The 106,024-nt window shown below is 49.7% G+C and overlaps 1 protein-coding gene across 1 annotated transcript; it reads left to right on the plus strand.

Annotated features, from left to right (window-relative positions):
- Positions 1-41,128: 41,128 nt before the first annotated feature.
- VDR (vitamin D receptor) lies at positions 41,129-94,439 on the plus strand. The gene is made up of 10 exons (XM_065887111.1): positions 41,129-41,169; positions 62,192-62,275; positions 65,161-65,308; positions 75,611-75,741; positions 83,051-83,235; positions 83,438-83,558; positions 86,243-86,414; positions 92,336-92,487; positions 92,657-92,773; positions 94,042-94,439. The coding sequence occupies exons 3-10, from the start codon at positions 65,163-65,165 to the stop codon at positions 94,299-94,301; spliced, it is 1,284 nt and encodes a 427-aa protein (XP_065743183.1). The 5' UTR covers positions 41,129-41,169; positions 62,192-62,275; positions 65,161-65,162; the 3' UTR covers positions 94,302-94,439.
- The last annotated feature ends 11,585 nt before the right edge of the window (positions 94,440-106,024 follow it).

Raw genomic sequence — 106,024 nt, forward strand, 5'->3', positions numbered from 1 at the left:
TGGGTCCTCACTGACCATGTGTGGAATGGTGATGGGACCCGAGGGCCCTCTCTCCTTCTGCTGTCCCACCCCGGCCCCTGCAGAGCGGGACTGCCTCCGTGGCTGAGGCCTTCCCTCTCACTGCCCCGCCTGAGCTGCGGCAATTTTCCCTGGCAGCTCCCACGTTCTGGACTAACTTTAGGGTTGGTTTCCAGCTGTGGTTGGATTTTTCTGTTTGAAAAATATTTTAAGCAGCTGGTGGGGAAGGGGTGGAGAGGTGGGAAAAGCTCGTGAAAGGAAGATTGTCTAAATGGCTTGGAGTGGCCGCTTCCTCCAGCTTGGTCTCTGGGTTGTGCCCAGGACTGGGGAGCTATCAGGTGGTTGGAGATGGGGAGGGGACACCCTGGTGGCTTCACAGGCCGAGGAGAAGGACTCCCTTCCCCTCACAAGCACCTCTCGTACTTGCCTTCACTGTACGCCCGGCACGGATTCCGCGGATGCAAGAAAAAACAGATGAGAAAGAGCTAGTTCTGCAGCAGGCAGGCTTGAGGTTAGACCGTGAAAAAAACTTAATATCAGAACCTATCCCAGATTACGTCACTCAAGACTGTGTTGCTCCAGAGCTCAACTCCCTTCTTAGCTCTTATTGCGCAAGACCTCAGGCAGCCTGTCCCCCGCCCCCCGCCCCTGTTGCTCTTCGTTCCCCTGTAACAACAGAAGTTCCATCTTCCTGCACCCCAGTTTTGTCAGCTTCCTCTTCCCTTTCAGCTCGGCTCTGCCACTGAGGCCCTCAGGCTCTTTTCTGAAGTCTTCACCTCTGTTACTTCCCAGGTGGGAGAGGAGCAGGCAACAGCTCGGGCTGATGGCCAGGACCAGAAGCCCACGGGCTGCCCCACACGCAGATGGAAGGTTCCTGCTGCCCCTTTGCTGGCTGGGGAGGATTGTGGAGACAGAGGCCCATAGAAAAGCAGGGATGGGAGACAGACTAAATCACAGAGTCGAACAGAAGCCGAGTCAGAAAGAGACAGGGAGCAAATCAGATGCGGGGGTAGAGAGTGAATTTCCCTGCCATGGAAATTCCTGTGGCCTCTGATGGCAGGGTGGGCTCAGCCGTGAAGGCCGTTGGGTGCTGGGGCCCAGCATGGGGTCTCTGGCCTGGGAGGGCGGGTTGGTGGGGGGATGCCTGCCTTCCATGCCAAGTCTCCTGAGGGCTCCCTCCACCGGAGTCAGAGCCAGTATGGGGGGGATGCCATTGTGTGGACTGGGCTCTGGAGCCCAGGATGCTTTGGGTGGTAGAGAGTTCTCCCCATCTAGGGGAGCCAGCAGTGGGGCCGGGAAAAGCTGGGAAGTTGGGGGCAGACCTTCTGGGCACAAGGTAGGATGCCAGTGGAGCAGGAAAGTGCTGGGCCTGAGGACCAAGGAAGGGGCCGTGCTGTTGAGGAATATGGGGTGGTGGCCAGTGCAGAAAGGAGGTTGCCTGGGGTTCAGGGAGCTTTGCAAGGGCAGGGATTATGCCAGCCAGGAAGTCTGGGTGGGCAGACGTGCCTGTGGTTCTCAGCGCTCTGCGGCAGGGAGGAGCCATGAGGGAGGGCAGAATTGACCACTTTCTTCAAGGCCTCCCCCACAGGATCCACACCCCTTAGGCACCTCTGCCCTCGAGGCCTCCCCTAGCAAGGAAGACAGCACTGGTCTAGATTTATAACTGAAATCCCTGCTTATTAGCTGACCCTTGCCACCCAGCTAACCCTGACCGTGGGGAAATTCAGAGTCCCGGAGGCTGCCTAGAGGGTATGAGAATGGGAATTTATGCTCTTTAATATTATTTTACATTTATGCTAAACATGAAAATTTCCAAAGTATTTTTTCTTATTATGAAACATAACATACATAGGTTAAATATATATACAGTTTAATAAATAATTATAAATTAAACATCCATGTTTCCGTAGCCCAGGTCAAAAATTAAAATACTGCCAGCACCTCAGAGGTCCCTGTGTCCTTCCCTGATCACAGCCCTATCCCTCTGCCCTGAGGGAACCAGGATCCTGACATCTGTGATCGCCATTTCCTTGTTTGTCTTCCAAAGCGTTTAGTCTCTTAGATATATTATCTTCTTTGAGTTTCACAATAACCTTATTATTCCCATTTTACAGATGAGGAAACTGAGGCTCAGAAGGTTTTAACAACTAGCCCAAGGTCACCCAACAAGTAAGCGGCAGAATCAGGGTCATATTTGGACTGGCTGATGCCCAGGTGGTTTCTTAGTCAAACCAGAATCCAAAAGAAACCCTGGAACAACCCCGGTTTTGGAGATGGGTGCCCCAGTGCCCCAGTGCCCCAGAGAAGGGGGAGGCCACAGTCACGGCCAGGCCACAGGCTCCCCTCCCGCATTTGTTGACTCTCATGACTGCCCAGGGTCCTGCTGTGTGAGTACCTGGCAGGAAATGACGGAGGCCCAGGGGAGAGCATTTGGAGGTTGGGGAAGCAAGGGTAGCTGGGGCCTGATCTGGGATGGGATCGATGCCCAGAGGGAGATTCGGGCCCTGCCAGGCACATGCCAGGGGAACCCTGCACTGTGGGGTTGTGCCTGAGCCAGGTGTGCGCCCACGTTTCTGCCAGATTTACCAGGTGTGCCCTCCTTGGCGGGCCAGATGTGCTCGGTGTGAGCACGTGTGTATGTGCGTGTGTGTGGGGGGGGTGTGTGCGTGCCTGCACCTGGCATGTCTGTGTGTGTGCCCAGCTCTGTCTACACACTTGGACTGCTCTGAATCATCTCCCCCACCCTCATCATTTTCCTTTGCATTTCAAAATTATACATGCTTAGTATAAAAAATTCTAAAACAAAAGTCTCTCCTTTTCCTCGAATTCTAATCCAAATGACCCCAGGCATATGTTAGCACATTTATCCTTCTTTCTAAGCACATTAAAATATGTAGTTATTTAGATACGCATATCCAAATGCACTGGTTTGAGGTTTAAGTATTTTTAAGAAAATTGTATCAGAATCTTCTGATCGTTTTTCCACTTACTATACTTTGGTCATCCTTCCTGTCAGGATGCATGGATGTACCTGACTTTTTAAAAAAGTTGAAGGGTACTCCTTTCAATAGATGTACCATCATGTGTTTTAACCGGGTGGACTCCTCCGCGTCGCAGATCCCCCAGAAGCTGAGATAGTCGGGTACGACGGGGGGTGGAGGACACCGAGACTGGCCTCACTGTGGGGGGAGGCCAGGCCCAGCTGCCCTTTGACTTCCTGCAGATGGATTCCCCTCAACGCCCTCCCCCGCCTGAAGCCCACACCTCCTGTCCTCTGTCCTTTGTTCCCTCCCCTTTCCCTCTCTGCCCAGTGCTGCAGGTTTGGGGGGGCTGCTGGGTGAGCTCCTGGCCTCCAAGACTGTCTGATCTCAGAGAACTGGGAGGGACTGGGCTCGGGGGACCCCAGAGTTCAGGAGACGGCACGGACACTGCAAGGTCAGTGAGCTCGCCTCCTGCCAAGGCAGCCCCAGGAGAGGGCGCCATGCTGATGTTGAGGCTGGCACTGCCCCAGGCCTGGATGGCAGCTTCCTGCTTCCCAGAGGGCATGGGTGATGGGCGCTGCGCCAGGCAGGCTCGGTGCCCCCGCCCCTGCACAAGTGTCATGGAAAATCTGAAGCCTTGATCTTCGTTCTTGATCGCTCCTCCCGACTTTTACAACTGGAAACCTGCAGCCTCTTTGTTCCCATCAGCTTGCGGGGGAGGTGTTGGGAGGGGAGCGGGAAGTGGCTGAGTCAGCAGCTGTGGATTCAGAGCCTGGTGCATCCAAGGACCAAGCACGGCCCCTTCTCTCTCTTACCCACACTCATAGTTTGCCTATAAACAGAGGACACTTCTGTGCCAGGAGGCAGGAGGAGTGAGAATGGGCACGGCCTCTGGGTATCTTCCTGGGCAAACTGTCTCCCCTCGCCCAGTGCTGGTCCCCCGGGGGTCCAGGTACTGGGTCCCTTGCTGCCAACACCTCTACTTCTCTAATGTCCTGGTGGTACGTGGTCCCCAGCCGTGCTAATTCCTCGGGCAGGTCCAGTGTGTCTGTTTATAGTGCAGGATCCAGTTAGAAGTTTACGGTAAGGAAACCACTAGGGGAGTTACTTCCCTCCCCTGCGCCTTGCCCAGCTGCTTTGGGCCTCTCCCCCCACTTCTCCCACATGGCCAGAGTTCATGGAAACTTCTCAGGTCAGTGATTCTCACCTTCCTTTCCTCCTTGGGAGAGAGGGGCCCAACCCTCCCCCCCCCCAACCACCACCACCACTCTGGAGCCTGGCACCTTCCTTCGCTCAAAGCCCTGCTTTCCTCGGCGATGGCATGCCGTGGGGAGGAGGGGCAGGCGTGGGGCTGGACCCAGGGCAGAGCCTCAACCCCATGGCCTCACCCGCATCTTCCGGCACCATCTGCTGGATGAGAAGATGTGTCTCTTGCTTCCTGTGATCTTAGAGGTGAGCCTGGGAAGCAGGAGGTGAAGCAGAGAGAGACTGGGGCGCCTTTGCCCCAAGGTGAGGGAGGACAGCGGTGCTGAAACAAAAAGGGAGAAGGACCCCAAACCAGCCCACCACTCAATCAATTCATAGGTTGCTGTTAGGTCGGCATCCCCTCTGAGGAGCCTATAATGCGCTGTGTGGTAGGGGTGGGGGGAGATCTGAGGGAGGTTGAGGGAGGCTCAAGGCGCCTCCCGAAGTGGGGTGGGACTCCACCCCTCCCTGACCACAGGCAGTTGGGGCTGCTCAGGCCACATCTGCCTGGCTGAGGCTCGGCGGGGCTCTGCCCTGCTTGTCTGTCTGTCTGGGTGGTGTCCTCATCTGGGGTCCAGAGCAGGCGGTGCTGTGCGTGGGGCAAGAGGGGACTGAGCTCGCTGGCCTCGGCACTGGTGCATGGGCTTCACCTGAGGTTGCTCTGTCTGCCGGGAACCATCGCTCCTGGCCGGGCCAGAGCAAGACAGAAGAGCGGCGCTCGCCCCTGCAGGCCGGGGAGGGGTGCCAGGGGATGAGGGACCGCAGACCAGGCCTCTCCGCCCCCCACATCCGATCTGCCTCACCGCCCAAGCAGCACAGATTATTTTTGCTCCTTCAGACTCTGCCAGGGCCTTTGCCCCATCTCCAGGAGTTACTCAGTTACCAGCATCGGTTTTCTATTTCCAGAGCAAGGCAGGCCCTCCCCTCCTGGCTTCCTTCACCCAGGCCCTGGCATTTCCTCTGCATCCAGCCCCACCAGGGGTCCAAGGGCAGGGGATTCCTCATCTCCATTGGAAGAGGAAGGGGCATCTGAGGGAGGACCAACCCCCTTCCCCTTCACACCTTCTCTCTCCGGCTTCCTCCTGGAATGTTTCCATCCGTACAGGGATGGGTCTTCTAAAAATCCCTCTACCACACCCACACCAGGGGCGGGGGGAGGGGGTGCCTGACACTCGCTGCTTCTACTTCCTCCCCGGCCATCCCCACTTCACTCCACCCCAGCCTGGCTTCTGCCCCACCACCATTCATATTAAAGTCACCAAACTCTTGCCTCAGGTGTCCGTCTCTCAGCAGCTTTAACTCACCCTGAAGCCCTCCCTTCTCCAGGCTTCCCCACATGGTGCCCTCCTGGTTTTCTTCCTGCCTCGCTGGTGGCTTCAAAGAGATTCTAGTGCCAGTGCCCTTGGACCTGGTCTTGGGCTCTTCTCTCCATGCCTCCATGGCTGTAGACACCACACATATGGTGGCAAGTCCACATTTCTAACTGGCCCCTTCCTCCTCTTGGAGGTCCGATTTTCAGAGGCAGGTGCCACGTGGCGTTTCTACTTGAGGTCTCCGGAAGTTTTGAAATTCACCTGTCCCGAAAAGAACTCTTGATCCTCACTGCTACCTGCCCCACCAGGCTTGCCTATATCACCTCCACCTCCCTAGTTGCTAAAGACTGTGGTCCTTGATTCCTCCTCACATTCCACATCCATTACATCATCAGGTCCAGCAAACTCTGCCTCTAAAGCGTACATCTAATCCCACCAGTTCTCTCAATTGTCACAACCTCCCCAGCTTTTTCTAAATTACCCTCCTCTCCTTACCTGGAATCTGTGGTGGCCTCATGACTGGTCTCCCTGCTCCCAGCTTGAGGTTCCTCCATTTCAATCTCCGTGAAGCGTAAGAATCATCGTTCAGACCATAGCAGACTTTCCCCACAGCCTTTCCTTTCAGTCTGCCCGGGTTTGTGTGTGTGTACGTGCGTTCAGAACATTACTGCGGCCTCTCAGGCAGGCCCTGAGTGATTCTGGACTTTTACCATATCCCTAGCTTCATCTTCTGCCCTCCTTACTGGTCGGGCACTCCGCTCTTTCAGTTCCTAATGGTCAAAGTTCTTTTCCTGCCTCAGGGCCGAGAACTTCCACTCCCCCGCCACCTGGTCGCCGCTCCCCCAGGAGCTGGCCCCATTCTCATCCTTTAGGTTGGCCTGAGTGTCATGTCCTCAGGAAGGCTTTCTGCACTGTCCTGTCCACACTAGCCCTCCCAGGTCTCAGCTGTCAGAGTCAGGTCAGTCTGTGGGGCTGGAGGAGGGGAGGGGAGGGGAGGTCTCCCCGGGACAATGCTCCCTGCAAGAAGGAACAGAGCACAAACTTCCAGCGGCCGCTTTACACCCAGGCCCAGGGGATCTGCCTAGACGCGGGATGGAACAGGGCATCAGCGCGTGTTCAGGGGTGTCCTGGTCTCACCAGCCTCTCCCAGTGACATTAAACATATTGTGTAGTGACCTCAGTCCCCCAGAGGCTTCCAAGGCCTGGGGAACACAAGCAGAGTGGAGAAGGGGCTGGCGAAATGCTTGTGCCACCCTGACCCCCTCCCATCCCAAGGGTCTCCGATCCTTCCAACTCTGGGGCTGCAGGCAAGCTCACATCCCTTTGCTTGGAAACCCCAGATCTCATAGCCTTTCAGATCAGGTTGGGCTCCAAGAGGGCATCCTTGCCCTCCTCTTCCCTCCGGGAAGGCCAGGCTCCTGTGGCATCCGAGATACATGGGAAGGAAAGGCTGCACTGCCTATCTTGTGCACCCTTCCCAGGGTCTTCCATGCCTAAGGAGCAGAAACTCCTTCCCATTTTTGTCCCTCCCATTGGCATTTGTGGTGAGTTACTACATGTAGTCCAGGTCTCTGAGAACCAAGATGACCTTGTTTCAGCTAATTCTTTTTCTGTCTTTCCAATTCCCCATGGCTCTATCTATTTTCCTTTGTGTCTCTGTGTTGCTTCCCAATTAATTAATAATTTTCAAGGAGATGTAGCTTGGGTGTGGGGAATCCTCTCCTTGTGTCCTCACGGGACTGACACGTAGGATTTCCCAGCATCGGGTCCAACACCTAATGAATGAGTCTAGAGACACACTTGACACATTTTCCTAGTCACATATGGTCTGATTCCTAGGGCTGCTTCCCAGGTATGCAAACACACACATAGTCACACGTACACACGCCTGCGCATACACATTCAGCCATGCTTGCACAGACATTCACACACACAGACTAGCACCTGGATGCCATCCGTCTATCTATCCTGTAACAGGAGGCGTTGGTGTGTCGGGAAAGGGCCCACTGTCACTGACACCCGTGGGAGAATTCATCCTTGGGCCCTTTGTTGAACAAATATCATGGTGGTCCATTTGAGTCCTGGAAGGCACTGAGACAAAGAGATAATCAACATAGGAATTTGTGGGTGAGGGCTGTTTAGCTTAGAAGGCACTTGGATGAGGAAGGAGCCACAACATGGTAGGAGGCTTGAGCCCAAGTAGAAGACAGTTCCCCATGACGGGAATGTGGGGGAAAGGAACAGCTGGAAGACTTTTAAGGACAAAGTTCTAGTGGTCAACATTAGGAGATATTCTATTGTGTGGCAGAGAACAGCCCCTCTGTTCCTTCCACATCCACAGGGAAAGTTGGCTGCATCCACTGACTTTGGCGAGTGATGTTTGGGAGAAATCAAGGAAAACTGACTGAATTAGATGCTTGAATCCATGCAGGTGGAGAGTGGAAATGTCCACAGGAGGCAAGATAGAAAAGAGAAAATCCCACAGAAGCATGAACTTAGAGCCAGAAGTGACTGGGGTGGCCAGGGTGGGGTGGGGGGACATTGGGCCAGCCCCCTTCCCATCCCAAACATTCCTAGAGATATTGGGAGGGACCCTGGATTTCCCACCATCTGTGGGATGAATGTTTGAGTTGATATCTCATCTCAAAGAACAAATGACCCAAGTTGAGTTCCATGTAAACGCACATTATTAAAACATGTGTGTTCACACTCACATAAGAATTTCTTTCCCCTTGATAGAGCGTGAATGAGGCAGTGATTTGGCAAGTATCAGGTTAACTTTATAAATGAAGACAGCCAAACCAGAATATTTAGGTTCAAAAAGCTACTACTGGCCTGAATGATCTGGTTTGGCCTTCTTGACTTAGCAAATTAACCAGAAAATTGCCAAAGCCCTGCACTTGTGCTGGACAGACACAGTTTTAGCGTGGCCTGTATCCTTATAGATACATAGCTATCTCTCCACGTTATTACATCTAATTTATATTTGCAACCAACTCGATGATTGTCCCAGATTGGTCGAGAAGCAATCTTTCGTAGAGGGCTGGATTTCTACAGCTGCCTAGCGTGTGACTGAACCATGGGTATAAAACACTGAAAAAGTAGGACACGCTAAACAAAGAAAAGGCCATGATTGCTTCTGTTCTTGTTATTGTTTTCATTCTCTATTAATGTGTGTCAGAAAATGAAATGACATTTACTGTTAGCTTAAATTGTACATAATTGGCAAAGAAAGCCTGTTTTTATAACAGAACCCCAAATCAAAGCACCAAATAGGGAAGTTCTTAAAGAAATAGGAAGAGGACAGGTAGAACGGAAGCCTTTTGAGTCAAAAGAGAGATTTGCATTTTCACCTTATTTTTGCTAGGGACTTGTTTTGAAAATTTGTCAGTGTCACCATCTGTACCATGATGGAGTAGGTGTAGGTGCTTTTGAGAAGTCCCTTCCAGCTCTAAAATACTGAGACTCCCCAAGAACATCTAACTCATGTGGGTCATCAGGCGTTTGCGAGAATGGTCTGATATGGTGGACATAGTAGGCCTTAAATTTTAACGTGAGTGTTAAAATGTGAATCGCGTAAGGATCTTGTTAAAATGCTGATTCTGATTCGCTAAGTCTGGGTTTGAAATTTCTTATTTCTAATAAGCTCCCGGGGTAGGCCTATGCTGCTGGTCCAAACACCGCACTTTGAGAAGCAAAGGCATTAAACCTCCTGGGTCTGGCGTGAGAAGTCCCAGGTCTGTCCCTAGTTTCTTATCTTTGCTGAGCCTCAGTTTCCTCTTTTGCAAAATAAAAACAGTCTTAAATACATACTCCCAGAGTCTGTTGTGAGGCTCATAGGAGATAACATATTTTTGATAAAGTGTCTTACAAATGTTTGTTATTATTGTTTTGGGGTGGCACAGCTTCACCTTCAAAGACTCCCGAGTGCTGCTGTCATGGCGGGTGGACCGATGATGGAGTGATAGCAGCGAGCATCCCCGCATCCTCGCATCGGTTCCACCGCGCGCTGACGTGAAGCCTTTTCCCTGGAAGCTGTTATTTGCAGAGCCAGATGCTCTGTGTTTCTCCCTCTGCCCCCCGATTGCCGGTCTGCTTGTTCTCCTGGCCCATGACCCAGAGAGGCCACAAGGCTTCCAGCTGTGCTGGGGCATCCGGAACACATTCCTCCTCCCCTCCACCCTGCGCCCCCTCTCGTGAACTCTCCCTTTAGCTCGCTATGTGCTCAGGGCTGGCCCAGGCAGAACTCTGCACTCTGCGGTTTTAACTCCCTGCTTCTCCCTCAGGCAGCCAGTGCCCTCACGTCCTCATGCCTTCAGCTCACTCCACCCAACCCACCCCATCAAATCCTCACGTTGGGAAAGCACCTGATTCTCGAATTCAGGGTTAGCAATGGCTGATAACACTTAGGGTGACCTCTCCTTAGAGGACAAAGCCAGGATGCGGTTAGAACCACAAGGGAACAGTTCAGGCCTCAGTGCCTGGACAGGGTGTCTTTGGAAGGGGTCAGGAGGCCTCTCTACTACCTCTGAAACCCTAGACTTCGGTGTCCTGCATCTGTCAGCCTTGCAGTGTTCCATTTTCAGCCAGAAACATTCCAACCTTGCGGTATTCTTGATCTTACTCCTGACCCTCATGGGTGTTTGTGAAAGCCGAGACCACCTCCTTTGATTTCATAGACTGATGTGAAAACCGGGCAGGTCCAGGTTTCTTCACCACATAGAAGCTTTGACACAGACGTCATGATGAACCAGGGGTTTCCAACCTGCTTCCCCCCTCGACAGCCTTGTTGGTCGGTGGTCACGTGTGGGACAAAATCTCCTCCAGGTGCCCTGGGTGATGAATACGAACCCCCCGCATCCCCGCCCCAGGTATAACTCTACCCTTTTCACTCTTATTCAGACCAGTCTCATCCAAGTCAGGAAGGAGAATATTATTATAAGGTAACTTTAATTTACTCTGATTATTATTATTTTTTAAGTATGGGGTTTCTAAACTTTGGTGCTTTATTTAACAGCAAGAACAAATAGTGACCTCGGATAGCTGTTGAGAACTCTGTCCATGGACTCTGTTTGCTCCAATATTGGGGCCACGGACTGCCTGCTCAAGAAGAGGATTTGATTTTATGTAACAAACTCACTGAATATCTATTTTGTACCAGGCTGCCAGGCTTTGAAGATACAAAGATAAATAAGACATGGGCACTGCATAGCCCAGCAGGAGAGAGGCGGGAGAGCTGTCTCCCCTAAGGATGTGCTATTCTTCCAGGCTTTTGTCGTATCTACACTGCCTCTAGTTGCCATTAGGCTGTTTCTGCCACCTCTTTTTTTTTTTTTTTCTTCCTAAATGAATCTTGCTATTTTATTTTCTTTAAGTCTGTCAAGTTCAGTAATCTTCTCAGAAACCAACTTTTGAGTTTGTCCATTATTGTCTGTCTCTGGGTTTCTTAATTTTGCTTTTATTTATTTATTTTTTTTTTTTCTGTACGCTGGCCTCTCACTGCTGTGGCCTCTCCCGTTGCGGAGCACAGGCTCCGGACGCGCAGGCTCAGCGGCCATGGCTCACGGGCCCAGCCGCTCCGCGGCACGTGGGATCTTCCCAGACCAGGGCACGAACCCGTGTCCCCTGCATCGGCAGGCGGACTCTCAACCACTGCGCCACCAGGGAAGCCCCTGCTTTTATTTTTATGTTTCTACTTTCTTTGAATATTCTCTTGATTTGTTAAATTGAATACGTAACTGATTAACATTCAGTCTTTTTTATTATCAATATCTTTTAAGCTATACATTTTCCAATAGTTTTCACTGCATCCACAAATTTTGAGGCGCATTGTTTTTATTATCTAGTTATAATTTTCATAGCTGTAATTATTTTTCTTTGGCCTATAAATTATTTCTGAGAGCATTTGAAGTTTGCCAAATAAAAGTTTTGTTTGTATTTTTGAAATCGAATTTTTGTTTTACTTCATTGTGGTCACAGAATATGTAAAAAAAAGTGTTTTTCGTCTTTTTTTGAGACTCGGTTTATGGTCTCCTTTTGTGAATATTCTGTCAAGTGTTCTTGAAAAGAATGTGTATTCTCCAGTTTCGGGGTGCAAGGTTTTACACATGGCCTTCGGATCCAGACAATAATAAGTTCTATTGTAACAATTCACTACTTATGTTCTTATTCAACTTTTTTACTTCTTAAGCTTTGAGTTTCTGCAAAAGCTAAATGGAAAATCTCCCACTCTAATTGTGGATGTGTTCATTTCTCCTTGTAATTCTGTCAATTTTTGTTTCAAGTATTTCAAGACTATATTGCATGCTACAGGCATGCAGGTTCAGTTACTACTATATCTTCCTGGTATAATATCTTTGAGCAATGATTCTCTTTATCCCTACGATGCTTGTATTTTTTTTCTTGCTTTAAAGTCTCTTTGATAATAATTATTAATATTATTATTGCTGATATTAATATTGCTGTATCAACTTTTTCTATCATTTCACTTTCAACAAAGGAGAATTTTTCTCTGATGAGTGTCAGTGTCAGGAATGTCTCTGCATTTCTTTGAAGTCAGCAAAACAGATATTTTTGTTTGGGGAGGGGAAGTTCAGGTAGGGACAGTGATCTACTGACCAAATGGTGTTGGTGGGGGAGATGTAAGAAGCACTAATGTTTACTGAGTTGTGGGTCCCACAGTAGGGTTGGGCTTGGAGTGTCCAGGCTCTCTCCCCACCCAACCTGAGGTCAGACCTCAAGCTGAGTTTGAGTTGGGGGGGGTGACGTTGTTCCTGAAAGTCCCGCCCTAGAGGCTTAGGGGCTGGAGACTGGAGGCTGTATGAGAGTCTGTGGTCTGGGGAAGCCCTGCAAGGTAGGAGGCAAGGGCCCTGAAGTGCGTGCAACACATCAGGGATCTGTGGGACGCGATGTGGGCAAGTCAAAGGAGGCCCCAAGAGACCTGTGAGCAAAAGGACACCTAAACTTTCACAACCCACAGTACCTTCTGCCCAGAAGGGGGGCTCTCTTAGGGCCTGATCAGTTGCCAGGTGATTCGCAGGGACCCAGGGAGACAGGGGTGGCAGATCCTGGGGGTGGATGTATTGAAGGGGACTTTATAAGTATCATCAGGGTCACGGCTACCATCTAACCTTCACTGAACTGGCGGGATCTGAAGACCAGCTCATCAGAGACCCTACTGGGGGTGGGGGCAGGGGGTGAATTCCATTGCTTGAAAGCCTTCCTGCTGGAAGGAAACAATGGAAGGGGCCAGGTTTTCTTGGTAACAAGAGGGCTCTCAGAAACTAACCCGTGTTAGGGACCAAGCAACCCCATTAAAAATGTATGTTCACACCAGTCAATGACCCAAAATGATACAAGTCCTAAACAATGTCCTATGGCCAATCATCTGAGTTTTCAGTACTCAAGGATGGGATAAAAGGGAGCAACCTTGTGGGTGGATACATCTCTATAACATATTCTTCTGATTAAGCTGAGAGATCAAAGCTTCCACCTGTGCTGATCCCCAGCAAGCTCCTTGGCCCTCTCATCTACCCCAGGAATGGGGACATTTTCTCACTTGGGTCGTCCCCAAGCATACCCAGATATCACCAAGCCACCTGGCATCAGCTGGTCAAGACTGACTTGGATGGACAGATCTAGATAAGGATGGCACTCTGGGCCTAGAAGCAAGGTAGCAAGAACACAGGGCTGGGGGCAGCAGCCCATGGCATAGGGTATGTGTCTCAGGCAGCTCAGCACACACCCAAATCTTTCCATGGATTCTGTGCAGGCCCCTGTGTCGCCTACTTGCTCGGCTGAGACAGACTCAAGGTTTGTCTGTAGGATCTTGGAAGTGCCTTCTGCCCCCCTTGACTTGCCTTGGGCCCTGATTCCTGTGGTGGGGATGCAGAGAGGAGTCGTCGGGAGCGGAGGGGACATGGAGTTCCTGGAGAGCACCCAGGTGTCAGCTCCACTCAGAGGAGGCAAACAGCTCTGGAAGAAAGTATCTCAGCGGCGGGTGTACGGGTGGGTCCCTCCGGCACATGCAGTGAGAGTAATTGGTCACATTACTGAGTACCGCCATGGCAGGTATGGTGTGTAATTGGGCTAGGGTGTGTGTGTGTGTGTGTGTGTGTGTGTGGTGTTGTGTGTCTGTGTGTATGTGTGTGTGTGCGGTGTTGTGTGTGCATGTGTATATGTGTGTGTGGTGTGTGTGTGTATGTGTGTGTGTGGTGTGTGTGTGCGGTGTTGTGTGTGTATGTGTGTGCGGTGTTGTGTGTGTGTATGTGTGTGCATGTGTGTGTGTGTGTGGTATTGTGTGTGTGTGTGTGGTGTTGTGTGTCTGTGTGTATGTGTGTGTGTGCGGTGTTGTGTGTGTGTGTGTGGTGTTGTGTGTGTATGTGTATATGTGTGTGTGGTGTGTGGTGTTGTGTGTGTGTATGTGTGTGTGTGTGTGTGGTGTTGTGTGGTGTGGTGTGTGTGTGTGTGTGTGTGTGCGGTGTTGTGTGTGTGTGTGTGTGTATGTGTGTGTGTGTGTCTGTGTGTGTGTGCGGTGTTGTGTGTGTATGTGTATGTGTGTGCATGTGTATATGTGTGTGTGGTGTTGTGTGTGTGTATGTGTGTGTGTGGTATTGTGTGTGTGTGTGGTGTTGTGTGTCTGTGTGTATGTGTGTGTGTGCGGTGTTGTGTGTGTGTGTGTGTATGTGTGTACATGTGTATATGTGTGTGTGGTGTGTGGTGTTGTGTGTGTGTGTGTGGTGGGGACCGGAACCTAACAAAGCAAGTCTAGGAAATTGAGAGCTGGCTTGTTAACAGGGAGAGCACCCATGCACCTGGTGCTCAGCCCTGGGGGCCTTGGTGCCTGGAGTCAGGGGTCGGAGTGAGGCTGGCGGTACTGATGGTATCCAGAGATCCCCAACTTTGGATCGCTTGCTTACAGTGGTTTTCTCTTGCTTCACTATAAGCTAATAAACTCGAAGTCACATCTGGCCCTTAGTTCGCCTTTGGACATCAAACCAGGGAGGGTCTGATGGTGGCTGCCAACTCCGCCCAGCCCCAGTCCCCCCACCCATCTTTCCAGCCTGCACTTAATGGGTCCAAAGTCTGGCTGAAGGCTTCACGCCAAGCTCATGGGCTCTGGGAGTCCCTGGGGAGCCATGGGGGGCCTGGACGGCAGGGGCTGTGACGCCTCCAAATGTGTCTCGCTTGTGGTCTCAGGCAGGCGGCAAATACCATGGGGCAGCTTGGTCTTGGGCTCAGTTTCCACCCTCCCCACTGGCCACGCTGACCCAGGCCTCCCAACCCCATCTTGGCCTGTCCTCTGTGTCTGGGGACCCAGGGAAGAGGGCCTGATTGTGCAAGTTTGGATTCAGACCTCTGCTGTGGGGACTTTCTCTGGGCTCAAGAGGGAATTTGGGCCACGGGGTAGAGTAAATAGGCCATGTTCCTGGGAAGAACTGCCCTGACCAGCTGCTTGAGGTTGAGGGAGAGGGCCTGGTGTCCAGACCCAGAGCCAGGGGGCCAGGTCACTGGAGGATCATCTGGAAGAAGGGGAGACCGGACTCAGCCAAGGACTGGACTCCTCTCTTGGGCCTCACGCCTTCCCTGGCCCTTCATATGGTGTTTCAATCGTGGACCTGGTCCTTAAAGTCCCACAGGGCTGGAGAAGCTTCCCCTGAAGCTTGTTGGGGGCTGGCTCAGCTGTGGGATTAGGCTAGAATTGCGAGATAATGCTTAACCTTTCTGAGCCAGATGCTGAGAGGGAGCAGGGGCTTGTCCAAACTGGACAAGGCAGCCTGGAGTGCGTGTAGTGGGATTTGGGTCACTTAAGGGCTCCATCTGTCCTAATAGTACTGACTGCGGCTCTTCATCAGAATTAATTTTAAAGTCTCTGGAAGGTCAGAAACCTTCCTAGGATCATTCTAAGCCCAAGGAGGATATTTTAGGAGAAGAATGTCCTTATTTAAAGCTGAAAAAATTAAAATAGTGTGATTCTTGCTGTTCTAGTAAATTTATCAATCCCCTATAATTTTCTTGACCCAAAAGATAACAAGCTGTGCTCTTAAAGAAAGACTTAACCACATCCTTCCCCTGTGCCATCTCTTTGCTGCCCCTCTCCCTCCAAAACACAGCTTTATAGCCCTGGCACAATGGTCAGTCCAGCCCACAGCTCTAAGCATGGTTTCCCACCACTCTGAGTATGTAGACCCTAAATAGTTCAGGCTGCAATCTCTGGGAAACCCCTAATGTCCTTGGGCTAGAAGCTCCCACAATGACATATGATACCCCTGTGTTCACTCCCCCAAACTCTCTCCTCATATGGGGGGTGACTGCACTCATAGAGGGTCCCGGAACTGGAGGGCCAACATGCGGGCTTGGCTGTCATGGGGTCTTTCCCCTTTCAGATCATCCCTCCTCTGGATCCCACCAGCAAGAGTATAGCCATAGCGAGGGTCCCAGGGTTAAAAGCAGTCCTGTTGAGCCCATACGTGACCCAGGTCACGGCAAAGTCAGCATCGTGGCAAGGCCAATGAGCCTCTTGCTTCCCTGACGTGTTGATGATTTTCTGTTCTTCATTTCCACTCCTCTCCCAGATCCATTGCCCACCTTTCTCTGCCCTCTTCTGTGCCCCAGGAGGATGACAGCTCTGGACCACATCTTCCTGGGCTCCCTTGCTGACTGGTTTCTGATAGGATCCAGCTAGGGGAGGCACTTTCAGGGGGTCAGAGGGAGGAGAGAGAGATTAGGTACTTCTCCCTGCTCCTCCTTGCTTCAAAACTAATTCTTTGGTAATAGTTCCATGCCTCCATGACTACTGTTTCATCCAGGCGGCCCATTCTCCATGGCTCCAGCTCTCGCTGGGCACTGGTTACTTTTTTCTTTCCCTTGGACCATTGAGGTTGAGGTGGTAATGACTTCCTGTCACTCCTATACTCCATTTTTGTTCCCTTAACCTTGCCCACACATCTGTCAATGACCTTTCTTCAAAGTCTCTTCTGGGAAAATTATATTTCCGGCTGGGACTCTGATGGACACATCTCACCTCTTCCATTTCCTAAACAGATAGCAATTCTCTGGCTAATAGGATCCTTGGATCAGTTGCAGAGTCTCCCTGCCCATAATTCTTCCATTACTTCCTATATGAGACACCCAGGCTCTGATCCACTCTGTTCCTTCCATTTGGAGAAGATTCTACTCCCTCTCACCATCAGCCAGTCCTTTCAAAAGGGCCTGGTGGTGGACACTGGTGGACATTGTCAAGGCTATGGCCATACAGCTATGTCCTCTTCTGGCCATCATCAGGCAGGACTCCTGGGCATCTTCCTACCTGAAGGGAAACAGTGTCAGAGTGAAGAGCAGGAATGATGCAGGTGGATATTAAACAGGAAAGGAAAGAAGAGAAAAGAAAGACAGATGCATTAAAAAATTGTATGGACATCCCAGACACTAGTCAAATAGGAGAAGTATTTCCGTGTTGGTCAGGAGATGATGGAGCTGGTAGGAGGGAAGGGAAGGTAGAATGTGGTGCTCAAGATAAAGCCCAAACTCCTTGACATGCATGACATTCAATGACTTTCCTGGTCTGACTCACACTCAGCTTTGTAGACTTCCAGGCTACTGCCTGTGCACTCAGGCACCCCACATTTCCAAGCTACTTGCTCTCCCCCTAAGTCTCTGAGCTTTTCCCTCCGAATAGAAAATGCTTCTCTTTGAGATTTTTATTGCTGTGTAATGAGTATCACATAGGTAATGGCTTAAAACAACACCCATTTATGATCTCACTGTTCTATAGGTCAGGAGTCCAGACAGCCTCCACTGAGGTCTCTACTGAAAGTCTCACAAGGCCAAAATCAAAGTGTTGGCCAGGGTGGACTCAGATCTGGAGGCTCTGGGGAAGAATCTGCTTCCAGGTTCATTCAGGCTTTTGGGAGAATTCATTACCTCATGGTTGAAGGACTGAGGTCCTGGTGTCCTGGCTGGCTGTCAGCCAGGAGTCTCTTTTAGCTTCTTTAATCCATCCTCATCCCTTCCCCTGTGGTTTCTCCATCTGCAAAGCAGCCAAGGCATGTTGAGCCCTTCTCATGCTTCAGATCTCTCTGCATTACTCTTCTGGCACCAGCTAGATAAAATCCTTTGCTTTAAAGGGTTCGTGTGATTAGATTAGGCACATATGGACAATTTTCCTTTTGCCATATAATCATAGGAGTAATACCATCCATCTTAAAATTCTGCTCGCCACACTTTCTGTCCTTAGTTCAAATGCTACCACCACTGTAAAGTCTTCCTGGTTAATTCACTCAGAATTAACTGCTCTCCTAGCACATCACTGGCCCTCCATTCAACCTCTTATCTCATTGTATTCAATATTAATGAACAGTCTGAGAATAGGAACCATGTCCTACTCATCTTTGTATCTTCTGTTGCACCAATGCCTCCCACTTAGTAGGTGCTCAATAAACACTTATTAAAAGACAGGTAGGAAGGAAGGAAGAGAGGGAGAGAGGGAGAGAGAGAGGGAGGGAGGAAGGAAGGAAGGCAGGAAGGCAGAGGTAGAGGCTATAAGGGACATAATGTCTAGCACCTGAAAAGTCACCTAGTCTGAAGGATTACATCTCTATAAAGATATTGAGGACACTAGGACCACTTCATTTTTTTAAAAAAAATTTCCCCCTCTTCCTCCTGTTCCGGTTCCTACTTTTCCCCTTTCTCTTACTTCTCCTTCTTCCTCAAACTTGATTTGGAAGTTTCAGACTCAGCACTCATTTACTACACCAAGGGGTCAAGAATTAATGTTTGATACCTTTGTTTCCCAGCAAAGTGCATAGTCTATACGTTAAAAGAACCAATTCAAGAAATTCGTCCTAAATTTTGTAAGCCCAGGTGTCATTCCCTCTCTCAAAGGGCCCGGGGTCAAGAGGCCAGGCCACAAAGGACAGAGTCAGGGCACCAGCTCCTCCTGCAGGGCTTCTAAGTTGGCCTTTTCTGATTCTTCTCACATGTTTCCAGTTTCCTGTTCTTCCTACCCCAGCCCCAGGTACCAAAATGGAGAGAGGTAACCCGATTAGGGAAATGCATTCTTTTCATGCGTTGACACTTTAAAAAAACTAATAAGTGTAATGCACAGATATAGTAAACACAGAAACTGAGCAGAAAGATTAGAGAAAAGGTAAAAATCTCACTCTATGCAACCCTCACCCAACCTAAGTTTCAGACCCTAAGTTCGTAGAGGAACCTCTCTCCAAATGTTGTCTCCATTAACGGTTACTTATAACTCCTTCCAGAGAAAAAATTTTATGGTGCCTGCATTTTAAGCTCAATAATAATACTTCTGCAGCTAGTACACAGTTTAACTGGGGCCTGATTTCCATAAAGATCATTTTCTCTTCTCTGAACTATTAAGTCAATTTAGAAGCGGTTAACAAAACCATTTTCCAAGCAAATTAAAGTATCAAACCCATTTACAGTTCATCCAAGATGACGATGAACCATGTTATTTTAATCCCCCAGATAATAGCTTCCTCTTCTCCTCCCCACCGCCATGCCCTTCTCATCTCCCAGTTCATCTGTCTGCTACCCAGATGAAAGTAGTCAAGAAGTTCAGAAAGACATTTTCAAGGATGTTTCAATATTTTCTCTCCAGAAGATAGAATGTGGACAAAACCATCTCCCTGGTACTTTCCCATCTGCCTTGACCTCAGCCCTTCATGGATGCAGCAAGAAAGCAATGACTGAGACATTCAGATAATTAACAGCCATGATGTCGTAGACACAGGGATCCTTGTTAGTTGCAAAATAACATCCTTGCTAGTTACATTCTAATTTACCTGATAGGATATAATTTGGAACATTTATTGAAGTTGTGTTTGTGTGTGTGTGTGTGTATGTGTGTAACTTTGTTTTTATTCAGGTTGACAATCTTTCTGTTTTGTTTTGTTGGGTTTTTTTTTTGCAGTACGCGGGCTTTTCACTGTTGTGGCCTCTCTTGTTGCGGAGCACAGGCTCCGGATGCGCAGGCTCAGCGGCCATGGTTCACGGGCCCAGCCACTCCGTGGCATGTGGGATCTTCCCGGACCAGGGCACGAACCCGTGTCCCCTGCATCAGCAGGTGGACTCCCAACCACTGTGTCACCAGGGAAGCCCAACCTTTCTGTTTATAAATAAAGCTTCAGTAGAAGCAAGTGAGGCCAGCGCTAGGTACAACTGGGCTGAGCAAGTTCTTAATTCAAAGACATATCCTAAGAGAGGTCTAATGATCTAGATGTTGGGGGTCAACCTTGGGCAAAGGTCTCCATCTACTACTTCAGATACCTTTTTCATCCCCACTCCCATTATCTATACATCTTTTCTCTATTTATACCTTCATGGATCATCTTGACTCTGCAATCCTCTAAACTAGCTTTCAGACAATCTAAAATTCATTTAGGTATAAAGTCATTCATAAAACCTAAAGCAGGGCTTCCCTGGTGGCGCAGTGGTTAAGAATCCGCCTGCCAATGCAGGGGACACGGGTTCAAGCCCTGGTCCGGGAAAATCCCACATGCCGCGGAGCAGCTAAGCCCGTGCACCACAATTACTGAGCCTGCGCCCTAGAGCCCGCGAGCCACAACTACTGAAGCCCGCGCGCCTAGAGCCCGTGCTCCACAACAAGAGAAGCCACTGCAATGAGCCCATGCACCTCAATGAAGAGTAGCCCCCTCTCGCCGCAACTAAAGAAAGCCCACGTGGCAACGAAGACCCAACGCAGCCCCCCCAAAAAATATTTCCTCCTTCTAGAACTTGCAATCTCTTAAAAAAAAAACAAGCAAACCTAAAGCAGTATCTCCAAAAGTATAAGCAATAAAAAAATTTTCCACTCAGTGCTCCAGGGAACACTTCGGTTTGGAAAAGCCTGAACACTACATCTCCTGCTTGAAGAGTTCCAATACAGATTCATGCATGAAAGGCCCTGAGAAGTCTTGTGTTGAAAAAACCTATTTAATGTTGGTTCCTTCATTCATTCAAATATTTATTGAGTCTCCACAGTGTGCCACATGTTTTTCTAGGCACCAGAGCTATAGTTATGAATAGGATAGATATGGTTTCTCATTTTAATTGGTGGAGCAGATAATACACAAGTAACACTAGTAATTTCAGATAGTGTTAAAGATCGTTATGAAGAATGTTAACGGCATGGTCAAATGTGACATTTGAACCAAGATCTGAATGAGTAGTCAGAAGCAGCCAGCTATGTGGAAAGCTGGGAGGAGCATCCCTGGCAGAGGGATTAGCAAATGCAAAGGTACTGAGGCTGGAGTGAGCTTTTGCATGTTTGGGTCTGAAAGATGGAAGACAGGTGCCCTAGACCAGAGAGAAGAAGAGTGGTACCAGGTGAGATCTGAGAGGCAGGAAGGGGCCAGATCATTCACAACCTTGTCATCTACAGTGAGCTATTTACCCAGCATTTTCCAACCTTATTTGATGACGGAACTTTTTTTTTTCTGGTATAAACATATCTGTTAACATCCCGTAGAACTCGTATGCTGCGGATTATAGGTTGCAAAACCCAGGTCTAAGGCATTATCTCTCTCAGAATGTTTGCATCTTTTTGGAGGAATCTGCTTTCTAACAGGAATTTATTCTGACAGAATAAAGCTCTGATGTAGAGTTGCAGACTTCAGCTAGCAGATTGGAGAGTATTTTCTTTTCTCCTTTTGAGTTTTGTTTGAATGATAAAACGTGCCTCAGTTGTCAAGGATTATTTTTAAAGTTTATGAAAGGTTATTTATGTAAATTATTGCTTCTGTAAGTTTTAAATGTTTTAATGCCGATGCTTCTTGAATGTTGGCTTTTTTATTGATATTATAGCCTAAAAAGTTTTGGAATGAGTGTGAAAGACAGAAAGAGAGAAAGGAGGGACAAGCCAATTAAGATTCTTCTGTGTGGATAAGAAGGGGGCTGGAGAGTTTTCAGCTATTATCATAGAGTTAAAGATAAAAGCCAGTTATTCCCTATCCTCATTGAAGAACGAATGAGCATAAGCCCAGTAAGAGGAATTGAAATCAGATATCAGGAAGACACTCAAGACAAGGAGAAGAATGTGGTACTGTACGGAATTACTGAGAAATCGTATAGATTGTTCTGGCGGCTGAAGAACTTATAAGGACATGGACAGGCTTCCCATCTGCCTGGGGAGATTTTAGTTTAACTTCCTGAAGTCTCATTTTGATGCCAAAGCAGGGGAAGTGACAGTAGGAGGGTAGGTAAGTTGGAGAAAGGACTATTTCAGAGTCTAGGAAAGTTAACGAGAAATAAGTTCACCACGTGGAAGAACTCAGCTTCCTAAGCAAATCAATAATATTAAGACAAAAAAAACAAAGGAATAATATCTGACATTTATTGAGTGCTCGCTACACCTCAGACAACTTGCTTAGTGCTTTATTTAATTTAATGCTCATGTACCTCAGTGGAGTAGGAAAAATTAGCGTGCCCGGTATTTTCACAGCAAGCATCTTTGCCACAAGGCTTTTCACCACCAACGCTTTCGCTGCATAACTAATTGACCATAAGGCAATTTTGCCATAAAAAGTAAAATAACAACAACAAAAAAGAGAGACATTAAAAAGGACATAATGAAACATGGAAAATGAATAGCAAAATTCAAAAGACTGTCATGAAATACAAAATATTTGAATAGATTTAAAATGTGTGCATAATCATGGCACTACTGCACAAATAACTGATTTTATTTCGTGGGTTGTACCAAAGCACATGGCTTCCAAGTCATTTGTTTATAGTATTTTATGCATTTTTTTTTTGCTTGTTGATTTGTCTCCTTGTTCAGCATTGCGCTGCTTCTTTTTCCATAAAGTTTCTTTATTCATTAAGGGATGTATCAATTTCCAAATCCTAGGTTACGTATGTGTAACTGAGCTTTATGTTGCCTTGTGAGAGCCTCTATACTGCTGGCTGTTCTTGGCATATGGTTACATGTCCGTTGATAGACGTTCCAAAGTTCTATGTGAAGTGTGGGTTCAACTCTGTGCCTTCAAATCATTGAAGAATTTGCAAAGTGATATGTTATCTTTTTCTAGTATAGTGTGCAACCTAGCTTTACACGCTCTTATTTCACACTTTCAGTAACTTTGATCACTGTATTTACCATCAAGTCGATATACGTCCACAGTTGTTATCATCCACTACTTTAAGACTGCCACATCTACTCGTCACTGTATAGACCATTATGAAAGCTAAGGTCTATGTAATATAAAAATGAGAGTACTGTGTCAATGCCAAGGAGTTGAAACCAAACTGTCAAACCAAACTGCCAACCAGTTATTTTATCTTTTAAATTGCCTTACAGCCAATTAGTTATGCTATGAAAATGTTTACGGTCAAAATGCTTGTGGTAAAGGTGTCTATGGCAAAGACGTTTACAACAAAAGTACCTGGAATAAAAAAAAAAAAGATCCCAATTATATAAATGAAGAAGGTGGGGATTCAAGTGGTTAAATAACTAGCTCAAGGTCATGCGGTTGTTAAAGGGCAGGACTGAGATTTAAACTTAAATCAGCTTGAGTCCGGAACTACAATACTTAATCACTACCCTATACCGACAAAACATGGAGACAAAACATTGATCGTTAACTTGTTGGATCTGAAGGTAAGGTGGGAAAAAGGAATCTTTTTATCCCAGGTCTGGATACAGACCCTTAAGCAGAATATTTTTCTTGTCTTGAGATGGAAAGAACGCAAACAGCAGAACAATGAGAGGAAGACTGGAATGCTGTGAGTGGGCAAGTTTCCCCCCAAGAAGGCGATGAGGTGTTGGCCTGGAGAACCTCAGCTCGGATAACAGGATGGATTTGGGAAGTAGAGCCGGAGGCCGGGGAACTTGGACAGAGGTCCAGGTGTTAGCAAATCCAGTCCCAATGGGAATGGAATCGAGTGGATCTGACTGTGCCACGTCAGGAGGAAGCTTGTGCTCAGAAACGACAGGGAAGGTCCAGAGGGTACTCAGGAAGAAGACCACAATGACAATTACCTGGAATGACCCGACAGAAAATGAAAAGACTTTTTATTGATTTATTTATTTTTTTAATTATATATATATTTTTGCGGTACTCGGGCCTCTCACTGTTGTGGCCTCTCCCGTTGCACAGCACAGGCTCCGGACGGGCAGGCTCAGCCGCCATGGCTCACGGGCCCAGCCGCTCCGCGACATGTGGAATCTTCCCGGACCAGGGCTCGAACCCGTGTCCCCTGCATCAGCAGGCGGACTGTCAACCACTGCGCCACCAGGGAAGCCCGAAAATGAAAAGACTTTTGAACACAAATTGAAAATGAGAAATTGGGTGGACTGCATAGTAGAGTCAGCCTTAGTGAGAAGTGGAAAAGGGATTCTACCTACTAAATGTTCCCAGCTCACACTTAACCGTCAGAGATATGTCCACCGGGCTTCCTTGGGGGTGCAGTGGAAAAGAAGAGCCTGCCAGTGCAGGGCACACAGGTTCGAGCCCTGGCCGGGAAGATCCCACATGCCGCGGAGCAACTAAGCCCGTGCACCACAACTACTGAGCCTGCGCTCTAGAGCCCGCGAGCCACAACTACTGAAGCCCATGCACCTCTGAGCCGGTGCTCCGCAACAAGAGAAGCCACCGCAATGAGAAGCCCGCGCACAGCAACCAAGAGTAGCCCCCGCTCGCTGCAACTAGAGAAAGCCTGAGCACAGCAACAAAGACCCAACGCAGCCAAAAATAAATAAATTAATTTAAAAAAGAAAAGAAAAGAAAAGAAATTTAAAAGAAATATGTCCACAGAAAGAAAGAAAGGAAGGAAGGAAGGAAGGAAAAAAATGTCCACATAGCTTCTCATCAGCACATCTTTCATTGAGCTAGTTAGTTATTATTGACTAATGGGCACACATACAATACACAAAAGAAAGTACTATTACACACACAGTTAAACACTAATACTAATATTACAATGAATACTCATATACCTAGATTAAGAAAGAGAACAATATCGGTATATCAAAAGCCCCCGTATGCTCCTCCCCCCATACTTCACCATTATCCTAAACTTTGTGTTAATCATTTCCTTGTCTTTATAGTTTTGCCACCTGTGTATGTATCCCTAGATATTAGATCATCTAATTTTGCATATTTGGGACATTAAATAAATGAAACTCTTCTGTATGTATTCTTCTCTCGCTTGCCTCTTTTACTCAATATATTTTGGAGATTTACCCATGTGGACATGTGTTGTTTTAGTGCCTTCATTTTTCACTGCCATGTGGTATTTCATTTTGCTTAACATACCACTATTTATGTATTCATTATGCCATTGATGGATATCTGTTTTTCCTCCAGGTTATTATTATTTTGGGGCTGTTGTAAATAATTTTGAGGTGAACATTTTGTGCCTATCTCCTGGTGCACATGGACACGCGTTTCTCTAGAGCTCCTATCTAGGAGTGGATTTGTTGGTTGTAAAGTCTGAGCACATTAAACCTCACTAGGTAGTCATAAGCTTTCTGTGTTCTCTATTGCGGTTCCAATTTACCCTGCCTTCAGCAGTGGATTGGAGTTCTGATTGCCCCACGCCTTTGCTGAAACTGGAATTGACTGACTTTTTAATCTGGGAGGTGTGAAGTGGTATTTTATTGTGGTTTTAATTTGCATTTCCCTGATTAATAATGAAGTTGGACTCCTTCCCGGCCCCCCACCCAATATGTTTATGGAACATCTGTGTTTCCTCTACCATGAAATGCCTGTTCATGTCTTCTGCTCATCTTTTTATGTGATAATTTGTATTTTTCTTATGGACTCAAAGTTGTTCTTTATATATCCTTGATACAGATCCTTCATTGGTTATCTATGTGGCAAATATCTTGTTCCCCTCTTTGGCTTGTCTTTTTATTCTTTTGGTGGTATCTTTTTGTAAATTGAAGTTCTCCATTCAAATACAGTCAGATTTGTTAGTCGTTTTATTTAGTTTTTTAAAAAATTAAAAAAGTTACTTAGCCATAAAAAGGAACAAAATTGGGTCATTTGTTGAGATGTGGATGGATCTAGAGACTGTCATACAGAGTGAAGTAAGTCAGAAAGAGAAAAACAAATATCGTATATTAACGCATATATGTGGAACCTAGAAAAATGGTACAGGTGAACTGGTTTGCAGGGCAGAAATTGAGACACGAAGAGAACAAACGTGTGGACACCAAGGGGAGAAAGCAGTGCGGGGGTGGGGGGGTGGTGTGATGAATTGGGAGATTGTGATTGACAAGTATACACTGATGTGGATAAAATTGATGACTAGTAAGAACCTGCTGTATAAAAAAATAAATTAAATTAAATTAAAAAAATTTTTTTAATTTATTGGAAAATTTTAAAAATAAAAATTTTATAGTTGATTTACAATGTTGTGTTAGTTTCTGCTGTACAGCAAAGTAAATCAGTTATACATATACATAGATCCACTCCTTTTTTTATTTATTTATTTTTAAATTTTTTATCATTATTATTTTTTTTGCGGTACGCGGGCCTCTCACTGTTGTGGCCTCTCCCGTTGCGGAGCACAGGCTCTGAGGCTCTGGACGCGCAGGCTCAGCGGCCATGGCTCACGGGCCCAGCCGCTCCACGGCATGTGGGATCTTCCCAGACCGGGGCACGAACCCGTGTCCCCTGCATCGGCAGGCAGACCCCCAACCACTGCACCACCAGGGAAGCCCCAGACCCACTCTTTTTTAGATTCTTTTCCCACCTAGGTCATTACAGAGTATTGAGTAGAGTCTTTTTCTTTAAGTTTGCCCATTTTCTTTTTTGTTTAAGGAATCCTCCTTTTAAACATTCAATGAACTTTTAATTTTAGAATAGCTTTAGATTTGTAGAAAAGTTGCGAGAGTCTTACAGATAGTTCTCAGGTACCCCACACCCAGTTTCCTCTAATGTTAACGTTTTACTTTATTACTACAGTGAATTTATCACAGCTAATGAGCAAATATTGATACAGCATGGTTATCTAAAGTCCATTTTAAAAAAATTTTATTGAAGTATAGTTGATTTACAAGGTTGTATTAATTTCTTCTGTGCAGAAAAGTGATTCAGTTATACATAAATATTCTTTTCCATTATGGTTTGTCACAGGATATCGAATATAGTTCCCTGTGCTATACAGTAGGACATTGTTGTTTATCCATCCTATGTATAATAGTTTGCCTATGCTAATCCCAAACTCCCCTTCCTTCCCTCCCCATCCCCCCTTCCCCTTTGGCAACCACATGTCTGTTCTTTATGTCTGTTTCTTTTTTGTAGATATGTTCATTTGTGTCGTATTTTAGATTCCACATATAAGTGATAACATATGGCATTCATCACTCTCTTTCTGACTTACTTTGCTTAGTATAATAATTTCTGGGTCCATCCATGTTGCTGCAAATGGCATTATTTCATTCGTTTTAATGGTTGAGTAATATTCCATTGTATACATGTACTACATCTTCTTTATCCATCCATCTAGGTTGTTTCCATGTCTTGGCTATTGTAAATAGTGTAAAGTCCATATTTCATTCAGATTTTCTTAGTTTTTCTGTTCCAGGATCCCATCCAGGATACTACATCACATTTAGTCCTCATGTCTCCTTAGGCTCCTCTAAACTATGACAATTTCTCAAACTTTCCTTGTTTTTGAGGATCTTGACCATTTTGAGGACTGGTCAAGTATTTTGTAGAATGTCCTTCAATTGGGATTTCTTTGTCTAAAAGAACTGTTAGACAGGATTATGGATTTTCAGAAAGAAGACCGCAGAGGTAAAGTGCCATTTTCATCATATCATATGAAGGGTATATGCTATTAATATGACTTATCATTGATTACATTAACCTTGATCCCCTGCCTGAGGTAGTGTTTTTCAGGTTTCTCCACTGTAAAGTTACATTCCCTACCCCTTTCCATACTGTATTCTTTAGAAGGAAGTCATAATGTACATACCACACTTAATAAGTAGGGAGTTATGCTTCATTTTCTTAAAGGGGGAGTATCTATAAAGTATTTAGAATTCTTCTGTATGGAAAGTGGTCTATCCTCCTCTATTTACTTATTCAATCGCTAATTAATATTTATTTATTTATCATGGATATTTATTTATGGAACATGAATAGTAGAAGCTTAGTTTCTCACTATTGGAGAGGTTACAGATAAGTAAGGGGACAAGGCTGGAATCAACCATGTAGCTCTTGATGAGAGTTGGAGACATTAATATGAACCCATGTTTAGCTTAATAGAGATACAGAAATAATTATAGATGTATGTATACACATGTATAGTATACATACATATATTTCCTAACTCTGTCTGCTGAGAGGGTCTACAGTACCCCAATAGCTATGAGCAGACCCAGTGCCAAGATTTTAATTTCTAATACCATTCTCCAATAAAAAGAACCAGGGATTTTTAGAGAAATGGCTTATTCTAGAACTGGGCAGGAAATATACAGGATGAGCCTGGAGCATCTTATAGTTCCAGAAGGTAAGGAAGTACTCAAAACCCCCCAGAATGATGGGGGTATGTTAAAGGGACACAGCAGCCTTCAGAGCTCCCCATGGCCAAAGCTGGAATAATTTTAACAACACAGTAAATGAGGGAGTATTGGATTATTACCCAAAGTATAAAAGAAATCCATTTTTAACGTGAAAGTCCTATTAGTAGTCTTCTATATTACCTACTAAGAGTTTTCTAGGTCTGCATTTTCCCATTTAAGGCTTGAATCAACTTGTAATGGGTTTGAGTGTACTGTTTGAGGTAGAGATCCAATTTAATCTTTTTCTAAAAGGATAACCATTTGTTCCAGCCTATTCAATAGTCCATCCTTTCCCCCACTAATATGCCATACTCATTCAGTTACAAATAGGTCTCCATACACGTGTGTCTCAATTCTGAGTCACTGATCTAGTTGTCTTTCTCTGCACTGATAACCCACAGTATTCATTATTAGAGTTTTGTATTATGATGATGTTGGGTAGAGTGAGTATCCCACCTTGTTCTTTTTTTTATCAGGACAATTTGCCCTGCATTTGGCTCTTGATTTTCCAAATAAACTTTAGAACTAGCTTACCCAGTTCCAAGAAAAGCTCTGTTGGGGTTTTTATTGGAATTGCATTGAATTCATTATTGCATTTGTAAATAATCGACAGCTTTATTATATTGAGTTGCCTTAGCCAAGAACATGCTGTATTTCTTCATTTATTTGATCTTCTCTAATATATTTCTATAGAGATTTATATTTTTCTCCTTGAAGAACTTGAACGCCTTTTGTTAGATTTTATTCCTAGGAACTTTATATTTTTGCTATTATTGTAAGGTGCTTCTTTTCACTCTTTTAACTTTTCCATCAGATAGTTCATGGTATATAGAAATGCAATTGCTTTTACATATTTCTATCCAGCAATTGTCCTAAATTGTTATTAATTCTAGAATTCGTTTGTAAATGATCTCGGGTTTTCCAAACAGATAATCACATCAACTACAAATAATGACGGTTTAGTTTTTTCCTTTCTAACCCTCATAGCTTTCACTTTTATTTCTTGACTTCATTTCTACTTCTTGACTTATATCAACTGTCTCAGACTTCCAGTATGATGTTGAATAGAACCAGTAATAATGGGCATTCTCACCTTGTTCTAGATCTTAACAGAAATATTTCAAAGTGTCATTATTAAGTATACTGTTTTACAAATGTTTTATCAGGTTAAGGAAGTTCCCATCTCTACCAAGCTTGCAAATTTTTTTTTAAAAATCAAGAATGAATGTTACATTTTATTGAACACATTTGGGGGGGCATCTGTTTAGATAGTCACGTGGCTCTTTCCCCTCTTTAATCTGTTAGTGTTTCACACATTGCTGGATTTGGTTTGCTAACATTTTGTCTAAGAGTTTTCTGTCTGTGTTTATGGGTGAGATTAGCTTGTAATTTTCCTTATACTGTTATTGTCTGGTTTTAGAATCAAAGTTATACTAGTCTCATAAAATGAGTTAAGGAATGTCTTTTCTTGAATGTTTTCTAGAACTTCCTACATGTACCACCTCTTGTGCCCACCTCACATCCTTTTTGCCCTCCAGCTATGGCAGCGATAACCAGGTTGGTACAGGTGTAACGTGACAGAATCTTGCCTCAGCTACCCCACCAATCTCTCACTTTCTGTCCTATGGCTTCTCCACTGTGGATGTTGAGGGGAGCCTGGAAAAATCCCTAGCACTTGAGGGTTTGCAAATCTGGAAGTTCAAGAAAGTTAATAACCTACGGGGCAACCCTTGACCAATGGAGGATGGAAACTGGTGGCTTTCCCCTTCCATCCCTTAGGCAAACAATTCTAAGGTACATTCCATGCAGCAAGATTGAGCCTTAGTTGCCCATAGTAGTGACTCCTTTGTGTTGGCTGTTCCTCCTTCCCTGTTTCATTTTTCCTGGTCCTCCATTTCCAAAATAAAATATTTCACTTTCCAAAATAAACCATCTACACCCAAATCCTTGACTCTGGCTTTGCTTTCTGGAGGAACCCAGGCCACAGCAACTACCTGTAATTAAGTTGTGTGGCCTGGTGTTTTCTTTGAGGGAACAGTTTTAACTGCCAGTTCAATTCTTTTTCTCTAATGCTTATACAACTATTCAGGTTTCTATTTCTTCTTTAGTCAGTTTTAGCAAATTGTATTGTTTTGCTAGGAATTTATCCACTTCCTTGAAAACTTCAAATTTATTGGCATAAATTTGTTTTTAATATTTTCTCAACTATTTAATTTCCACAGCATCTCCAGTTAGATCCCCTTTTCAACTGCTAATATTGTTTCTTTTCAACTTCTTTCTTTTTGTCTTGATTAATCTTGCTATAGGTTTGTCTATACTGTTTCAAAGAACCAACTTTTAACTTGTTGATTTATTTTCCCTATAATGTATCTTTTTCAACTTAATTTGGACCCTGTTCATTTTTTTTTTTCTTACACTTTTCTGGGGCCATTTTGCTTTTGTTCCTCCCTAACTTCTTAAACAAAATTCTTAGCACATTAATTCTAAGCTTTGAAATTTTTCTAATGTAAGCATTTGCAACTATAACATATGGACTTGGAAGCCACACTGGCTGAGTCCAAATCCTGGCTCTGCCACTTGCTAGCTGTGTGGCTTCATTCACTTTTCCGTGCTTCAATTTCCCCGTTTATGCCTGCCTCAAGGATTGTTATGAGAATTAAATGAGTAAAATATGTGGAGCTCATAAACCAATGCCTGCCACACAGTAAATCCTAAGTAAATGTTAGTATTATATATTTTCCTTTAAGTACTATTTTAGCTACTTCCATAAGTTTGGATACATAGTATGGTTATAATTAAATTCTTAGTAATTTCTCTTTTGCATTATAATTTATTCTTCAGAAGTGTGTTTTTAAAATGTTAGTTGTCAGTATTTACAGTTTTCCTACCCTCCTGGACCTATGAGAAGATTACACTTCATAGACCCCTGGGAGTTCATCATAGCCAAGGGACTTGCTTTGCTCAATGAAATGTGAGTGGAAGCATTTAAGAAAGCAGCATGCAATTTTCCATGCTCTTTCCCTTTCTGCAGGGATTGGAGAAATACATGTTGAGATACAGGTGCCACTAGGTCAGAGCAGTCTGGAACACAGAGTTCACACATAGTGGGCAGCTGCTCTGGAGGGCTCTCAACACCTTGAGCAAAAAATAAACTTGTGTCAAGCTACACAAGTTTTGATGCTGTTACCACACCATAATCTAGCCTATCCTACTTGATATTAATTCTATTTTAATTGAATTATGGTCCAAGAATACAATCTGTTTGAAAGTCATCCTTTAAAATGGTTGGGGCTGGATTTATGGCATACTATGTGTCCATTTTCCATAAACATTCCTTGAAACGTTTGAAAAGAATATTTATTCTCTAACTGTGTGTGCAATGTTCCTTCAATGCATATTAGATCAAGCTTGCAAACCATCTTCTCCATCCTCACTGATTTTTTGTTTCCTTAATCTATCAATTCCTGACAGAGGTAGTAAAAATTTCCCACTCTGATAGTGGGCTTATCATTTTCTTATCATCTTGTCTTCTTGTTCTATATTTTTGGGGCTATGTTATTAACACACACAAATTTAGAATTATTTTAGCTTCCTGATTAATTGACTCTTAACAGCTTATATCTGGAATTCTAAAAATCTGATCTAGCTTCGTCCTTCACTGGAACATTTATTTAATTACAACTCCGGGATTATTGACATATTTTGATTTATTGCTACCATCTTACTAAGTGCTTTATCTTTTTTTTATGGATAGGTAAGGATATTGACAACAACACTGGAATAGCAGAGGAATTGAAAATGCTATACATTGATCAATGGGAAACTAGCTAAATTAATTATATTGCATATACACAATAAAATACCATGAAGAAAGCAAGCACATATATAGTCTTTGGTTGAACCATATACCATTCTAAGTGCTCTACATTACATATACTACCTCACATAATTTCCCAACAATACTACTACTATCCCATTTTACATATGAGACAAGAAGTTAAGTAACATGCCCAAAATGACACATATATATATATTTTTTTCTATGTCATAATATTGACATTCAGTCCAGTAATCTTCCTAAATGCTTTATCTTGATTTTTATATTCATTTCTTTATACTTTTCTTGACTTCTTTTGTTCCCCTTCACTTGAAGTTATCCACTTAGTATCATTTTTTTAATGATTAGCCTAGCTATTTCTTTATATTCATTCTTACTTTAATAGAGTGTGCAATGAATCAATTTCTGTGTCTCCCCCTTGAACAATACAAAGATCTTGAAAACACATTAAACTTAATCATCCCTACCCAACCTACCTGCTTTTATCATCGATTCTTTTAGTACTAGCCTTCCCCCACTACGCATAAATAAGACGTTATAATTACTATTTTAAACAGTTACTGTTTGTTGGGATTTACCTAGGTATTCACCAATCTCTTTACTCATCATTCCTTCTTGTATTGCAGATGGTCATTCTAAGATCATTTACCTCTGCTTGAAATAAATCCTTGAGAATTTCCTTTAAGTGAGGGTCTGTTGGTTATAAATGCTCTCAATTTTTACTGGAAAATATTTTTGCTTTCTCTCATTATTGAAAGATAGTTGCATTGATTTAGGATTCTATGTCCATAGTAATTGTCTTTCAGCACCTTGAAGATACTGCTATATCCCTGTCTTCTGATCCGCATTTTTGCTGTTGAGAAGTCAGCCATAAGTCTAATCACCATTCCTTTGTCGGTGATCATTCTCCTTGCCAATGTTCACAATCTTCTCTTTCTTCTTTGATGTTTAGTTTCCTATGGTGTTCCTACACGTGAATTTTTTCTTATTTATCTTCTTGGCATTCACTGAGCTTCCAGAAGTTCTCTACAGTTCTGGAAACATCTCAGCCATTGTCTTTGAATATTACCTCTTTCCTATCCTTCAGTTTCATTCCAGAGCTCTAATTTGGCACAGTTCGATTTTCTCTCTCCTTTATGTCTTTTACTCTTTCATATTTTCCATATCTTGTCTTTGTGGATTACATTCTAGGTCATTTTTTCAGCTCTAGCTTCCGGGTTACTAATTTTTTCTTCAGCCATATCTAATCAACTATGAAATCTATGCACTGAGTTTTAAGATTCAACACCTATTATTTTTTATCCAGAAATTTTTTTTGCTTATTTTCCAAGTCCAATTAGTTATTTATAGTCTCTTATTTCCTGCTCACTTTTTTGAGTTTCTCTTTTGTTTCTTTAAAACAAACAAACAAAAACCTTATATTCTGTGTCTAAAACTTTAAATATCTAATGCCTTTGTGGGTCTATTTCTGCTGATTTTCACTCAACGTGCTTTATTTCCATGTGTGTTTTGTGACTTGGCCCATAAGCTGTAATTTTCCCTGAGGTTTCACCTGTGGCAAGCCTTTGAGTACTAGGATGTGGTTGAGTTCCTACAGAGAGGATTACAATTGATTCAGCAAGTTACCTGAATAGTACCAACCTAGGATAACTTTAAGTTTTTTGTTTGAGTTTTTGGTTTTTGCTTTTTGGGTTTTTTTTTTTTTTTTTTTTTTTTTGATCACATAGCACATGAATTTGTAGTGCAAACCCAGCTGAGCACTGGCTTGTGGTTGTGAATTCTGAGGGAATATTTATTATTTTTCCTACCATCCAGAATGACACAGGCCAAATTCCTTGCTGCTCCTTTCTATATGGAGGTTTATTTCTCATTCTCTTTACACAGAGAGTTCTGGGGTATATCCTTTGAGAGCCCAAATTTATGCAGGATAATCCCTTGGCCAAACCTCTTGTCCCTTGACCTGTGAAACCATCAAAGTAAAATCTCAAGGTTCCCAAGACTCTCTCAGGGTGAAGACCAGCTTTGGTCCTTGTTTTCCAACCTGTGTTCCTATTTTCACTTCATTTTGAGTTCTGTAGATTTCTTTCTTTTGTGCTAGCTTGGTGATACATTTAAGATTAAATGTTGTTTAATTTAAATGGTTGTCTTTAAAATTTTTATTTCAACTGAAAGGGTCATTCAAGGTATCTAATCCATTGTGCTATTAGAAACGAAACATCTTTTTTAGACTGAGGTTGAGACAGAGGTAATGCAACCTTGACACATACAATTCTTTGTCAATTGTTCTGGTTCCAGCACCACTCGTCCTCAAGTGCCCTCTACTTAAAGGGTGTATGCTATTTGGGAGAAAGAAACATGGCAATAAATCCTTAATTGCTGCAGATCAAATGAAAATGTATAGTATAAGGCAGTAAGATAACAAGTGATTAGAGGGGAGACTATTATTAATCACAAAGCAGGAATTGTATCTCCTCACATTCAGGGGTTTGACAAGGAAGTAAACCAGCTGTAGGCACAAGATTAGCCTCTCTATCAGGCTAGATTGCATTGTCACAACTGACAGGGTATATGGTATCAGTCCACAGTCTAAGCCTCATGGAATGGGAGAGAAGATGGGAGAGTGAAGTAACGTAGAGACATGTGTTTCTCTAGAGTTCCAGCTCCCGACATGGCGGAAGTGGTTGAATTACTTTGATCATCTCTAGGAAGTTACGGTGGAGATTTTGGTATTTGCCTTTGGAATTCACTTCTAATTCCTGTCAAGATCAAGCATAAGGTTCTTGGGAAGAGAAGAGGACAGGGAACTGGGATACCAAGATTACTTCAAGGACACAGAACAAAGACTCAGTTGCTATAATTCATTGTACTGGGTCTAGCATCCTGCTTGGGAACTCCATCCCAACCCTGTGAGGAGCGTACAGCTGGCGTTTTCATGCCTGGGCACCTGGACTACTTGCCTAAATGTTCTCTCTCAACTCATTCTCACCCCTATTTTGGGTTTCACTGGAAGGAAAGGCAGGGAGAATGTGGGGGAGTGTTGGCAACTGAGATACTATTCTCCTTTCTGGGCAGGTCCAAGTCATAGACTCACTGATCATCAGCCTCTGATGGCCTTCAAACTCCCCATTTCTTGACAGATGAGGAACCTGGTGATGAATAAGGTACAGAGGCATGTGAGATATGTGAAGTAAACTGGGGAGCAGAGGGAGGGCAGGAAAGAAGGATCTAGGGAGGAGTAACTGATTTGTCTGGACTGAGAAGATGGGTGGGAAAAAGGAGGGTTAAAGGGTAAAGAGATGGAAACCCCTGATGGTTCAGGCCTCTTCAACACATTCTTTCTGGGCTTGGCAGCTGGCGCTCAGAGGTCAGGCAACCCCTTCTTCCCAGGTTCCAGAAACCCTAACTGAGCGACACCTCTTCTCGAGAATGTGGGTGGAAGGAAGGTCCTTGGTGGTGCCCAAGTTAAGAATTTAAAGTCTATTCTCCTACTTCTAGTTACCCACAAGTGGCCACCACACCCTTTCTCCCAACCCTGGTAGCCACTGTTGGGAGAGCCTGTCCTGTTTGCCTCTCTGGTTTAATCTGGCTGGGGACCTGTGGCATCAGACTATTGGCAGCTGTGGTTCCAGACACACACCACAGTCAATTCCACCTGTATCTTGCCTCAGACTCTGCTTAAATAAGCCAATCAGATCAAATAATTTAGCTTCCCAGCCTTCAAGAGATTCTCCCTGCCCACCCCCCCCACCCCCACCCCCACCCCCACACAAAGTGCTTCCATTTCTCCACAAAGCAGAGGGAAGAGGAGGCACAGGGTGGTGGAAAGAGCAAGACCTGGATTTCAAGGAAGGAGACTTGGCCTCTAGTCCCTGCTTTGCAACTCACCAATTATAAACTTGAATGGGTCACCTAAACTTGCTGAACACTCTGGGTCCAAATCCTGTTTCTCTGTTCTCTAGAGCAGAGATCTCCGAGGGAGGATATGTTACACAATCCACTGGGTATGGGAGGACAATATCAAAGACTTCCCTTTCCTTTTTTTTTTTTTTCTTTTTTAAAAATTAAGCTTTAGGACTTCTCTGGTGGTGAAGTGGTTAAGAATCTGCCTGCCGATGCAGAGGACATGGGTTTGAGCCCTGGTCCAGGAAGATCCCACGTGCCGCAGAGCAACTAAGCCTGTGCGCCACAACTACTGAAGACTGCGCACCTAGAGCCCGTGCTCAGCAAAAGGAGAAGCCACCGCAATGAGAAGCCCATGCACCGCGATGAAGAATAGCCCCGGCTTGGTGCAACTAGAGAAAGCCCATGCACAGCAACGAAGACCGAACGCAGCCAAAAATAAAAATTAATTATTTAATTAAAAAAATTAAGCTTTAGTGTGTTTAACATACAGATTGACACTGAACCCTCACTTGGTCCTTGTATCAGATGGTCTCCATGTCAGGTATGTTGGGTGAGGTATCTGAGTGCAAAGAAGTGTTAGGGAAGTCAGTAAAAAGTATCAAGAACATCAGCTGAAATACGAATTTACATTCATTAATGTTGATGATGAATCTCACCCTAACTGTGTAGTTTGACTTGAAATATGAGTTAATGATAGAACTTTTAAAGTCATATTCATATATGGGGATGGCAACATTTTTTTTTGCCAATAAGGTTTTACAATCAGAAATGTCTAGAGACCACTTCTTGGCTGTAGGACATGTGGATGATACAAAGCAGCATAATACCACTATCATTTAGTCCAGAGTAAACTCTGTTGGAAGTGGAGATGGACACCAGAAACACCAGTCTTAACAACGGTGACGTCTCTAACAACATGGAACGATGAGGCAAATCCAAGGAGAGGGGCGTCCACGCTCAGTAGTGTTCGTCCCAGGTCAGAGGCCAAAGGCAGAGGAAAACAGCTGTCAGTAGCCACATCTTTCTGGAGTCAAGGCCCCAGGGAAGAGTTGTTTAATGCATTCCCGGGCTGCTTACGGAATGTTCTTCCTGTTCTTCTGGAGAAAGAAGCACGCATGCCCAGGATCGGGCTTGTGAGGCTTCTGCTTCTTGGTATGAAGAGAAGGAGAGCTTTGCATAATCGCCTTCGTTGGAGACTCTCCTCTGGGTAAAGGGGGCTTCCTTAGAAAACAGTCAGTCATTTCCTACTGACTTCTTCAGCAATGATGTGACACTAAGGGCACTCTCACCTGCTCCCAGGATACCTACTCCCACGCCTCAGAGCCTCTCCACCCACCTGCCTCACTAGGCTCTCCAAGATATGCCTCCCTAGAGGAGCAAAATAAGAATTCCCCAAGGGCCAGAGGATAGGGTCACTTCATTTCCTATTAGAGTGATCGTAATTGTTGCAAAACTTACAGCCACAGACCCTAGGTGGGAAAGAATCTTGAGCCTCTTGTTTATTCCATTGGTCTCTGTAGTTGATGTCAGGGCTTGAAGAGTCATCATTGTCTGCTGGGGTTTGGATGGGAGCCCAGCAAATACCTGGGAGCCTAGGAGTGCTCTGGAGCTCCCTCTGCTTGGAGACGCAGGTGGGAGTCTCCACCTTCCTTCGTCCGGCCCCTAGGCTCTGCTTAACCATGCCAGCAGACGCTGTGTGCAGGCCAGCAGGCAGGCAGCCTAGGGCTCAAGGATGTGGGAGCAGATGGGAAAGACAAGTGCCAAAAGCCCCAAGGATGGAGACATGAGCTGGGCTACTGGGAATGGAGCCCTGGAGCCACATGCATTTGGATTGAACAACCGGGGGTGAGCTACACTTTCTAGGGCAAGCGGAGTCTGTGGACACTCACTTCTCGTGACATTGCAGAGTACTCCTCCACAGCTGTCCTGTTCTGGGGAAGTTAGGATCTCTGAGATGCCATAAACCTTCCTGAGGCTGAAAGAAGCCCCCACGCTAGAAAATGCAGGAGCATGGTAGGATAACAGCTGAGTTAAGGCCATAAAGGCAAACATTGGGTAGATACACATTGCCTCAGTGACCTAATCCTGACAATGTGGCCTTGGAAGTAGAATCCTCCAAAGCCTTGGAGCCCCCATGGGCTTCTGAGGGTGCTCTGTGCAAGCCAGGCTGGGCTCCCAAAGGCCTTTCTGTGAATCTCATGTTGCAGGTTCTAAATGAAGGGATCTCACGATAATAGGGACTTTTTCAAACTTTGGGTCACAACCCACTGTGGTCTGTGAAATCAGTTTGGTGGATCCGAAAAGATCTGAAAGACAGAAAGACAAAAAGAAGGGAGGAAGGGAGGAAAGAAGGAAGGAAGGAAGGGAAAAATAATGGAAAACATTGCAGGGTGTCTCTTGTTTTATAAAATGTATATCTGCATGGGTATACTAGGTCATGACAAAAAATTGTTTCTTACTACGGGTTGCAGTTAAAATTTTGGGAAACACTGTCCTGGGAAGACCCTTTTGTTTGGGTTACTTTCATTGCTTACAGCTTCTTCCATTTATTCATTCCATTTTCACCATCCGGAACATAAACAGAGAGAACAGCCCTAACATGGCTTAGAAAAGATAAATAAGTTCACCTTTCTGGACTTGATTGTTTTTGATCTCTAAAACAAGAGAACTAACGGGGATGGCCTGGTAGCTTCTGTCTTTATGAATCCATGACTCTGTGTCTCTCAGATGTTCTGGAGTTTGCTGAGTGAGGGTCTTTCCTTCATTCCCACCATACCTATAACCATAAAATATTTAAGGAGAAAAAAATGGCCCTAAAAAAGGGAAAAAGAAACAGATGGGAGTGCTCCAGAGAGGGCTCAAGGGGGCACATTTTTACCTGGAGAGCAGCCTGGAAGAGGACAGGGTCTGGAGGGACAGGTGGGAGGTATTGGGGGAAGATAAAAAGAAGTTGGTTAGGGATAGAGAGATGGGCTGATGAGTGCATATGCTGGGCGCTGTGATCACATCCATAATCCTGCAAATCTGTCTGACTCAGAACCTCTGAGTTCTCCAAGGCTGGTTTGAGAGGCAGCATGGAACAGTGGAAAGTGCAGAGAGATCTGAGTTCAAGTGGTTCTGTCACTCACCGGCTGTAAGAGCTTTGGCAACTCCGCACATCAGTTATACAACGGGGAGAGTACTTTCTAGCTGGCCTGACTCAAAAGGTCATGATGAAGATCAAACGAAGAGCTGTGAAAAGACACTGCCAATTACTGTGGAACACTTAGGACTCATCTTCTACCACTTTTTGATAAGGTTTATTTTCAAGATGCCAGGTTCACCTGTCCGGCCAATTAAGCATTACGAAAGTGACTTCTGAGTGATCAACCTCTTCCAGAGGCTCATGGAACTTTCTGAGGATGTCCCAGAGTGTTGGTTGTTAGAGATTTCCTCTGACACTTTCCTGCCCACGAGATTCACTGCTAGCTTTCCCATGATGCTCTGGGCAAGGGGATTCCTTCTTTTACTTTCATTACAAGCAGCTAATCCATCCATCAGACTGGCAGGACCTCCAAAGGGGCACTTCCTTTCATCTGTTTCTCAGAATGGATAGCCCATTCCCAAGGTCAATCAAACAATCTGTGTCTCTTCTATTTTTTTTTAACCTGTCCAGAGAGAAAGTGTCCATGATACTCCCTTAATGAACTGTTACGGTGTTTAACAAACGTCACTGTTTGAAGGTCCTTTTTTCTGTTTAGCCTCAGTCCATTTCTCTTGATCCAGTTACTGAGAGTCTGAGAGGGGCTGCTTATCATACAGTCTCGCATAACTGTTTCAGAAATGGATGAGGCTATTTTGCTGAGCTCTAGTACCACCCTTCATTGAATAGGTATGTAATGTTGGGCAAATCAACCTCTCTATACCTCATTTTCCCACCTGTTCAGTTTGTCCCTCTGAGCCATGGTTTCCGCCTCTGTAAAAGGTGAACGACAACATCTTCCCTGCCTAAAGGGGGTCACCAACTGCTGGATGACTTCCTGGGCATCTCTATTATAGAACATTACATTGTAATTACTATTTATTTCTATATTCTCCCACTGGACAGTGAGCTCGAAGGAGGGAACCACATCTTTTTCGGCTCTCCTCTAGCATCTAGAGTGGTGCCTAGCACATAGCCAAGGAAACGGAGTAATTTTTAGCCAAGATTTTCTATGGTGAATTTTCCGCATCCACCTACAATCCCAGGTCTCAGATGTACTTTTTTTTTTTTCATTTTAACATCTTTATCGGGGTATAATTGCTTTACAATGGTATGTTAGTTTCAGCTTCACAACAAAATGAGTCAGTTATATATATACGTATGTTCCCATATCTCTTCCCGCTTGCGTCTCCCTCCCTCCCACCCTTCCTATCCCACCCCTCCAGGCGGTCACAAAGCACCGAGCTGATCTCCCTGTGCTATGCGGCTGCTTCCCACTAGCTATCTACCTTACGTTTGGTAGTGTATATATGTCCATGCCTCTCAGATGTACTTTTTACCTCCTTCCATCCCTTCACACCAATGTCGGATGGGATGGATGGGTGTGTGGGGCTGGGGTCCAGGGCCCAGGGAAGCTGAGACTAAGCTTGTTTGGATGAGGTTCGCGACGGGCCGAGAACGTGGTCGGCCGTGGTCGCGCCCGAGGGGACATCGAGTAGGGGTGACAATGCAAATCCAGCCTCCTCTTCGGCCCCGTTTTCGTTCGCTCTTTTATACCAGCGTGTGGGATCGGGCTGAGCTCCCTGACGCTCTGCAGGAGTAACACGACGGCGGGCTGCACTGGGATTCTCCAAGAGCGCTCAGAGAACCTTTGGTGCCCGCCGCAGCTCCTCTCCACCCCCACCACAGAGCCCCGCAGACGACGGAGAAGTCCTGGCCGGGTCAGCCCAGGTGGGGGTGACGCACCTGGAAGAGGCGTCCGCAGCAGGCTGGGTAGAACCACTGCGGTGGGGGGAGAGGGGAGGCATCACGACTTATCGCAGGCAAAATCGTGGATCTGCACACACATAACTATCGAAAGCTCTCACGCACGGAGGGCAGAGTTTGCCTTGCCCCGTGGACGGCAGTCTTGGAGGACTGGGCAGAGTCTCCCAGGAGACCGTGCAGTGGTTGATTCCAAGTCAAGATGGTTGCAGCGCAGTTGGAGCTCTGGGCAAGAGATGACTAGATCTGTGGGCGGGGCCCAGGGGCGGGGTGGGGCGGGGCCTTGAGAGAGGCGGGGCCAGGAGCTGGGCTGTCTCTGCTTGTCAAAAGGCAGCCGCCGATCCCCAGGCGCCGGGAGCGCGGAGCAGTGTGCCCACACGCAGTACCAGGTGCGGACCCGGGACCGGCGAGGAGAGGGGGCCCCAGTATCGGGATTAGGCGCGGGGTGGGGGCGTCGGGGGTACCGGGTCTGAGTGCCCGTGTGCAAGCACTAGAGTCTGGGCGAACTTGGCGACCGAGATCTGGGCTGTCGTGCCTTGAGGCTGGGGCACTAAGGGGACCCTGAGGTCTGAGAGAAAGCTGAAGTTCGTGCCAGGCTGGAGAGGGGAGCAGCGACCTCCTCGGGGCTCAGGCAGCGGATCACAGAAACGGTCCTCCAGCAGGGTGCTCGGCACTTGGGCAACAAGAAACATTTGTTTCCTTCCTCTGTCGGGCCGCCTCGGCATGGACTGGAGGAATAAGAAAGGGAGGGATGGGCTCTGTAGGGTGCTGAGGTCTTCTGGGGATGGAGTGTGTATAGCCTTGCTATCTTATAGGACCCACGCATGGTTACCTGCGATGATGGAATTGGATCTTTTAAGTAGAGTTTTTTTTTTTCCTTTCCTTTTCTTTTCTCGCTTTTTTTTTTTTTAAGCCACCAATTATTTTAGACCTGGTTGATCCAGTGCACCGGACTTATTTTCTCAGGAAAGCCCATCCATAGATGTCCACAGGAATTCAGGGGCAAGCATCTAACTGAGGAGGGGGCTCAAGGAGTAGCTTCTATTGGGGGAGTGAGGAGTCCCACATCTGTGGGTGGTGGATGAAGAGGATTTCAGGGGAAGTATCTAGGAGGGAACATCCTATGGTCTCCGGGGAGCAGTTTGACCTGGCCCCCCTCCCCCCATGGACCACTGAGGCTGAGACCTAGGCTGCCTGGGCTGGGAGAGCCCTGGGTCTCTGAACCCAGGCCCTTCCCTCATCTTCTCCTCCTCTTCCTCCTTCTCCATGTGGTGCGTGAGTCAACCTCCTGTCTGGGCTCAGCAGCCAGAGGGGCCAGAGCCCAGGCAAGCAGTTGGGCAGGCATTTTCTGAGCATTGCAAAAGCTCTCCTGGGCAGAGTTCAGCTCTGCACCAGCTCCCTGCTGGAAGGCTGGCTTCCTCATGGCTTGTGGTGGCCACTCCTGAAGGGGACACTCTGCACAGCAATGATTATGGGATGGCTATGGTATGACTCCAGAATGGGTTGACTGGGAAGGGATTGTGGCTTTGTGGTCAATCCGCATCTCTTATTCTCCTGGGATCAGGAAGTGCATCCCAGCACGGCAGAATTTTCCAGCCCCTCATATGCCATTGCTGCCTAGTGATCTTGTTAGCTGCCTATGTGTGTTAGGGAGGTGGGTGTGTACAGGAGATTGGGAAAGACTCTGGGATAAGGGAAGCCGTGGTGCTGGCAAAGGTTTTAAGTCAGGCTGGGAAGTGGGGGTGGTTTGCTGAGGTGGGAATGGGTTATCTGGACACTGGAGCCTCAACTTTACGAACCAAGAGTGTTGTGTTTCGGGGGGACCTTCCTCATCCCATCCCTGTCCAAGTGCTGGAGGGGATTGTGAGTCCTTCTGGAATGGTGTCAGTGTTGTATGTAGCCAGACCAGGAGGCTATTAAGACTGCAGATTTCTCGCTGGCTTTTGCTTTGGGTGTTTTAGATCCTTGAGCAGAAGTAGGGGCCCCATTTGGCCCCTACTCAGTGGCCTCTCTGGACCCATTTGAAGACAATCCACAAGCAGGCTAGGGGGCTGACTCAAACTGCAAACAGCTGGGGAATTCACAGTCTGTGCTCTGGCTGGGTCCCATGACTTCAGTTTGGCTGTCCCTCATCAGCCATGACTTGGACCCTTTCCAGGGTAATGGATAAGAAAGGGGGGAAGAGTAAAAGGATGAGAAAAGAGGAGAGTGGGGTAAGGAAGGAGGGAAAGAAGAGGGTTAGGGTTAGGGAGCTTTCCTCACCACTCACAGCCAAGACCATGACACTCTATTTGTATAAATACTGTGGAAGGTCTGATGCTGTTTGAGGTGCCCTAGTTACTTGTGTTCATGGTTTCTCGGTCTTCTTTCCCTATTCGACCTCAGAACTGATCTCCTTCGGGCACCGAGTCCCAGAGGAAGCACCAGGAGGACCTCTGGGACCCACACCGTCCGCTCCCAGAACACATAGCCAGTGTTAAAACCAATGTCTTTCACATTTGGAGGAAGGCCTGGGGTCTAGTGGGCCAGACCAAGTGGTTATCCAAGACAGGAGAAGGACTTGCAGTTGTTCATTTCTTTACCCCACATCCTGAGGAGGCAGAGGTCATCCTGCCTGAGAGCCAGAGTTTCTCTGCAAGAAACTGGCCGGTGCTTACATCCAGCAGGTGGGCTCTAGTGGCCAGAGAGCCAGAGTCATGAGCACCTGGAGGTCTGAGCTAGGATGGCACTCCAGTGTGTTGCTGGACAGGATGAGCTATAGGAACTCCAGCTCTCCATTTGTTACTGTTTACGTCTGGTTTGGATGCAGGTAAAGAGAAGTAAGGAAATGACAAGATTTTCTTAAGAGCCTCTTGTGTGCCCAGCATGGTACTAGGCCCTCTGAGGGATAACAGGGAACAGAGCCCACCAGACCGGGCCTCTTCCCCCTAGACGGTCTGAGCTCAGACTGGGCAGTGGCTGGCGGTATCTTCTTCCACTACAGTCCAGTTCTCAGGGGGTCCAGCTGGACAGGAGCCAGCCTGGCTGTAGCTCTGGACCACTAAGGCCTTGCTTCTAGTTATGCTTTTCTCCGGTTCCCCATTGACTGTCTCCTGTCTCAGTGCCCTCTTGGATGTGCTAGAGAGAGTGACTGTATAATTTATTGCCCAAACTGGGAGAATTTTGAGAGTGAAAGGGGTGTGATGAATAATTAAACCCAAGCTGTTCAGGACAAATTGGAACATTGAGGCATTCTAGCGAACCCCACCCCAGACCCAGCGGAGGTCACGGTGATGCGGGGAAGATGGGTGGGTGTGGGTTTAATGAGGAGAAGATGGGGGTAGTGCTTAATGATGAGGGGAAGATGGGGGTAGCCTGCTCTGTGGTGTTATCGCTAATTGCAGTCTCTCCCTGAGGGCAGCACTGCTCTGGGCCACCCTCTCTCTGGACTAGCCTAGTGTTCACTCCCTTCCCCTTCACCCTTGACTTGTGAGTGGCCTCACCTTTGGTTTTCCTGCCCCACCCCTACCTCAGACAGGGACAGCAAGGCCTGCCAACTCGCCTTCAGGTGCCCTTGGGGAACTGGGATTTATACTGAAGCCAAGACTCAGCCTCACGCTTCCTCTTCTCTCTTCCCCCCCAAAACCTTTAGTCTCTTCATTCTGTCCGTCCATCTTCCCAGACCTCCGGGGGCCCCACTGTCCCGTGGGAAACTCAGCATTAAAGCGGGTAGACAACCAGGAAGGGTAGGGTAGTCAAACCTTGCCCATGTGGATAAAGGACACAGGTCACTTGTAATCAGGTTCTGGGGAAATGGTAAGCAAAGTGGAGGTCAGGGCCGAGAGAAGCTGCATAGCAGGGGAGGGAGCCAGGTCCCCTGGACACTGGAGCTTGACTCTTGGCTTGTCTGACTACTGGGGAAATGGTCCAGGGTAGGGACAGACTCCTCTCAACCCCGACTAAAGGCGTTGGTGACGGTGGGTGACTGCAGCTTGCTGTGGAGACACGTGGAAGAGAAACTGCCTTCCCTCCTTGGTCCTTGTGGCCCAGATGCTCAGGGTGGGTTCCCTGGAGAGTCCCCAGAGGTTCAGCATGAGAGATGGGGCGCCGGTCATGGGGGTGGAGCCTCCTTGATGACTGTGTAGTGACTCTGTCCACTGTGGCAGGAAGGAAGTCGTTCTCATCACCGACAAATGAAAATGGCAGGTGAAGACCTCTTGGGAAGTCCCACCCTTTGAAGCAACTTATGGGGAGGGGAGAGGAGAGAGCTTCAGGGGTGGCAGGGGTGGCAGGCCGGTAGGTAAATGGCAAAGGCAGAAGGAACAGACGCTCGGGGAGTCTGAGTGTGTGTCATACCTTCGCAAACCTGCCCGACAGGTCCCGTGCCAAGGAATAGACCAAGCTGTCTATTCCACAGTCTTTGCCACACAAAGCCCCCATTCTGCACAGGGCAGGGGCCTGATCCTGAGCATGGTGGAGGCAGCTGCACCAGTGAGAAAGTGGAGTTTGGGCAGGACCCAGCAGCCAGTTCCTGGGAAGCTGCTGCCTCTCATTGGCCTTCTGATGACAGGTTGAAGCTTTGAGGTGTTATGCAAAGTGTGATATTCTAGGCCCTGTGAGGCGCCCATGAGGCCCAAAGCTTAGCTGGTGACACATCCAGTGTGTGCCACCTGCTGGCACTGGAGTTGTAGCTCCAGGAACAGCTACTTACTGAGCACTCAGCCCAGTGGTACCAGGTGCTGGGGCCCAGACGCCACGTGCACTGCCCCCCAGAGCTGTCACAACTTGTGAGACGAGAACCACCACCATGTTCTTTTTACAAAACTGGGGAAACCGAGGATTGGGGAGGTCGAGCCATGTGCCAAGGTGACACAGCTGGTGAGAGGGAGCGTCAGGACTGACACTGGGTCTGTCTTAACCTCAGGGCACCCTGCCACCTCTGCCCTTACCAGGCGGCCGCAAGCATTCAGGGCCTGCCTCACACATAATAGGCCTGCAGAAATGTCCCTGAGCAGCAGGCTTAGATTATGTAGCAGTTTGAATGAACTGACCTGGGAGCAAGTTCAGTTTGTCCAAAGGTTACTCTGGGGACAGTGGCCTCTCAGAGGAGGCTCCCTCTGCCATGCCCTCAGGCCTCGGTGCCTCTCTGGCAGTCTTGGGTACCTTATTTGGGTAAAAACAGCAGACACGGGCTTCCCTGGTGGCACAGCGGTTGAGAGTCCGCCTGCCGATGCAGGGGGCACGGGTTCGTGCCCCGGTCCGGGAAGATCCCACGTGCCGTGGAGCGGCTGGGCCCGTGAGCCATGGCCGCTGAGCCTGCGCTTCTGGAGCCTGTGCTCCGCGGCGGGAGAGGCCACAACAGTGAGAGGGCCGCGTACCGCAAAAAAAAAAAAAAAAAAAAACAGCAGACAAGAACCCGAGGGAGATAGCCCTGTGTGGAGAGCTTGCAGGGATCAAAGAAGACTTGGGAGGTCTGGAAGGCAAATAAGAAACTCTCAGTTTCAAACAGACCACTTTATTGATGACCTTCTATGTGCTAGATGCACCAAGGAAGAAAAGGCCATTGTCCCACTGTCCAACTGGGAGCTATTCTCACTTTGTTTACCTCTTCCTCTCCTGGCTACCCCTTAAGGAACACTCCCCAACCTACCCACCTGGAAAGAGAAACAGACTCCAGCCTCCCCTGACGGCCTCTGCCAGGCACTGTGCTGATCACTTTCCTTGTCTCCTTTAATCTTCCCAGCTTTTCTTGGGAGTAAGTTACTAGTGTTCTCTCCAGCATGCATATGGGAAACGAAGGTTTAAAGAGATGAAGTAACCTGCACCATGCTGTAAAGTGAACCCATGACCACAGCTCTACGCTGTGTGCCGGTGATGGGCCTGGCTGTACAAACCACTCTAAACGCCAGAGCCAGAGCCTGGAGACACGTAAAAGGAGGAGAAAACACCGAGCCAGCCCCTCAGCTGGGGTTCCCAGGGTTTCTTGGTAAATGACTGAAATTTTAGGTAGTGCTATTAGGAGCTGTGCTAGCCGCCTTGCAGAATGGGAGAAACGCTGGTTTTGAGTTAGATACACTTAGGTTTAAATTCTGGCTTTGTGTGTCACTTTGTAAGGTTTAAATTCTGGCTTTGTCACTTTGTAGCTCGTGACCTTGGGCATGGTTCTGAATCTCTCTGAATCTCAGTTTCCTTATCTGTAAACTGGGATAAGAATAACTCCCTTGCCGTGTTGTGTGAGGATTAGAGATGATACAAGTGGAGCGCCTGGCACGATGTAAGCCCCAGAAGAGCTTGTGCGGACAGTCATTCACTAGATATGCGCTGAGCACCTACTGTGTGTCAGGTACTATTCAAGACACTGGGAATTTAACAGTGAAAAGAAAAGACTCTTGCAACTGTTTTCAAATTTCGTAGACCAGAAACTTATCATTTCTGAGAGGTCCTTTTAGAAGCCAGGAATGGCTAAACTCAGATTCAGTAAATTGATTTCTCTTTCTGTTATTTGTTAGCTGATGAGCTTGGAGAAGTCGTTTAGCTTCTCCAAGACTCTATTTTTTTAAACTGTGAAATACATCATACACACAAGAGTACACAATAGGCCTATGTATACATTAAAGGGTAGTGTAATATATCCTGACCCACCACCTAAGTTTGGAGTGGAACGTTTACAGAAGCTTAAAAGCCCCCTTTCCTCTTCCCAGTTGCATCCCCTTCCTCACTCTCCACCACACTGTAACTAATATTATGAATTTTAGTTAATATTTCCTTGCTTTTCTTTGCAAGTTATCATCTCTGTAGGCTTTACAAAACAGTGTATTGTTTAGTTTTACATCTTTGGAGTCTACCTACACGTGTATTGTCTGCGATGCACTTTTTTCACTCAATAGTGTGTTTCTGAGATTCATCCACTTCGAAGCACACAGCTGTATTGATTCGTTTTCAGTGCAGTGTCGTATTCCGTAAGAATATGCCACAATTTGTGCATCCTTCCTCTTGTCGATGAGCATCTGGGCTGTTTCCGGTTTGGGGCTATTATGATAAGCTAATACTGCTAGGAAGATGTTGTGCTTGTCTTCTGGTGCATGTGTAGGCTTTTCTCTAGGGCACATACCTAGGAATGGAGTTGATGGGTCACACGGAATTCCCTGTTTGGCATTACCCTACACGTCTTCCACAGTGACGGTACCGAAAACACTCCTTTAAGTAAACACTCCTTTAAGATAAAAGTTCCCATGGTTCCCCATCCTTTTTAACACTTGGTATAGACTTCATTTCTAAAATGAAAAAGTTGTACTAGAGCTTCCTTTTGTTTTTCTCTCGGTACGTGGGCCTCTCACTGTTGTGGCCTCTCCCGTTGCGGAGCACAGGCTCCGAAACGCGCAGGCTCAACGGCCATGGCTCACGGGCCCAGCCACTCCGTGGCATGTGGGATCTTCCCGGACCGGGGCACGAAACCGTGTCCCCTGCATCGGCAGGTGGACTCTCAACCACTGCGCCACCAGGGAAGCCCTAGATGAGCTTCTAAAGTCTCTTTCGGCTATAATAAGTGTATCATTCGTAACCTCAGGACCTGGTTTCTGGCTTATGTGTGTGCCTGTCTGATGTGTGGTGTACAGGTGGCCCCGTAAATGCCACAGCCTGACTCTGAGAGCCCTTTGCAGGGTCTCCAGGTGCAGCTGAAGCCCTTCCTCACTGGGCTTCCACTGACAGTGGGTGAGGGATCCTGTGGCTCTACATCCTTCCCAACACTTGCTGTTCTGGTCAGTTCAACCGAGAGGCTGATGTCAGGGCTGAGAACATACCAGGTGCTCAATTAATACCCACTGAATTGCATTTTTGCCAAATGGATTGGGAGGGATGTATATTTTCCCTGAGCATTGATTTTAAGAACAAGACATGCAAGTATCAGAATCACGTATGTGCTAGTTAGTTAACACATGTATGTGTTAGCTAGTGCTAACTAGAGTGCTGGGGCTGGGGACAGGGATGGGATTTATGTCTGTCTTGGGCTTCTTGATCATTTGAAGGCTCCAGGTGAGGTGAACCGAGGTTAGTAGTCTCCACTGACCAATTGTGCAGAGTCTGGCCTTGAAATTTGACCCTCTGTCTTGTCTGGTTGGAGAGCAGGGGGCGTCTGGAAGATGGGGTGAAGAGAACAGAGGAGGTGCCAAATAGGCTGGGCAGAAGTAACTTCCCACCTCTGGCAGAAGTTCGGAAATTCAGAGCCTTTTGGAGCAAAGACCTCTGCCCCGAGGGCGTTTTCCAGCATCATCCTGGCCAGCCTGGAACCGTCCCATTCCCCCTCCACTGGCACTACCTGCTACCACAGGAGGAGGTGAATGCCCACAGAGAATCCCCTTCCAAGAGTTGAACACTCCGCCCGGGAGTGGAGGGTACCAGTTTGAAAGGTGTTAGATATACTCAGTGTCCTGGAAGCCAAATAAGCAGCCAGCTGCCCACCCACCCAGCCACCCACGGGACAAAAGAATGTGGCTGGTCGGGCAGTAGCATGGGCCACCCCAGCCCACAATCCCATAATTACCCATCGAGTCTGTGCCTGTCAGCTCCACGGGCAGGCGAGCGCCTCTGCCCTGGGCCTTATCTTGGTCACCAGGCCCATGCTGGGCTCAGCGGCAGGGCCTCACCTATCCTTCAGCCACTTCTACCCCCAACTCTGACCCAGTGTCTCTCTCTGTACCAACCTTTGACCCTTTTGAAGCTCGCATATCATATAGTAGCTGATAATCATAATAAACCAAAAGGTTACTATAACTTAATATGTTCCAGGCACTGGGTTAAATGTTGTCCGTGCATCTTCTCATATATGCCTCTCAATAATCCCATGAGGTAGGTAATATTGTTATCCCCACTTTACAGAAGAGGAAACTGAGTTTGAACAAGTTAAGAGGCTAAATTTCTTGCCCAAAGCCATCGAGCTCCCAAGTCAGAACCGGAACTTAAATTCAGGTCTTTCTAAGACCCGACGTGGGGTCCTTCTTCGCCTGCCACTGCCTGTCCTGCCCTGCGTCCCGGTCCTTCAGCTCCCCAACCCCTTCCTGTCTGAAGAGGGCTGGAAAAAGAGGCAGCAGGTGGTGTCAGTGGAGGGGGAATGGGACGTTTCCAGGCTGGCCAGGATGATGCTGGAAAACACCTTCAGGGCAGAGTTCTTTGTTCCAAAAGTCTCTGAATTTCCGGACTTGTGCCAGAAGAGGGAAGTTACTTCTGCCCAGCCTATTTCGCAAGCTTGCCAACTTCTTGGGTGCCATGATGTTGAGAATTGGGGGATGGGCTCCCTCAGGTAAAATTCCATTATAATGAACGCCATCTAAGATCTGAATGGCTTGGTTAAAATGGAATTATTTTAACCTGGGTGCAGTGGAAGAACTCAGATATGCAGCCTGAGAAACTAGAAATGAAATGGAGTTGATTCGCCCTTGAGTGTCTCTTAGGGAGGCTCTGGGAGGGTTTGGAGCCTAGGAGAAGGGTCAGATGCACCCCAGTTTCTCCTTGAATGTCAGGCTCCCTGGTGGTTGGGCAGGACTTGGAGGGAGCAAGGCTGTGACTGTCCAGTTGTCTATTTCCCCCACTGTGCTGTGAGCCCCTGAGAACATCTCTGAACCCCGTCTCTGAGGTGTCACCACTCCACACAATACCTAACTCATCATGGATATGCTCAGTAGATGTCTATTGGGTTGCTTTTTAGGTAGACCGGGTCTCCTAAGCTAGAAAAGAGAGTTGGAGGGCAATCGCTTCATGTGACTAAAACATCCTTAAAAATCTGGACTGCAGCTCAGATGAATTGAACCAAATGTGCATAATGACAAGCGCTAACACTGAGCAGGTGTCACGTACCAGGCCCTGTGCTGAGTACTTTACATACATTATCTCATTTAATCCTCACAGATCAATGAGGTAGGTATTGTTATTTTTCTCATTTGACAGGGGAGGGAACGGAAGCGTAGAGAGCTCAGGTCATTGGTTCTGGTCTCACCTCTGGCAGGGAGGGAAGGCAGGGTTGGCACCCTGGCAGGCTGCCTCCAGAGCCTCTTCTCTCAAGTGTCTCCCTCATCACAGAGCTCGGCTGAAGCTGGGGGCTTGTTCGGGGAACTAGGGCCAGGTAGGTAACAGTGAGTGCAAACCCTGGTGGGATGGCACAAGCCTGGTCTAGAGGGATAGCCCCGCCTCAGGCCAGCAGGGTGGCCACTGGAACTTTAGCACGGTGTGGCTAGATTATACAATATTTTTAATAGGAAGCGGGACATCCAGGTTTTTTCCAAAAGTCAAATCTCTCTCTTTTTTGGAAACATTGACAGCCAATCCAAAAAGGTATAATCACTGGTGGTGATGGGTAGGGGGGTGACAGACAGAACTCATTCATGGTCAGGTTTAGCCTGTAGGCCTCCTGTGTGTCCTCCGGTAGTTTCTTTCCTTTAAGAGATGACTGTTACCTGGAGAGGGACCAGGAAAGCCCTAGTGTATATAGAATTCCTTACTAAAGGCATGAATGATTCCTCTCCATGGGTACCCCTCCCATCGTGTGATAATACTTTACAATGCAGAGTGTTTCTTTCTAGAGAGTTATAATGGAATCTTTCAGTCTGATGATAAAAAATAAATCCTCCCCTTTCCTCCTTATCTTTCTGTCTCCCTCCCTCCTTCCTTCCTTCCTCCTTCCTCCTCTACTGTGTCTTTCCAGTCAGATATTTCCCTATAGATATTAGAATGAAGGTTCGATGTAGAAAAATCAAAAGGAAACTAACAGTCAAAGAAAGGGTCTCTAGCCCCCGCACCACCCCCCCTCAAAAAAAAGTGACACTTTTGGATTGGGCTTGGTAGGCAATGAATGACGCTTATCAGGCCGGGTCTGAAACCCTCACTGCACTGTGGGCTCTCCCGGGCTGTGAGGACCTCATGCTGTCAGAGACGGGATCACGCTCCATGTTATACTTCAAAATGTTTTCTCACAGCTTTCCCCTTTATGCCTGAGAATAGGCCTCCCTCTCCCTCTTAAATACCTGGGAAAATAATTGTAAACTAAAAACTAACATTGGTACGGAGTATAGCAATTTTATAACACACTTTTTTTTTTTTTATCTCAGCTGATACAACATTCCTGTGTGATAGGCAAATGGGTGTAGAATCCCCTTTTGGAGGCTTGGTAAAGTAGCAATGTTTAATTCTTTTCCTTCCATTCCATAAGAAAGCCATAGCCAGGGAGGATTGAAACCTGGTGTGCGGGGAGCCCCTGGCTCCCCCAGGCCTTCCCATACCTGCCGCCCTCACCCCTCACCTGGCATCCACAGGTGGGAGGGTAGGGGGGACAGCTGGTAGTCCGGAGCCCCTGACTGAGGTCTCCACCTCCCTGAAATTCCCGCTCCAGGGTGAGTGTGGTATGGGGCACGGGGAAGGCCCTAAACCAAAGGGTGGCCCATGGTCAGCCTCCTCTCCACGCCCACCCCGACTGCCTGTCACCCTGAGCTATTATTCCCCAAGCTGGGCAGAAAATAGCTCACTCAAGAGAATTATTTTTGTCTCTGTTAAACGTCAATCCTGGATTACTGAAAAGCCTGGCTGCAGAAGTGTGTTTCAGGACAGGAGGAGTGCTGGGAAAAGTGGTGCATCGGGGAGCAAAGGGGAAGCGGTGGGTGGAGGGGTACCACCTCTTCCCCCAGGGGCTGCGATGGCCTTCTTCCCTAGAAGTCTGCCCATCAGGCTGGCTGACCAGCGGCCACTCCAGCTGACAGTGCGCAGCCTGCCCAGCCGGCTGGAGTGTAGTTCACTCACAGCTCCTTTGATTGATTGAGTGCACGCCCTGAGCTGGTCCATCAGATTCCTTCTCCAGGGATGTTTGCCTCTGCCCGAAGGAGTGGTGAGTGAAGGGAGTGGAAATTCTGTTACCTGGTGTGGAGGTCCAGGTGGGCAGCTGGGGGGCTGCAGACAGCCAAGGAGGGAAAGAAGTTGTTGCTCTGGAGTATAGACCTCCTCCCCCTCTTAAATACCTGGGAAAATGATGGTAAACTAATAACTAACATTGGTACGGAGTATAGCAATTTTATAACACGTTTTTTTTTTTTTTTTTTTTGCGTTACGCGGGCCTCTCACTGTTGTGGCCTCTCCCGTTGCGGAGCACAGGCTCTGGACGCGCAGGCTCAGCGGCCATGGCTCACGGGCCCAGCTGCTCCGCGGCATGTGGGATCCTCCCGGACCGGGGCACGAACCCGTGTCCCCTGCATCGGCAGGTAGACTCTCAACCACTGCGCCACCAGGGAAGCCCTAACACACTTTTTTTTTTAAATCTCAGCGGATACAACAATCCTGTGAGAGGATTGTTGGAGACCTGGTCTCAGCTTCTCCTGTACCCTGAGGCAGCATTGAATGCCACTCTGTGTGGCGAATCTGTTCCATCTTTGCCCCTGGGTACCAAAGAAAAACAAGGAAGAGGAAGATAGCCAATGGGTAGGGTTGGGGTGGAGGGTTTAGTTTGGAGAGGGTTCATGGGTTAGGACAAAGGCCACTATTTCCTACCACTTTGTGGCCCCAGGGAAGAATCCTCCAGTGGTTTGGCCTGAAACATTGAAACGAGGGTTATCTTCAATGATAGCTCTAAGGGGAAGGCTGTGCTTGTGTCATGTCATGGGCCAGCAGTGAGCGTGGACGTCTGGACCCAAGGTAGGGGCTGGTGTGTGCCCACACATGCAGCGGACTTCCCACACATGTCCATGGCGCAAGTTGTTCGTGACCATAGTGTGTGTGTGGTTGGTGCCCTTAGAGGGATTCCTGGCAACAGGGAAGTGACCTTGTTGACTGGGAGAGAGGAGTAAGCCGAGTGCGCTGGTGGACGCAAACGTGGGGACCGGTGGGTTCTGTGGTAAGGCAGCTCTCCCTGTGCCCGGCAACCGCATCTGGCCACCCTGGACAGATTGATGCATCAAATAAGGATTGACTGGTGACGTGCCACTGAATTGTTCACAACTTCCATCTGCCCTTGTTGAATCTTTTGTTCTTTCTTTGGGTTTTCTCTCACAAAAACTATGTTTTTCTATTTAGCTGGGCAGGATTTTCCAGAATTCTCTCCTCTACCTCTCCCTTCCAACTCAATTACTGATGGAATGATCCCAGGGGAAAGCATCCCCCCCCAAAGGAGAACAAGGGGTGTGCATTAGTGCGGTAGAAGAGGCCCGCTGCCTTCCTGACCTGGGGGGCCCTTTCTCCGTGAGCAGTTGGGAAGGAGGCCCATTTTTACTTCCTTCACAAATCTCAAGGTCAATTCCGGTTGGAATGGGAAGCTGAATGGAGTCTGAAAGTCTTTGGTTGCAAAATATCATTGCAGTGATTTAAAATTCCTGGTATTCAAGACTCAGTGTGTTTACGAGAAGTACACTCGGTAGAGGAAAGAATGGAATTTACTTCCGACTGAAATGAGTGTGGTCAGTTGGTTTATTCCTCTCTTGCGTCCCCTGTCTCTCTCCAGCCATATGGAGCTAGTTTCTCCGCCTCCAAAATGCTCTTTCCCTTTTGCCTCATAGCCTTTGTTCACATGGTATCACCTGCCCGGACCCCTCTTTACCCTTCTCACCACTGCCATGTTAAACTATGGTCCTTTCTGTCTCAGTTAAGGCACAGAGAAGTGACGTCCTCTAAAGAGCCTCTCTCCCTCTCCTCCAGGACCAGGCCAGGTGCTCTCCCACGTGCTCCTGTCACACCTGTGCCTACCTGTATTGCAGTGGGGATCTGAGTTGGAGATTCCTGTTTGTCTCCCTCAGTAGACTGTAAGCTTCATGAGGGCCGGGTCTCTGGGCGGCTCACCGTGGTGTCTCTGAGTCCTAGTATACAGCATGCCACATAGTCAGTGCTTAAAACCAGGCAGGGGTCACCATCATAGATAAGGCATCAGAGGCCAGAACCAATACCCAGCACAGTGTGAGGCCAAGAAGAAATGCTGTGGCCTCCTTGGCCCTCCAGTATGGTCCCCAAGAAGAGATCTACACAGCACAGCAGGATGGCTGGAATTCTGACCAAACAGAAGCCCTGGAAAAGCTCTATTGGCGAAATCATTCACACAGGAACTGAATAGCAGCTTGCGGGTGTCTGCTGCTACCCTCAAAGGTAAATGGGAGCCTCCCCACTTGGCCTCTTCCTGGGAAGCCTCATGAATACGTGAGAAGTGTTCACCTCTTCACTAATAATGCAGAAGAGAGACAGGATGCCTTTGGGTAAATCAGCCCCTTATGGGACTGGAGCTGTCTGGTAGAGAGTTACCCCAGCCCCACCCCTCTCAGAGGACCCTGGGATCCCTCATGGATTCTGACACAGGCCTCAGAATCTATCCTAGGATAAGTGAATGGCTTTCCAGGGCTGCCAAGAGCCAGGGTGGCTGCAGCCCTTACTGCCCCGCCCCCGGCTCCGGCCCCCTGGCCTCTGCCAGCCTTTCCCATCACTCTGCCTTCCAATGCCTGCTGTGGTGGCCGTGAATGGGGCGAGGAAGTGCCGCTGCCCTGATAACCGAAAGGGGGTGCCCCCGGACTGCTGAGCAAGGTCCCACTAAGTGGAGAACAGATGCCCTATAAGCCCTGGATGCCGGAGAAGGTAGGAAAGAGACTCACGGGGTGAGAGAGGGAAAGGACGCGCTATGAGCAGAAGCAGTGAGCAATTGGTGGCACCTTGGGAGTCACGGCCTCATCTTCCTTGTGGAGGAAGAGTCCAGATGTGTAGCCCAGCTTCTCTGCTTGTCAGGGAAAGATTAGAACCATCCATTCTCCCTACCCCGAGCAGCCGGATTTTTAGGAGTCGCAGCCAATGGGTGGGGTCGTCCGTTTTTTTCCCAGTTCCGCAGGTATGTGGCTCTCTGGGCAATGTTTGTTTGGGGTGGAGCCTCGGGGATGGAGAACAGGCTTCCTGGCCTCCACGGCACCTCTCTGGGCCCTGAACTCTCCACAGTTGTACTAACAACAGTAACTGCTCTAATAATGAGAGCAAACACATAAGCTCCAGCGTGCCGGGCCCTGTGCTGAGTGCTGCGCAGAGATCTTGGTCCCCGTGACCACCTGTGACCTGGGCACTGTCATGTCCCTATTTGTAGATGAGGACACAGGGACGGGTTCTGGGGGAAGCTGGACAGTAGTCAGGTAGCCAAGGGTGTCAGACTGGCCGAGGTGATTGTGGAGGTGCGCAAGGGATCTGATGCCAAAGATCCCGAAAATCTCGCTTGGAGTTGGCAGGACCTGGGACTTGGGTACTACCTTTCCCACAGTGCAGGAAGAGGCTGAGGGATTCAGAGATTGCATTGATCCCAGCAGGCGTAAACCTGGGCCTACATGAACTTGGGCTGGGGACCAGCAGTCAGAAAGATGCTTAAGCTGGGGAGAGGGTCATGGGGCACTAAAAACTGGCCTTGGGAATCGCTTGGGAGAAAGAAGCAGCTCTCTCCTGTTGTCCTGGGGCCATTTTTTTTTTTTTTTAGAAAATCAAGGAAAATCCCATTTGGCCATCAGTTGCATCAGCAATCCCAGGGGTTCAGGTGTCCCCAGAGGAGGGCTAGATCTGCTCTCCCTGTATTCTTGGTCCTCTCCCTTTGGGCTGCCTCAGTTTCTACTCCTTGGTCTCCAAGTCACTGAACAAAGAGCCTCCTTGTCCCATCAACTTCCACCTGTGGCAGATGCCCCAGGGAAGTACTCCCACCTTAGTATCCCAGGAAAGCCACCCAGAGGAGTGAGATACACCCAGGCCAGGTGTATCCTGCCTCCCTCTAAAATAGTCCCGGACCGTCTTGAGTCCTCATCCATTTTTTCAGGCCAGAGAAGCCGGATGTGGGAGCAGAGTTGGTCAGGCAGGAGAGAGTGGGTACCCCTCACCCACCACTTTGTTTTTCTGTATTGCTCGTAAGGATGGAGTCAGTGCGGGGTGGCCTCACTGCAGTCTGCCTCAGGGCCTCCTCGTGGCCTCTCCACAACTCCCCTCCTCTGAGGAATGAAATACGTGCCCCCTTCCGTGGCCTGTTTCTCTCCCACCTCACTCTGTTCCCCTGGGAAGCTGCTCGGGCTGGTGATGGGAGGTCTTGGGACCTGGCCAGGGTGGGGTTGGAGAAGCATCCTCCCTCCTTGTGTGGCCTTTGACAACTCGCTTCCCCTCTGGTGGCCTCAGTTTCTTCTGCTGTAAAACCAGAGAGATTGGGCTGCAGCTACAAATGGGCCGGTTCCCTATGCTTCACCGGCCACTGTCACTGCCCACGCTTTCCGGCAGGGACAGGGCATGGCCTGCCTGTTACCTGAAGAACAGTAATCAACCCAGAGATCTTGTTGACAAAGCCGAGGGCTGAGTTTCCACTGGAAAAAGGCAGCTTGCAGGAATAATTGTTGTTGATAAGAAGTGGAAATATATCTAAGTAAGCTACGTATCTCCTGTCCCACTGCCTAGAGCTTCGTGGGTTCCTGCCTCTGGGTTTTGCTCAGCTCCAGGAAGCTACCAGTACTCCCAAGAGTGACAGGACCATCTGCTAAGAAAGAGCCTTGATGAATGGCCAGTAGAGTGGGAGTCTGTAGCATGGCTTCTCTGGAGTGACCTGCTAACCCGTGACACCGTATGGGGTGTCAGTCCATGACCTTTACCAGGTTCTCAAAGGTGAGGTATATTCCCCAAGAAGTTAATTAAGAAGCGCCTTCAGGGGTAAAGTTATCCCTGAAACTGCTGGATCATCAGCCACTTAATTTCCCATCCTTCAGTCAGTCGTTAAACAGTTTGGTCCACCTCAGGCGTATTCTTAGAGCTGCAGTGCTGGGGGCCAGCCTCCCCTGGAAACAACTGGGCCTAAGACAGAGGCGGCAGGCTGCCTTGGCCGAACTTACTCACACTCTTCCACAGGGCCCTTTTCTTGGGCTGGAAACTTCTCTCCAGGTGAAGCCAAGGAGGCAGATGCTGTCCGCACTCACCACCTTATTCACTGCCCTTGTGGGAATTATGATCGTACCTGGGACGTTTATGAGGTCTAAATCAAAGTTAAATGTAGCCAGGCTAGCTTCCTGTGCTTCTTTTTCTAATGTGTGTGGTAGTATCACATGATGGCCCTACCAGCGCCTCCTCCAGAGACACTGTGGGAATGGCCTAGTAGATTCATCTTCGATGGCTGTGGAGAGCTGGTCTAGGACCAGTGGTTGAAAACTGAGCTGGTCTAGGACCAGTGGTTGAAAACTGAACACTGTTGAAAACTATTTCATCTGCGCATAATGAAGAACTGTCTAAGCATAGAGCCATCCAAAGAGTATGGATTACCGTGGGAGATAGTTCTCTAACAGAAAAGATATTTAAGTCCAGGCTAGAAAACTGACTAGAATATTATAGAAGCGATTTAAGATGGTTGGAGTAGGTGGTGTTGAGTTTCCTTCCAATCTTGAGATATTCTGAGATGACTGGTATCCACTGGGTTTTACTTTGGAAATTGTAGTCTTCAGAAAATAAGTTCCGAATGTCCTCAGCCATGTTTAAAGTGTGTGTGTGTGTGTGTGTGTGTGTGTGTGTGTGTGTGTGGAGGAACTGGGGAGGCAGTGGGGAAAGAAAGAATTGGGCCAAGATCTAACTCTACAGTACACTTTCCTCTTTCCTTGCCCTCATTTCCACTCTATCCCCCCTCAGCTTCTTCTGGGAAGTAATGCTGAGACTTTCCTGGAGAAAGAATGTGGGCTTATGTTGGGGATGGTGAAGAAGGAAGAAAAGGCATCACCTCAACTGGCCATGACACTGCTGTGCCTAAGTGATGCTAGGATAAAGAGACAGCAAGTAAGAAGTTGGGTAGGTCACACAGCGTTCAGCACTCTATGGGCAGAGTTGCAAGGATGATGAAATGAAAACAACAAGAAAAGGGCGTGCACGCATAAGCACGTGTGCACTTGTGGCTGGCATGCTCACAGGCCCATCCGCTCCAGAGAGAGCCCAGCGTGTGGTTGATTCCATGTGGGCCAATTTTAGGAAGAAGAGGAATTTTCTCCCCCTCTGCTGGGAAATCACTTAGCTTTGCATTTCTTTCTAGAAGGAGAGGGAACTTTGAGCTAATGTCAACAATTAGAAAGCCCGTTTTGATCAGTCCAGTCCCAACCGTGCTGAGGGAGGCCCCTCTCCTGGGCTCCCAGTCCCCACAAGACCCAAAGGGGCCACATCACTCCCGCCCTTCCTGCCCCTTAGCATCTGGGGGTGAGTGGGCCTCACCTGTTACTGGGAGGGCTGGGGAGAGCGCTCAGTGGAGGAATTTCACTTCCTGAATGGTCTTAAGGCCTCATCATGATGGGAATTCAGCCTCGGAGTTGCATACTTTCAGAGCTAGAAAAGACCTTAGAAGTCAGACCTCTGTCTGCCGCTTGGTCCTCCTAGAGTCACAGCTTTACTGCCCTCAGGACTCCGAAGAGGGTCTAGTGAACACAGCAGAGTTAAACTGAGCCCTGTAGCGCACTTCGATCCTTGTCTTGCCAGGGCTGTCCCCAGGACACCCTTCAGTCCCCACCCTACAAGACTGTCCTAGGTGAGACTCTGCCTGGGGATGCCCATGCAGCAGAAGTCACTGGAAGTTGGGGTGTCTGTTGTGTGAGCTGACGGGCAGATGTGTGGGAGAGGCAGCTGTGGCTTCGATGACTGGAAGGAAACACATTATCTCCTCATTTCTTGCTAAAGCAAGGTCAGGCCTGGGGTCAGGCTCAGGCAGGGGTTTTTTTGGTTTTTGTGTTTTTATTTTTTTTATTTTTGGCTGTGTTGGGTCTTCGTTTCTGTGTGTGGGCTTTCTCCAGCTGCGGCAAGCGGGGGCCGCTCTTCATCGCGGTGCGCGGGCCTCTCATTGTCGTGGCCTCTCCCGTTACGGAGCACAGTCTCCAGACACTCAAGCTCAGTAGTTGTGGCTCACGGGCCTAGCCGCTCCACGGCATGTGGGACCTTCCCGGACCAGGGCTCGAACCCGTGTCCCCTGCACTGGCAGGCGGATTCTTAACCACTGCGACAGGTAGGGGTTTTGATGTAGGATGCTGACCCCGGAGGAATGGAAGCCAGGGGCTTTCTGCAGAGCTGAGCTGCTACCCCTCTGCTTCTCCGGGGCTCAATACTAGGGGTTTGGGTATTCCTAAAGCAGGGCAGGAGGGGTTGGCTCTGGGGACAGCCCCAGCAAAGGCAGTGGGATGCTCTTATACTCAGAACATGAATTGGGGGTGGGGGGTGTATGACGTGGCAAAGTGGGTGGTGTTAAGCTGGGGGTTTTTCCACTTGTTTTCTTTTCGCCCTGTGTCTTTGCCCCACTTTCCACTCACTTGGACCTACAGGCTAAATCTAGGACAATCTTTTCCTAAAAGGACCACCCAGTAGTGCAAAGTTGCATGGGGAGGAGAGGCCCATCTTTTGAATGGGGTTTTCCCAGGTAAGAGGGGTTGGCTGGCAGAAGAGAGAGCCTGGCTGATTTGGGAGCCTTGGAAGGAAAAGTGCCACGATGTTCTTCCGTCATGACCTGGGGATTGCCATGTCTGCTCCTCCCTGACTTAGTGGAAGTGAAGGGTGTCCAGGGCACAGGGTGAGGAAATGACTGAGTTATCTCCCTTAGGAAAAGTAGAGCAGAGACTCGGGGCTCAGCTGCCTCGGTTCAGATCTGGGCTCCAAAGGCAATTGTCTCTGTGCCTCAGTTTCCCCATGCCTAAAATAGGGGTAATAACAGTACCCGCCCGCGAGGTTGTCGTGAGGATTAAATGAGTGAGGGTACAGGAGGAACTTGAAGCAGTGCCCGGCGTGAGTATTAGCACCTGGGCTGGTGATTATCGCTGGGATGGGTTGAGTTGGCAGGAGGCAAGGGCAGCCCTTGGCCATTGTGGGCAGCCAGCCTGTCCTCGTTTGGTCCCTGGCATCACCACTGGCCTGGCCGTGGGACCCTGGGCAAGTCTCTCAAAGTGCCCTACCTGGAGTTTGGTTTTGCCATCTGTAGAATGAGACTGCCCCTCATCTCACAGGACTGTTCGGAGGTTACGTGAGATGCTGGGTGGCACATAGTAGATACTCAAACACTTTCTCTTTAAGCTCAGGGCTGGTAGGCTACCTGGATCTCAGGTCTGACTTCTAAATATCTTAGGGGCTGAGAGCAGGAAAGCAGTGGTCCTTTCTGTACCCATTTGGTCCTTACCTCAGCCTTCCTGAGGAGCAAGCAGGGAGTCTGGGAAATTGCTAAGGCCATGGGATAGAATCTAGAAGAGCCCGGTTGGCTGGGGGGCCTTGGGCAGTACAAGCAGAGGAGAGCCTGGCTTGGAGGAAGTGGTCACATGTCTGTACCCTGCAGTTACCCCTCCTCTACCCACGGTGCTTGGGAGTGGGCCAACCATGTTCATGTTACCTCAGCAGGGTCCACTGACACTTTCCTCAGTTGTTACTTGGGGGTGGGCAGTGCCTGAGGGGCTGGTAGATGGGTCAGTGGGCTGGCAGTCTTAGGACTGGGCCCAGGTCTTGGATGCCCCTTGGGCTCTCCCCTTCTCTGCCTAGTCGGGCCACTAGGAGGCAGTGAAACAAAAGCTGGGGGTCTGAACCTTCCCCACATGGAGTTTGCCTGAAAGGCCTTCGCCAGAGTTCCGGGTCAGGCAGGCACCTGCATATCTATTATCTCCCCAGCCACTTCCTATTGGCTTCAGCGAAGGGAGGAAGTGTGTGTGTGTTTGTCTGTCTGGGTGGGCAAGTAGCACTGAGTGTGGGTGGAAGTGGGAAGGGTAAAATTCCACCAGCTCCACCTTGGTGACCCATCACGCCACTAAGACCCAGAGTCTGGACACTAGAGTCAGTCCACCGTCAGCCTTCGCCGAGGCCGGAGGTGTTGAGCATGTCTGGGGAAGAGCTAAAAGTGGCAGAAAACATCCTGTTTGAAAGCAGTGCGTTGCTGTATTTAACCCCTGCGGCACCTGCCCCGCCTACACCCAGTCTCCACAGACTGCAGATCCCAGACACCTGTCTTTGAAGCTATCCCAGGAGGCCAGGGCTAACCTGCACCATTCCCAGCTCCCGAGTGGCCTCTGCCATCGCCCGGGCGCCAGTCTCCTTCCCGCCCTCAGCAGCCTGCCAGGCCCCCCTCTGGCTCTGCTTTTCCGAGCATCCCTAAAACCCTGGCGTGGGGCCGTGGGAGCAGTCGCGCTCCCTTGGAAGAAGCCCTCCCTCCCTCCCAGCCCTCTCTGCTGTGCTTTCCATTTGCCCATGTGCTGGATGCCACTCCCACTCCTTCCCCCCCGGCCTCAAGGGAGGGCTGTTCCTGGCTGCCGCTGGGCTCCCGCCCCTTCAGTCCTGCCAGGGATGACACCCCCAACAGATCACTTCCGTCAAGTTTTCAGTCCCTGATCTGGGGACTAAAGCCCCTGGAAAGAGTCTCTCATCCTGCTGGATGAGCTCTCTAGCGGTGAGGTCAGCGCTGAGCTGTAAAGTGCTTCCCCCTTTTCATTTCAGGGTCCTTTTGGTTGGAAGCGTCTGTGAGCCCTCACAGAAGGGTACCTCTGCGCTCGACTTCCCTTCCCTCCTCTGCTCCTTCAGGTGGGTGTTTCCTCCTCAGCCACAGCCTCCTAGCTTTCTGTTATCCGGGGGCGAGGGGAGGCGGGCATGGGCAGGAGGCGGGCAGGGGGAAGAGGAGATACTCCCTTGCCCTTGGCAAACGTGGGTTGGTCCAGTCCTGTGTCATCAGAGTCCTCAGCATCCCGCGGCCAGAGACCTGGAGCCAGGCTGATCGGGGTGAGGCCTCAGAGGGAGGGGCTTGCAGATGCCCAGGCCAGGACCCCAGGGGGCCATCCAGCATGGTGAGGTTTCCTATCCAGCTCCCAACTCCTTTCTCTTTCCTGCCCTCCACGGTCTCTGCCTGTCACTCCTGGCACTGCCAGCTCTCAGGCCATATGTGCCTGGGACTCTTCTCCACCTCTGGACTCTTGGTCCTGGGCCCTGGCTTCTTGATAGCAGCGCATAACCCCAAGCAGGGCTGAGTTTTCTCTCAACTCACCTGAAATTGTCCTGTTCACTCTGGGTCTCCAGCTGCCGGGTCCAGCCTTCTGTCAGGCCTAACCCAGTGCCTGGGGTCCCACCCCCAGGCCAGGAGCCTTCCTGCCATCACTCTGTTGCAGGAAGGCGCAGTTGCCCGGCTGTGGTGCCGTGTTGTTTCGATTCTCTTGCATCATCACATCTCCAGTGAGCCCAGATGATGCTGAATACTTGTCGGACTGATCTGACTGATTCCCTTCCACTCTCACATTTAACTTCTCTTTTTCCACCAAATCCACCGGATGTTTGGTCCCTGGATGACACGGACTCTGTAGCAACACCACGATGACTGGGAATTGCATCATCTCAGCTGACCTGGGGTCAAGCCACAAGCATCCTAGACAGTTTGTCTTCTTACCCCAATGGTATTGGGCCTCTGGGATCGCTGCCCACGTCTGGGTTGTGGGTGACACTCCAGGAGCCTGGAATCAGCCTGGACTTAATATGGGCTATAGAGACAGTGTTGACAAACCCAAAGGCACTCTCTTATTTTTAGTTGTTTTACAGTTATGCAATGTTTTATGTAGCATATAAAACAGAAAATAGAGTTTTAGTAGTAGCAATAATAAGACACTGTATACCTACCACTCAGAGAAATGGAATATGGTTGCTGCATAATGTCTCTGCATGCCCTCCCCAATCTTCAAAAGTTTCTGTTATCATTCCTTTGTTCTTTTTTTTTTTAAAGTGTTTCTCTCTCTGTCTCTGCATGTGTATATATATAAACATTATCGTTTAACAAGTATCAACCTAGCTGTGATAGGGATGGGCAACAGGGTCACTATTATTACTTTAAAGTTCCCAGGAAAAGAGGAGGTGAAAGAGAAAGTTAGGGAATCCAATACATCCGTCTGTGATCCGGGCCCCTCTGCCCCTGCAGGACTGACAATACCTGTCCTTATCTGTCCAGCTTCCTTTGTTTGGCTTGAAGCTCTTGGTGAGATTTTTCTTTTTGTAAAATTAAGTATTTGTTTTGTGCACTTTGTAATTATACTTGCGAGAAAACCTCCATGTTTGGGCTTCTCTGGGCCTCGTTTGTAAAACAAGTGATAATAATAGTACTTGCCTCATTGGGGTGAGATGAAGATGGACTGAAATAAGACCTTACCAGGCATTGATGTGTCAAACCTCAGCTCAGATTGAGAGCCTAGTCATTGGAAAGAAGCTTGGAGCTTCCCAAGGGCCCCCGGAAGCTACCTCTCCCACTTAAGTGGGAGGACGTGGCGCCAGGGTAGGAGGGGTTAGGGTGCCTGTCTCCTCACCACTGGCTTCCTCTCTTGTTTTTCTTCTGTCCTGAGGGACCCTCCTGCCCTGGAGCCAAGGCACTTAAACCTGTAACAACCCATATGAGGACTCAGATAAAACTGGGAGGCAGCAGGGTCTGAGACCATTTCAGGGAGGCAGGAGGGACCCCAGAAGCAGCTCTGAGCTGACAGCAGTGGGGGTCAGAGGCAGCAGGTGAAGCCAAGGCCCCAGTTTGCCCAAGGGAAGACCTGTCAGCAGCTTCCTGAGAAGGATCTCCCAAAGCTATATATTTTGTTCCCTCTCTCTCTTTCCCCGCTTTCTTCAAGTGTGAAATCCATCTCTAGATAATGCCTATTTATACAAGCCATCTCTGAAAACAAAATTAGTTCACTGTCTATGACTCACATTACTCCGAAGGACGTTCAGAACAATGTGTTGAATTGATATTGAAAGAAAAGAGAGAGAAAAAGACTGATGAATTTGGCACCAGGACCGCAGGAGCACAAGTCCCGTCCATCCTGAGCTGCAGGGCGGCGAGGACCTGACACGACAGGGTCTGATTTGGGCATGTAGTCTATCCTCTTCCCCTCGCCCTGAAGGAAAGAGGGGCTGAGGGTTTCCCTCTGCGTCGGAGGCTGTTGGAGGGCCCTCGTCCCTCCTGGAGGGGACACTAGGCAAGAGAGGCCTCTGACCCGCGGCAGGTCCGCTGCAGAGGTGGAGCTGAGACCAGTGGTGTGCGTTTGTTCATTCACATAATCCTTCCTCACACCCGGTGAAGAAAAACACATTCTTCAGATGAGGACAGTGGGGTGCAGAGAGGCTGAACATCTCACCCAAAGTAGCCCAGGCTGTAGGCAGCAGGCGCAGCCTCTGCTCCCTGGCACCTTGGTTCCAGGCCACGCCGTGAGCATCACTGCAGCGGCCCTCCACAGGTTTGCTCCGAACTGGGTTAGGAGCCCACCTTCTGCTCGAGGCCAGCGCAGTGTCAGGAGGGTGAGCTGGGGACCGAGAGCCACGAAGGGAGGGCACCAAAGAATCCTGCTCCGGCCTGGGCCCCGGGGAGCTGCCCAGCTTTGCTGAGCTCCTGGCGGAAGGGCCGCCAGCCGGCCCTGGCACTGTCTCACCCCTGCCTGCTGTCCTTGCAGGGATGGAGGCGATGGCAGCCGGCGCTTCCTTACCTGACCCCGGTGACTTCGACCGGCACGTGCCCCGGATCTGCGGTGTGTGCGGAGACCGAGCCACCGGCTTCCATTTCAACGCTATGACCTGCGAAGGCTGCAAAGGCTTCTTCAGGTAGGTCCTCCCCAAGGGCGACGGGGAGGAGAGCAACGGGGTTTCCCAGGAAGAGACCCTGCGTTTTCCGCGTCTCCTTCCCTACCAGGCCCGGGAACACGCCAGCTCTCACAGCCCCCAGGGGCGATAGGGTCTTGAGGCTGTCTTCTTCCTCCTCTGCCCTCAGCTCCAGCTCGTCCTCTGACCCCCTCTGAAACTGCTTTCCTGAGGTGGCATGTAGGTCCCCATCCTTCCATTACCCCTTGACCCACAGCCCCCTGCACCGACCCACATGTCTGTCCTCCCGGAGCAAACCTCCTATCAGTTGATGATCGCAGCTTCCTAATCCAAGAGGCCGGCATGGCCTCGGGGAGGCCCAAGAACTTGGCCTCAGAGCTTGCCCTCTCCCCACCCCCCATCCAAATCAAACCATTCCCTGGAACAAGGGAAACCGCATCCCTGATTGGACCTCCATAGTTGATCTGTGCCCAGATCTGCATCCACGGCTTGCTTGTCCCAGGTTGGAAAGCCAACCTTAGGAAGCACAGGCATTCCTGTTTGGTCAGGGCCAGTTTCTCTATAAGCAGCCTTCTCTCTTCTCATGTGAGCCCAGCATTACCAGTGTAAACAGTGTGGGAAAGTACTAGAAAGGCTAGACAAAGGCTGTTCCCATCCGGAACCAGGGAGGGAGCACAGGGAAGTGATGAATTACAGGATGGGATTGTGAACCATGAGAAATTGGCATTTGGCATATTTTGGAGAGAGAGAGAGAGAGGGAGAGAGAAGCCTGCAAGAAGGTGGCCAACAAAGAGCTTCTGTATAATGGTCTTGTTGGAGGTGAGTAAAAGTAAGGGCAAGACTTTAGCCATCAGAGAGAGGAAAGAGTCAATCAGGTCCAGAACAAGGACTCCCATTTCCCTGAACGGGCATCGAGGGCAGAGTGAATCAGAGGCCTCAGGATGTCTGCGGTGCTCTCCTCCAGCTCGGGGACCCCTGGGCTCTATATATACAGGCTCCCGACTCACCTGCCCTCTGTCTCGGGAGCTGGCAGGCTTGGAGTTTCACTGCCTCGAGCAACCGCTGGGCCACGGGCAGGGCTTCTGTGGGTGCTAACTGCCTGTGTGGCCTGGCACTGGCTGCCTACTCAGCTCGGGAACCAGACCGGCAGCGTCGCCGGTTCCAGGTCCTGTTGCCACGTCTCTTGTTCCTCTGGCCTGAAGCCCGTGCTTTCTGCAGGGTGGGCCTTCCCAAGCCCAGGCCTTGTGTCCCAGGTGCCACCTGGACCCTTTGCTGCTCGGGCCTGGGGATGGGGGAGCTGCCTTCAGAGTGAAAATGGAGAAGGGGTCTGGGTGCTCGCTTCAGGGCCTGTTTCGCATCTTAAAACCAGGCAGAAATGTGCGGGCTATAGTGCTACCGTGCCGTTAATTAACTGTCTGTCTTTGCTCAAATCTCTCGACTTCTCTATGTTTCAGTTACCCCGACCCCTCTAGGATATAGAATAAACTGAGGATTAATGAAATAACATATACAAAGGTGTTCTGAGAAACAAAGCACAATAGAAATATATACATATTTGAGCCTGATGGCTCAATACTGATGTCCTTTGTGGAACCTTGCCCTAATAAACAAAAGCCTCTCCAACCATCCACCCTCCTTTCGTTTTCTCTTTCACACACTGCCTCCCAGATTTTAATGAGCATCTGTGATCCGAGCATTGGACTAGGAGCTAGGGACATGGAGACCCAGACAAAGGTCATATCTCCTCAATCTGTAACCCAAACGTCTCCAGCTGCTCTCAGGGCTGTTTGGTTGATTCATGGACCCCACCCCAAATCCCCTCTCTTTCCAGGTCACCACCCACTGGGGTTCTGCTCTGAGAGATGGGACTAACATAATCCAATAAGGGTGGCTGCTTATTGGATTATGACATGTGGGAGTTCCTCACTAGAGTAGCTCCGAGCCCTGTGCACCTGGGCTTGCTGCCCTCAGACACACCACTAGGGGGTGAGTCCTTGGGACAGACCCATTAGGCATCCGGGTGGAGGGAGGACTGTCTCCCTCATGTCCAGAGCCAGGTGTGGGAGATGCCAAAAGGACAGGGACGGCAGGTTCGCACCTCCAGGGCACCACGGACCAACAGTGTGGCTTGCTGCACGTTGGGCACCTTATGCCACCGTAACCCAGCCTTAGCCCCTCTCTCTGAGATGCCTCAGAGTTCTGCTGCTGGCTGTTGGCCACAACCCCCTCCTGCAAGGCCTGGCATTACCGGCAGCAGGCTACTTTTATCTTGTTACCCTGTCCTCGGTCTACCTTATATCTTTACTATCTCTGCCTTGATGACTGAGCCAGGCTGCACTTTCTGAAAAGCCAACATCTCTGTTGTTTGGCTTGAATTTTGTTTTATAAATACACACACAAACGCACACACGCATGCACGCACCGTTGATCTTCACTGTTCGTGGAGTCCGTATCTGCAAATTTGACAACCTGCTAAAATTTACTGGTAATCCCCAAACCAATACTCGCAGCACTTCTGTGCTCGTTTGTGGACACGTGCAGAGTGGAGAAAACTTCGAGTCTCCCGATGCACACGTTCCCAGCTGAGGCCACGCAAGACATCCTGCCTCTGCTTCGGCTCTCATGCTATAAACAAGTGTCTTTTTCTTGGTCTATTTAGTGCCACCCTTTTTGCATTTTTGTACCTGATGGTGATTTCACTGTTCAAGATGGCACCCAAGCCTGGTGCTGAAATTCCATCAAGTATTCCTTAGCACAGGAAAGCTACAAGTTGCCTTACAGAGAAAAGACGTGTTAGACAAGCTTTGTTCAGATGTGGGCTATAGTGCTGTGGGCTGTGAGTTCAAGGTTAATGAATCAACAATATGTATTAAATGAGGTGCCTTTAAACAGATAACACACATGAAACAAAGTTATGTACTGATGGATTGATGAAAACGTGACCAGAAGCTCTCAGGAACCTAACCCGTATTCTCTTAGGAGCGATGGTTCAGTATTTGCTTGATAGAACGTAACTACCTCAAATAACAAGAATAGACTGTCTATATGTAATGTCTTCTCTTCTTTTCCCCGCTCCTTCCCCTACTTCTCCTCCTTTGCTTCATACAAATTCTGTTTGATAGTCTTCCACTTCAGTCTATTTCAAATAGTTGTTCGAGAATTCCATTGTCACTTATATCTGTTTGTGAACTGATCCTGGGAAGGAAGGCCTCTGTCAGTGGGAGGTACTTCTCTGTGTCCGGTACCACATCCTTGAGAACACAAAGATAACACAAGTCCTTGCTCTCAAGGAGCTCACTCAACCCTACGGTAGCAGTTCTCAAGGCAAGAGCATTACTCTGGTGTTGAGTCACTGGCTATTTTCTAAGCCCTGGGGTATAAGCCCATTTGACCATTTAGTGTTTGACTTTTAAGTCAAGCTAAACCGCTCTAGAAGCTAGAGCTCTGGTCATCCCAGCGGGTCCAAGACTCATAATCAAACCGCAGTGTGATTATGGAGGTTGGTCAGTTCTATTGATCCATGGTCAGACATTAGAGACTATTGCCGGCCAATTCCTCACACACACATATATATAGTGATGATCTGTGGATGTGGATGAATCTCTGATCATGAATGGCTTTGTCCAGATTTTGATATAAGGGAAAGGTGTAAAGGACAGAGAAGAAAAATCAGAAAGACCCTTTTGATCAAGAGAAGGAAGAATACTGGTGACGTTTAAGAGGTGGACTTGGAAGGCAAGGTTGAGAAACAGATCACTGCTTGCCTCTGTACGTCGTCTCCCTCCTCCTCATTAGGACACCGTGAAGCTGACATGTGCAGCAAGTACCAAGCCAACAAAGACAGTGTGGAGAAATGCCTTCTTGTTCGTGAGCCCCAAGGTTCTCAGGGACCTCGTTAATGACGGGCCTTGGGGAGCACAGGCTGGTGACGATCCAGGAACGTGAGGAGTGTTCTGGCTTTCAGGAAGTTCATCCTGACAATATTTGCAGGAGCTGTGCTGTGAAGGGAGCAGAGCAACGGGGCAGGTGTCCAGTGACTCAAAGTGCTAAAAGGCAGTAGTGTAAATAGAGAGGGGAGGGGTGGTCGCTTGGGGCATTCTGTGGGCACAAGTGAATGAGTCACCAAGAGGTTGGTGTTGCTGGAGAGAACTTTGTCCAGGCCAGCTTGGCATCTGGCCTCTCTCCATAGCTGCTCAAAGATGTGAACGGAAGAGAATGAGGGGGTCAGCTATGGATCAGCTAAGAGTGATGTTTGGAAGCTTTGGGGGAGGAGGCCAGAGTAGTTGGAGAGGGAACGCCACTGGAGGTGTCAAGAAAGGCAGCTGGGCTTCCCTGGTGGCGCAGTGGTTGGGAGTCCGCCTGCCGATGCAGGGGACACGGGTTCGTGCCCTGGTCCGGGAAGATCCCACATGCCGCGGAGCGACCGCGCCCATGAGCCATGACCGCTGAGCCTGCGCGTCCGGAGCCTGTGCTCCACAGCGGGAGAGGCCACGGCAGTGAGAGGCCCGCGTACCGCAAAAAAAAAAAAAGAAAGGCAGCTACGTGGACATGAGGAAGAGGGTACATCTCTTTCTGGTCAGTGTTTTATTTCCTTAGGAAGCCAGCACTCTCCTCAGGGCTCACTGGTGTGAATTCCCTCTCGACACACACTGGGAATCCTCTCCGTGCGATGGCAGTAGAGGTGCCAGTGGAGAGGATGGCCATATGTTATCCCCTACTTCCAACCCGCCCATCTCAGATCCTGCCTCTATCCCAGTGGCTTCTCTGTCCTATAGAAGTCCTTCAAACAGCCCCTGCTTCCTGCTCGTGGACTTTGGAGGGCATACTTTTGACGGCTGCTCTGGCTTAGATTGAGATATGGTGGATTCATGATAAGGACCATATTATGTAAGAACACCAGAGGCTTTGGAATCAAACAGATCTTGATTCTAATCTCAGCTTTTACACTTTTTAGCTGTGTGATATTAAGCAAATTATTTAACTTTCCATTGCCTTTTTGTACCACCTGTAAAATAGGGATAATACTTATCCTAATAGGTTGTTGAGAGCATTGGAGAGAATATGTAAAGTACTGGCAGAGAAGGCGCTCAATAAGTGGTACCTATTATCACTGTCCCTTTGTAGTGTCTGAGTTTCTGAGAACAGACAGTCCTTTCCTCTCCTCCATCATGGAACCTGGAACATGTGTGACTTTGTGTGTCAGCAAGGGTCTCTGATTAAAGGTCCCCAAACAGGAGTTAAATATCAGGTATGAGAAAGAAAGGGCTGGTCCGGGGGCTCTAGAGAACTTCACGTCAGTCAAGGACTCTGTGAGACCTGGTTGGTGCTCAGAGAAACTGGACATTGCTCGCTGTAACTCACACAAAGACTGTGGGTCTAGACATCAGGTGCAACAATACATGAGGCAAAGCAACGGTACGTTTCGAGTTTCTCTGCCTGCAGAGCCCCACACCAGGCACTCCAGGCGTTGGTGTGAGATGTGCTCTTTGCTTCCAGGGTCTCGGATTCTCACTGCTGTCTTCAGCCACCCTTCAGCTCCCACTGCCCCTCCCTGCCAGCTTCTCTGGACCTGTACCAGGTCCTGCTTCCTTTATTTAATCCTTACAGCAACCCGCTCTGTAGGGTTGTTTCCATTTTACAGATGTGGAAACTGAGGCATGGGCATGGGGAGATTAAGTAACTTACGCAAGGTTGTACATTAGAGTTTAAACCCAAACAGATCCATCTAACCAAAGTCTGTGTTTCATTTAAATTTTTAAAATAGCTATAAAGGGTGGGGTTTTTTGTTTTTGTTTTTTGTCTGGTTAAGTAATGCCTGTGAATGGTTTTTTTTAAAAAGATGTAGACAGTTCAAAAGGGAACATAAGTGAAAAATAAGTCTCCTTCTCAACCCAACTCTCAGGTCCCTACCCACAGGATGAATTCCTGGAAGTGGCTTTACTGTGTGAAAGGCTCTGTGCACTTCATATATTGGTAGATACAGGCATACCTTTGCAGATACTGTGTTTTTTACAAATTGAAGGTTTGTGGCAACCCTGCATTGTCAGATGATAATTAACAGTGTTTAATGATAAAGTATTTTTTAATTAAAGTGTATTCATTGTTTTTGTAGATGTAATGCTACTACACACTTAATAGATCATAATATCGTGTAAACATCACTTTTATATGCACTGGGAAACCAGAAATTTGCGTGACACGCTCTATTGCGATATTGGCTTTATTGCGGGGGTCTGGAACCAAACCTGCGATGTCTCAATGTATGCCTGTATTGCCAAATTGCCCTCCAAAAAAGAGGCCTGCGCTCTTTACCAGTGCTAACCTACCATCCCTTAAAGTTGGTTTTTCTTTTTTAACCCACCTGCTGAGAACCCCTTGATGTCACCACACATAAATGTGCCCAGTGGGTCTCATTATCAGACCACACAGGCAGACCTTTCATATCAGGAGCTCTGTAAGACATCTGCATTCAGACTGGGCTCTGGGATTTCTGTGACACTAGAGCTGCAGTGGAGACAAAGCTCAGAGCTAGTATTTGGCCCCAGTTTTGGGTTTTACAAGGTGTGTCTCTGCCGTCAGGGATTACCTACTGAAAAAGCACCCTCCTGTCCCAGGCCCGAGACCCTGGCCCCAGGCGCTCGATGCTTTTGTGAGCTGCTTTTCTCATGTTTTGATGAGTTGGTCTCTGGTGCAAGAATCCGTCAATGTCTTTTCTCACCCTGGCTTTCTAGAAACTGCGTCTATATTTAGCCTGGTTGCACCACCCCTACCACCCCCCCCTTCCTGAGCTGGGGTATAATTGCCAACCATCCAGAAAATGACAGGGTCCAGGCTGAGAGCGCTGCTGAGGAAATGGGCTCCCTTGGAAACCCAAGGCTCCTGTTTCTGAAAACCAAACCAGCTCCCAGACAATTAGCGTTAGGAGGAAGGCAGGGCAGAGCGTGGACCTTCAGGACAAAGCACAGAGCCAGGCCTGGCCAGTCTGGCTGCCCTAAGTCCTCGTGGGCAGAGGCTAGCTGACAGCCACATGTGTGCAAGTGCCCTTAGAAGGCGGGAGAATGTGGAAGAACTGGGCTTCAGAGACCAGGGAAACTGTATCCTGCCAAACAGCCATGCTGGGCCAGACAAGCCAGAAAGGCCGGCCCCAGAGCCCAGGCTCCGGGAAGGGCCTGGGTCTGACTGCCGGAGTTGGTGATAGAGCTTTCCCCGCCCCAAAGAATGACCCCACAACCCAGAGCACGATGACGTTGTCCGTGATGTGCAGCCTCCGTCTTCCCAGCCACTATCCAGCGCCTTGCCTCTGATTCTGTCTGTAGAGGAGCCACGGAAGGGCTGGTTACTGTATGCTTTCATAATAATAACTTCAGAGCTCCATATGTTTACAGGCTGCTCTCTGCTTTGCTCAAATAATGTGCAGACACAGTACAGGGTTGGTGGGCTTCAGGACAAGGTGTGGCAACGGGTGAAAACCACAGGCTGCATTCTTACCACCCGTCTGAGCCCTGCTGTGAGCCTGGCCAGTAGAATTTCTAACATCTTTCTTCCTCCCTCCCTCCCTCTCTTTCTCCTTTCCTTCCTTCCGTCCTTCCCTCGCTGTCTCTGTCCCTTTCTCTCTCCCCCTGTCTCTCCCTCCCTCCCTCCTTCCCTCCTTTCTTCTCTCCCCCTTCCACCACCTCCTTTCTCTCCATCTCTCCCTCCTTGTCATGGTCTTGGTCCTCCTCCTTTTTCAATCTCAATCCTGTTGGGCTTCATACTCCTAATATAAGGTTGAAAGCAAGGACACTGGTCCCCCTCCCCCAGTATTTTCTTTTAACCCGGCTCTGAATCCTCTGGATTCCCACCCCAGCCTCTCTGGAATCCACTGCTGTCAGACAAAGTTGGGCTGAGCAGCTATCTTCCACTCTCCTGTGTGTGGAAGCCTGGGTTAGGCTTCAGATTTACAATATGAGAAAGGTAAAGGAAGAGAGTGAAGTTTCAAAATCTTTTTCCAAGCAAATTTGCAGTTGGAGGAGGTGCGCACTGGTGAGGGGCAAGGGGCAGGCCCCGTAGAGCCTGAGGAAGGAGAGACAGGCCTCGAAAGGACGCTGGGGCCCCCTCCCTCCTGGGGCCTCGGGAAGCTCTCAGCCCCCAGCGCAGGGATGTGAGAGGCTTTGGCTCATGTGTCTAGAGGTGCCGTGATGTGTGTTCTTCTTGCTGCCCGCGGCCCTAGAGAATGAACAGGGTGACCTCTGAGCCAGACAAGACAGTGGGTAGGAGGACAGAGCAGCCCCTCAGCTCAGCCCCCAGGCTAAATGTGTGGTTGTTTAAAAAAAAAAAAAAAAAAGGAAATGAGAGTTTGCTCCAATTAGAAACTTCTGGTCCTTGAGTAGGGTTAGAGAATTATGGGCATTCTGGGGCCCGAGCATTTGTGGTATAACAGGTGGCGCCTCAAGTGGGAAGGAGAGAAGGGAGTAAAAGGGGAGCCAATCTCATGTCCGGGAACATATCGATGTGCCCTGTGGTGATGACAGTATCTCATTTCAGATTAACCAAGGTGCTTCTATGTTCTTCTGTTCCTCTGGGAAGCTGCGGTAAATGTATGGAAGCACAAGGAAAAAAGGCTTTCTGTTTCCATAGGCAAGAGCCCGGGATACAGTCTCTCCCTGAGGAGTCACTGCAGGGGCAGGACACGGCCTTCAGTGGGCTGGACTGGGGGCTAAACCACCCGAATAGCTAGCACTCCTCCACCTCCCCGTATTGCCCAGTCTGCTGGTGACCCCTTGGGTGTGAGGGTTGTGATGGGAGGGTACCAGGGCCGAGGTCCAAAGCCAACAGCACCTGCTTCCCAGACCACTGGGTGTCCTTTGCCTTGAGCTGTGCTCAAGGGCCAGCTGCCTGAAGCCGTTCGCCTGTGAGCTCAGCTTCATCGAGCTCCTTGAGTTTCTGGGTATGAAACAGTATGCCCAATCCAGGAAGCTAAAAGCTGAGCCTCACATTCCTAAGGTCCCAACTTGGGAGCCTCAACTCTTTGCTAAATCACCTCAAGTAAGTCTCTTCACCTCAGGGGTCCTATCCATAAAATGAGGGGCGCCCTATGGGTCTTAGAGTCTGACTACCTATGGCTTCCTGTTCCTCTAGTCTCTTCTCCCCTCTCCCATGGGTCAAGCTGGTTTGGTCCCCGTATGTCCATGTCGACTGATGAACGTGTTTGTCCTAAATCATATGTGTTCCAGTGACACATAACTAGTAAATGACAACCGGAGAAGACGATATCGGTAGCTTATCTCCACGAGAGGGAAAGGGTTGAGCCCGGACCTTGGTTTCTAAGGCTTGGGCATCTCCACAGCTCCTTGAAAGATGCTGCTTGCTCACAGAGAAAGTGATTCTGCCACCATCTTTCCCCAGCTAAATCCTGGCACCTGTCCTGGGGCAGAAAAAGTGGGGCCTGCCCTTGCTGGGGCTGGGGAGAGTAAGAGGAACCTCTAGGATACAGATGCTGAGAAGCCTCTGGGGAGCTGTCCTTTACGCAGCCTCAGGAACGTCCCATGTGCTGTGGCTGGGAGCAGGGGAGAAAGCCGGAATTAGGAAAATGAGCCTTTGGGCTTGCACGCATGCCAGTGCACGCACACACACACACGTGTGCACACACACACGCACACGTGCGCGCACACACACACACAAATTTACATAGGCTGTGGGGTGGAGCGGTAGGTGCCAGCTAAGAGCTAAGAGCTCTTCGGTAGTTTTCTGTTCTTACAGAACTCTTTAACTTCCTCTACCTTTCCGAAAGCCAAGGCCAAACCTCGAGGCACCCACCTGCTCATGTGGCTGCTTCTCTTTCTGGGCAGCTTGTCTGGATGTCTGAAGCTATGGTTTGGGCCCTTTCTCGCTTCTCTGTGCACCTGTGCACATGTCTGTCCCTGAACCGGGGATGCTCTAGTCGCAGATCTCTGACTCTAGAAGACTTAAAGCTGAGACCAGCTTCATCGCCTCTCATGATGGCACTAAAGGCAGTGAGGGCAACTCTGCAGATTTCAGTATTAAAAATTTTTTTTTGCTAGCTAATTCACTCATATTTCCTGTGTAATAAAAAGAAAGGGAGTAGGAGAGTACTGTAAAGGTAAGTAAAACCAATGATGGGGGCAGAGTAGGAAATGACTGGGCTGGGCCGCCATCCTCCTTGGGAGACATAGAGCCCCGGGGTGGGGGGTTGGGGGGGCATTGGCAGGTCTCCTGATCACAGCCCTCTCAGGCCACTCTCCCACAGGCAGGGCCGAGGGGCTGGGAAGCAGGTGACCCAGCCGAGGGTCTGTGCTCTCTCCGCAGACGGAGCATGAAGCGGAAGGCACTGTTCACCTGTCCCTTCAATGGAGACTGCCGCATCACCAAGGACAACCGCCGCCACTGCCAGGCCTGCCGGCTCAAGCGCTGTGTGGACATCGGCATGATGAAGGAGTGTGAGTTTCAGGGGCGGGGCCTGGGCGGGGCGAGGGCGCGGTCAGGGGGAAGGTGGCTGCCGTTTACGCAGGTTTGGCCATCAATGTCCTCTTGACCTTCCTCTGTAGCTGCCGGCATTTGGGGCCTGGGTCGGGAGTCCGGGCATGAGTGGGACCAGCTGCATCAGGCAGGGCGGCTGGAACTCCAAGATCAAAGGCCCAAGGAGTCCTGCCAGCCTTTTTAGGATCCGTGTGTGTGTGTGTCCTGAGGCCCAGGAAGGGCCCATCCTGTGCGAGGCCTGTGAGGAGGGGACAGGCAGGGCACTGCCTACATGAGCCCCGCCCCCAGGTTTGTCTTCCTCTAAGACGTCATCGCCATTCTTACAGCAGCCTCTTTCCAGGACCTTCGGGGAAAGGATGAGGCTCAAGGACCCCAGGGTTCTTTGGACTTTGGGAGAGAGGGCTGCTGTGAGTGGGGAGGGGCGGGAGTGATGGAGAGGAGAAACATTCACAGCCTGGCTGTCATGGGGGTTCTGCCCCACCCTAGCCTTCCAGCCACTCTGGCCCAGTGAGCAGATCCGAGGGCTGGTGTCCAGGACTAGGTGGAAAGATCCTATAAGGGGAAGCCCTAGACTCTAGGAGGACCCTCTAGATCCAGATGGAAAAAGAGGATCGATCCTCTAGGACTTCCTGCCCAGCACTGGCATTGCAGAAGAGGACCAATGTGGCAGGTTAACATGTTCTGACCCACTGTTAAAAGCAACCCTTGGGGGGCTTCCCTGGTGGCGCAGTGGTTGGGAGTCCGCCTGCCGATGCAGGGGACACGGGTTCGTGCCCTGGTCCGGGAAGATCTCACATGCCATGGAGCGGCTGGGCCTGTGAACCATGGCCGCTGAGCCTGCGCGTCCAGAGCCTCAGAGCCTGTGCTCCGCAACGGGAGAGGCCACAACAGTGAGAGGCCTGCGTACCGCAAAAAAAAAAAAACAACCCTTAGGGACTTCTCTGGCGGTCCAGTGGTTAAGACTCCGTGCTTCCAACTCAGGGGGCGCGGGTTGGATCCTTGGTCAGGAACTAAGATCCCACATGCTGTGTGGCGTGGCCAAAACAAAACAAAACTAAGCTAAACTAAAAATAACCCCTGGACTTTGCATCTGAGCTCTAGTGCCAGTTACTTGGTAAGCAGAGTAACCATTGAATTCAGTAGACCCTGGGAAGGGCTGGCCAGGCCCTCCTCTGGGCTGGAAGCAAGGGCACTGGGCTGGCCTGGTCATGGGTGCCCTCTGCACACTCTTCCCTGCTCTGTGCCTTTTGCTCACCCCCATCTGTGAACTGTACCCTGATCCCTTCTAGGGCCTGGGATGGGGGCCGTGCCCTGCTAAGCTATGGGCCTGAGGAGACTCAGGAGGGACATTCAGATACAGCCACCCCTGGAGGCCCTCCTGGCCATGGGGCCAATTCTGGGGGGTGGGGGGTGGGCATTGGAGACGTTAGGTACAGGGGAGATGTGTCTGGAACAAGGAAAACGCCACAGGACAGGGCTGAGGGGATGGGAAATTTCTTCGTTGATGGGAAAAAATGCTCTGTTTTTGGGAAACAGAGGCCAAGTGGTGGCCCCAGTGAGGCCTCCTCGGGCTTTGACAGGCTCCCTTCTGGTGGGCCATGGCCCCTCACTCCCGCTACCAGCTCCCCAGCCAATGCCAGCAGCCCTGGAAGAAGCTTCCAGGCCATCGTTCCTCCTCGCCCCCATAGGAGCATGCAGGCCTGGGCACGCTGATCACTCCCAGCCTGGGTCCCCTGCCGCACCCAACTCCTGTTTATCCTGGAGTCATGGAGGCTCAAGGCCTGGGTGCCTCGTGGAGCTTCTCACACGTTGGCTTAGTGCAGCCTGCTCTGTTCAAGGTGCTGGGCTGGACGTAAACAGGAAGCAGTGCGCGCCGCCCCTGCCCCCGCCCCCTCTGAGCACACAGCCTCCACAGGGCAGGGGGCTATGGTTCTAAGGCTCCAGCCAACCAAGAATGGCCCAGAGTTACACCTGGAACTCAGTAAGGCTCTGCCACGGGAGTTCTGGTCAGGGCCAGCCTCACTGATGTCCCAGAAGTGCCTCTCCTTTGTCTCAGGAGAAAAGAGATGTTCCATCCACTTAGAACAGGAAGCACACTTAGAAATCATCTGAGACCCAGAAAGGCAAGAATATTAATACCAGGATTGGAGTCAGAAAGCGTGTTGGGACTAGAATCCAACTCTTTGTCCCTCCTAGATCACTCCTGGTCCCCGTGGAGAGCACTGCACCCACCGTGATGAGCAGGCCTTAAGTGTTTCAGGGTGCTTCCACCCCAGGAACACCACGTGGTGGGGGGCCAGCAATCCAGAAGTGGATGCCCACCCCCAGCCCCTGGTCAGCTTTGTGCCTCAGCCAACCTAATCTCAGCCTCAGTCCCTCAGACGGAGCCCCGTGCTCCCGTCCTGCTCTATGCCCAGGGCAACCCTGTGCCCACCACTCTCGCCATGCTAGTGCAGGGAGCTGTGCTGAGTTAGGGATGGGCTGGTAGAGCTGCGCTTTTGGGGTCTGGGCCCCAGAGCTCCATTTGTAATAGAAATGTTGGGCCAACGCGAGGCTTATTCTTCCCAATGCCCCAAAGGGAAGGTCCTCCAGGAAGAGCTCTATTTCCTGCCTCAGGTTAGCCAAGCTTTGGGGGGCCTGGAGCTCCCCAGCTCAGGTCCCCTAGGAGAGCTGCTTATGTATCACCAGGCTGGCTGTCATCCCCAAGGCCTAGCCTCCTAGAGACAGCTGAGTGTCAACATTAGTAAAACCACAGGGCACCCCAGGGCTCCCTTTGAAGGGAGCTGCAAACCCAGGCTCCTTTCTGGTTGGGACAGGGAGGTGGCCGTTTCCTAGAGGAGGCAGAAGAAGCTGAGGAGATGCCTGTGGGAACCAATGTTTATTGACCACTTACTGTACCAGTGTCAGGCACTAGTACTTTCTTGTTAAAGTCTGACAACAATCCCTAAATATGTAAATGCTTCTGTTTTTATTTTTTGTGATAGATGAGCAAATTCAGAGAAATTAAAATATCATGCCTCCAAAGCTAATAATCTAGGCCTGTTTCCAAAGGTCAAGCCTGTGGGCTCCACCCCAGCACAGCCCCTCGGCCCCCCTCCCCTTTTCTCCCCGCTCCCCTCAGTGGGCCAGAGCGCCTCCACTGTGCATTTCCAGGCACTGCCTGGGGCCCTATAGGACGGGCGGAAGAGAGTTTGTTCCCACTAAGGATTCTGTCTCTCTTCGAGTCCAGGTTGACTTGATGTCCTTGGAGCCCAAGACATTTCACAGTTGAGCTCTGGCCTCTTGTAGACCTGGCCTGCACATGTGAACTTGTTTAATGTTTTTATACATGTACATCTTTTCTGCCCAGCATGAGCACAGCCCCTGGCACATAGTAGGTACTCAATAAATATGTGTTGAATGATTGAATATTAGCTCCCCATTATGCTTCTTTGTATCTCTGCATCTCCCACTGATTTATATATCAGGAAGATCTCCCAATCTGATATTGTCAATGTCATTCATTTGGGAAAATTTTATGTCTGTTTCCCTAATGCTGTCCTTAGGCCACCCGTGGCAAACTGAAATGTTTTTACGTTGTTCGTGCTTTCAGATCTTGACTCCCTAACTCTGTTCTAGACTTTATGGAACAGGGAATATCTTGCATGGGATTAACTTGAGCAAAGCCGTTTGCACACTCAGCGAGGACCTGGGAAGCGGCTAAGCAGCCATATGGATTCGCAAAACCCCTGCGCACAGCTCATGTCCTTTATTCACTGGAGAGCCCATCGGTGGGCTTTTAACTTGAGTGGCTTTTAACTTCAAAATGTGCCTCCTAGTGAGAAATAAATTTCTATTGTTTAGCCAAAAAGACCACAAAAAATAAAACAAACAAACAAAAAAAGTGTCCTCCTACGTGATAATAATGGTATTTTTAGTAGCAATTCATTGAGAAAATGATTCTTTAAATCCTATGAAATTAACAGCCCCTTTAAACAAATGACTTATTTCATAAGTCACAACGACATCTGCATATGTGAGAGAATTATGACTTATTAGTCCCCAGAAAATGTTGCCTGGAGGGAGGCCCATGGATTGGCAGCCTTCATTTGAAACCAGCGGATCTTAGCATTTCTTCCTCTAGTACCGCACATGGGATGGTGGTCACTGTTCGCTAGAAGTGAGGGAGAAGATCAGTGTCATAAGGTTAACCTCAAATCTCTTAACTTTTTCCTTTTAAGGTATTTCACTTACCAGCTTTGCGACTTTATTTACTTTTTCATACTCTTCAGATGGATTGGAACACCTTGTGTGTCAGGACTCCATGGCTGAGGACCAGGGTCCTGCTGAACATTCATAGCCAATTATAGTCACAGGCAGTATGGGGTAGTGGTTAGGACCTTGGACTGTAGAGCCAGACTGCCCAGGCCCAAATACCAGCTCCACCACTTGTTTGCTGTGTGACTCTGAACAAGTGTTATAGCCTCTCTGGGCCTCACTTCCCTCATCTGCAAAGTGAGGATAATAGTACCTGCCTTAGGGGTTATTATAAGGACTAAGTAATGTGAGTTAATATATAGAAGCACTTAGAATAGTGCCTGGTACATTCAAACAAACCTCTATGTTTATTAACAGTATTTTTTATTACACACAGCTTGATCACCAGGATTTCCAGCTCCCAACAGATGAGAAGTAACTCTTAAGGGGGATAAAGGCATACTTCTAGAGACACACAAATAAGAAGAGACAACACATAGCTGAAGAGAGCGGGCTAGACTGGTATGAAAAGTAGTACAAGAACTCAGAATCACAGCTGGGTGAGTCATATAGTGCATATAGGAAAACAGCTCCATACAATTCTGAGGTCATAACCTTGTCCCTGCAAAGTCCAGGAATTATTCAGAATGATGCCTCTGAACCGTCAGGCAAAGGTTACATGATGTTACGGGTGTTCTGTTACAAGGTATTCTGTCTTGAAAATACTTCCGTCACAATGATTTAAATGAAGAATGTAAGCTTTGCTCAGTGATCTGGTGGACTGGCATGCGGCATGTGTCATTCCGACGTGGTTGGGAACGCTCAGCATTGCTATACTTCGCACCATTCTTTCCTGAGCCAGGATGACGACCAGCACATAGTAGGTACAGCCAGTGCTGGTGTGCTGGGTGTCCAGTGCGTCAGACTGTTGAGGAAGCCTCGCTGGGCTAGCCTTGGTGCGGAAGACACAGGCACTGTAGGATGTGGCCCCCACCCTTAGGTAGCCTGCAGTTCCAGTGAAGGAGACCTTGAACTTCTTAGGCTCTCTCTATAAAGGTATTTACTGGGACCTGTACTAACCGTAAATGTAACAGAGTGAAAAACGATCGGGTGCCAGTGTGTGTGGGAAAAACGGCTCACTGCACATCAAGGTAATAAGAAAGCCTCTCGTCACACGAGAGGGCTGTGAACTGGGTGCTGGAGAACCAATAGAGCTTGCATGGCTACTGGGGAGAGAAGACCAAGCTGGACAGGCATCCAGCACAAGGAGAAATGCAGTGGCAGGTCATGTTCACAGGTCAGCAGTCCCAACGTGACTAGAGCAGAAGCTGTGTCCAGTGGCACCGGGAAGTGAGGTTGGAAAGTTAGGAAGGAGGGGAATCACGGAGAATCTTGACTTTAGTTGGGGCATGGTAAGCAGGAAGGATCCAGAAAAAGTTTCTGAGCAGGAGAGTGACATCATAGAATCACAGGGGCTTATCAGAGCCCTGTTGGGGCTGAGAAGCATGCCTGTGGGCACACAGAGCCAGCCCCCTCCTCCCCCCCACCCCGGCTCCAGCCTCATCACCTCCTCCGCCTGCCCCGCAGGTGAGCAGGAAAGACCCGACACCTAATCTCGGCTTCCCCAGGCTACGGCCTTGCACCCTGCCTTAAATGGGATGCTCCCTCGCCCACCCTGCTCGATCTCTTGGGGTCTGAGCAGACACCCTCTGTGGGAGGAGGGCTGGCAGCTCTTCGGGCAGGTGAGTCAGTAACCTGGGCGTGGTGTCCACCCCAGTCTTCCTCTTGGTATAGTTTGTTTCCTCTCTGGAAGAAACAGGCCATCTTTCGCAGCAGGCTTCCCTTTCCTGCTGTGCCCACTCCCACTCCGGACAGGCTCTCCCTCTCCGCCCCCGCCAACTTCTCTCATCCTTCCCCCACCCAAGGGGCCTAGGCCAATAGGCCTTTCTCGAAGCCGGGCACCCACCCACCCTGGGGTTCTGGTTCCTTTTCTTGCTCTTGTGAAACTCTCAGTTCTGTGGGCAGATGCCCTGGTAAGACCAGCAGAGAACAAGCAGCTGCAGACTGAGGGCCCCAGCGCCCACTCCTGCCGTCAGCGCTCTGCAAGCCCCAGCCGGGAGGTCTGTGTGCCCGGCTGCTGTGCTAAGCACCCCTGCTCCCAGCCCCGCCCTCCCGGCAGCTGCCCCAGCACCGGGAGGCCCGGAGCCCCTGCACGGCCTGCAGGGGACAGGGGATCCCCGAGGCGGTCTACACTGGCCAGTTGCTGGAGAGAGCTTCCCAGATTAGAGCTGTGAGCTGCTATGCTTGGGGACTTCCAGAGGACTCGAAAACTTCCTTGGGCAGTCATTCCAAGACTGGATTGGCTGAGGCAGGGGTTGTTTGGGCCCAACCAAAGAGACAAAGTCTTTCTACGTTGGTCATAGTAGATCACAAACATGGAAACTTGGATGTGGGGAAGGCCGTGTGAGGTCTTCTCAGCACCTCCTAGCCTCTATCGCCGTGACTGTGCCCCCTCCCTCCCCCCAGTGTCTCCCTCAGGATCAGGAAATACAGGGTGGGGGTAGAAGCTACAAGAACAAATGTTTAGTGAGCGTCTGCTCTGTGGTAGGCCTGCATTCAGGTCTCAAAGCAGTCGGTCCTTTGAGGTAGGATCCCCACATACGCATGCCTTATGGAGGAAGGAACAAAACAGGGACTTAGAAGAGATCATATGGTCCACACTTCTCATTTTAGAAACAAGCAAACAGAAGCCTGGAGAGCTCAGTCTGTGCAGAGTCAGACACCTTGTTATTGAGATCCCAGGCATCCCATCTCCCCAATCCTCTATCTCCTCCTCTCTCACGCGCCTGCCTTTTCAACATAGAACACGCAATCTTCCGTTCGTATTGTGGGCTTGGGGTCCCCGTGGCCCGACGGCCCGGTGAGCTCCAAGTGTGAGGCACAGCCCCTTCCATCTCGTGCCTTTACCTGGAGGCAGGTTCCTTGGAGGTGCTGCAGGGGAGCCCTCCTGACTCCCCCCTTCCTGCCCCACAGTCATCCTGACTGATGAAGAGGTGCAGCGGAAGCGGGAGATGGTCCTCAAGAGGAAGGAAGAGGAGGCCTTGAAGGACAGCCTGCGGCCGAAGCTGTCCGACGAGCAGCAACGCATCATCGCCATCCTGCTGGACGCCCACCACAAGACCTATGACCCCACCTACGCCGACTTCAGCCAGTTCCGGGTACAGCACAAGCCACCAGCAGAGCCCGGGCTTGGAGGGGGACGGAGGGCAAAGGGGCATCTGGGCACAGAACCTGGGAAGGGACGGAGGCTGCTCTGGCCTTCTGACACTGGAGAGGACTCCCCCTCCTGTCAGAGATCAGGGCTGGGGTAAGAAGGTGACCTCCAAGTGTGGGCCTCTGACGCTCCACCTTTCCCTCCAGCCTCCGGTTCGAGAGGGTGAGAACGAAGGGAACCATCCCTCAGGGCCTTGGTTCATACACACGCCCAGCTGCTCTGGAAACTCATCCTCCGCCTGCTCAGATCGCTACACCTCTTCTCCAGGTAAGTGGGACTGCGCGCCCCCTCCCAGAGAGCCCAGAGCTTCCCCAGCCCACCTGTCCTTGGCTGCAGCTGGAAGGACAGCACTTACATACTGTGTGCCAGGCAACATCCTCAGAGAAAAACCGTTTTTAGAGAAGAGGCGGGGCTTTCCTGAGGGCCCACGTGGAGGACTCTGAGGAAGGGGCCAAACAGGGGTCTGGTGGGCAGGGTCTACCTGCAGAGCCTCTGTTCTTTCCTCTAAGCCAGGCTTCAGCCCCTGGCTCCCTCCCTGGGAGTGACCGGATTCCTTTAAACGGTACTTTGAGCGTGGGCCCTTGGGGTTTTTTTGTTTGTTTCATTTGGGGTTTTGTTTTCTCCAGTTTTATTGAGATATAATTGACATATACCATCGTATTAGTTTAAGGTGTATAACATAATGATGTGATATATGTATATATTGCAAAATGATTGCCACAGTAAGTTTAGTTAACCTCACATAGTGACAAAGATGTTTTCCCCCCTGTGATAACTTTTAAGACGTACTCTCTTAGCAACTTTCAAATATAGCAAACAGTGTTGTTAACTACAGTCACCAGAGCCTGAGTCTTTGGAAGGCGGAATTCAGCATGGAAGGAAAAGATGTGGGTCCCACTACAGCCCGCCTTCCCCTCAAGCCCTGGGGGGCCCCTAAGGCCCTGGAGGACCTGTCCCTTCTAGCTCATCCTTGCCTTCCTCTTATAGTCCTTTCCTACCTTTCTCTTCATCTTCCTGCCTCATCCTCCCCCTGCCCTTCCCTTCATCCTTCTACCTCTCACCCAACCCAGCTGCCCTCTGGCTGGGGCCTGTAGAAAGGCAGGGATGGAAAAGCCCCCTCCCCTCTGGGGAACTAGAATCCTCAGGTATGATACTTCCAGACTCATTGATGGATCTGTGCCCAGATCCAGAGTAGGTGGGAGGGCTCCCTGTGTCAACTAGACAGAGATAACAGTGGAGTTGGCCGTGTGTCTACTCACCTGCATGGACCACTGCACAGATAACTGATCCTCTGAGCCCCTCACCTTGTAGTTAACCTTGCAGTAACCCCTCCCCTGTGGTAATTTTCTCTACCCACTTTCCTGCTCTTTTTACTCCATGGTATATTCATTTTTATCAATGAAGGTCAATCTGGGGACTTCCCTGGTGGTCCAGTGGTCAGGACTCGACACTTTCACTGCCGAGGGCACGGGTTCAGTCCCCGGTCGGAAAGCAAAGATCCCACAAGCCTTGCGGCACAGCCGGGAGGAAAAAAAAAAAAAGAGGGCCAATCTGCATGCTATACACTGGTCCGTACTTCAACTTTTCATAATAATTTAACGTTATTTAGAAGTTTTGATTTCTTATCATAGGTTAATTAATTTGAGGTGGTTACCACCACCCGATGGTATGTTCAGTATAGCATATATTTATTGAAAAATTCAAACTAGTTAACATTTTTAACTTTAAAAAATAATTATTATATGAAAGTAATATGTGTTCATTGTAGACACCCAGAAAATATAAACTAAATTATGTATATTATATATATTATATATAATCTTTAACCCTACCACCCAAAGATAATCACGGTTAACACCGTGATGTATCTTTTCCCAATTTTTTTTAACACATATATATGTTCAGAAATGGAATTGTGCTGTACGCAGTCTGAAACTTGCTTCTCTCTTTTGATAGTATGTTGTCATATCTTCATACCATTCAGTACACGCCTAGAATATAATTTTCAAAGGTTGCATAGTATTCTGGGGTGGAATGTACAATAACATATCTAAACCCCCATCACTGGGCATCTAGATTTTTTTTTCCCAGCTCTTCATTAAGATAACAGTATGCTTGTGGCTCAATATTTGCACTTATTCTGAATTTTTCCTTATGTTGAATTCATGGAAGTAGGATTACTGGTCATAGAGTGTATATAATTGTAGGCTTTTGGCCATCACGGTCAAATAGCTTTCTAGATTAGTTGCACATATGTATGGCTCCTTTATACCCCAGAGCTGCACAAGGATTGCCTAATTCCCTGCCTCTTTACAAACACTGGTGTCAACATATAAACGTACTTGCTTCTAGTTTAGAGGTGAAAGGTAGATGTTCTTCTTGGCCATTCTTTGATCACTAGTGAGGTTGAACATTGTTTTCCACAAGTTTATTGGTTCCAAATGCACCTTTTTTTTTTTTTTTTTTTTTTTTTTTTTGCGGCACGCGGGCCTCTCACTGCTGTGGCCTCTCCCGTTGCGGAGCACAGGCTCCGGACGCGCAGGCTCAGTGGCCATGGCTCATGGGCCCAGCCGCTCCGCGGCATGTGGGATCTTCCCGGACCGGGGCACGAACCCGTGTCCCCTGCATCGGCAGGTGGACTCTCAACCACTTTGCCACCAGGGAAGCCCCCAAATGCATCTTTGATTTGAGATCATTAGGAACAACATGTAAAATCACATCTTAAAGAAGGTCTCATCTCAGAGTGTCTCTGATATTTGATTTTCCTGCCCCACTCTGCTGAAGGAAGACACAGGGAACCCTAGGGGGAAGCCTGAGCTGAAGTGACCTTGGAGAGAGATGGTGACTGTGGGATTCCCAGTTGGCCCTGCTGCCAGGGTGTAGGAGGGCCTCGTGGTGCCTTGCAGAAGCCTGGCTCAAGTAGTTCCTTCTCTTCTCTCATCCTTCCCCAGATACGATGGAGCCAACCGGCTTCTCCAACCTGGATCTGAGTGAAGAAGACTCTGATGACTCTTCTGTGACCCTGGACCTGTCCCAGCTCTCCATGCTGCCGCACCTGGCTGACCTGGTCAGTTACAGTATCCAGAAGGTCATTGGCTTTGCCAAGATGATCCCAGGGTTCAGGTAAGGAGCTTCTGGGACATCCAGGGAACAGAGTCAGAATCCTAGACTGAGCCTGAAGAAGGCTCGGAAACTACCAATCTACTGCTTCCCAAAATACAGCCTCAGGCCCCACCCCAGACCTCCTAAGTCAGAATCTCTGGGCAAGGCCCAGGAATATGTATTTAAGAAGTGCAACCCATCCAGCATTACTCGGCAGGCCAGCACTGGAGAGCCATGCATCCCTTACACTTTCTATGTGATGGAACAGGAACCCAGTGAGGTCCAATGGCCAACATCAGGATTTCTAGTATTGGATCCCACGTGTCAGAGCCGGGTTAAGAACTCTTACTTCACTCCTGTGTCCACTCCAGCTGCCTTGGATCTATTCCTCATATTATCCTTTTCAATTAAACCTACAGTAATCCTGCACACCTAATTCTGGAACCAGGATGAAGTGATAGAGAGGAAAAAGGGTTGGGCTTGTGATGTAATTTAGGAATCCTAGAGGGAGACGCACTTGTACATATAACCTGGGCATTTTTCACCCAATTTACCCTTCACTCAAGGCTGTTTCATAATCATTCTGAGATCTTTTTTGCCAAAGTAGGTAAGTATAAGGAGTTCTACTGGAGTAAAGACTCTCCCTTATGGGTTCATTCATACAAATTTCATTCATTCATTCAAATGTTCTATTGTTTTGGTAATAATGCTATCTATGATACTTATATTTAAATGGTCATACAGTGTTAACTATTCTTAAAAGTACATAAAAGTTGACGCTTTTACTAGATATGTTGGGAGGCAGTTATATCTATATTTGTGTATATCAATAGCTTCATTCTTTCTAAAAGTTCATTTGGAACATTGTCACCAAATAGATATACATTGTGGTCAAGAAATAAATGAATAAACTTCCCTGGCGGTCCAGCGGTTAAGGATCCACCTTCCACTGCAGGCGGAATCCCTGGTGGGGGAACTAAGATCCCGCGTGCCACGTGGCGTGACCAAAAAAAAAAAAAAAAAAGAAAGAAATTAATTAATATCGAGCAATACTCTCATCATTTCAAGTAGTAGCAATAGTGGCAGCTCTAGCAGAAGGGGTAGAATGCTTCCTCAATACTGATGCTTGGATTCAGCGCTAGAATACTGGGAGATGGAAAATGACTGGACGTTGGCCAGCTCTGGATGGAAGCTAACACGAGGTGCCATTTATGGTTTGGTGAATCTCTGGCGCGTAGGGAAGCCATCAGCTACTGTCTAAGTTGCTGCATTGCCAGCTAAATGATGGTAATTCACACAGCTAAACCCAGCGCATCCCAGTTTGTTTCTGTCCTGAGACAACCTGCTCTGTGTTATTTTATTCCTCACACCAATTCCAATACCAGGGATTCACCAATGTTCTTTCCTGGAATTAATGTGAAAATTATAAAGGAGAGAAACCATCAAATGGTGTGGAGACACTCTTACTGTATCGCACGTTTTGGTTGCATCAAAAAGAGTAAAGGCCACTCTGCAGGCAGAACGGGTGTCACCTGTGAGGTCAGCATCGCACTGGGCCTGGGATTTACCCTCCAGAGTCTTTCCTTGGAACTGATGGCAACATTCCGTTTAGTACAAGTTCCAGCTCCCTCCCCCACTCTTCTCGTTACTGTTTGCAAACTGCACGTGTTCCCAAAGTCTTGTTTTGTGCAAACAGCTAGAGAAAAAACACTTCAAGGTGTTGATGGATACACTGTAGCAGGTGGCTTTCATCCTAATTCCAGGAGGAGCAGCTCTCATCTACACAGTCCCCAAACCTTGCCCAGTGGGGAGCTGGACCAGAGGGCACCTGAAGCCCTGTCCAGATGCTAAGGTTTGGTGGCTAGGATTGCCCACGTGGGAAAACTGTCCTAAAAAGAAAGTGACCCATTTAACCGGATTACCCCAACGCAGCCCCCTCCACTAAGTGACCTGAGCCCCAGTTTTTCTCTTGGCCCCCATCCCTTCCCTTCCTTCGCCACATATACCCTCGCACAAAATAGCACCACCTGCCCCTCAATTCCTCTCCCCAAGGATGAGCTGAAGTCTACCCCCTCCCTTCCCTTTCAAGGCTCATCCTTCAGAGTTCCCTGGTCTAGCCCTGCAGTCCTGGCCGAAGTGAGGTATATATGAGCAGGTATTGGAGCCACCCAGCTTTGGAGGCAAAATCAATTAAATCAATCCTAAACACGCTTGGGTTAACTTTTCTGGCTTCAGCATGTCTTGAGAAGACCCAAAGTGGAATGTTTTCCAACAAAAATGGAGCAGGCTTCAGCAAGAGCTCTGTGGGGACTTTTACGTGGATGCCCCCTGGAAATGGGTGGAGCTGATGCTGCACCAGGACGGGGGCCAGAGCCCAGGCTTCCTTAGGACCCAGGCGGGGGCAGCCCAACAGCTCGCTGGTTCTGCCGGTTCCTGCACTTAGAGGTTCTGTTTTTCCAAGAAGTGAAAGAACAGTGGCTGCGTCCCTGGTGGCTTTGATCTTGCTGCCTGGAGGCGGAGGTGGAGGGTGTGGGGAGGGCAGGATGAGACGTCTGTGTGGGTGAGTGGAGAGGAGAGTACAGGACAAGATTCCAGTGTGGGCGGGACTGTATGGGCTGTGCTGGGTGTGGACTGCCCTGTGGTGTGGCCTTGGCCCTGCCCCTGGCTCCCACCTCTTCTCCCTCAGCCTCTCAGTCTGCACCCCACAAATCCCCCTCCTTCAGCCCTGCAAAAGAAATGCATGGAGGAAGTGGTGTCAGGAGCAGAGACTCCATGGCCAGGCGCCGTCTTGGATCTAAGAACCAAGGACCACAGGTTTCACTGCCCAGAGGGGCGCATGAGGGACCAGGTCCCAACAACCCCAGAAGGCTAAACGCCTTCGACCTCACTGCCATTTCCATCCCCAGGGGCTCCTTCTTGGGTCACAGGCCTGGGGTCATAGTGCTTCCCTCCTCCTATGCTCTTTCCTCTATATTCACTTATTCATCTGTCCAACAATCAGCTTGCTTATTACATAAACTGTGAGGGATAAAAGGTGACTAGGACACAGTCCCTGGCCTCCAGAGGTACAGCGTCTGATGGAAGAGATAGACATATGAATAGCCGCGGTGAAGAGATAAGGGCGCCAAGAGGTACCGAGGGAAGGCAGATGGGAGAGGCTGGACCCTGCCTAGGGGTGTGGGGAAGACAAGACATCCCCAGAGCACCTCACAGGGGCCCAGAAGTGGCCACAGGTGTGGAAACTGATCAGGGTGTAAATATTACTCAGGTCCAGGGAGGAGGCCCAGAGCCGGAGCCCATCACAGCAGGAACGAGGTCTCTTACTGAGTTCCCTTTATCTCCACCGCTGCCACCACCCACTACCATTTCCAGTTCTGGCTGTGAGCTCCACTAAGAAAGTCCCTGTATTTCCAGGCTGTGGGTGGTAATTTGAGGTCATTCTAGGTTTGCTTTCATAGAAGTAGTATGTCTGGATCACAGCAGGCAGTGATCCCACTGAAATCTCTCTAGCCAGGCGCCCATGAGATGTTTGTTCACTTCTGGCCATCCATTTTGAGTGGGCCATTGAACAAAAGGTTATATACAAAGATGTTCCTCATGGAATTCCTTATAACAGCAAAACTTAGAAGCAACGAAAGTGCCCAAAAATAGGTGGGTGGGAGACTGTATTTTCCAAAGATTTGATAATGAACATGTTTTACTCATATAATGAATTAAAACCCAAATGAGGGTGGTGTTAGTTTTTATTCTTTCAATGTGGATTGAGCACCCAGAAAAAGGTGACAAGGTTGATGAGACATCTAGATGCCATGGCATCAGAGCTATGTATTCCAGAGAAAAGGCAAGGAGGGACATGGTGGCTTTCCTTAAATGGTTAAAGGGATGTCCCACGGCTAATGGAGAAGTCTGGTTCTGTGTTCCTTGAGAGGACAGAACTACAAGCAATGGATGAGTGTGTGATCACGTGGCTTAGAGCCCAATAGGAGAGGCTATTAACCCAAAAACCAAGCACTCATGGCTGTATCCAGAGGCCAGAAGCTCCCTGGCACTGGGGGAGTCCTGCAGAGGCTGTGTGAGAGCCGTCTGTCAGAAATGCTGAGGAAGGAATTGGACCACATAGCCTCTAAGTGGGGCCTTCCAACCCTAGCACTTTGTGATTTTCCTTCAGTGCAGACCCTTTGGCGGTCATCTAATCATGCAAGCCCTTTTACGCCTCCTCATACATCACCTGTTGATACAGGACTCTCATCAATTAAGATCCGTTTCCCACCTTTTTACTTTCCAAAGTGCAGCCACAGGGGACGACAGCCCATCGACAGGATATCCAGGAGGAAATCCACAGAAAGAGAAAGGGAGGAAAAAGAGGAAGCAATTTGATCTGTGGGTCCTGCCTTTTCCTTGTCATTGTTCAGACAAGCCCAGCTCGTGACTCAGAACAGTGGAACTATTCATGAGCCTCTTGACTCATCAACACATAGCTGTCGACCCTCTCCACATGCTCAGGGCTCAGTGAACGGTGTGAGGGCAACACTAAAGTCATTAAGAGGTGGTGCTGGCCCTCAGGTAGCTTACGATGAAGAGCCAGAGACAAGCATCTAAAGGACAGAGAGAGACAAGTATCTAAAGGACAGAGAGAGACAAGTATCTAAAGGACAGAGAGAGACAAGTAAGTATCTAAAGGACAGAGAGAGACAAGTATCTAAAGGACAGAGAGAGACAAGTATCTAAAGGACAGAGAGAGACAAGTATCTAAAGGACAGAGAGAGACAAGTATCTAAAGGACAGAGGCAAAGAAGGGGAAAGGGTAAAATAGGATTACAGGCAATGTGCAGCAGGTCGGAAAGGAATGGCTCTGATTCTATGAAGAGAATCGAAGGGTGGAGGGATCCAGTGGAGACCTCGCCGGATTCAGGACCAGAAAGGTGGGGTGGAGCAGAAGATGGGCGCTCTAAGCTGGAGCTGTCCCACGTTCAAAGGCCTGAATGTGGAGTCGTCCGATGTTGTTAGAATGGGGGGTTGGTGGAGTCTGTGATGGGAACGGGGGCTGGAAAGACAGGTTGGGGCCAAGTTACGGTGTATGGGCTTGATCCTGGGGCATTAGATAGTCAGTGGGGATTTCTGAGCACAGGAGTGACACGCCCCTGTAGCAATAGTAAGAAAGGTGAACGAGAGACTTGACTCCAGGAGTCCAGTAAGAGGCAACTGAAAAAGATGCTGGAGCTCTGAATCAGAGCAGCCCAGTGGGAGTGGGAGTCCAGAGATGTCCTGGAGACAGAGTTGACTTCACTACCGGAAGGACCGAAGGGCAGGAAGAGGGAGAGGGACAGAAAGCATGGGAGCCACTGGGGATGGCTCTGGCCATGCTTTTGCAGATGACCGTATTCATGCCATAGCCCTGGGAGCTTCTTCAGGCTCTATCTTCCTAACCCTAGAAGAGCCATGGCTGCTCCGACCTTGGAGACCCTAGAAAGTCACTGGGTTTTCCGTGTCTTAGTAGCTGACCTACATCAGTTGGCATTTGGTCACAGCTTTGAGTTGTTCTCAAGTCATTCTCCCTCAAGAAACAGGCTCGTGGGCTTCCCTGGTGGCGCAGTGGTTGAGAGTCCGCCTGCTGATGCAGGGGACACGGGTTCGTGCCCCGGTCTGGGAAGATCCCACATGCCGCAGAGCGGCTGGGCCCGTGAGCCATGGCCGCTGAGCCTGCGCGTCCGGAGCCTGTGCTCCGCAATGGGAGAGGCCACAACAGTGAGAGGCCCGCGTACAGAAAAAAAAAAAAAAAAAAGAAACAGGCTCGTTCTTTCCAACCAGGCTGCAAGCTCCTCAATGGAGGACCCAGGGTACGTGCTGGTCACCTGGCAGGTGTACACCTGTCAAAGCACCGCACTGATTTGCATGAACCAGTAACCTGACCTCCCCCCCCCCCGCCGCCCCCTCCCTGGCAGAGACCTCACCCCCGAGGACCAGATCGTGCTGCTGAAGTCGAGTGCCATTGAGGTCATCATGCTGCGTTCCAACCAGTCTTTCACCATGGACGACATGTCCTGGACCTGTGGCAGCCCGGACTACAAGTACCAAGTCAGTGATGTAACCAAAGGTGCGGCTGGGCTCTGCCTCCTCCTGCCCCGGCTCCACCCCTCCCGGGGTCATGGGCCCCACCAGGCACATCAGAGGGAGTGCGGCAGCACCAGGGAGAGAAGGGTGAGGGTCGGGCCGGAGGTGGGGTGGGGTGGGTGCCCACAGCAGCTGGCCGTTCTCTCTCATAGCTGGACACAGCCTGGAGCTGATCGAGCCCCTCATCAAGTTCCAGGTGGGGCTGAAGAAGCTGAACTTGCATGAGGAGGAACACGTGCTGCTCATGGCCATCTGCATTGTCTCCCCAGGTACCTAGCAGTGTGGGGAGCAGGAAGGAGGAAGTCCCGCTGGGGGCCAGCAGGGAAGATTGGAGGGAGAAGCGAGCACAGGGAGAGACCAACAAGGAACCACCCACTTTGCTGGGTCTGCCCAGCCCGTGTGCTGTGTGTATGTTGACGGTTCCCTCACTGCCCTTGGCCTCGCCCTAGCAAGACCATTGGTGATTCATGGGTGGGATTCGGAGGAACCAAACAGATGGGGCGTCTCAGGCCACAGGCAGTACTCAAGCTCTGCTCTTGTGTGAACTGGACTGACCTCTGCTGACACTTGAGGTCCGCTGGGGATGGGGCACAAAAGCCTGGGGCCTGATAGGAGGTTCTGCTGGCCTGACAGACAGTTTAGCTGACTGATATTGGAGGCAGGGTGCTGTGATCCTTGAGCTCTTCTGCCTGTTTGGGGTGGGAAGAGGGAGAGAAGCCGAGGAGGGAGGTCCTGTGGTTCTGGGGATGCTGGATTCCTGATGAGGCCTCCACGGGGACTGTGTTCAGAGAACAAGCCAGTGGCCTTTCTCCAGGGATGTCTTCCTGGGCTGGGGGCCCAAGGAAAGGACATGGGCGCCCCTCCTCCTGGCCAGTGAGCATTCACTCACTCATTCATTCATTCACTCAGCAATGATTTACTGGGCTTCGGGCAGGAACCGGGCACTATGCTGGCCATAGGGACTCAGCGGCAACCAGGACACAGACTTCTCTCCCAGGAAGTGTAGAAAGAGACATGAAACAAATACTTTATTTTAAAAGTAAAGAAGTATGCAATACATGATGCTACAGAGGGTATAGCAGAAAGTGGGAACCTGATGTCGTCTGGGGCATGGAGGTACGGGGTCATCAGGGATCGCCTTCTTGAGGAAGGTCCTTTAAGCTGTTACCTGAAGGGTCAGCAGAGTCAGGCAAAGGTGAGGGAGCTGAGTTCTGGGCAGAAGGAAGACAAATGTGAAGCCTGGAGTGCAGAGAGCATGGCTCATCGGGGTCCTGATGACAGATGGAGCACAGAGACAGAAGGAGAGAGAATAGGTGGGGACAGGCCCAGGTGGCCCGCACACGGACCTGAGACTTGATCCTAAATGCAACGGGAAGTGGCCGAGGGGCTGGGGAGGACTGTGGTGTCACGGGTCAGCAGCCATCCAGGAGTAACCTGGGAGGATGCTGAGGCTGGGGGTCCGTCTGTGTGGGCGGGGGGAGGCCGAACGGTGAGGCAGCTGTGGCTCAGAGCTCCTCGCCCGCCCCTCTGCCCGCAGACCGTCCCGGGGTACAGGACGCTGCGTTGGTCGAGGCCATCCAGGAGCGCCTGTCCAACACGCTGCAGACCTACATCCGCTGCTGCCACCCACCCCCAGGCAGCCACCTGCTCCACGCCAAGATGATCCAGAAGCTAGCGGACCTGCGCAGCCTGAGCGAGGAACACTCCAAGCAGTATCGCTGCCTCTCCTTCCAGCCCGAGTGCAGCAGGAAGCTCACGCCCCTCGTGCTCGAGGTGTTTGGCAGCGAGATCTCCTGAGTAGGGCGGCCTGCCCTGGCGCCTGGGCGGGGCTGCCTCTCTGGGGCCGGAGGCTGCCCAGCTCTCCCCACTCCTTCTGGAGTTCGGCCCCTCCTCTCCCACTTCCCCTCTCCGCCCAGCCCGTCCTCCCTGCTGCCCAACCTAACACCAGGTCCCGCTTACCTGCAGGCCACGGGCTGCCCCCAGTGCCTCGAGACCTCAGTCATGAGGAATTGCTCTTTATTGGACAAAGAATCTCGAATGGGGGCAGGGGGCAGAGGCTGAAGGTGGGCCCGTGCCAGGGGATACCCCCTCCCACACTACAGAAGTGGCGGCTGGCTGGTGCCGAGGGAACAGGCAGGCGGGAGAGACGCGGCCATTCCTCAGGGACAGAGATACCCTAACCTCTACCCAGCTCCAGGCCCACACGCCCAGAGCCTGGTGGGATCACCCTTCCTTCGCCCCACCCACGATAAACACTGACCCATGACCTACACCTCATCCTGCTGCCGCTCTGTCCTGGGCAGTGTGCCACAATGGGGCCTTCTCCCTCTGCCTTCCTACGCTGGCCTGCCTAGGACACTCACTGCCAAGGAAGACCAAAACCAAGGTGACTAAGGTCACAGCCTCCCCTCATCCACCTCTGCTGGCCAAAGGGCATTTGCCTAACCCCACGGTGCCCACCTTCCTCCCATCGCCATGGTAACATTCTCCTCCGGAAGTAGCTGTGGTAAGATGGGCTTTCTCCCCATGGCGGGGGCCACTGGCCCAGAACCCGTGTGCTGAGAGGCCAAGGAGGGAAGAGAGCAGGGCCCAGGCAGCGAGGGGACAGGCAAACCCAGCCTGAACATAAGAGTAGTCGATGGAGGCCACACCTGTCCTGCCGCCAAGCCCACAGCTCCTCAGCCTGGAGCCAAGGGGTTGGCCGAGGCGGGGGCTCTCCCTCCAACAATCCACACGGCAGGACTGAATGGCCCCCAGGCTTCAGAGAATCGTGGGCACCATCCTCATCCTCACCCTGCCAGTGCCTTACCTCCCACCCCAGAGAGAGAACCGGCCGCAGGCTCCAGGGCCCTTGCGCGGCGGCCGAGGGCGCTGAAGGGGCCTGATCCTGGGATGGCCAAGGGTGGTGACCCAGAGGCCATCCCACTGTCTGAGCCCCAACAGCCTGGAGAAGCAGGTGCTGCTCTGCTTACCAGCGGGGCCTCATCTTTCCCACCTGGCAGGGTGGGATGGGGGAGAGGAATTTCCAGACCCCCAAAAGCCCAAGCCCTCCCTGCCCACCTAGTTCTGCTTCTAACACTGCTGTCCCCCGAAGGCAGTGCTTCAGCACCCAGGGTTGGGGGACAGTGGGTTGGCCTGGTGGCTGGTCAGTGAGAGCACTTCGGCAGGGGTGGGGGGTGGGGGGGGGGAGTCGGGCGGGGTAGTTCCTTATTCCCACCCCCCACCCTGACGTCAAAAGGGACCTGTGAGGCAGGGCGGGGTAGGGGCACCGAACCTCAAACTCCCCCTATGCAGAGCAGCTCAGCAGGTGGGCACTCACAGCCCGTGTACCCGGTTGGGCTTCTCTGGGGCGTGGGTGACAGGCACGCCGGAGCAGAGCAGAGAGGGCTCCTCCAGGAGCGACAGAGGGTCCTTCAGATCATACTCAAGTTTGGGGAGTGCAGCCGCGCTTGCTGTCTCAGCCAGGAGGAAGTGGTGTCAGCGGGACCAGCCTGCGTCCGCTGTTCCCTGAAGACCCCGACAGCAAACCAGCTTACCTCCACGACAGCCACCAGCGTCTGCTGGCCAGTGTTTCTTCATCTGACAGCCACCGTCCCTATCGCAGAACCGTCCTTAGACTCAGTGTGATGTCTGTTAGGTGGGGCTTGTCTTCAGACTCCATTTAGGACCACATTCTAATATAGCGGGTAGTAGGCACCACTGATGAAGCGATATTTATGGGTGATGACGTCCGTTGTGAAAATTCTACACGTTGATTACTGTTGTTGTTATTTTACAAATTAGGGAGAGACCCCTGGGATTTGACTTTAGCTGCAGAACGCATTGGTCCAGTTGTCAAGTCAGTGGCAGAAAGGGCTTGAAAATCTCTGACCCAGTTCAATCCCCTTGTTAAAGAAAACTGATGCTGAGAAGGTGTGACTCACCCAAGCGCGTGTAACTAGTTCAAAGCAGCCCCAGGACTGGACCCGGACTTTGGACTTAGGGTCCAGTGCTGTTTTCACTACATCATGCTTGAGCTCAGACTCCATGTCCCATGCCCCTTTGTGGCTGACCTCATCCCTGGGGGAAGCCCTGGGTTTTAGACAGAGCATGTCCAGATCCCAGATCCCTGCCTTACTTCCCTGGGTTGTCACCCCACTGACCCATCAGGAGGAGGAGAAGGGACACCTCAGCCTGTGTCTCAATGTGAATCACACCCCCGCCCCAGTGTGGCCTTGGCCGGATGGGGTCTCTGCCACAGCTCGGTGTAATGCTGTTGCCTTATCAATAAAATGCATCTGTCCTGTACTGTCTTCACCCTCCCGGCGCTCCCCTGGACCTGCCTTCCCCAGGCAACATGACAGGACCCACTGAGAACGCCAGTCCCTCAGCCCTGGGGCCCGTGACAGCTCAGTCTAGTCCCAGAGGGAAGTCCAGCAGCCGGGAAGATGAGAAAAAGTGAGGCTCCCTGGGGCTGAATTGGGAGACAATGTTATCATCTTTTCTGTTTTAGAATGAGAGAATGTGAAGGTAGACATTCATACATCTCAACCTTTTTAACCTATATTATTGGAAAGCTAGGAAAGTCTGCACCAAAAATGCCAAATAAACAAGATTCTGGGAGATAGGAAAACCCTTCTCTGGCCGACTGGAAGAAGTGGGAGAATCTGAATGAGGCCAACAGGGAAGCTTGGAACGTACAATAGATCTGGTTAAATCTGGGAATAAAGCAGCAAAGAAAGCTTTGAAGAGGGCCTCCTGCGTGATTTCCAAAGAGAAAAAAAGTTTGCCAGAAATTCGTCAAATAAACCAATGAAGAAAGCTCTACTATGGTAATAAAGATGGCGCATACTTACACAGCACTTACTCTGTGGCAAGTACTGCTGTAAATAAATGCTTTATGCAAACCAGCTTGCTTTATCCTTATAAGGACCCTAGGGGAGATGGACGACCGTTACTCTCATTTCGCAGAGGGGATAATTTGCCCAAAGCCACAGTGGTGGCAAGTGAGAGATAGGGTTTGAACCCTTGGCAGCTGGCTCCAGAAGCCATTAATTACCTACTACCCTGTACTGCTTCGTACTGAGCTGAGTGGGCTGACAAATGACAGCTAGTCATGCCAGCTCTCTAGTAAAGTGGATGTAAGGGAGATTCCCATTCCTGAAGTAGGCCTTGGGATAGAGAAATTGGAGGTGCTGGATCCAACAGGGCTGTACTCTCAGGAAGCATTCAGTCACATGTGTTGGGTCCATTTCTGTGTGGCCCTTACCTGAGAACCTCAAGAATAGGAAACCAGGCAGCTGTTGACAAAAATGTGTCTTGTATTTGAAATGCTGTGCCAGTGACTTGGCCAACTTCAAGTGACTCCTGTGAATATATAGGACTCCCAAAGGGCCCTGTACCCCCTCCATTTCCAAAAAAAGGGGGGGTTTATGATAAAGGGCAGCTTTCGTTAAACACACAAGCAAAAATAACTAACCAAAGACACACGTGGTCATCTGCAGGAAAAATCATGCAAGGAAAACATAACCAATGTATTTATTTACAATAAGTTGGCCTAGGGACCTGTGGCTGTGATTTAATTTTTCAGAAGCATCTGAAAAGATTTCAAACCAAATGTGTCAGTGGGGGAGGGGATGGGAATAGAAGAGTTGGGGGTGGGGCTTGAGGGCCGTTTTGTCAAGAAAAGTGAATGGACTTAGGGAAAGGAAACCAGCAGCTGCATAAACGGACACAGGCTCTGGCAGGGGAAGCGTGAAGACATGTCCTTAGAAACTGTTAGGAGACTCTTATTTAGCATTTTGATAGATGATCCAGAGGAACACAAAATCTCCACGGCCGTGTGTTACAATCAACATTTCCAGGTAAACAGAGAGGAATGCACTAAGACGTAAATTTGAATTTACATTAAAATTCATTAAAATTAAATAAAAGCAAACATTAAGCTCTGCACTCGCCACGTGTTCAGCACTCAGTAGCCCCAGGGCTATGGGAATGGACGGTGCTGGGGCAGAGGCTGGGAGTGGTGATGGGGGGTTGTCACTGCTCCAGACAGCTGCTTGGAATCTCTGCACTCAGACATGCCGTATATGGTATATGAGATAGTGTTGCAGGTCGGGTTCTGGGGAAGCCAACTCTGAAATGTAGATGGGAGTGCAGGAAGTTTACTGGGGAGGGGTCTCAAGCTTGGGTGGCAGGGAAGAAAGTGGGATTGGGTAGAGGGAGAAGGGCTGCCAAGCAATCTCAGCAGAGATCTCAACCAACCCTTATGGGGAGCTCTGAAACTGGGATGGCCCTTTGGATTGCCCCAAGTTGAGGTGAGGGAGCGGGCTTTTACATTCTTACATCACCCCGTCCTTGGATGCAGGCTGTCCCCAGGAAAAGTTACCTCTTTTCAGCCAAGGGCAGGTAGGACTGGGGGTTGTTTCTTCACATTTTGTGCAACCTGACGCCTTGGGGAGGGACCAGAATGCTGCCAGGCCCTTCTTTTTGGCTCTAAGGAGTGGGGGTAGCCATAGTTCCTGGAGCTCTCTCCAGAGGGGTCGGGGTGGGGGTGGGGGGCGTTCCCAGCCTCTCCCCAGCTCTGTACTGTCTAGTGTTTTTTTTTTTTCCTCCCGAAGTCATGTTGAGCTTCACCACTAGGTGGTGCTACTGCCCTATAGGGACAGGTTTGGGCCGCTCGCCGGGCCGCTCTCCCCCACTCCCTCCTCCCTCTACATCCTGCTCCTGCTTTTATAATTCTGTGAAGGTGCCTGGCCTGCTGTGCCTGGGGCCTCTGAGCACCTTCCCTGCTGGTCCCACGTTCCCTCTGAGGTCCAGCTCGGTTGTGCAGTGCTTTTAGTGTCTCCAAGCACAAGTGTCTCCAAGTGTCACACTGAGCCCAGTGCTGTGGACACAGCGAAGAATAGGACAGTCGCTGCCCCCCCAAAAAGGTACAGTCCAGGGGGAGAAGACAGACCTGCAAAGAGGCCATCACCAAGCAGCACAAGCAGAAGCCGAACGCTTAATGGCATAACCTGCTGGGTCCCTGTCCTGACTCTCCCACTTGCTACCTTGTGTGACCTTGGGCAAGTGACAATATTTTTGAGCCTCAGAATCTTCATCTATACAATGGCAACAATAGTACCTACTCCTAGGTTCGTTGTTGTGATATAACCTGTGTAAATCACTTTTCACAGTACCCGTGCTGCCAGCATCATTGTTAGGTTGCAGAGTGAAAGGGTGGTCAAACAAGTTTTCATTGCAAGTTGACATTGCTCCAGTCCTCTGACCACTGGTCCTTGCTAGGCTCTCTTTACTGGTTCCAGGGGGATCTCTTTGACCCCCCCATACAGATCTCAGCCTCTGGAGCTATGAGCCCCTGCTCCGTGAATATCTACAGGGGCTGGGGGAAGGCGTCATTGCTCCATGTGGCCACCAGGAGGCAGGTGTGCCACTTCATAAGCCAAATAGGCTCGAATTGAAACAGCCCGGCTGGAGAGAAAAGGGTGGGAAAGAGATGGGAAGGTAGAGACAGAAACACGGGGAACTCTAGTTAATACTCTCTCCGGCTTCTTTCAATTATGGTCTTTCTTTGCCAGCTTCACTGCCTCAATGACCACCACCACCGACTTCCCGGCACACACATTACTGACCCATAACTAACGTCAGTATTCGCTGGACGGAAGTGGTTCCTGCCCAGAGAGGGGGAAATCAAGATGAGCCTCAAGAATCAGGTTTGCCCCATGGAGTTTTTGTGTCACAGTTTCTATTCGTTTACCCTGGCGTTCTCTGGACCCATGTTCCCTTGGCGAGGTGCACAGCCAACACGATGCCGCCTGTCTGCCGCTCCAGGAAAACGTGTCATTGTCCAGACTGTGGGACTCGAGCCACGGCCACGTCCAACCACTTGCAGCTCTGACCGTGCACTCGGCGGGCTGCTTCCACACCAGCCCTTCTCAAACGTTTTGTTCTTTGGACCCCTATTTGGACTATTAAAAATAAAGAGCCCCCCAACCAAAGAGATTTTGTTTATGTGGGTTATATCCATCAATATTAACCAGATTAGGAACTTAAATTGAGAAGAATTTTAAATACCTATTAAATTTTTTAAAAAACCATAATGAATCTAAGTTAACATAAATAATACAATTTTTATTAAAGGTAACAAAACAAATTTAGTGACAAGAAGGTATTGTTTGACAGTTTTGCAAATCTCTTTGATGTCTGGCTTCGTAGAAGGCAGCTAGATTCTCAAAACTGGTTCTGCGTTCCATCTGTTAGGGTATCACACATGATGGAAACCTTGGGAGACTCCTCTGTACACAAGTGAGAGAATGAGCGTTAAAAAGGCAAACGATGATAGGGTTTCCCTGGTGGCGCAGTGGTTGGGAGTCTGCCTGCCAATGCAGGGGACGTGAGTTCGCGCCCTGGTCTGGGGAGATCCCACATGCTGCGGAGCAACTGGGCCCATGAGCCACAATTACTGAGCCTGCACGTCTTTAGCCTGTGCTCCGCAATAAGAGAGGCCGCGATAGTGAGTGGCCCCCGCTCGCCGCAACTAGGGAAAGCCCTCGCACAGTAAACGAAGACCCAAGACAGCCAAAAATCAATTAATTAATTAATTTTAAAAGGCAAATGATGTCTTAAGTATTAATATGAAAGTAGCTTTGACCTTGCAAAGCCCCTGAATGGGGCTCAGGGATCCACAGGGGTCCCCAGCCTACACTCTGAGACCCACAATGCACACTTTTCTAGGCCTTGTTTCCTCGGCCAGACATGCCCCACCCTGTCCTCCATCCCCCAGTTTTCTCAGCTCAGCAAACCCCTCCTGATCCTTCAATTTCCAGCTCAGGTTCATCTCTTGGACAAATTCTTCCCGGAACTTCACAGTGCTGTACCCTCCCTTGCCCCATCCGGGTAGAATGGTGCGCCCACTCTATGGTAGAATGAAGTGTACATTGTTGTGTGTTTTAAATTTCTGGTTTGCCTTCGGGGCTCCCTACCAGACTGGAACAAAGGAGGGATTCCATAAATGTAGCTGAATAAATACATGTATGAACGAATGAGTATGAGGCAATGTGCCGCCCACTTCTGTCAGCATCTAAAGGATCTGATCTTCACAATAGATGTCAAATTAAAAAAAAAAAAATTCTGCTTGGGTTCCTGCTGGAAGATGAAATGCAAACAGACTTATGCAAATTTCAGCACCTTCCCCCTGAACTTTGGAAACTGAGAAGTTAAGTCCCTGTGGCTTCAGAACCCACATGCTAACTACCTCTCCCTACAGCACCTGCCGTATCTCCCTCATTCTGCATGTGGAGGGTTGGGGTTTTGGTCCAAAATGCAGAATTTAGCATTTAGCCCTATTCATATCTATCTGATTTGATTTCTCCCACATTTTAGCCTGCTCAAGTCTTTTGCATCTTCATTTTGTCATCCAACATTCTGACCATTCCTCCTGGCCTTGCATCTTCCAAAACTTTTCTCCGCAGACCACGTACAGAGCTGGCTAAGACGGGGGCAAGACGATGCCTTCTTGCAGGTTGACACTAGCGCACTGACCAGACTTGGGACAGGGTCCCTACCAGAGGGACTTGACTTGGGTTCAGTTGTTCAAGACCTCACTGGGAGAAAGGGAAGGGGTGGGTAGTGAGATTGGGTCTTGGGGAGGCGAGTGGATGCCTTGCAAAAACCCAGGCATCCACAGGAATTTGAGAAACTTGGCAACGCTCCCACAACACTTCCCTCTCCAGGACTCAACAGTCTTACCCCAAGTCTGAACAGATCCTTAGAGAATTAGACCAGATCTGAGCCAAGGCTCAGGGATCCAGGGATACCTGATATAGGGGATGCAGGAAGGGGTGGATCAAGTACCAAATTCCAAGCTGGATTGTTCTGCAAATACTGTCTGAGCTGGACTCGGGGAAGAAAGACATAGTCTCCTCCATAGATTCTGGTTGCTGAGAGGGGAAGGTGGCGAGCAGACCTCTCCTGAGGCATCCGTACCTCCTCGGTGAGAAATGGAGAAGTCACGTGCAGACCAGCCTGGCAGCCCTCATTTAGCTCAGCGGGGTCTCCCCATTGTCCTCTCCACTTGCACTCAGACTCCCACAGGGCATCCGGAAAGGCCCTTGCCACCCTGACCCAACCCCATCTAATTACAAATCCTGTGAACATCTGTGGCAGCCAGCATGGGGCAAGGGCAAGGTGAGGTGAAGTGAGCGCAGGGGCCCCAACTGTGTCTGCACCTGGCTCCTGTTTCGCTATTTGTCTCCCAGGAGGGCCAGGTAGAACAAGCAGCCCATCACGAAAGGCTCAGCCACCAAGGCCAGCCCAGCCTGGGTGCGGAGGACCACAAGCAGCCGGGTTCAGAGTGTCGGGGAAACCCCTCCCCGCTGTCCCCTTTGTTGCCCCCAGCCCCACAGATTTAAATGTCTTCCCCTCTCCCACCCTGGAGCCCTAGGAGAGCAGCAGGGAGGAGACGGTGAAACAGCCCTGGGTGATAAAGTGGGGATGGGAAGAAGTGATAAAGGGGATGGGAAAGAAGCCAGCCCCACTTCCTCTCTGATAGGGACCCCGCCCCAGGGGCTCCTGCCTTCTGCTGTGTTCACAGGAAGGCCTTGAGGTGGCGGAGGAGTGGATGGGAGGGGAGCAAAGGGAGCATTGTCAGTGGGCAGGATGCCAGTAGACTTGGGAGAGGACCGTTCAGTTGGTTGTTGGTTCCTTCGCATGCAGCCCACCGTGGGCCTGCAGGGGCTGGGCTGTGGGCACGGAGGCAGAGGGAGCCCAGGTGCTCCCTCACACAGCCCCCTGCCCACGCTGCACCAATCCTAGCCTTGAGGGAAGCAGCCATGGGGGTGAAGGATGAATCCTGATACCACCTGTCACTAGCTGTGTAACTTGGCGGCAATGACGTGAGCCCTCTGGGTCTCGGTTTCCCCACCTATGAACAGGGTCTTTGTGCAGCGAATGGGAGGAAGCTTGCAGGGCCTCCTCTAGGGGAGCAGGTGAGAATAGCAGAAGCTGCAACGAGGGGGGAGCAGGATTTGAACTACCTGCCGGACTGCTGGCAGCTGGACTTGCTCTGTCTCTGCTACAGAGCAAAGATACTAGTTGCGCTCACTTGGAAGGTGTTGCGAAAAGTAAATAAGTGAACACACAGCATTTAGACTTGGGTCTGGTTGCAGTAAGTGCTTGGTGACTATCAGCCTTGGTTATTAAAACTTTCACCACTCTCTCAGGGATCCTCTCCTCTCCTCAGTCGTCGTCCTTCCAACATACACACATCCCGAGTCAGGACAAGAGGAGGTGGAAGCTGGGACTCACAGGTGGGCTCCTCTTGTGAAAGACCCAGCCTTGCTCAAGCCACCCAAGGAGGGGGAGGGCCAGGCCCACGGCACCCCGTTCCAGGCCAGGGCTCTGCTCCCTCCCATTATCTCCTCCTGCAAAGCTGCCTCCACCCATCAACCCCCAACAGAGATTACAGACCCTCAACTGTCTCCAACTGCCCTGATTCACGATGAGGCTGGGCCCTTGCCTCGCCACACACACCCCATCCCCCCGGCTACCCCACCTCTGTCCCGAGGTGGAGGGGAGGCTGCCTGTTTCTCGGGGAGCTGGGGGAGGAAGGGGGGGATGGCCAGGAGGACACGGCCCCCACCCCGGGGCTGCCTCTGGAGCTCGAGAGGAAAGGGGGAGAGATCTCAAAGGCCCCCAGGCTTCCTCTGTCTGTCTTATTTCGGCCTCTCTGTGTCTCCAGGCCGCGTCTGCAGTTTCTGCCTCCCTCTCTCTCTCTCTCTCTCTCTCAGGCTGCTCTTCCCCCCACGCCCAGAGCACACCTGGTTCCTCACATCAGATAACCCAACCACAGCAGCCCCGGCGCTTCCAGCAGCCCCTCCTCGCCCCCTGCCCTCTTCCTCCCCCCGCCTCCTCCACCTTGTGGCTCCCTGACTCACCTAGATTTCCCTGGGGAGGGCTGGGGAGGGGGTCCCCAAAGCTGTAAAGCCTTACTTTTTAATGAGGGTGTGAGAAGACTACTCTTCCTTTTCCTGCCCCCCCAACACACACACATGCGTGCACACACGCGCGCACACACGCATGCGCACACATATGCATGCACGCGCACAGATATGCACGCACACACGCACGCGCACGCACGCGCACCGATATGTACACGCGCACACACACATACACACGCACATGCACGCACACTGGAAACTATACCCCCGTGCCCTGTTGGAAACAGAATGAAGGGGAGGGAGGGACCTAGGGGCCAACGCTGAGGTACGAGGAAAATCCAGCCTGAGGACGTAGGGGGCGGGGGTCGCAGAAAGGGGTTCCATAGCTCCCCGCTTCTAGGCCAAGAGAAGCTTCTTCCCTTTTCCTGCTTGTGTGAGCTCATCCGGAGTCTCGGCAGGCCCTGCCTCAGGCCAGGGTCTGAGCTGGGGAAGTGGGTGGACGCAGCCTGGGCCGTTCACGGTCCCAGCCCCTGCCTCCTACTCCCCAGAAAAGGCCGGGTAGGGAGGGGCTAGGGGTGGGGACCCCCGTGGAGGAAGAGGTGCTGAGAGTGTGGGGTGCTGGGCTTGGGGGAGAATTGGTCAAGATATGTGGGAGGGGGCGGAGTGGGACACAGGAGGGAGTGGGATACAGGAGGGAGTGGGACAGGACCTGCCGGGTGCCCGGGAGCTGAGGCTGGACGTTTTAATGCCTCTTGACAACAGATGAATCATAGGCAAATTATGTGGAAATAATGGCATAAATAAAGATGTGTTATTTCAAGGCCCCAATGTGCGTTGCTGGAAGGGAGCTGAGGGGGGCGGGACAGAAGGCTGCCCAGGCCGGATGGTGCCTGTAGTTGGGGGCCCAGGTAGAATTCCCGTGGGGGGCAGTGGAGGTGATAGCCCACTCACTCTCTCGTCACCTTCGGGGCGATATGAAACAGCAGGTGGCCAACCACAGCCTGCCAAATTCTCCCCCAGGGCAGAGTGGCCCTCACAGACCCTAAGCTCCCTGGTGATCCCCCCAGCCTTCCCCTAACCTCCCTGGGGCCACTGCTACCCACACACATTTTTCCCTGTCCCAGTGCCTGCTCTTGACTCCTGTCCTCTTGGGACTGTCCCTCCAGGCCCAGCACAGGGTCTTGCCCCGAGCAGGGACACAGGAGCCAACCAAGCTCCAGGGGCCTTCAGTGAACAGAGCACCCCCGGAACCCAGACTGGGAATCTGGGCGTCTTCCATCTGGTGGGTGCTGAGCTAATACCCGCAGTGCCCTAACGGCTGGCACAGAGCCCAGTAAATATACCTGCTAAAGGAATGAATTCAAGACCTCCATCAGGTCATCAGGGCACTCCCTGTAGCCCAATCTAGGCTTCTGGTCAACCCTCATCCCCATTCCCCGTAGCTCTCCACAATGTTGACAGTTATTAAACGACGAGAAAAACGTGTGCTTTCACACCACCCGACACAGTCGCTACCTGTTACTCGTATTTCCTCTCAATCTTTTCCTCCGTGCTTATGTCGGGTTTCTTTGCCATCACTGGGCATGTAGAAGTGTGTATTCT

The sequence above is a fragment of the Phocoena phocoena genome, chromosome 11 (assembly GCF_963924675.1).
Source record: "Phocoena phocoena chromosome 11, mPhoPho1.1, whole genome shotgun sequence".
NCBI lineage: Eukaryota > Metazoa > Chordata > Mammalia > Artiodactyla > Phocoenidae > Phocoena > Phocoena phocoena.

What these genes read in the sequence shown, in the direction of transcription:
- VDR (XM_065887111.1), top strand. Translation starts at nt 65,163, where the DNA reads ATGGAGGCGATGGCAGCCGGCGCTTCCTTACCTGACCCCGGTGACTTC. An exon ending in GGCTGCAAAGGCTTCTTCAG is followed by an intron (nt 65,309 to 75,610) that starts GTAGGTCCTCCC and finishes CTCTCTCCGCAG; the next exon opens with ACGGAGCATGAAGCGGAAGG. An exon ending in CCGACTTCAGCCAGTTCCGG is followed by an intron (nt 83,236 to 83,437) that starts GTACAGCACAAG and finishes CTTTCCCTCCAG; the next exon opens with CCTCCGGTTCGAGAGGGTGA.